Here is a 144179-nt window from a genome sequence, read left to right as displayed (position 1 = left end):
ATTTAATAGCAAGTATTTTCAGTACTTTTTTGCAATATGTAATATTTGTACAAGATTTTTTACAAGCTGCTGCCTCTTTGTGGAGGAAATAGTAGGTACTGCAATAAACTTGACATCACAGAGAGTACATTGCAGAGACCAAGGTGCACATTTTTAATTACAGTAATTTCACGAATACAAGTCGCACAATTTTCACCAAAATTTTGGTGGAAACCCGGAAGTGCTGCTAGTACTCCGGGGCGGCTACTATATTAACAATATTCTAAAAGCTGGCAACACAGAAGTGAGAGCCTGCGGCAGCCCCAAGCCAAGCTGGAGCCCAGCCAGCTCTGGCAGAGGTGGGAAAGCCTGGCAGAGGCGGGGCCAGTGGTGCGGGGGGCGGGCGGGCAGCAGAGCCCAAGCCAGCAGCGCAGGGAAGCCCGGCAGAACTGGGGCTAGCAGTGCAGGGGAGCCCAGCAGAACCATGACTAGCAGTGTGGGGGAGCCCGGCTGCGCAGGGGAGCATGGCAGAAGCGGGAAGCCCGGTGGCGCGGGGAAACCCAGCAGAACTGGGGCTAGCAGTGCAGGGGAGCCCAGCAGAACTGGGGCAGAGCCGGGGCTAGCAGTGTGGGGGAGCCCGGCGGCGCGGGGGCCTGCAGTGCCGGCCAGGGCGAGCAAACGCGGCGGCGGTGCAGACGGGAGCGGGGGGCGAGCGAGCCTGGCGGCAGCAGCGGCAGCACCGCCCAGCCGGCCCCGAGCAGCCCTGCTGAGCCGTGGTGCCGAGCTGGGCCACCCGACCCTGTCAGCAACCATGAGCGGGCTGAGCCTGCCTGGACCCGCCCCGAGCCAGTAAACCCCACTATGCCGCGATTCTGTTACTAATTGGCAAATTTGTGAAAGTTGCACACGGATCCTCGCTACGAACGAAAGTGCGGCTAATATTCGGGTGTGGCTTTTTTATTGACAAAGACATCAACGTTGTCAACGCACTGGAAGTGCGGCTTATACTCCGTGCGGCTTGTATTCGTGAAATTACTGTAAATGCCTTAAAAAGTAACTGAGGAGCACCAGCCCAAGGACTTCAGATTTCAGTTACAGCTGATGAGCATGGCTCAGAGTGTATTTAGCCTGTCATGAACTTAGACTACTGACTTAGCATCTAAATCTGTCAAAGTAAATCAGGTAAGCCCCTGGCAAATTTCCCCAGATGCTGAAGCAAGACCAGATTTTAGAGTGGAGCTGCTTAAATTCTTCACCAGACAGTAAAGGTCTTCACAGCTGACTTTGACTAGGGATCCATTGCTGAAAGGAAGGCGGTACAAGGGCTAACATAATCCCTCATTGGAGAAGGCTAACTTGTGGAAGTGCTGGATGAAAGGGGGAGTGAGTTCTCCAGAGCCCTCCTCCAGTGGTGAAACAAGGTGAGTGAGAGCTTCTCTGTCTTTTTTCCTCTAGAACTGTGGAAGGGGAATGCAAGCTTGGTACAATACTTTTTGTTACGACTGAGAAATGAAAAATAGGGAAGTAAGGAGGCTGTAAGAATCACTTAAATTCATAGAAAACTGCAAATCTGAGAAACAGCCTTTTTCTAGAGAGTTGCTAGTAACCAGAGGAAAGAGGAGCTGCTGGAACCAGAGTCCAAAGGTCTGTTTTGGAGAATCTGCTTCTTAAGTAGTAGGCTTTGACAAGATTTGAATATGGATAAGATACTTCACTGAATAATTTAGCTCCTTTAACCACATGGATTGTGGCAGCAAACGTTTCCTAGAGCCTCAGTTACTCCAGGAAGGTTAAGAATAGACTGTGGAGTAGTTTGCATATTGCAGCCTCCATTGAGAAACAGAGAAAAAAAACTACTTAAAATTTACTAATAGTTTTTTTTTCTTTTTTTTAATGGATTGAACATACCCTCAAGACTTCACTGATCGTGAAGGTTTACGTGTCTTCTGTAACTACAGAACCATAAATTCTAAATGTTGGAACAGTCAACTGTTCAGGGCAGCATAACACCTCCCTGAAGACACATTTTGGCTCATGTACTTTCCCTGGCGTGTTAAGTGATCCTGGAGCTGAGAAGGAAGAATTGCTGAGAGTTTAAATGGCAATAAACCTATCTGTGAACATCAAGGGAAAAAACAGGCCTGTCTTTGCATATACTAAAGAGTGATGTCTGTCTCCCAGCTAACAGCTTCCTCTATGTATTGTTTTTTCAATTTGCAGTATCTTCTTTTTCAGTTAAATCATTTTAAAAATGTGTATAGAAGCACATATATATTACCATAGTTATACTGCCAGGGATTTGAATTAAAAGAGACAAGAAATAGAGAGTTTAGATTTTTGTAACCAACTTGGAGATAAGCATTGCAACTTCAACACCATTCAGGAAGCCTGAATATTTGAGAGGATCATATATATCCTGAATAATATAATGTAAAGATTGTGAATAATAACTACATCAAATCTTTTCAGACTTTGTGAACAGCAGTTACAGAAACCCCTGTCATTTAGTTTTATGTGGAGCTTATTCCTGCTTTACTGCAATTATTTTATTGCCAGTGAAAGTGATCTGAATAATATGATTGACTTTTAAAACCAAACATCACTGCAGTTGTTTCCTACCAGCTACCATTTCAGTCTTTGGATGTTCTTGCTAATGGCAAAAAGAAATTCTGAGATAACTATTAACAACCTCCCCATCATCACTACAGTTAAAGAACTGTGGTGATTTGGTACTTCAGAACACAGATCTGCTTTCCCCAAACCATGATTTACAGTTAATATTGACTATACCTCAGATATGAAATCTTAAAACTGAAACAATTGATGTTCCATTTAACATGGTATTGGCTTTTCATTGTTTTCATTGACCAACACTGACTGCTCACCACTGATTTAAAGAAGCTGTATGTCTGTGTCCTCCTTCCCAAATCCATAGAAATTATCAAGGCTATTTTGTTCAGTTATAGCAGTTCCCTCTATAAATACAGGGTCTCCTATGCATTTCACAGCAACAATGTTTAATCTTAGGTGCAGGTTAATTTAATTTAGTCATACATGTTGACTCTTATTCTGAAGCACACTGTTTTGACATTCCATTTCTTCTAGATATTTGGGGAGTTTGCTTTGACTTATTTAGAAGAAACCTTGAGAAAGGTCAGCAGTCATGGCTGAACCATCACTTTCTTGAGTGGCTGTCAAAACAAACAATTTAGGCTAGCATAGGCTTTTGCAATATTCTATGCTCATTGAGAGGTCTACTTTACAAAATGTACTTTTATTATACAGAAAGAAGTGTCAAGATCATTCTTACCATGCCCCCACTCACATCTTATGGTTAAATAATGTAAAAACATTAAAGAAGATTATACCTGCCAGCTTATCTTTCTCCAAATCTTCACTAAAAAGTGGACTTATATTTTTAGGATGGGGAGTTTAAATTCACTTAGGCCATATTGTGGGAAGTTGTTTTATGACCTGGGACATTAGCTTGTGACTGAATTTACTGCTCTAACAGATTTGTTTCCTTCGTAGGAATTATGGTTAGCACTTTCTTACACACTTTCTCAAATATTGTTAAGATTATGGAAAGCTATCATCATAACGGGGCAATGCAAGAATGTTAGCAATTCTAACCTCTTGCATTGATACTATGCCAATGAACCTCAAATCCCTTACTTAAGTGTGGATTTCAGGCCAGTTTCTGTTTAGCAAAGATTTCTTTGAAGAGTCACCAAGTTCCAGATGTTCTTATGATGGCAGTAACATTTTTCTGACATGTACCACATAATCATCAGTAAGAACAGGACAACAATAAAATCTTTAAGTTACTATGTTTAATTTTCTCCTCTTGAGTCATGGAGCAGTAGCATTCCTCCAAAACACTGCTGTTAAATTTTCAATAACCATGTCCAGAGTCCCCTGCCATACTAGGGACTTTATCTGGGTAGACACTTCTCTTTCCTTTTCAGTCTGTCTAAATTATCAGAATGTAGATGTCCACAAGTGCTGCACTGATGAAGAACATACTTCACACTCTTAGCAAACTCAATCTTGATACCACACTGGTAAACTACAGTCATACTACTTGCTGTTCTTTACTGTATTGTGTTTATAATTTCAGGAACATTGTAGCTATTGATCTAGTGCCAAGCTCAGTTGTGATCAATTAATGACTAGCTCAGTAGCTTTGGTGCTTAATTAAAATAAGATTTCCCTTTATACTTTTTTTGATATATTTATGTTCACTGACAGTCTGACACACTGTTTCTTTACTTTCCAAACTTTCTAGGCATATTCATACAAAATCATCTTCCTATGGGCTCCAGTATTCCACAAACCCTCATCTTTCCCTCTTACATTTCCAACTAAATTAGTAATCCTAATTTATTCACAGTATTTTATGTGTCAGTGTTTTTTGCTTTGAGTCTGTTCACATGTTATTCTTCTGCATGGCATTTGGGATTATACCACTCTGTAACCCTTTATCTCAGTCACTGGTCCCAAATCTACCTTTCACAGAATTAACACGCACATTTTTCAGTTATACAGGATACCATGGTCAAATCCAACCTTTATTATGTGAAACCAAACTGATTTTAACTGATTTATCTATCAATTTACAGGGAGTTGTGATTTCATACTGGTTTATTTTATTTGATCTGGTTTAGGTTGCTGACAGTCTTTCTTGGGACCGTATGTCAATTTTCGTTTTTCATTATACTGTTTCTGAATTCTACCTTCTCCTTTGTACCCATGTTATAGTTCATTCCATTTTCTAGCTCTTCTTTAAGTAATTTTATATTTGATCCTGTGAAAATGTTTTTTTGCTGTAATTCTGTGCCATTTCCTCTCAGACTTCTCTAAATATTCTTTCTTTAGCTATTGTAAGAGTTCTCCTATCTGTATGCAAAAATATTTCAAGTATTCATTAGATTATACTTGCAAGTAACTAAGTTTCCGTAGTAACTTCTCTTGGAGCAATTTGCATCATCAGTTCAGCTTCTCCTGTCAGGCCTGTTAAATGTTACGAATCTCAACTTTAAAAATAGAGGTATATTAACTTGAGGTGTGTAAATAAGCCTCATACCATTGCTTGTGTGGGTACCTGTCTTGCCTGTCACATTTCCAAAAAACAAATAAACCATGACTGCTTGCTCCCTTTTATCTCTTTCTTTCAGTTCAAATTCTGAATAAAATAGAATATTTGTAAATATAATTTGGTTTCTCCTTGGAACAGGCAAGAATAGACTGGACTACTTCACCAGTACTGAACTACTTAGTTCACCAGGCAGCAGCTAACAGAAAGAGAGGACACAGTCTCAAGCTGTGCCAGGGGAGATACAGGTTGGACATTAGGAAAAAGTTTTCACAGAAAGAGTGATAAAGTACTGGAATGGTTTGCCGAGGGAGGTGGTGGCGTCACCATCCCTGGATGTGTTTAAAAAAAGACTGGATGTGGCATGGTCTAGTTGAGGTGTTAGGGCATGGGCTGGACTTGATGATCTTGAAGGTCTCTTCCAACCTAGTAATTCTGAGAATTCTGTGAATACTCCAGTTGGAAGAGACTTAAAATGATCATCTACTCCAAATGCCTGATCAATTCAGGGCTGACCAAAATTAAAAGCATGCCATTAAGGGCACTGTCCAAATGCCTCTTACACACTGACAGGCTAGGGGCATCAACCACATCTCTAGGAAGCCTCTTCTGGGGCTTGACCACCCTCTCAGTAAAGAAATGTTTCCTGATGTTCAGTCTAACCTTCTCCCAGCACATTCCCACATTTTCCACACGTCCTATCACTGGATACCAAAACTGAAGGAGATCAGCATCTCCCTCTCCACTTCTCATCCTCAGGAAGCTGGAGAGAATAATGAGATCACCCCTCAGCCTGCTTCTCTACAGACTAGAGAAACTCAAAGTGCTCAGCTGCTCCTCACAGTGCCTTCCAACCCTCTTATCAGCTTTCCTACCCTCCTCTGGATGCATCCAGACTCTCCACATCCTTTTTAAGCTGTGGGACTCAGAACTGCACACAGCACTCAAGATGAAGCCACATCAACACTGAACACAGCAGGACAATTGCCTCTTTTGACCGGCTGGTGATGCTGTGTTTGTTGCATCCCAGCATGGCTTGGCTGCCAGGGCACACACACTGCTGGCTCCTGGTGGGCATCCTGTCAACCTGCACCCCCAGATCCCTTTCTGCAGGGCTGTTTCCAGCCACTACTCTCTCAATTTATACTTGTGCCCAGTGTTACTCTGTTTTGGGTGCAGAATGTAGCATTTCAACTTGTTAAATTTCATCCCATTAATCACTGCCAAATGTTCTCATCTGTCTGGATCCACTTGTTCCTCAACAGAGTCAGCAGCATTTTCCAGATTGGTATCATCAGCAAACTCGACAATGCTGCATTCAACTCCTAAATCCATGATGCTGGTAAGTGTGTTGAACAGACCTGGCTCTAAAACTGAGCCCTGAGGAACACCACTGGTCACCAGTCAGATGTAACCCCACTCACTACAACACTGTGAGCTCTGCCTTTCAGCCAATTCTTCACCCTCTTCTCACAGCTGGACTGCTTGTGAAGGGATGTTGTGAAGACCTGCAGCTATCCCAATAGCCTCTTACAACATGGAACCTTTAAAATATAATTGCATAGGAATGGCTGAGGGAGCTGGGGTTGTTTAGCCTGGAGAAAAGCAGACTCAGAGGTGACCTTATCACTCTCTACAACTTCCTGAAAGGTGGTTGTAGTCAGGTGAGGGTTGGCCTCTTTCTCCAGGCAGCACTGACAGAATGAGAGGACACAGCCTTAAGCTGTGCCAAGAGAAATATAGGTTGGATATTATGAAAAAAATTTTTTACTGAAAGAATGATAAAGTACTGGAGTGGTCTGCCTGGGGAAGTGGTGGAGTAACCATCCCTGGATGTATTTACAAAAATATTGGATGTGGCACTTGGTGCCATGGTTTATTTGAGATGTTAGGGCATGAGTTGGACCAATGATCTTAAAGGTTTCTTCCAACCTGGTGATTCTGTGTGATTCTGTTATATTGGTCTTTCAAAAATGCTTGCTCTAAATCTGTCAGCACTTCACACTGAGCCTGCTGGCAGGGACTTGACTCCAAAAGGCCAAATTAAGGACCAGTAGTTTGCTGCAACTGTAGTTCAGACATTGCAAATATAAATTAATTACAAATTTCTCTCCAAATAGCATCCTCCTTTTCCTGCTTGGTATAATTCCATGTACTATAAAGGCCGTGTTTAGAGGGGACTGAATCAGGCTTTGTGCTAGTTTCTGGAAAGATACCCAGGACTGACCGAGTTAAGTGGGGCAAAGTGACAGCAACAGTGACAGTGACAGCAACAGTGACATCTGCAGAGCTAGTGCTGTCACTAGCAGCAGCACAAATGTGTTCTTGCATCTTTTATGAGTTTAATTCATCAGAGGATAGAATGGATCTTTTGACAAATTCTGTGCTACAATTACAAGTCTGTTGCTCAAAGAAAAGACTTTCTCAACTGAGAAATCAGAGACTTTGGTCATCTGTAGACTGAATTGCTACAGAAGCAATTCAACACAGAAGCGAGAAACATATAATTCAATTATGGAGAGTAATATCTAAATCGCTCCTATTTCTTTTTTAATGGTTTGCTTTGGAATCCATTAGGACAAAAGGTTCTTTATGTATTTAAAATATTAATAAAGTGAAAAATTGAAGTGATCATATTTAGTTGTAAGTGAACAAAGTGCATTCATTTGTGTTCCCTCTAAGTCCTGCCATTCTTCTGCAGAGTATGTTGTCATGGTGTCTAATATGGCCATGCCAAAAAGTAGTAATAACAAATGATAATGGTTAGTGACATGTGGCAGATTGCTTGTCCTGTTTGGTACCTAGCATGGGGTTGAATGGGCAAAGATAAAGGTCTCTTTCAGGTTCAGAGGTACCAGCATTCTGAGGCTAAACTCTGAAAAAATGGGACCTAGCAATGATGAACATACACTGTGTAGAACAAATGTTAGAAGGGATTTGGAACATTTTTTTGAGAAATGAAGAGGCTTTAACTTATTATTTAACCCTCTATCTCAGCTTCTATAAACCAGGTTGACATATTTGAATTAATAACAGCTATTTAGTCAGATTTTACAAGCCAAGATTCTGAGACCCTCTCAATTAAGAAGGCCTTCAGATAAGACCTTTGTTGTGTCGGAGGTCAAAAGAAACCCCTTTGCAGCCTCTGACCAGAGACAAGCTGCTGTCCCAAGTTTGGCAACATGCAAAAGTACACTGATTTAGTTTCAAATATTACATTAAATTGGGTTAGTTAAGACTGTGATAAAGGAAATGTTTATCAGAGCTTCCCAGTCTTTTTTTGGCCTGGGCCTCAAGACCAAATATTCTGGCCAATATTAAGGGTGTAGAATTGCTTCCATACGAATGACATGAATGGAGAGATTAGTTGTCTCGAAAGAATTATTTTTCTGTCCCAGACCTTTAGAAATGTTTTCTAGGGTGCTGGGAAATCAGTGGCTAGTCCAAAAGCAAGACAAAGGAACAGTTATAAATATCCTTCTCCTTCCAAATCTGGAAGAAAAGATGGCAAGATTAACATATATGTGGCTGAATAATTTTCTTCTGCTGTCAGTCACCCTTAATCCCTTCCTATCTTAGGGAGGCAGGAAAACACCAGGATTTGGAGGGCCAATTCAAAGGGCAGGATGGCAATCTATTTTGTTTAACTGCAAGACTGCAACTGTGAATGGAAAGAACATTCCAAAAATCTGCATATCACAATCTTAACATCCTGCCAATAGCAACCACCCCTTGCCCAACTAACTCTTCCCTTGCTCCTTTCATAAGGAAGATAATCTCTGCCTTGCATATAAAAATGTTTAGCTGTTGTTGCCCCAATAACAAACTCAGATTTTAGCATAGTTACCTTAAGGCTATCCTAATTTACATCAGAATCTTCCCCAAAACCTGGGACTGTTTCTTTGGTAGGTTTAGCCATCAACCCTTCTAACTTCCATCTCTAGTCAAAGAGACATCTTCAGAAAGGAAATCAGAGAGCTCTCCTTCAGCTACCAGTTTGACCTGTCATGCTCTGAAAACTACATACAGAGCCAGGATTTTTAATTTGGGCAATGTGAAATCAATGTCTTTGTGTTTGGGCTTTATTTTAGCAGGTAATAAGCAAATAATGGATCTGTGGTACTATCCAATAAAAGCTGAAAGTCTAATTTTTCTAAAACCTGCCCTGTAAATCTTCAGTTATGGATTTTGCTACAGATGAGAGGAAAGAACCAAGTCTCGTACACATAAATAGGCTGCATGTCTCCAACAATATCCACAATCATAACTCTGAGTATAATCCTTGCCAACAAACAATGTCTGTCTGTGAAAGGCATTTTAGAATTTCTGAAGTAAATGGTCAATTCATAAAAGAACAATGTGATGGATTTTGTCCATGTACCCTAGATAAAAAGGGAACAACAGCTACTTAAAATGTTTTGCATTTATCATTTTTAGGAAGAAAAAAAAGAATTTGGAATCACTGTCCAATCTCAAGGGATACTTATTCTGTGTCTACTATGACCCTAATTATAATGATAATATAATGAAGAAATGTTCCCTCTCTTCCTTAGCTGCACAGTGGCAATCTGCAGAAAATTGCCTTCAGCTGTAGATATATGAATATATGTTTTCTAACAGAGCTGTGTTCTGTGTTCTTGTAATAGCATTTTATTTTTTAAGGGATCACCTCATGAGCTGCAATTAAGAATGGAGAATCTGTCATGTTATTAAAAAATACCAAGTAGCTCAAAGTCAAAACCAGATGGAAGCTTAATTTAATATAGCTGAATAAAAAACCTCAAACCAAAAAAACCCCCCACTAAATACAAGAGGGGACCAACATGGATAATAGTGTGAATTATAGACAACTCTGACTTTATTCAAAGCAAAATATATAGCAACTTGCATATGCTGGTGCAGAAGCTCCAAGTCTGGCTAACAATGCTTAAATATTTCCCTTGCTAGAAATATTTCCATGTATTAATCATTTCTAGAAACTTCCATTGGCCCCAGTTGCCTTTGCTGATTCATAGGGGGTTTTTTGCGCAAATTTCACAGAAGACTTCAGCTTTTTTTTTTTTTTTATTTTCCAGTCATGACTAGTAAAGAAAGTTTCTTCTTATAATAATATATTTCAAGATATGCTACAATCCCAGCACCAACGCAGTAGGTAGTAAACTAGATAAAATTTGGCAAGGCAGGAGCTCTGTGCCCCCAAACGTCATTTTGATTTCTTTGGTTTGCCTTTCCGTATATTGAAAACATCACACAATTCCATAAGGAAATTTGAAAAAAACCCCAAACAACCCAGAGCCATGCAATTATATTAGTTCTTACTCTTGAAACAGTGCTTTGTAGCTACAACCTTATAAATGACTAGCTGCCCAGTATGATGAGATTTCTTAGCAACCCTTGTGTGAGCAAGTACAAAAATCAAGGCATGCTCCTCAATTAAAAGTATTTTTTCAAATGTCTGAGAATGTATTTTTCTACTTCTGGTTATTTGTGTTCTGGCAAAGAACATGAGGTCATTTTTCATTCAGGTAACAAACTCATTTTGTTTGGACTACAAAACTTTAGAACCCAATTGAATATAAGCATATAGCACATGAAGTCTCTCCTTTGTGGACAGCAGGATGGAAGAATATTGCAGATGTTCTCTTGCTCATTACCAGAAGTCTTGTTGTCAAAATCTCAGTGAAAGGAATCTGGCAAACAGGGAAAATCATTACCCAGTCTGTCTTCCTGTCTCTGAAGGACAGTAATATTTGTTGATTCTCAGGAAGAAATAAAATCCATGTATAAGCAGGAGTAGCAGGTGAAATCAGTAGAGTATTGTAACTCAAGAATAAAAACCAGAAAGCAGTATGTTGGCACAAGGCCAGCATAGCTGCAACTGAAGAGCAGAAGACATGTTTCCAGGCAGGAGAACAGGGAAGAGGGATCATAAATTTTGGCCTCCTGTTTCAATCACATTCATGTCTAAATCTGATGTTCCCTTGTCATTGTGCTTTGAGTATTTGCACACTAGTATTTGTTACACAATATTCTTTGACTTCAACCATGCAGATGACAACTGGAATGCAGCTCCAAAATTTACCCCTTTTACCCCTTGAAAGGCAAGTGAAAAGTGTACAGTGAGGGTTGCTGAGGAGGTGAGAACTTCTCAAAGCACAGTCATTGGGGGCCTGTTAGCTCCACTCCTAGCCTTTGCTGCATACTGTTATTTCTTATGGCTCCAGTTAGGGGCTGTTGGTTAGAATCTGCAATACCACAGAATCACAGAATGGGCCAGGTTGGAAGGGTACACATCCGGTCCAACCTTCCTGTTTAAGCAGGGTTGTCCTGGAGCACATGGCAGAGAATTGTGTTCAGACATTTCTTGAATATCTACAGGGTGGGACACTTCACAACCTCTCTGGACAATCTGTTCCAGTGCTTGGTCACCAGCACATTAAAGAAGTTTTTCCTCATATTCCCATAAAACTTCCTGTGCACGAGTTTCTACCCAATGCCTCTTGTCCTATTGCTTGGCACCACCAAGGAGAGCCTGGATCCTTCCTCTTGGCATCCTCCCTTCAGATTCTTACAGATATTGGGAAGGCTCCCTTTCAGATTTCTTTTCTTGAGGGTAAACAGGCCCAACTCCCTCAGCCCTTCCTCATAAGAGAGATGATCCTGGCCTTTAATAATCTTTATAGCCCTCTACCGGACCCAGTCCAGGAGCTCTGTGTCTTTCTTATCCTGAGCAGCCCAGAACAGACACAGCATTCTGTCTGAAGCCTCACCAGGGCTGAGGAGGGGGGGCAGGATCAGCTATCCCAGCCTGCTGGCAATGCCCTCCCTCTCCAATGCAGCTCAGGACACCATTTGCCTTCTTGGCCACCAGGGCACTGCTGGTCAGGGACAGATGCTGTCCACCAGGACCCCCAGGTCCTCCTCTAGATCTGCTTCCCAGCAGGTCAGACTCACCTGGGCTGGTGCATGGGGTTATTCTTCCCGAGGTGCAGCACCCTGTATTTGCCTTTTCTGAACTTCAGGCAGTTATTCTCTGCCCTTCTCTCCAAATAGTTGAGGTTCTTCTGAAGGGCTGGACAGTACTATGGAGTAATTTAACCCTTTTCTTTCCAGTCAAGAGCTGCTAGACTATTAAAGCTCACACTCTGATCTCCAGAAATGAGGAAAAGTAATTTGTTCTTGGTGATGGATCATAAACTAGAATCACAGTAATAAATGTACGAAAGTTGCTGTGAATGTTCCATGCTTCTGGATGGCCAAAATTTGATAGGAGCTCAGGGACATGAGTAACGTAAAAAGAAAATAATAATAGCTCTACAATTCCATAAGTTATGTAATTTGCCGTATTTTAGTAATTCCATAAGGAAGAGTAAATACAACGAAATTCATGTGCTAGGGTTTGTGCCACAGTCGAAACTCAGGCACTGTAGATATATGCATATGTATATATATATGTATATATATATATATATATATATTTATTTATTTATATAATGTGCCATGATCACAAGGAAACAACCTGGTTTTTTCTCACCTTCTGTGTTTCTCTGCAGGATACTTGTTTAGGTTGCCTAATCCAGCACTAAGAAATCTTTTGTGCTGGATTAAGTACTATCTTTCTACTTGGAAGTATAATGCGCTGCTTTTGAAGGCTGTATGTTATCAGCATACAGGAAAAGATCTCAGTTAAGTCTCTTTCCTCCACTGCTCCTTGTTTGCAATCTGTTTAAGATAAGTCAGCCTCCTGCTGCTGTCTCAGTTTCCCCTCTGTGCAGCAGGGACATCTCCCTGCTGCTGCTGTGCAGGCAGCGTAGTGTGCACGTGAGGTGCTGTGCTGACTCAGAGACAGGGTACCCAAGTAAGTCTACCTGCGTCTGCAAGGCTGGGTGCTGTACTGGGGGAGCCAGTACAGTGAGAAAATTAAACTGCAACTTCATCAGCAAAAGGGAACATGATCTCCAACAGTGGCAAATTGAGTTCTGGTAAGTGCACTGAACAAGTCAAGGCACCGTTTTGATGGTAATGTTATATGAGATCAAGTTTATAATGGTGATCTGTATCGAGTCAGGATGTGTGACCTCATTTGTTTGATGTGGGCTCTCAACTATAATCTATACCTTCATTATCTCAAGTGCAGGATAACTGTAACCCACTCTGGCTGTCAAGTCACAACTAAAAACTACTGTGAACTGAAGGTGACTTGAAATGCAGCCGTGCAATTATTAAGTAATGTGTCATGCAAGGAGCACAGTGCATTATACCAATTGCTTTGGAAGTGCACTTGTCACCAGCAAGAACAGAGGTGAAATTCATACCCTCTGTTTTGACCTTTGTCTCCTGAAGCGGCTGAGGACCAGCCTACCTGAAGGGACTGTAAATTCTCTGTGCTGTGTGCTGCAGTTGTGATTACAGGTACTGGAGCTCAGGCCAGAGCTGGTCTCAGTAGGTCTGAGATGTGAACTGCGTATTTTGTATGAGTACTTAGTTTGTGTTTTTGTTTTCTTTTCTTTTTGTTTGTTTTTGTTTTGTTTTGTTTGTTTTTGTTTGGGTTTTTTTGGGGGGGGTCGTCTTTTTGTAGATTTTTTTAAAGTTTTTTTTTTTTTTCTAGCAGGCTGTTCTTTATAAGCACAGGGAGGAGTATTATCATGATCCATGTATTTAAGCACGCTGGCTGAATTATATTTATCTGGTTAGACTTTCTGCATGGCCATGTTCCTTCTCCTTTCCCACAGAATTCTTGTGTGATGTACATTCATGCATAAGTATACGGTAACACCAGAATATGTATTTTACAGTTTAATCCAGCCTCATAACAAGAACTTCAAGTGATTTGGAATTTCCTGTGCCCCACTATAAGCTGTTCAAATTGCTATTTTTTCCTCTGGCACCTGGATGGAGTTGTTTTGTCAATGCTATATGAGCAGTTATGTTACCTGCTCCAAAATTTTCTTTTAAATGTGGTTGTTCTTAATATTTGTGAAGGGGATAGGATTGTCTGAAAATAGAACTTTAGACAACTACCAAAACCTAGATCAGTAAAATATCTGGGGTTGTTTTGTTCAAATGATTTTGTGGATGCAGGTCGATTGTTGCAACTGGTTTTACTTTCGTAGTTCTCTGGGTCTTTATGTTTTCCCAAGCTTTTGTAAATATTTCAGTCATAGTGTGAAATGAAGTTTTTATTTTGAAAAAAACTTATTATATAGCTTAAGTATTTATAAATTCTTATATAAGGAACTGTTTCTATTACTCCTTAATTGATTCAAAAGCAAAAATGATGACATGAAAGAAATTATGATCCTTTGGAGCATTAAAAATGACTCCACTAGGTGGAGAACTTGCATCAAGTATGCAACTAAAAATGTAGGCCCTAACTGAAATCATAGCGGTGCTGCAAAAATTTAACTCCTCATAACAGAATACTTTATGTATCATAATTCCTGTCTATCATTTCTGGCGAAGAGCACTTCTAAATTTGTGGCACAGAAATTCTGTGGGGTTGTAGAACACTACATAAGTTCTTGTTTAAGAATTAATAAAATAATGAACATATATTTCTTAGTCCATTGAAGAAGTTTCAGTCTGTAGTTATCAACTTCTCTGTGAAATGTACTAATTTGGAACATTTTTCTTCACCATCCAGCTCGTTCCTATGACTTGCTGACAATGCAGACTGTCCAGAGATAGAAATAATGAAAAAAATTGGCCAAAACCTGATATTTAATTTTTAAAAGTAATATTTAACTGGATCCCAGCTGAAATTAAACAAAAGAAATATTATATATTTATTGGTTTTCCTGGCTCTGTCAACATGACTAAGGTTAAGATACTAGGAAGAGGGCAAATACTGACAAAAGGGAATATTTTAATGTGTATTTTTCTGTTGGCTATAGGCCCAACCAGAATTAGGGGTTGACTTTGAAATTTTTGCAGATTCAGAATTCTGTAGCATTGCAGTAAGTCCTGTATTGCTGGGAGGAGAATAAAGACTAAAGGGGACACTTTTTCTTAATCTGCTGGGACTAATCTGTGGAGACAAATTGACTGGGTATTTGCAATCTGCACATTTGTCAGGTGAAAATAGTTAAAAAGTGATATATGGTTTGTATAAGAGTCAGAATATAAAGCTTCTAGGACCCACATGTTCAGAAGGGGACAATTTTGAAAGGGTCATTGCTTGCTTGGATGTGCAAACCAACACCAGACTTCAAGGCAGATTTTGAATTGGGCTTTGGGAGTGTAAAAGAGAATTGCAGAGATTTTCAGTTTTCTCAGGGGGGTGAAAAATCAAGAAGACTGCGGGAAGGGATGAATGTTCTATATCTTTCTTTACTATTTACATAAGTTTAATTAATACAAGTATTATAACTGGGATTTGGGAATTCATCTATTTAGGATATTTGTTGATGTCTTTATGCTGGTGGTCTGACAGAGTTACGAAGAGGGAAGGTGATGACAGGGTAGGAAATTGGATGTACTCTGTCATTATACTCCAAGCCTTGCAAATAATTAACATCAGACATAGAGTTTGGAATTGGATTTTCATTATTCCAGTTGATTCTCTGTGGCTAGCAAAGTTCAGAAGACAAGGTAACAGCTGTTGGCAAAGGCAGATACTGTGTAATTTGGAGACTGACTGCATACCAGGTTATAACTAAGTTAGGGTTAGTGGTGGTATTAGGTTAAGGCTCTAACTTGTTTTAAATTTAGGGCTGAGATTAGATTTCAGGATAAGAGGTGCTCTCTCCTATTGGCACATTCCTTCTTAAGAACCCAGATCTTTGCTGCATCCTATTATTACTGAAGAGTTGGAAATGGACAGGTTTTGGAAATGATGAATGATCTTGTCTTGTAGAGGTGAGACTTGCCCCAATGCCATGTCTAGAGTAGTGTTAGGAATAGGGAATCCAAACTCTATTTTTCTCAATTTATGGGTGGATATTCCAGGGACAAGGAAAACAAAAAGATGATGTGTTTCTCTATGGCAATATGCTTTTCTTGTTGATATTAATATTAAAATTGGAGTTAGGTTTAAAGTTTTGGGTTTAGTACTGAAAGAGAACATTTTTTTAATTCTAGAGGATCTAGATAAATACACATAGAGAAAACAGTTGCTTAGGCCACTGCTTTATGCTCTCATTTACTTCTGGTCTTCCTTCAATTCATTCATATAATTAAATTTTGCGTTAGGATTTGCACTTTGTGTGATTTACGAAGACAAACAGAATTAATATTTATTTATAGTAAATATTAGCATAAAAATAGTTTTCAAGAATTATTACATAATATAGGGGAGAGCAGTAGGAAAGAGTCCAGCTAATAATTAGGTTTAAATTCAGAGTTGGAAGTAAATAAAGAGCTTAGCAATCTAAAACTAAAACTACAGTATAGTTTCCTCATACATTTGCCTGTGTATACTTGAGTTTAGAAAGAGCAATTTCTTAAAAATATTACTAGCATTAGAGGCCATATCTAATCAAACATAATTGATTGAATGTAGGGCTGGAGTTATCACTTGGAAATGGAATAGTTGAAGATCTGTGTTTGTTATGGCCTTTTGTAGGGGTCTTTAAGGTGGAAAGAGGAAATTAGGGGGAACACATTAATTTCTTCCCACTCGTGAAAGGAAATTCCTGCCAAGAATCAGCCCATGTCTGCTGCTGGCTGGTGTGGTGGAATGGGATGGGACAGCCTGGTAGTCTCTGCCCTTCTTCCCCAGGAGTGTCCTGGGACTTTACCAGCCTGTGAGAGGGCTGCAAGAATTGATCTGAGAGAGAAGATGTGCTCACAGCAGTAGTGAAGACTGCTTAGGTTTTCTCATGGAGTATGAATTTGCATCGTGGGTATGATGAAGACTCTCATTAGTGTTGGGCAACATGAAGGTATTCTCACACTCTCCATCTTGCTTATTCTTGGTTTCCATTTCTGACCCTCATTTTCCTTGATGAGCCATCATGTCTGCCTCCATTCAGAAGATGGCAATTATTTCACCCAAATTTAAATCCAAACTCAGTTGATAATTAGCTTTAGGATATCTCCCAGAAAGTTTGGCAGAGGATTGCACTGAATCTGATTTTGTCTGCCAGGACTTATGTCCTGTACCTGCTTGTGTCAAAAAATCACATTGTATTGTTCCTGTAGGACACACTGCATAGTACATTATATTGGTGGCCAGTGGGAAGGACACTTTGAACTGAAAATAACCCCAAATACAGTAATTAGGTTCATCTGTTGAGAGGCAGCACTCACTGGAAGATGCAGGCCAAACAGGGATAAATGTAATGGACATAAAAAAGGTGGACAAAAAGTTGGTCTCCTCTGATTGTGCTGGTAGTCACAGGTTTCCTGCAGATGGATCTACAGTGTTGGTGCAGAGAGAGCAAAGGCTGCTGATCAAAGACTTTGCTTTTGTTAGAAGAAACAATCAAAACTGTAGATCAACAGGACTGATGCAAACACAGACCTTGATGCATGTGCTGGAAGGTGGTGTGACAGCCCTTTCTTAACTTGATCAGCAATTCTCACAATATAAAAGACACCTCAAAAATTAGGGAGGGTGGCATCCGTCCTTTGTCAGGTATATGAATGGATATCTCCAGCCATTTAATACTGGTTTGGGTTTGTAACAACCTTTAGTGATTTGTATTATTTCCAGTAATTATTTTCTCTCTTTTCCTTGTATAAGTTGAAAAATATTAAGAAATTTTTACTGACAGAAGCTAGTCTGGTTTGCTGTTAGCTTGGAGAAATGTAAAAGGGTGACCTACAAACAACTGTTCCAAGGAATGTGTTTATCTTATCTCCCAAGTAACAAGTGGTAGGACAAGAGGTAATGGCCTCAAATTATGCCAGAGGAGATTTAGATTGGCTATTAGGAAAAATTTCTTCACTGAAATTGCTGTTAAGCACTGGAACAGGCTGCCTGGGGGAGTGGCAGAGTCACCATCCCTGGAGGTATTTACAAGATGTGTACGTGTGGCACTTAGGGACGTGGTCTAGTGGTGCACTTAAAAGTACTGGGTTCACAGTTGGATTAAGTTATCCTAAAAGTCTTTCCCAAATAAAATGATTTTATGATTTCATGGAATTCACAGGAGACTGTGCAATTCTCTTCAGCTCTGAAAGCCACTGAGCTGGCTGTCGAAAAGGCAGGACATAAAAACACTCCTCTTCAAGGTACAGAAGGCAAATGGAATATTTTATACTCATTAAAACTTCCTTTTTGCCTGGTTGAATCACTTTGAGTTTCCTGGTAATAAACCCAAGGGATTCAGTTTTCTAAGGAAAGCTGACATCTTTGAATATAAAAGTGTTTTTGTTCTTTTGGAGAGGGGGATGTGTGTCACCACTACAGGAAAAAGATCCAGTTCAACCCATCGCTGTATCTGGTAAGTGCAGATTGCTTCTCAGAAACCTATGTCACAGCAAGTCTTCTTCTGCATTGTACCAGTTTTGCACCTTCTGGTTTGGTGATAATGAAATACAGTCTTTCAGCCTTTCCTTTCTGCTTTCTGGGAATAAAAAACCCATATCCTGTTTGTTTTCATAAGTGCTTGAAAGTGTTCGGAAGTGTTTAAATGAGGCACATGCCAGCACACCAAATTAACATGTTAGCCCTAAGGAGTGCTATTATATTTATATCTTACAAATCATCTCCACCCCCTTATTTGCTTTTTGGAAGAATAGTCTGTTGAAAGTTATAATTTAGTGAAATAGTAGCTGACAATTGACTTTGTTTGTTTGTTTGTTTGTTTGTTTGTTTGTTTGTTTTTAAGATACAACATTGAAAAGGATTATTTGATCAGGCGAACAAAATCTCCTATAATTTCAACACAGGTAGGGAGGGTTTGATAGTGTATTGCTATGTCTATGTTTGTAGTGTCTTGATTGTGACAATGTTTTAGCCCTGTTCCATGTCATAGAATCATAGAATCTTAGAACAGTTTAGGTTTAAATATCAGCCAGTTTCAACCACCTGCCAGAGGTAGAGACACCTTCCACTATCCCAGGTTGCTCCAAGCCCCATCCAACTTGGCCTTGAACACTTCCAGGTATGGTGCATCCACAGCTTCTCAGGGCAGCCTGTTCCAGTGCCTCACCATGCTCACAGTAAAGAGTTTATTCCTAATGTCTAATCTAAATCTACACTCAGTTTAAAGCCACTCCTCCCTGTTCTTCCACTACATACCCCTGTACAACCTCTCTCTCAACTATTCTTCACTGTAAATTTTGCTCTGCGAGCTCTTGTAACCACTGAAACAGCCTGTGTGTGCCTGTACAGTAAGGCTATGGGAGACAGACATACTCTCAAATATTATCTGATGGACAGAGAACAGAAAATAATTTATCTAGGTTGTACTTCAAAGCAAGAGAAATGAGAGCCAGGCAGAGAAAAAACCCTCCTGTTTCCACAACTCTGTATGGAAACCTTCCAGATTGCTGGCTACTCTGAGTGATTGTTTTCCACTTAAGGCAGAAACAAGAGATCAAGAGCCAAGATGTCCCGAGCCAGAGATAAAATCATGGGACATGAAGTTCAGGTGTGATTATGGAGCCTTTTTTTAAAAAGTGTAACATCGTTAGAAAAATTGAAAATTCACTAGGGTGAAGGTTGAGAACTCTGTCCTTTCAGCAACAACAATGCACAATATAATGAAATGTCTAAGAAAAATCGCTGTCTTTTGGGAAGTGAAAACTTTATTTTGTCTTCAGAAGACAGCAGATGTAAGCAACTTTTACCGTAACCTGTCAGTCCAAGTGTTTTCAACCTGACATTTCTTACTTATTTTGCAATTGTTTAGGAGAGTCTGCATGATTACAATTTGTAAGGGAGATACTGATTTTCAATCCAGAATGCTTCATCAACTCCATGTTTTCATGAATGCAAGAATATTTAGACAAGTTCCAAAAGTATTATTCCCTCAGGAAAATATTTGAACAGTCCAGTTTCACACTGGCATTATTATATCGCATTTAATCAGTAAGATTAGTAACCTAGAGCTGTTGAGTGACAGGGAGGAATTCTGATTCCTCTTATTCTCTGTGTCTGTATTCTCTATCAGTTAAAGAATTTTCAGGGATCAGCTTTTCAGGGGGGAGAAATCAACCATTAAGCAATCATAATATATGTATGGAGAATGAGATTTGCGAGAGTGGGGTCTGTGGGAGCACACAAACACAATTAGAAATCTCAAGTGAGCATGAGCCTTACTCCCTGAAAAAGTTAAGGCTATCTCCCTCCTGTCAAAATTAGGTGCCCTTTCTCAGAAATCTCTAAAGCAGGAGACCAAGAGATCCACTACAATTTATTCAGTTTTGTGAAACACTCACTGTCACATTCAGACTCTTCTATCTTTGTAGGTGGCAGTGCGGGGAGAGTTGAGTGTGGGTTTTATAAATTCTTCTGATGAAACTTTTTCATGCTTTGTGAAGTAACTGATGGACTTAGACATTTTAAATCTCTACAGTCTCTGTACTCCTCTAGAATTGCTGTATGTACTGTGAGAAGGTTTAATAGGACTAATTGAGGTAATTTCACTCTAGCTTATTTGAGACACAGTGAGAACATATTCCCTTGGGAAGCGGGCGAGGTAGTTCAAGTCCTCCTGAGAGTTAACCTTGAGTGTCATAGACATATGAGGACAATAAAAGCTAAGGACAAAAGATACAGCACTTTTTTTCCCTTAATTTTTTAAAATAAAAAGTTTGAGGATTATTTTTGTCAAAGAACACCAATCATATATGGCCTCACAGAGGAGAAAGAAGTGGTACTTCTATTATTTGAGAATTCCTTTGAGGACATGAGTATTCTGGGTGTGCTCCAGACAGAAATTTTATTTTATTATTTTAGATGGCTGTAAACTTCAGTCTTTTCTGGTGCAATGATCTGCTGAAAAGCTTCAGGTAGGTGACTTTTAGATTCAGTGTGTAGATCCTGGGCTCTAATCTCTTTGTGATCCCATCCTTGCTCTCAAGCTTCAGATGGCTGAATGAGAAAAGCCCTAAAGAGTGAGAATACTCCCTTTCTATAATTGCAGGGTGAAATCCAAACAAATGTCACAGCACCCGTTGACTTCAGGTCATGCCAGAAATTCACATGTGGTTTTGGTTTTATTGTATGTCTTTCTCCTTTGTTCATGAACATTGGCAGTGAACCTAACATAATGAGACTTACAGAGCTTCCCTGGACAATATTATTAAAAAGGAAAAAGGAAGCTGTCTAATGTATCTAATAATAACTGAATGATAGCAAACTATTCACATGGTTGTCTTTGCCAGCAGGGAATGTATTTAGGGACTAAATGGGAGGGAGGATTTTCAATCTTATATTCCTATGAAATATGCAGAGCACTGAGCAACAAAGAATGACAGAAAAGTCCATGTCAGACAACAAAAGTGACCTCCCCCTAAAAACGTTTTGAAATAGCTAACTACAATTCCAAGTTATCTCTTGGTAAGCAATTAATGAGTTAGCATACAGACTTCTTTTCCAGCTATTACAAATCAGTCTGCATTTACACACAAAACCCATGTTATGATAAAAAACATAAATTAGATGTTTTTATAGCCTAAGAATATTGTATTTAATCCAGCTCAGTCCAAACTTTTTTTCTTCTGTCTGCAAAAAAAACTTGTGTTGCTTGATCAGGAAAAAATGTTTGTGCCATTACTCAGTTTTGTTCTCACTCCTTCAAATATTTCAAAATTAAGTGTTGTGACTACTAATTTTTATATTTTTATGTTTTCTACTTGTTCTTTTTCAGACTATGGTGCCAGGATTTCTGTTCTTACTTGTCATTTCATTTTTTACATTACCTTCTTGTTTTGAAATAAAATGACTGTTACTAAGTATCATTACTAAAATATAATTTTTAGGACAAAATTGTTCCTGCCAGTTAGGACATAGAGCAAAAAATTCTACCACCTACATGTCTCATGGGGTATTTTAAACAATAGTTTTACTTCAAATTAAATTATTATTAATTGACTGTAGATTAACTCAATATAGTTATTCATTTTGTTCAATTGTTGCACATATGGCTTGCATTTTTGTTTGCCTACAGGCACTTCTCTGCATTTAAACCCAAATTAGTTGTTTAGAGCAAATGTTTGTGTAATGTCCAAAGTGTTCTTCATAACAGTGTTAACAAGAAAGTAATTGATTTACAAATTACCCTAAAATCTGTCTACTTTGGATACTTCTCTGAGTTTATAATGCAGAATAGTACAAATGAGGTCCTTTATTAGAGACTGCCTTGATTATAGAGTTGAACTCTGTTTTGTATTCTTTTTCTTTTGCTTATTCACTCATTTAATAATACACGCGCAGGAAAAACTTACAGAAAAGGCATTTTAGTCGGTTCTGTCACAATGACCAAGATTTTGTTGCTGGATTTGGTTACGTGCATTGTTCATTCTGAGTCCTATCCTTATGGAATAGATACACTTACCTATAAAATTGGCTTAAAAATATTTTTGCTTTTCATTTGCTTCTTTGTTTTCAATGAACACAGCATCTGCTTGCATCTTCAACAACACTGCTAAATATCTTTTTAGTTGCATCCCTCCATTGCTTTTAGTCGAATGTTCATGCCTCTCTAGTTTTGCTAGAGTCAGGTAATATGTTTCATCAAGTCACACTTGCATGCTACTCACATGTAGCATTTCCTTTTTCTCTGCAATTACATATACTTCAGTTGGATGTGTTAAAATCCCCATCTGATGCAAAACCTTCAATTTTATCCATGTGCTGGTGTGTCTGGAAGGCACTACTTTTGGAATCCCATGTATTGTCCTTCGCCAAAGTAATTTCATCCATGAGCAGGGCTTTCCTGAGGTCAGGAGAGGAAAAGGGTGTGCCTCTACAGACCTTTCTGCCTTCCTGCAGAGGTCACCTCTTGGAAGGTGATAAGAACTTGTGTCTCTTGCTATTGTTACAGAGGACAGTTCTGATTCTGAGCTGAAAAGTGCCTAGGCAAGACAGAGGATGTGATGGCCTTTGTGGTGCTCCCCCCGCTATGAGCCACTGCCTGCCAAAGCCTCTTCTCAGCACATGCTGGCATCTTTTGCACAGATACAATTATATGTAAATGTGTGGGACTCAGTTGCATAAATTGGATTCCAAACTGCTGCTAAAACCTTGCATGCTGAAATGTTAGTATTTCCTAATTAAGAATATTACACAGAAATTATGGTTTTATGTTATGTGCAGTTTTTCCCATTCATCAGATTTTAGATTGTATTTTACATTATTGTTTGGATGCATTTAAGCTTTTTGCATCCAACTTTGTTGAATAATAACTTATCTGTCATCTGTTAATGTCTGCTTGATAGCTAAACAGCCAAGTCCTGGCATCACAGCTCGAGATATTTGCTGGTTTAGTGCTGTTGCTTTGATATTCATTGTTGGTTCTGTAATGGCCCTTAAACATTTCCCATGCATATTTGAGCTAGAATGATTCTTTACATAATGCCTTAGAGGAAAACAAGGTTCTTCTAATAGCAATTAAAATTAGCAATGTTATTAGGCTAAGAATTTAAAATTACATATCACTTCTGTGCCAATTCCCTTTTATCATTAAAAAAAAAATCAATTTTCAACAATGCTGTATACCTCATGCATTATACACAACTTCAGTGATTTACTTCTTGTTTTGGCACAGACTCAGTTGAATGATATAAGAGCTAATTTTGTTTTTCTGCTATAATAGCTTGTATTGTCTTCATAATGAATCCTTGCTGTGTTTCATCAGGAGAGTGATGATGTTCATAATACTTCTGTTAGCGAAAAATTTTGTACTTGTTCTCCAAGAAGTTTATTTTACCTGTAATCTGAAAGAACCATTGGTGCAGATATCAGCTATCACACACCATTCACAGCCATTCACTCAAGTATCAGGAAGAGACAAATCTAGAGATGGGTTTTCTTCTTAGGATGGTGGATATTTCTAAGTGAATGCAGGAAACAGAAGTGTGGAAGAAAACACTGAAAGAAGTTCCCAGCTATGCTACACATTTTGATAAATGACACTGTGATGATTCCATTGAATCATATAAGAAATGATGTCTTACTTGGAGAGACAGGCAAAGGAGAGGCATTTTGTAGCCAGAGAATGGCAAAGAAATAACAGTGAGGACTAGCAGATCAAGAATTTGAGATATCTGAACTTTTGCTATATTAGTCCATTTAGAAATATTCCAGAAACTGAGCTCATTTCCTCTGTAAAGATACAGCTCAAATCAATGAATGAAAGGGGAAGCTGGGAAAAGAAGCTTTTTACTTAAACTCTCAATGTTCATTATAAAGTAAATCAGGCAAATCAGAGTAAAGCAAGACTTACTAATAAAGGTAAAGAAGTACCAAAGATCCTAGAAGAAAGAACAAATGCTAAAAGGGTAGGTGACAGCTGAAAGGCAGTAAAGCCACTGGAAGGCAGCAGAGGAAGGGAAAAGATCCTGTTGAGGATGAGGCACTAGGCAGTGAGGAATGATGGAAGTGTTTGTGTGTTAACTCAGGCCAACATACAGTGATCGTTTATTTTTATGTTTCTGGCAGGGAGGCTAGTATGTTTTTGTTTGCAAGTTATCTTCAGCTGTGTAAGATTTATAATAAATGTTTATGATAAATCATTATATGTTAAGTGGATAAAATCTAGCTTAGAAATAAATATCTTTTAATGTAGAATGTCTTTATAAGGATATTAAGTGGATCAAGATGTAGGATTTTTTTTTTTTTTGGTCATAATAAGTATTTCTCTGTCTGCCTGGATTTAAACTGAGTGTTTGAATTATATATTTGCTGTGTAAGACAGTCACAGAAGATAAACAATGTCAACATTGAATGCATATGCTTTGCTTCACTTATTTGAAGTTTGTCACCTGGGCTATATAGGTAGAAAAACAAGTTATTAGTCTCATTGTAGTCATTTCACTCTTACACATGGGATTCCTAGAAGCTAGATTGCAGTGAATATCAACTGAAAATCAGTGGATAAAAGAAGAAAAAGTGTTCTCTGGGTCCTGAGTTATGACACAGACACTCAAACAGGGCTTGCAAAAGCTAAAGCCCATCTTTAGTGCTGAGTTAAAGCAAGGCTACTACTCTTTTTGAAATATTTCAAGAGAATTGATATAGACTGTAGTGCCATACAATGTTTAGGCATTTCCTGTAAATCCCTAATGACTGCATCTATCTAAGCAGATTACAGGTATGAGACTTAGGGGAGCAAAACAGCATGAGGTGAAAGGCAAACTGGCTGATGATATTCTTGATTTTCATGCTCTTCTGGATAGAGTCATTCACAGGTCTCCACCTCAAACATTCTGTGAGAATAAACATTGACCAGCTTATACTTTGGAGAATTTTTGTGGGCACTGACATTGTTGGTGCTGGTTTCTGCAGAGATGGTTCGATGTGAGGTCAGATGAAATACAGTGGGACTTAGTTCCAGCATGAGAAATCCAATAGTCTAAGCTTGGTATCTTGCTATCAGCAGGTAATTTTATTCTATCTATAATAGTAATTTGTCATTAATGTTCTGAGGGTATGTAGCAAAGCTGGAGCAGTTCAAATTAAGAGTACAAAGACAAACCTGGATGAGCCAGAGAGATTTTGCTTATGTGAATACTATTTGAAAAGTACTTTTTTCATTAGCTAAAGATATAAAACCAACAAAATGCGTAAGGGTACAAACAAATAATGCAAGTAAGTAATAGTAAAGTTATGATAACTTTTCCTTTAGAGTTTGCATATTTCTTAGCCTTGTGAGGAATAGAAATATCACAGAAACGCAATTATTCAGATGACCTAGCCAATCTAAACAAACATGCCTCCTAAAGGAACATTTGGCATGAAGAAATAGATGAGTTGTGCTTTACTCAGCACTCAGAACACTGTATCTCAATGCCCATTGTGAAATACTTGAAATTGCAGATAAGGGGCTGGAGGAAAATGGATTTTTACATGCCCTCAACCTTAGAAGTTATTCCTGGCCTCAGTCTAGCCTCATTTTCTCCCTTGGGGTGTGCTGGAGAAATCTCTGTCCTTTACTTCTTTTGAGGAGTTGAAGGAAGAGATGGAAAGCAGGAATGAAAGGTTGGTCCATGTGTGGTAATTACTGAGCATGGGATGAAGGAAATGTTAAGAATTATGTTGCTTTGGATATCTGAAGTAATTGCCTTGTTTCATATTAATTTCAACAAATAAGAACAAAAACTATACACTGAAATAAATATTTTAAAGGAGATTACACCACTTTGAATATATTTCCTTGACTAAACTTTCAGTGAGGTTATGGCAAATGCTGCTGCCTCACTCTGAACTTTAACTGTGGAAATGTTTCCAATGTAGAAACTCAACCACAAAAAGAATCTCTTTTCCCAGATCTTACCAACGTTGCACAGGAACAATGCAGTTTTCTCTGCTTTAGCAGGATACAGCTTGTTTGCTATATTGTGTGAGTCTTTGATGTACGTTGGCTAAAGACAGTACAGCAACTAAAACATGAATCATGTTTTCAAAACACGGCAGCCTGTTCTAATAAAATCATGGAATCATAAAACAGTTTGGGTTGGGACTTTGAAGGTCTTATTGTTCCAATCCTCCTGCCATGGGCAGGGACACCTTCCCCTATGCCAGGCTGCTCAAAGCCCTACCCAGCCTGGCCTTGAACAACGCCAGAATGGGGCATTCACAACCTCTCCAGGCAACCTGTCTGGGTGCCTCACCATGCTCTAATCTAAATCTACCCTTCTTAACCTTAAAATCCTTACCCGTTGTCTTATCACAACATGCCCTTGTAAAAAATCTCTCTCCAGCTCTCTTGTAGATCTCCTTTTGGTATTGGAAGGCTGCTATAAGAGAGACTTCATGAAAGACTATATGAGACTTTATGCCATGTTACTACTGGGTGATGTGGAAGAGAAGTGATGAAACTGGGACTTCAGTTTACTGTTTATCATGCCTTTGTTGGAATGCAAAGGTGGTAGATCATAAAGCAAATTGCCACTCTTTGGTAGAAATAAAATTAAGTTCTAATATCATAGAGTTACTGTCTGTCCAGGCTTGCAAAAAACAAGCATTCTGTATTATTTGTTGAATATGTATTTGGGATAGGTTGTATTCCTTTTTGTGATAGAATCACTGTCATACCTCTTGGAATGCCTTGAGAAGGAAGTGTTCTCTTGATGTACAGCTCCCTGGTATGATGGTTTAACAAACAGGCTCTGAAAAAATGCTGTAAATATTCCTATTCATTTCATGAAAAAATAAATGAACCATATGGACAGAGAAGAAAAAAAAACTATGTCAAGTATTGTGCTAGAAATCACATGTACTTTTGAAAGTTGTTTAAGGGATTGTAATAAATGTAGGATAACTTTCAAACAGCTTAAACTACAGTTAAGTTTTTGAGCAGTGGTGCTCTCTACTAACAAGGTATCTATGAAGGTCTAGGGTTGGCCAATAGGAGACAACAGACCCAGGGATTTAGGTGAAATTTACATCTGTAAAGCAAATTTCTATAAAGAAAATGTTCTAAGAAGCAAATCCAATTGCAGTGCAAGCTACAGCTTAACCCTATGCTTCACTATGAGAAAGTTGTCTGAAGAGTAAACATTTTTGGTGAGAGCAGAAGTTAAATGAATAGGACATATATATGCATACATATACACACCCACCATACACACACACCCACACACATATATACATATATGCTAAGGCTTTTGGGAAGCACATTTTGGATCCCCCCTTTTTTTTTTTTCTTTAAAAATCAAATGCTGTTTTAAGATTTTTGGACTATGAATTTTTGATTATCTTGTTGAAAGAAAAAATAGTAATTAAAAGTGTTGTTTTAAAAAACTATGTCAAGTGTTTTGTTTTAAAAAATGATGCCAAGTGTTTTGTTTAAAAGGTATAATAAAAAATATTCAGGGCCTTCAAATAAAGAATTTCATTAAACAAAAGAAATATGAAACTAAAGTATTATGACCTTTTTATTTTCCCTAGCCAGTCCCCATTTCTGGCTGAATTTATTAGTTGATTTGTTTCAAAGTTCCCTAGTTCCAGTTCCCCCATAGTTAATTTACTCTACACAAAAGCTTATTTGCCCAGTTCTGAAACCAGTCTGAAATCTCACCTCTTTTGAGGTGACTAAATTTCTAAAAGTTGCAAGATTCAGAGAAAGTAGTTTGGTAAAAGATTGTGTTCTCAAATACTGTGTTTTTGTTTTTGGAAGAAAAAATATTAATGCTGTAATGCCTAGCCAGTGTTGTATAGGCAGTGGTAGTCAGTGAGTACAGTTAATATGTTGTAATAATATAATATTTCATATCCTGACCTTTGAAAATTGCTGTCATATATACCCTACACATAGTAAATCTGTTTCACAAAGGTTGGAAGAGTTTCTGAAACATTTTGTTCAAAATTACTGTGTGTTTGAGCAAAATAGAGGGAGAGATTTTATGGAAAAGAATGACATATTCTAGGAACACTAAATTATTTTTTGGCTGTCTTATTAAAAATATAATGTTTAAAGAGGCTTAAGTTTTTTTCCATTCCAAGAAGTGAAAAGCATTAAGGGACTGGAGCATCTCTCATGCAGAAAGGCTGAGGGAGCCGGGCCTGTTCAGCCTCAACAAGAGAAGACATCATAAATCTCTGTCAGAATCTGAGGGGAGGGTGTAGAGAGGATGGATCCAGCCCCTTCTCGGTGATGCCAAGCAATAGGACAAGAAACAATGGGCAGAAACTGATGCACAGAAAGTTCCAGCTGAGTATGAGGGAGAACTTTACTGTGCTGGTGACTGTGCCCTGGAACAGATTGCCCAGAGAGGTGGTGGAGTCTCCCTCACTGGAAATATTCAAGAACCATCTAGACATAATCCTGTGCCATGTGCTCTAGGAATGACCCTACTGGAGCAGGGAGCTTGGCCAGATGAGCCACTGTGGCCCCTTCCCTGGGAGTGGGGCATTACCCATTTTGTATGCCTGTGAATCACAGAATTCACAAAATCTCTGGATCTACATCTCTTCAAAGTTTTCACACTTTGACACTCAAAAAACAAAGCTAGATTTTACAGTATTTACAGACCATAATAACCCTAGACATAATTTCCCCACAGTGTTACAGCATTTGGGTTTGATTAATTGAATGCACACCATTTGTGACAACCATCATCCCTTTACTGCATGGCACCAACATGGATATTGAGCTTTACACACAGAAGGTCTCTGCCGGTCACCTGTAGCCCAGGCAGGAGTGGTTCAGCCCAGAAAGTCTCCTCTTTGTGTTAGGTAGGTCTTGTCTCAGTTTCCATATACACATCTGGTCATTTCTTTGCATCTGATACATGCAAGGGAAACCAGGCAATCTTAATGCCATTCTTTCATTGTGATTCCTAAAAACAGAGAGGAGGCAAAACAGTCCTGTAGAAATGAGTTTTCAGGGATCTATTCTATCAGTTCATCCCTGAGGTGCCTTAGAGTCTCACTCTGCTCTCTGCTTTCAAAAAATGTAGCTGGATAATTATTTGTATTAATTAATGATACTATTAATATTTATTATTATTTGGGCTGTGTGTGCAGAATGTATTACATTTGATGGTTTTAAAAAGTGCTTTACCATCTTTTTTCAGACCGATAAAAATAATGTTTGATTCCAAAATAACTGAAAATGGGTACCACAACTGAAAGCGGGCAGAGGTGCTACATGAAAATGTCATTGCAACAATCCTCACAGAGGAGAAATAATAATTACAGTAATTTCACAACCATAAGGCGCACCGGACTATAAGGCACACCCCCCAGGAGTTGGCAAAATTCGCAACTTTGTAGATCATATAAGGCACACCGGACCATGGGGTGCACTTTTTTTTTGCAGTGAGGCTCCGCCCCCAGCTCCCCCCGTGCCGGTTGCTGGCCAAGGCTCTGCCTCAACCCAGCAGCCATGGGCCCCCGGGCCCGCCTGGACCCGAGAGGGGTGGTGGTGCAGGGCCCCCGGCCCGCCTCCACCCAGCTGCCGTGGCACTGCCGGCTTCCCCCACGGTTCACGGCTCACACTTCCAGGGTGGCAAATGTCTCAACTTTGTCCGTCATATAAGGCGCACCGGACTATAAGGTGCACTTCTGGGTTGGGGGGAAAAATTTCAGTCAAAAGGGTGCGCCTTATAGTAATGCAATTACTGTAAATGCCTTGCAAACAGTAGGATCGAAGACTCAGAGTTGCTTAGTTTAAATGCTTCACCTCTTTAAGCCCACTATGACATATTTATAGGATAGAGACTGAAAGGTAGTCAAACTAAGCACTGACAGTCTAAAGTAAATGAAAATAATTAAGGCAGCAGTATAGTGTATAGTACAATTTATAGAAAGTCAGGATAAAAATAGGTGAGGATCAATATATATACTAAATTACACACATTGGTGACTATTTAACATCTTGTGTCTGTCATGTATTTGCTTTATTTACTGTGAAAGCTAGAAAGAAAAATGATCATAAAATATTGAAGAGCCAATGTAAATGGAAAAAATGTTTTCCCAAGGTAATGGACTCCTCCAGCTATTAGGCAATGAAGCAAAGTAGAAACATTTATTTTCCAGGCAGAAGGCAGTGCTTCTGAGATAAATTTCTATGATAATGAACATAAGGCAGACATTCACTATAATGAATCCAGAGGTATCTGGTTTTACCCTGAGAGCTCTGAGAGAGCAGGGATGGCTGTTCTGCAATGGCTGTGGTGCCCAAGCCCCATTTCCTACACCAGTCCTGCTGGGCTCTGTGTGCTCAGTGTCCATCTCCAGCAGCGTGTTGGCTCCTGGACACTGGTTCTAGCTGGGAATATACGTTTTCTTTCTCAAAGTGATGCTTGTAGCATGAGGGGCAGGCTCTGACAGACTGCTTTTACGGCACAAATGTCCTTTATTTGCTTCCTATGAATGAAAATCTTTGCAACAGAAGAAACTCTGACCCTCTTTCCCAATGATTTTTGTAGGTGACATTACTTTCCCCGTCAGTTATTTTTTTATGCAACTGTGGCCCACCTGCCCATTTGCTTCAGAATAGTATTTCCCCTCAACCTTCCAAACAGCCCTTCGGACAAGCCTTTAAACCCCCTTGCATGTGCATCTCCTGTGCTTTACTCTGGGCACAATCAGCACTTTGTTTTCCTGCTGACTTCTCACAGTTTAATTCTCAATATCTTGCGGTCTCAAATTTAATGTACAGTAATTCCACGACCATAAGACGCGCTGGACTATAAGGCACACCTCCGGGAGTCAGCAAATTTCGCAACTTTGTACCTTATATAAGGCGCACCAGACTATAAGGCGCACTTATTTTTTGCCGCGAAGATCCGTGCCGTGCGCAACAAAGTAACGAATTAGTAATGGAATCCCGTGATCGTGGAGTTTACTGGCAGGTGCTCAATTTGCAAACATTTTTCACAGATTGGTGTAGCCTTTAGACGCAGCCCCAAGCGCCCTCCCCGTGTGTGGGGCCTGGCACTCCCGCCCGCCCCTGGCTGGCAAGGTGGGGCTCGGGGCGGCCGCGGCTGCAGCTGCCCGCTCCCGCCCCCCGTTGCAGCTCGGTTCACGGCTCGCACTTCCGGGTTGGCAAATTTCACAACTTTGTACATTATATAAGGTGCACTGAACTATGAGGCGCACTTTCGGGTTCAGACCAAAATTTTAGTCAAAAGGGTGCACCTTATAGTCGTGAAATTACTGTATATTTGACAATACAGAGCATTTGAAAAATTTCCTGACTTCCCTACCTTTCTTAGCACTTCCTCTTTCTTTAATATTTGTTCAAGATTTTAACATTACTTTTATGAATTATCATATTTAAATATCACATTTGGCTAGGTTTTAATTTTTTTAAACATCTGCACACATATTTCTTTGTCAAATTAAAAAATATTTGCTTTTGCCTCTAGTAGTAATTTCTTTCTAATCCTTCAGGCAAACAGTCACTAGCCTGAAAATGTAAATTGGTATATGTGTTTTTGATTTTTTAAATAAATATTTCAGTGGGATATTGTCACTAAAATGCATTAGAAGTCAAATAAATAAGGAAATGCAACTTGATGATACTTTTAAAAATATGCCGGATAAACTTGAGAAAGTCAGAATTAAATAAAAGTTTTCGTCACTCTGAGCACTAGCTCAGATCAGGCTCAACTTCTCAAAACTTCTCCTTGCAATTGAAGCATATGTACCTGATGCTTGGACTGTTTGATCTTAAAATGTCACTGAGGCTATTTGTGCCAGGTCATATCACTTCAAACAAAGTATTTCTACTCTTCTCCCTCCTTTCCTCTTATCTGATAGGGCAATAGCTGTGCTAGTGCCTAATGTAAATCCATTAAACACCACTTTTATCTTAAATCACTGTTTTCCTAAATTGATACTACTATCTACTTTAAAAAATGGATATTGTGGATACAAATATATAATAATAGTAGTTATGAACACTTCTAGACTTCCCCAAATTGGTGTTAACACTTTGCATTTTCATTACCATTGCTCTGTTTTATGGGCATGGTTAATAAATACAGAAATACCTGCGGACTCTCCCTATGTCTGTGCTCCACTTCTGTGTTTGATAACTATCACTCAAGTTGTGTTAAAACATTTCATGACAAAAATAGGACTCGAACATCAGCTTAGGCAACTTTGTGATTCAGCTTTTCAGTATTTTATAGTCAGATTTGTTTGATTCAATTGTATTGGCAATGTGAAGATTTATGAGCATTCACGTGGCAGATGCAGGTACCTGACCTGGCTCTGTCTGCCCCAGGGTCAGATCTTGGAGCATTGGGTGGCAGGGATGTAGAAAGAGCTGGGGTAGCTGCATGCAGGCCAGGTGGTGACTTGAAGAAGTTTACTGTAGCTGTAGTGAGGCAAATCTATGCTATTGGCAGGTACTGGATGAGAAATCTGTTCAGCACTGCTGGTCATAGCATGGGTTTGCCAGCTCAGGTCTCAGTGAGGTTGGGGAGACAGTGCTGTTTGGTGAATTGCATTTGGTGCTGGCACTGAAACATGCAGAGTGGTTAAACCAACAAAATCCCCATCCAGCTGAAGGCACAAAAAACAGTGCAGAAAGGTGAATGTTGTGAAAAACTACCGCAGTCTGATATAAGGCATGTTGCAATGGTAAAATACATTGCTATGCTGTCCTTAAAAAGTAGGAAATTACATGTGATTGTCTAATTTGGATCTTTAATTTAAATTTGAACCTGTGTATTGCATACTTTCCTCTCTCATCATTTACAACTTATCCTTTTTAAACACAGTAATGTATCCTTAGCCCTAGATGAAACCAACTTTCTTGACTGGCTGAAAATCAGAAGTATAATAAACCAAATAGTTTCTTAGATTATGATTAATATCTATACAACAGAGAACTCAGTGAGTTGAAGATCATCACACAAATAAGTATGCTATCTTCTTTTAAGAAAAAGAAATCTAAACTACACTAGAGGTCACTGCAGGTGAACTTTAGAAATTCGGAACCTCTGAATTCATTTACAGGAAGCTCAGGAAAACTAATGTGGACTGCTGTAGTCGCCCTTACCTGCTATTTCAAAATATCCCCCAGTTTAGGTAGGGAAAAAAAAAAGAAAAATTAGTTCAGCTCTTGCAGACATATTACTGTCTGACAATATTTCAAAAGCTGTGCAAGCTGGTAATATCTACATGAGGGAGAGCAAAATTTAAAACCAGTCATTGTAGTCCCAGGCTAGAACTTCCTCTCCTGAGGGACACAAAGGATAGCCAGCAAAGGCTCCCAGATGACTGAATAAACACTGCTCTGCAGTTCCTTATGACTACAGTTCTTTTGTTTTGTACTACTGTGGTCATGCTTATTATTTCTGTGGTGCCCAGGAGGCCTGAGCAAGGCTAAAAATCCTATTTTGTACCTCTAAATAGCTACCTGGAAAGACAACTCCAGTTCCAGAGAACTTCCTGAGAATAGATTGCATTTATAAGATGAGTAAGGTTGTTTTCAATAGTGATGGGTAAGCATACCCAAACATATCCTCACAAATACACCATTATTCAACTAAAAAGATGTTTTCCAGGTAAATAAAGAAACATGTATATTCATATCAATATAGGAAGCTGTAAGTGTCTATCTCCTGCTTCTGAAAATTCAACTCTATGTACTTGGAAGTGGAAAACAACAGCTGGGAGGGAGGGAATTTGGAGTACAAAAGAACACCAGACCCAGCTGTAGATTTGCATTCTTTGACATCTGGTGCTGAGTAGACACTGGGGAATTCTGTGACAACATGAGATTTTTTGCATCTGTCAGCTAAATCTAGCAATTCTCTTTGGGACAATTGCATGGATGAAGTTGATCTCAGAGAGCTGTTTTAAGCCAGACAAAATAAAAGAAGAAAACTATATCTGATTCGAACCCTTAATTCACAGAGCTGGCAGGTTGCATGAATTGGAATCACACATCTGTTCTGCAAGAATTTGCAACATAGCTTCCATAAAATACCAACATGTTTGATTACTGGAGTGCTGTGACTTGGGGCCACTAAAGCCTTTTGGTGCATAATGAAAGGGGTCAAGAGTGTGTGCATGTGTGTGTCTGTGTGTGTGCACGTGTGTAGGTAATTCAATTAAAAGGACAAAGACCTATGCAGTGTAAGAAATGGACTTTCAACACTCCTCTGAAGATTATTGGAAAATCGTACTAAATCTAGATACTCACAAGGAAAAGAAGGGTTGTGACCACATGAAGTAATCCCCTGATTTGAAGTAATCCTGTCCTTACCTTTGTACTTTTACCTCATTCCAGTACAGCTGACCCTTTTTTTTTTGAGATGAGAAAAAATCTTGTGCCTTATGCCAAACCAGTTTGTGGTTTACATGCAAACAAAAGAGCCAGAGTTTGAGCACCAAAGACATTTCACACATCGTAAATCCTCATGTGCTCTCTGATCATTGACATTATATAGTGTTTGACACTACACATTGTAAAACATCACTGCCAAATGAATCAGATCACTAATTCATGGAATCTTACTTTAATCTCTGCTTCACAGTAGTTGCCATTCTTAAGAAGAAAGTTGCTTAATTTAATGGGATTCTTCTTCATATGCCACCAGGATAAACACACACCTCATATGAAAGCATTTAACCTTCCTTCCTCACAACTCTGGATAACTAGGGGTGGGTGTAGACAGGTCAGATAGTGGTGCTGTGAAGTCTGTGGCTGTGACCTTTCCACCTCAGACATCTGAGAGCAGACACTGCAGCAGCACTAATGAAAGTGCCCTTTCTCGATGAACTCATGCTTCACAGTCCCTGCCATGGTATATTGCATAATCTGAGGTGATGTAAAAATGATCCCCAGTGCAGAAGATGAAATAAGTCTCCTTCCTTCCTTCCTTCCCTCCTTCCTTCCTCATCTTCCTCTCAGATAGGCTGCTTGAATTGCTTTTGTTTTGGGATGACCCTTGTTCCAAGTGATTTCTGCACCAAAAGGAAAGCAAAGAGCTTTTTACAGCTGCTGCTGGTAAATCATGTGTGTGGACTCTTCAGATATAAATCAACAGGACTATTTCTATGCTGTTGTCTAATCCCCATTATCTGCACACACGAATCAAATTCAAGTAATTTTCAGATACAGTGATTAAACAAGTTACTGTGTTAGAATGTTGTTCTTTTAATGACAAGTGCCATTGTGCTATTGACATGAATATATGAAGAAATACTCTGAACTGCTTTGGCTACCAGTTGTCTCTTTGCAAAGTACAGTAATTTCACGACTATAAGGAGTACCCTTTTGACTAAAATTTCCCCTCGAACCTTATGGTTCGAACCTTATGCGCCTTATAGTCCGGTGCGCCTTATCTGATGTACAAAGTTGCAAAATTTGCCAAACCGGAAGTGAGAGTTGTGAGCCGTGGGGGGAGCCGGCAGTGCCAAGGCAGCCGGCTGGAAGTGGGCCCAGGGGCCCGCGGCACCGCCCCTCCCGGGTCCAGGCGGACCCGGGGGCCCATGGTTGCGGGGTGAATGCGGGCCAGGCGGTTCGCGGCACCCCATCTCCCGGGTCCAGGCAGTCCCGGGGGCCCATGGCTGCCGGGTCCAGGGGGGCCCGGTGGCTCGTGGCACCACTCCTGCTGGGTGGAGGTGGGCCCGGGGGCCAATGGCTGCCGGGTTGAGGCGGGGCCTCGTCCAGCAACCACACGGGGTGAGCTGGGGGCGGAGCCTCGCTGCAAAAAAAAAGTGCGCCTTATAGTCCGGTGCGCCTTATATGATCTACAAAGTTGCGAATTTTGCCGACTCCCGGGGGGTGAGCCTTATAGTCCGGTGCGCCTTATGGTCGTGAAATTACTGTAATCTTTGTGCTACATATGGGGTGGGAAATGTTTCTGTACTACAGCCCCTGACTCCTTTAATTACGGCTTATTACCCTGTGAAGGAAAAAAAGCAACTAAAGCTCTTAAATACCATATTAATGACAGCTATAAATGTAGATATTACCTTAGCAGTGCTGTAAGGGAGTCTGGTATGCTGAATAAAATTCCACAATTTTCTAAAAATACGCTGCTGTAACTATGAAACAGACACAGGTGGGAGCTTACCAGGAGAAAATAGGCTTGGTTGACAACTTGTGGCTGACAAATGTTGAAACCCAATTTCTGAGAAATACTCGGTTATAAATCAGGCATGAGACAAACTTTGCTCCCTTGAGACAACTGCCAAGTTTTTGCTCTGGATATAGATGCAGCTCCTTAAAAACAATACATTTACAGCCTGTAAGATACCTGCTATTTTTGATAATGATTCTCAACACGCTAATATTTTTTGTTTATATTAGAAAGTGTTGGTATGTCTGTGTGGTTTTTTTGTCTGTCCATATGAATGTAACCCTTGCACATACTATGCAATCTGTGGGGGCCACAGTAGGTGGTATTCAAGCCATGTAATTAATTAAGTCCAGGCCACCCTAAGGCACAAGTCCCAGGGCGTGCACACATCAACCTTTCTAAAACTGGATCACTAGTTTACAACACTGACACGCCTAAGCAAGGGACTGACATTAACCTCGTGATAGATTTAAATCATTCCAGGCAGTCTGTTTTGTATTTCCAAATGTGCCGTACTGTTCTAATGAGTTAATTCATTTGGTATCCATTTCCTCCTGTCAGCTGCTTTTGGAAAATAAATTGTGCATTGTTATCTTAGCCTTGTCTATCCTATTAATGGTTTAGGAAATGCAGCTGAAGATTATCTGGAGTTTTCTGTGGCAGAGGTTGACCTGTGACAATGTAATGATCAATCACATCTTGAAGGAGTCAGAAACTGCAAAATCATTATTCATTTTGTTTTCTGTCTGCAGTGCAGTTTTTTAAAAAAACGTTTTCCACCATTTGTGGAGAGGGGTAAAAACAAAACTGCTGTCCAGAATTTCTGAAAAACATCCATTTCAGTGTTTAAATGTCACCCACTCAATGAGGGTGGATATAGCAATATACTGCATATTCCACATTTCCCAGCAGTACGTTGGAAGTCTTCTCCGTTGCCTTCTTGTTTGGTGTTAGTGATTATATTGGCAATACCTGGATGGTTTCCAGTGTTTTGTGGTGCCATGTTAGGCAGGGTGTGAGTGGGGATGGATGAAGTGCTCCCAACCCCACAGGATCTGACAGCACCAGACTCACAAAATAGTGTTGTCCAGAAGGACCCTGGTGTTCCCCAAATGCTCATCTCTTTCAGCTCCCTGACACAGCCTTCAGCTGTCAAATCCTGTCCCCTGCTTCCCAACAGATGTTAAAGATGGCAGTACTTGTATCCTTTAATTCACTTTGGTGAGAGGCACTGCTTTTAACTGGTCCTGCCTGAGTTTGGAAAACAAAGCCACCCAGGGTGTCTCTGATTCCTGTTGAAGAGCTGGAAAAACTCCCACAAGAGACAATTCCTGTCTATTAATCTATTAGCTGGCAACAGTACCCTTCCTTATTCTTTCCAATCCTACCACCAGTTCCTCAAGCTCACCATTTTTCTTTACACATCTTCCTCAGTTTCCTAGCAAGCATTTCAAATCTGCTATTCTATGATTATTCCAGTAACTAATTTTCAGAAATGCCTAGGTATCTTTGCTCCCTGGTGATCTGGCTGTGTTGCCCATGTCAGCTTTTTGCACTGTGCTGTGTGCTAACCCTACTGCAGCACACAGCACAGTGTTACTTGTGCCCACACTCTCCCTTCTCTCCAACCACAATTAGATCATCTCAAAATATCTGTACTGCTCAGAGGCTCTAGATCTGATGTGAGGGTTCATAGATTAATTTAGCACAACTAGTTTATCTTGGGATTTAAACAAGCTACTATTTTAACAGCCCTGGATCTTTTTGGCTGTCCCTGTGCTGAAGTCCTATGCTTCCCATAGGATCTGTGGGAATAAAAAGTATATAAAAAGAAAAAGAAGCACAAAACTCTTAGCCTTTCAGCCCTTCATTTCCCTGTGACTTTCAGACAGTTCTGACTTGCACACTGGAGAGACTCAGAGTTATTTTTTATGAGAAACAGATTGAATGCACAGGTTTTCATTGATCTCAGTGCAAGTGAAGTTCACCTCTCTGAAGAATCCCCAAAGAGCCTAACATATGGTGCCAAGAATAGTCAGGACCTTGTACTTGAGTCTGTTTTCTCCTGCACTTCCTCTCTCCTCAGCATGTGGTGGAAAGACCTCTTTATTTTCCCTCATTATGCTTTTCATTGCTGCAAATGGCTTTGACCATTTTAGCCTTACTTTAACTTCAGTCACCGAAGTGGAGCCCTGAGTTGCCCTTTAATCCTGAACTGAAGGCTGAGTGGGAACAGAAGCTGCTTACACAGTAGTGAGGAAATCCATTCTCTGAGAAGGAATTCTCTACAGCCTCACGTGGCACTGCCTGAGCACAATCCTCACCAGCACTGATGTGATGCACAAATCTGAGCTGGGCAAAACAACTTGCACCCTGTGCACATCTGAATTTCCATTTTCTCAGAGTGTTCCACAGTGAGCATAAAAACCCCTCCCCTGGAGGTGCTGATGACTCTTGGATGGCTCTGTGTACCTTGTGTGGCCTGCATGTGCCTGGTTTTTTACTGGAGTCTGTGGATAGCTCATACTTCCCCTGGTGTTGAAGAGCTGCTGCTGCATGATGCTCCAGAGAGAAATGGGCCACAATTTGATGTCCATAAATAGCCTCTCAAGATCTGTGAAATAAAATGCTGTCAGTGCATCCATTTCAATTTTATCCTTATTTTTAAAAAATTCTAACAATAATAAAAAACATCCTGTGTTCGCTGTAACAAAAAGTGGTGAAGTCCCAGTGGAGTCTGGGAAATTGCATCAAATAAGCCAGCAGAGAATTTGGCCCATGAAGGGAAAAGAAGTCTCAATAATGTTATACTCTCAACATGAATGTTTGTTTTTCTTATTACCAGTACCAAAAGATAATTTTCTCTGTTCAGAATTCCACCTGCAGTTTTTACAACTGAATATAGCCTTTAAATAGAAAAATAAAGAGTATACTATGATACTTTACAATAAACATATTATTTTAACCTAATTTTCAAGTGAAAACATTTCCAAACTAAATTTCAGATAGTGTTTTATTATGTGCAAACCACTGTTGATATAATAACTTCTATTTTAGGTTGCTAGCAAAGAACAATGTGACCCATTTAAAAACTGGCTCACAGAAAAATATCAGCAAGCCATTTATCATTTCTATTTAATTTTGGTGATAAGCACCTTTTGATGGAAACATTTTCTTTGTTACAAAACTAACAGTAGCATAGGATATATTTGACCATAACACATGTGCTTTGCAATGGTACTGAGAAATGGATTTTCTGTTTGTTGCCAATTGTTTGGAAAATAAGTAATAAAAGGGAAAATTCTAACCTTTGAATTCTTCAGCAGATGGAGCCTGATTTTTGAAATCTCTGATTAAGAGGCAAATCACACTCACACAGTTGGATTGCTGCAATAGCTGGATACAGCTAGACAAAAACATCCAAGAGGGCTCTAGAGTGCATTGAAGGACAATAACATAAAAAAAATTACAAAATTAAAAATAATAATAAAAATTACAATAAATTTTCTGGTACAGGTGGCTGAGGAGGTGAAGAGGGGATGCTCTGCAGGATCTGATTTTCAAAAATGAACCACAGAATCACTGAATCACAAGGTTGGAAGAGACCTTCAAGATCATGAAGTCCAACCCATGCCCTAGCACCTCAACACCTTGGCACCAAACGCCATATCCAGCCGTTTTTTAAAACATGTGCAGGGATGGTGACTCCACCACCTCCCCATGCAGACCATTCGAGTACTTTTGGCAAAAACTTTTTCTTAATATCCAATTTCTCTTGGCGCAGGTTGAGTCTATGTCCTCTTGTTCTGTCGGTTGCTGCCAGGAGAAAGAGACAATCCCCACCTGGCTACAACCACCTTTCAGGGAGTTGTAGAAGTGATAAAGTCACCCCTGAGTCTCCTTTTCTCCAGGCTAAAGAACCCCAGCTCCCTCAGCCGTCCGTCATAGGGTTTGTGTTCCAAGCCCCTCACCAGCCTTGTTGCCTCCTCTGGATGCACTCAAGCATCTCGACATCCTTGCAAAACTGAGGGGACAGAACTGGACACAGCACTCAAGGTCTGGCCTCAACAGTGCTGAATACAGGGCAAGAATGACCTCCCTGCTCCTGCTGCCCACACTATTCCTGGTACAGGCCAGGGGCCATTGGCCTTCTTGGCCACCAGGGCACACTGCTGGCTTGTGTTCAGTCGGCTGTTGACCAGCACGCCCAGGTCCCTTTCTGCCTGGGCACTGTCCAACCACACCATCCTCAGCCTGTAACATTGCAGAGGGTTATTGTGGCCAAAATGCAGGACTTGGCACTTGGATTTGTTAAACTTCATCCCATTGGAGTCTGCCCATACATCCAACCATTCCAGGTCTCCTTACAGAACCCTCCTACCTTCCAACAGATCAACACACACTCCCATTTTAGTGCCATCTGCAAATTTGCTAATGGAAGACTCAATGCCCTCATCCATGTCATCAATAAAAGTATTGAACAGAACTGGCCCCAGCACAGACCCATGAGTGAGAATGTCAGGAGCAAATGGAACTCAGGATCCTGAGAGAAGACCCCAATTTAACAACCCTGGACATCAGGAAAGCAAACAATGGGACCTCCTTGGAAGAATGCTGTATGACAGTGTCTTGCAGAAGAGAGGAGGAGTTCAGGAGAGCTGACTGATTTTCAAGGATCATCTCTTCCAGACCCACGAGTTGTTGATCCCCACCTGCAGGAAGTAAAACAAAGGTGGGAGGAGGCCTGCATGGATCAGCAGTAAGCTCAAAGGTAAAAAACAAACATTCAGGAGGTGGAAGTAGAGTTAGGTAATACAGGAGGAAGATAGAGACACTGACCAAGCAGGAAGAAATCAGGTTAGTAAAGTCAAAGCCCACTTGGATTCTAGCTAGTTGTCTCTAGCTAGATACATGAAAGGCAAAAAGGGAGGTTTCTGCAGGTGCATCAGCAGCAAAAGGCAGACTGGGCAAAATGTTGACCAGCTGCTGAACAGGGCAGGCAGCCTGGTGACAGAAGGCACAGAATAAACCAGCGTAGTCAGTGCTCTTTTCTCTTTGGTCTCTACCGGTAAAACCAACCTTCAGGGATGTCAGGGATCTCCATGTGTCCCTAAGTGACATGGAAACATCTGGAATAAGCAAGGATTCCATTGCTGGAGAAGGACCAGATTAGAGAACACTTATACAGCCAGAATGAAGACAAGTCAATCTGATGGGATTTAACCACAAGTGCTGAGGGAGCTAGTGTCACTGCAAGACCTTTCTTGAAATGTCATCAGGGAAGGGTCCTGAGGACTGGAAGAAAGCCAGTGTCACTCATTTCTTTAAGAAGAAACTACAGATTGGTTGGAGAAGTGTATATTGTTATCTAGAGTTTAGAAAGGTTTTTGACACTGGCAGCTGTAACATCCTTCCTGGTAAATCAGTGATGTACAGACAAGATAACAGAACTGAGTTGGACTGAAAATTGCCTGAACTACTGGGCTAAATGGATTGTGATCAGCCACACAAAGTTCACCTGGAGGGCACTCACCAGAGGTGTGCACTGGAGATTGATACTGGGACCAAAAGTGTTTAGCATCTTGATAAGATAGCTGAACAGTGGGACAGAGTGCTTCCTCAGCAAGTTTACAGATGATAGAAAACTGGAACAGTGGCTGCTATACAAAATGCTTGTGACTGGAGAAACATGCCAAGAAAAGCCTCCTGGAGGTCAAAAAAGGGAAATGCCAAGTCAAAAGAACCCATAGAACTGCAGATACCTGTAAAAGCTGTGGGGTCAACCAGCTGGAAAGCAGCTTTAATCCAAAGGGCCTTCTGGGCTTCATTAGGAAGAGAATTGCCAGCAGGTCAAGGGAGGTGATCCTGCCCCTCTACTCAGTGCTGCTGAGACCACACCTGGAGTTCTGGGTCCTGTTCTGGGCTGTCCAAGAAAAGAGAGGTGTTGAGCTACTGGAGAGAGTCCAGTGCAGGGCCAAAAAATGGTTGAGGAACTGGAGTGTCTCCTCTAACAGGAAAGGCTGAGATAGTGAGATAATTGGGGTGATTGAGCCATGAGATAAGAAAGCTCAGGGGATCTCATCAGCGTGAATAAATACCTAGAGGAGGTAATTGAAAAGGATTGAGTCAGGACCTTTTCAGTGGTGCCTAATGACAAGACAAGAGTCAATGAAGCAAATGAAACACAGGAAATTCCACTTAAGTGTAAGAAGAACAGTACAGTAATTTCACGATTATAAGCTGCACTGACTATAAGCCGCATCTCCAGGTGTCGGCAACATTTCGTTCTTTGTCCATAAATTAGCTGCACCTGATTATAAGCCGCTCTGTCGTTCGCAGCGAGGACCCGCGTGCAACAAAGTTGCCAAGTAGTAACAGAATCGTGGGATTGCAGGGCTTACTGGCTCAGCTCAGGCTGTGTGGGCACGGAGCTGCTGACGGGGCCGGGTGGCCCAGCTCAGCGCTGCCGCTCAGCGGGGCCGCTCGGGGCCGGCCGCCACTGCCAACAGGCTCATTCGCCCCGGCCCGGCGCTGCCCCACGGTGGCAGGTGGGGATGGAGCTCGCCAGCACCCATGGTGGTGGCGGCAGGTGGGGATGGAGCCCGCTGGCACCCACAGCAGTGGCGGCAGGAGGGAAAGGAGCCCCCCCAGCTCCCGCTGCAGCAGCAGCAGGAGGGGAAGGAGCCCCCCCGCTCTCAGGGCGGCAGGCAGGGGCGGAGCCTGCCTGCTCCTGCAGCGGCGGCGGCAGGCAGGGGCGGGAGCCCCCCGCTTTCCACCCGGCCCCCGCCTCCCTCCCCCGCCGTGCTGCTAGCACGGAGCCCATCTCCACCCACCGTGCAACAGAGTAACCAATTTGTAACAATCGCTTAATCCCGGGTTTTATTGGTAGGTGCTCAGCTCGGCACCCTGGCTGGCACTTCCGGAGTTGGAAATTTCAGAAAATTTTTCACATATTAGCCGCTTCTGAGTGTAAGCTGTATTTCTGGGGTGGGAGCAAAATTTTAGTCAATATGGTGTGGCTTATAATTGTGAAATTACTGTAATTTCTATGAAAGTGGTTAAACACTGGCACAGGTTTCCTGGAGAGGTTGTGGATTCTCCATTCTTGGGGATATTCAAAACCCAATGAGACACATCTCACTGAAAATCTTAAAAGTCTTCAAAATCATCAAAGTCTTGAAAATCTGCTTTAAGCTGACCCTGCTTTGAGCAGGGGGTTTGGACTAGCTGGTTTCTAGAGGTACTTTCCAACCTCAGCCATTTTGTGAAATTATGGCTTATATAATAAACCAAAAAGTGTTGGCTCTGTAGGAAGCCCCATGTCCCTGTTTGGATGCACAGCTCTTCTGCTGCTAAGAAGCTCTGTTAGAAAGAATTCGTGTATAAACCTGCAGGATGTAAGTGCAGATGTGAGATCCTGACATCCAGGGGGTCAGCAGGGACCTTTTGGCACCTGATTCTGCGGTATCTGGGGGATGCTTTGCTGCTCCTCACCAGCTACATTCCCTGAGGGCTGGGCTTTCCCATCCCCAGGTAGGATCACAGTCAGCATGGTCCTTGGTCCATCAGTCTGCTGGAGAACAGGAGCGAGCTGCTGGTAGGGAGCAGCAGGCTCTGCTGGCATTGAGGCACCTGGGAAGCCCTTCTCTCAAGGAGAAGCTGCAGCTGATTTTTCCAGCCTACTTTCTAGACCTTTTGTGCTGATCTCACAAAGCACGAAGGGAATAGAGCAGGCCTGGGAATATGAAAAAATATCTCCCCCAGCCTTTTACATACTGAAGAGAAGGGAGTATGTAACAGCATGACTTTTGTACCAGTTCCATAGAGGAAAAACCACTTTGGAAAGCAGCTTTCTCATTGTTCAGGAAAACTAATTTTCTCTGCAGGTTTGAATTAGACAAAGTAATTTTATTTTCTCTCCAAGTTTCTATTAGTGTTATGACTATTATCAGCAATGAATTGTTTTGAACACCAAGCATAAGAAGAAAGGTATGGTATTTTTTTTTTCACATCATCCTTTTACTAGTAAATTTTGGGCTAGACCACTTACTTTGTTTATGATTAATGCATTCATGAGTCTTATTTTCAGTAGCTATGAAGAAAATGCATTTTAAAGCAAATTGAGGTAGGTGATCTCTTCTGTAGTGCATTTTCAATTTCTGTAAGGACGAGAAGCATTCTGTGTTCTGCAGTACAATTTGACAACTAAAAAAATCCCCAAAACAATTCAATAAAAAAGAAAGATAAAAACAAGATAACAGAACATATGGGAGAGATACAGCCATGCTATTAGTGTCCAGTTAGCTAATTTTATTGGGATTTCCAGCATATGAAAGATGAATATGATAACTAGTGGGGATATAAAGATGTTGTGATATTAATAAGAATGTAATTCCATAAGAAACTGTCTTGTGATTTATATCTAACTAATAATATTACTGAAATGAGGGTAATGAAGGCAATCAATCCTATATAATACATTTTTGTAAATCTGATTCTCAAAGCATTTCTGATAGAAAGAGGATAGATTTGTCTTCTCCCAGCAATCCCTGCTGACAAGAGAACTCCCACTGAAATCAAATCACAAGCAGATAGGTGAGTAAATAACCCTCTGTGGGTGCACTTCTGCTCTGCCTTGCTCCTCTAGTTCCTCTCTCATCACAGTGTCCTTAGAGTCACATTTTCTGTAAGAAAACTGCTCCAGTGCATCTGGAGCACAGTCTCAGCCCTTACTGCTCTACTAGTGAACTCTGCCTGCTATGAGAGGTGCCTTTGCTCTTGCTAATTTGGGTACAGATCACAAAGTTCTTTACTGTCCAATACCAGTCTCTCCAGACCTTTGGGTATTTATGCAATTAGCTGGTCTACACTGCACCCCACGCTGCTTGGTTTTACTGATATTACACTAAGGGAAGGCAAGCTTCATTTCCCCAGTCTTTAGGAACACTGCAGACTGCAGTGCATGTTTTCCCATCCCAGCTTCCCTTTCTCTAAGCAGCTGAAATCAGTTAGATTTAGCAGATCCCTGAAAGCATACAGACACTTATTTCCCTCTTTGTTCCCTTCCTTGTCTGTTTCATTACCCATTTTCCTTGGAAAGGAACTTATAATGTGATTTATAATATGTATCGTTGTAGCATTTTGAAGAACACCTATTTCTTCAGAGAAAAGTCATGGGATATGTTTAAAAACACCAAAATTTTAGAAATCTAGCACTTTTTTGCTTTGCTTGAAATGCAGAGTCATAGTTCTCCTTATGAGACGATATCTACAATTAAATTACTAATTTTGTGGATGTTAAAGTATGACCTCTGGTCTAGGTAGACTGTGAAGAGAAGCTCCCAAATGCATTTATCTCCTCATGCCAAACCCCTTCCTCTTCAGGATTCTGGAAATGGACATTCTAGCAGAGATTTCTGTCTCTGTCACCATGCTCATTTAAGTCAATGGCAATAACCTTTTTGATGTCAGTGAGGCAGGACAAAATCTTGTGTAAACAGCAGTGCTCACATTTTTCCTCATCTCAAGAACCTTGCTGACATCTGACTTAACACCTTAGATATCCCCCTTGTTCAAATACTTAAATAAGCACAGATATGTGACAGCAAGGAGGTATAATGGTGAAGAAAAGAATGTGAATATAAGGCTGGATTAAAGGTGTAGTGCTATAGACAAGATCATAACGTCTATTTTTCTGTGCAAGTTTTTTCTATATCTCAGTCCAAGCAGCTGCCGAGGCAAGCAGCGTGAAGCACAGGAGATTAGGGGCAAAAATATATTTGAACCATCAGATGCTTGGGAAAACTGCAGACTTATCTGAGCTTGCTGAGAAGAACCTGAGAAATTACATGGACTGGAGAAACACCAGTGACACAGCAAACAAGAGAATGGCTACTGGTTTCAAAAGAAACGCAGTTGATTATATTTTGTCAGAAAAGGAAAGATTTTAGTCCTGACTATTTTTTGTGTTTGAGGTTACTTTCAAAACCACTTGGCACAGAGAAGATTAGATCCTGGTACTGTTGTGCTGTCATCACTGTAAATTCATTAATGTTTCACTGAACTGTTTTCTAATGCCATTGGACTGCCCCATGTCACATGTGTTGTGTCTATGAATGCTCTCTTTGTCTCCCTGCGTAGCAAGGAAGGTGAAAGGCACTGGAATTGAAATCATTCTTCAAGCTGAGAATCTTTGCAATCATAAATAAAGTCAGTCCCTTCAGCTTAACATTCATTGCCTCCTTTCTCATTTAAAAACAGATGTCAGCACAAGGAGAAGGCAGGTGCAGAGTGCCTCTTTCAGCTGCTTTTGAAGGAAAGCAGGAAGTGAATAAGTCACAGGGAGCTGTGCTGTTTGGATCTTTAGAAAGCATTTATATCTTCTAGATATGTTCCTGCTAATGAGGGTGTGAGATGCCAGCTCTTTGCAAGTTAGATAGAGCATGCACTCTCATCAACTCTGATGGATGCAGTGTGTATGAGAATATAATTTAAACATGAGGATATGAGGAATGATTTATTAAGTTACCACAGAAAGTACTTAAAGAAAAAAAAAGTCTAATACTAGAAAAAAATGTCTAGTGTAGTTGAATGCTATATAAACTACAACATTTGTTATAAACTGGAAACTCCCAAATGGATGCTCTCCATACACTGCATCACTGTCTGAAAATGCATATAAACACTCTGAATAGTAGCTGTAAAATATTACCATTTACAACAGCCAGAGTCCTGAACCTAATGAAGGCTGCAAACTGATTGTTGTCAATTGCATTATTGCTGTTAAAGCCAGCAGCAATGTTTTCTGAGAACATACTATGTTTGGGTGTGTGGTGAGAAGCTGACTACTGCCATTTTTCCCTTAGGCAATCCAACTTGCACACAAAATAGTGTCCTTTTTTAATGAGGGCAAGATCAGACACAATATGATCCGTGGTCTCTACAAGATGCCAGAGGTGAGGTGAGCAGAAAAGAATAAACAGCACTATAGCCCCTCTTTCTTGTCTTTCCACATCTATCAGGTTTGATGTGGGTGGAAACACGCTATTCTTTGTAAAGAGCTGGCACAATTTGCCCTCATTAGCAAAGCATGCCCACTTTTTTTTTGCCATTCTTGCTGTACCTCATTTGAAACGACACACTGCAGGGATTTTACAGGGTCTGGGATTTTAACTATGAAAGGAGAAGTTTACAAGAAAAACGCCTGAAGCTTCCTGGATTTGATGCACTGCATTGTCTGGCATGGATTTCACTTTCCCTGTGACACTGAAAAAGCACTGCCACAGAACAACTTGCTTTGATGCCCTATGCTAGCAAAGAAGTTCTGTGATAAACAAGCTTTTAATCCTGTATTTCCACACTTTTACTAAGCAAATCACAACTTAACAAAGCTGCATGTCAATGACTGTGCCAAAAGCTCAGCCCTGAACAGAGGTGGTTAAAGAGCGTAGGAGAAAAAGTGCTCACAGGAAGCACACAGTAGAATTGTACTTTAGAAGCTTTGTCAGTACTTTGATTTAGTGCCATCAGTCCTACTGCAGCAGGCCTTCTACTAAGTGCTAGTGTAGACAGTCCAGGAAAACTCCCAAGAAGCTATAAATGATGCTTGCGACCTGAAAAGTATCTTCTGCCTCCCTGAATTCTAAGGAGGGATCTGCCAAAGCAAAAAACGTGCCGGGACTCACGAGGAGGCTGCCCTTTCATATGATAAGGTCTCTATTCAAAGAGCTGTAGTGTAATCAAAGTACCTAAGTAGCCAAAAGTCAGCATCAGATTTTCAGATTTTTCTAGCCCCTTCCATATGATGCCAGTCCACATATGTCACAGAGGTGAAGGGCCATCTTCTGCATGAAGGGAATACCCAGCACTAAAATGTATGTTAACACACCCAAGACAGAGTTTTTCAGTGCTAAAATTAGCAGTTTGGGAAGCAGCACAGGAATGTAAGCAGCAGAGGACCTTTTCTGCTTACCTGAAAGTTGTCTTGCTGCCTGAAATCTTCACAATATCCTGAAGTATTGCACTGGCTCCTGGTGCTACTCCTCTGTTCCTTTTTCAGATGAAGAGACGCTGAGCTTATCTGCTTTGCTGGGGCAGATACAATAAAGCACACTGTGCTACGAACTAACTCCCTTCCTGTGGAACAAACATTAGGAAGCAGCTGAAGAGATATTCAAGACTCCCGTGTTTCAATGTAAACCAGAAAAAGCCTGCTTTCAGATTCTTGAACAAGAGGGTGCAGACTGTGTAATGCAAAATCTAATCGCAAGAATTAAAAGTCTGATATCAAAGTCTTCTTTTTAGTGAAGAAATCTCTGATGCTCTCCCTCTTGCCCTTTTTATACAGAACTGAAGTACACAGATGCACTATAGGACATTGGTAAGGTATCAGAGCCACTGCATGGCTCTAGATTACTGCACAGAAATCTGGAGCATTTTTGGAAAATATTTCCTTTTCAGTGTGGGAAAGTACTTTTATTTTTAATGGTAGCTGTTTGAAGTTGTTCAGTGGCTTGGAAAGTTACCAGTTCCTTTTAATTTTGAATATGAACATTACTGTGTCTGTGCAAGATCTCAATTTTTTGAGGCTGTGGTTCTTTTTACCACACATCTAATCTGAGTCAAGTACTACATTATTTTTTATGATATTATCACCCTGGAAGAATATTAATTCAGGAAATCAGTGTTCAATGTTTCTATACAAAACATTTAAATTAGAACAAAAGCAGTTGCTTTTTCCTAGTTACATACATGACATCTGATTAACAATTGGTAAAATATAAATCTGAATGGAAATATCTCCTCTTCCAAGGTTCCAGTTGATCAGTTTTGAATTGCCAGACCGAGGATGTGAGCTAAGAGCCTCTTTAGCAGCATTACAGTGACACACTGCCTGTCATCTAGTGCCTGTCCTCCTTTTAAGTACTTGTTCCTTCATAATTATTATCTGCAGTTGGCCACTGGACTTTGAAACTGCAAACTGCTTTCCATATCTTTTGTTTCCTAGTGTATATACATTGAAATCACACGGTTTGTTATCTGTCACTAAGATTACAAGCAGCATGACTTAAAAAGAAAAAGGTAGAAAAATGTCAATGAAAATAGGAAGCTTTTTACTCTCTATAAAATGTGAGACGTCTCTGTAACCAAAAATAGAGCAATAGTACTAGCAATCTGGAGCTGATTCACTGGTGAATAGAAAATAAGTAGAAAAAGACTAAACAAATATTGCTATGTAGTAGAAATGTCAGGCTATAAAAATATTGATGTACACTTCAGGAAAAATCAATAAGCAGGTTTTGCACAAATTTGTAACAATTTTTAAACTACATTAATCAGAGAAGAAACTCAAAGTCATTACTAGATCAGACTGTGCATTTTTTGATGGTGTTAAAGAGATAAAATATTCATAAATATTTTCAGGGTTTTATTTCTGGGGAGGAGGCCGATCTGCTTACATCATGTGTGGTTAAAGAATTTTGCATTTTATAATAGCTAAGTGGTACTGTGCAATAACATAAGGTTAAAATCTGATTTAAATGTATGTACCTGGATAGGTACTTACCAGGTTCTTGTGGGAACCTGGAATTTTACAAGAGTTGGCTGCACAGATCTTTAGTCTGTTCTGTAAATTTTTAATGAATACAGGAAAATGTTATAAGACATAAATAATGTTAGCATTATGTAAATATTAAATAAAAAAGAGAGAAATTAGATAATTTAGGTAATTACTGTTTTGAAAAAGTAGCAGTAAAATATAAGAGATATGAGACTACAGTCATAAAAACTTGATGTGGAGGACTAATGCTAGTGACATTAGTTTTACTAGAAGTGTGCCTTGTCAAAGAAACCTATAATGAGATTACAGACTTGTTGAGGCATATGATTTGTAAAAAAAAATCTGATTATAAAGGAACACTAGGGCTCATTCAAATGAATAGTATTTTAGATCAACATAACACAAAGTTTTAATGCAGTCTGTCCACATTCTGTAGAATGGCTCCTGGATACCCTGACTCACAAAGAGGATTTAAAGTTTATACTAAATTGCAGCAAACAAGAGAGCCAGTATTCGACTCTACATCAAAAAAAAATCCTAACGTGAATCCTAAATGTGCAGATGAAAAAGAAATAAGTGTATACCTAGAGGCAAAACAAGAGCTACTCAGGAGAATTCCAGTGTCCATATTTTGAATGTGAAAAATGGGAAAATGTGCAGAAAAAAGCTAAACCCAAGATATTTTGGTCTTCACTCTATAGTAAGTGTTAATGAGCTCCTTTTGTTTAGACCTCGCAGACATGGCCAGACTGACACAGGTGAGTACATTAGAGAGAAAACACAAAGCAATAAAGTCCCTCCTGTCAAGGCAAACAAGCATAACATGAACTGAAAGTTAAAGCCAGAAAAATTCAAATTAGAATTGAATACCCATTAGTTAATACTGAAAGAGATTAACCACTGGAACGAGCTCTCAAAGTAATGAGTTCTTCATGTCTTGATGTCTTCAGGTCAGGCATTTCTGAAAAATGTGCTGTGGCTGAACGCAAGTTATTATTTATTGATAGCCAAATAATTAACTTAATACATGAGCAATTGTGTGAAATATAATAGCTTGTGATATAGAAAGACAGATTGCACTCTGAATGTATGATTTCATAGCTTTTCCAGAACAGGGCACACAAGCACTTTACCAGCTATGGATGTTGGCACATTGGTATGTGAAACTTAATAGAATGAATGATGAACTGACACTCTTTTCACCATCATTTCACAGACTCAAATATGTTGTTATCTCCTTGCCACTTCATGCTAATCAGTGCTTCCTCTTTCTCACAAGCTTCCCAGCTGAAAAGCCAACACCTGTAAGCCAACACCTGCTTGTGCTCTTCTAGTGAAAAAATGATCAGGCCCATTATTTAGTTCATCCTCTCCTTTTATTTTTAACTGTAGAAGGTATTAGATCTTTCCCTGATTCAGTGCTTCCCTTTGAAACATTTAATTAGCAAGTGGTGGATTTAACATCTATCAGTTCCACTGACAAAGAGCCACTCCTTTTCAATAGCTATTAGATGAAATTCATAATCCTTCAAGAATCTCATATAATGTTAAAGATCTGAAATTATTACAGCTAGGTAAATGCGTATTTATCATCTCCTTATTGCAGATTTCCCCCTGAGCTTCCCATCTTCTTCCTTTAATTTGCATCTGGGTGTATCATTAGTTTTGCTTCCTTCCTAAAGAAATAAAGAAATAGGAGTTTTGCCATGTCAGGGCCCTTGATTATCTGCATTCAATTACTTGCATTCTGTGTTTCAGAGACAACTTATTTCATCCTTTAACTGCCTTTTCCTTTCAGTCCGGTAGCAGGAAAAAAATCTCACTTCCTTTCTAGTCTTCTGTTGTCTTTAGGAATTCACTTTACTTTTGTGCTTACTTTACTTCATCAGCAATTCCTGTTGTCTCTACCATTTTCTGTAATTCTTTACACATTTTTTTTTCCCAGACTCCATCCTTTTAGGGGAAGGAAAAGCTCTGGGAGACTACATAGATTACTCTCTAAATTTTTTAGTGTGACCTTAAAAACACTTGTACTTCGTTATTATTTCTTCTGTTCCCTCTTGATGGTAGTTTTTTCAGTCCTTAAAAATGACTTCCTATTACTTGTGTTTTCTTTAAAAAGCTTTTCTTTTAAAAAAACACTATCCCTCTGTAGTTTTAGTGTCCTCAAGCTATATGTCTAAATTCTCAGGGGCAGCCATAATAGTCCTGTTTTACTCTTTTGAACACTGAGAGAATACACACCAATTATGCCCATAGGTTTGTGACTTGTTCCCATTTTCTCCTCATCTCTTGTGCATGTAAAAGGTTTATAACCACACTGTAGAAAAACATCTAGATCAATATGTTGATCTTTAAATTCCCCACCCAAACCTTGCACGTTGTAAAGTGAAACATGTGAAGTGTGTTTAGGGCCAGCCTGCTGGTCCTATTAGCTGCCAAAACCAGGATGTGCAAATTTACACTTACAGACCATAAAAGCACACAAGGCCATGGAAACCACCCTTTGGTGTAGATGTAAGGGGAAATTGGGATTCAGCTGAGATATTTTTGCAATGTTTGCAGGATGGCATTTGCCAATGTAAACCTGAATTGCAAAGATACACTGTCTTTCACTGTGAATGGTTTATTTTTGCTATAAATGGCCCCTTTTTTGGAAATGGTCTCCCTTTACCTTTTCATCTTGGACTGTTTGAAATACCAAACAAAATTTTCCGTTCTGTAACACATTACTACAGATGAAGAAAATAAAAATAGGCAAATATTATTATTCCAGAAATACTGGAATATTATTTCTTACAATGAACTAGTTCCTTTTAAAACGTGCAGAGATTTTCAATATTGGCACATATAAGCTTGTGCTTTAAAAAACAAGAAACTCTGTGTTTACGCTTCTAAACTTGGAAAAGAATCAAACTTATTTGAGAGTGTAATCTGGCAAGAAATAAAGATAGAAACAAGGCCACGTGGGAGATGTTTGTTGGTCAACCTCATAGTCAACACAGGAAGAAAAATAGGAAGCCCTGGAAGCACTGGAAAACCTAGATGCTCCAGGTCCCTTCAGCTGCCTGTCTTGCTGCATGGACATTGCCTTTTCTTTCAGGACACGTTGGCAAGAGCAGAGTGCAAAAGCATAAATAGACTCTAAATCACCTCAAATGGAATGCTCTAATATTCCATCAAACAATTCCCTCCTTATCAAAATATTAAATCTTGCATGCCCTCAACTACTCTATGTTGGCAGCAACGTAATAAAGAAAAAAGTGGATAATACAGAAATATTATCATCTCAGACTCTTGAATTTCTCATCCCTTGCACCAAGGAAATGACTGTCAACTCTGTGGCTGCAGAGTCATGCAGGTAGGAATGTATAGTCTAAAATAACTTGCATGTAATTCTGCTTTTCTTTTTCCCCATAGATTTCTTAGTAATCTCTACAGTTCTCTGCTCTGGAATCTCCCTTTTCAGAGTGGTGAAAGCAGTAAGTAAAGTTGTGGACATGTAACCTCTTAAAAAATGTTGCTAGTCATTAATGACAATTGTCACATACAAATTTTTCAGCATTCGGATGGAGAATATTGGTTCAGGCCCAGTTCTCCCAGTATATACTTTTAAAGGTGTATGGTGGGAAGATATATTATCTTCTAAAAGGAATTAAAATAATGTAGAACAAAAAAGTTTAGATATAGAAAACAGAAGAATATTTGCTCGGGATCTTACCAGGGTTAAGTATTATACTAACCATGTTTCAAAATGTCAATTCTTGTTTGACAAAAGGAATGTCAGAGACTACACTGCTTCTGAACTACTGTTGTGTGAGTTCAAAGAGGAACTATTAAGCCCTGGATCTGTGCCTGAGCTTTTTATTCCTGGTACTATCAAAGGGTGTGATCATTAATCCCAGTTAAACAAGAAGTCAGCATGTTCCACAGAATCAAAGGGTGAACTGGGATTCAGGAGAGAGATGTCCTGCTCCTGCTTCCGTTGATGAGGTGTTATGTCACTTATAAAGGTCGTGTTGGTTGAGCTTCTCCTACTTTTTGTTCAGCAATTTAATATTAGCTTGGGGGCCATAACTGTACCTATCTATATATTTTTCAATGTGTTGAGCTAATGTAGCAAACATTCATGGGCAGTGCATTTTCACAGAATAAAGAGTGCATTTATATGTATTACAGTTATATATTTAACATTTTTTTATTGTAAATTCAACTACTGAGAGCTTCTACATCAAACAATTTTTTGTTTGCCTACATCATTATAGATCAAATCCCACTGATCTTGAACAAATCTTAGATCATGCCACCATCTCCATCTGATTGTCTCAGCCCTTTTACTTGAAGCTGGGTCAATAAATGAGTGAGTTGGTTGGTGTAGAGATTGGCAAGGACAATATCTGCATTTGTGATTGGAGTTTAAAGTGAGGACTCAGTCCCATGGTCCATTTCCTTGTGGAGAAGTGAACTCCTTTGTTACTTACATACTTCACCATTAAAGAAGTCCCACGAACCTTCAGGGGAATCTAATCTGTTGATTAGACCATGCTATGCCTAACAGATACTAAGGAAGAAACAGGATATTTGCACAAGAACTACTCAACAGACATATGGGAATAAAGAAATGTCAATTATTCAGTAAGGATTTACCTGCTATGCCTAATTTTGCAGAGGTATATGGAAAGTATTGAAAGGTTAAAAGGAAGCACAAGAAATATATGGCAAAGCTATGAAAAGAATTTATTGCAAGACAGGAACACAGGTCTGATAAAGTTGCCCCTCAAAAGCATGAAATTCTAGAACAGACATCCCACAGGAAGGTTACTGCAGGAAAGGACTTAATAAAGAGCGTGAATGAATGAAATCCCGTATTTCAAGGACTAAGGGAATGAACCCAGCCTCCTAGGACTGTTTGGTTCATTTCCAAAATATAATACTCCTTTAGAAGAAGAAAATGAATTTCCAGTCAGATGCATCAGAACTGATTATGATTTAGGGCAATGTTTGTTTTTTTTCCCCATGTGGTTGAACAATGATTCAAAGGAATCTACATTAATAGAAGCAGCTGGTGTGTGTTTTAGAAGTCAGTAGATGGTAAAACTTAATAAAGCCAGTTGGCTATGGGAGATGGGCATGCCTATTTAACACGATACCTCATGCGACTAAAATGCATGTTTTCTGTTTGTACTGATGTCAGGTGCTCAATATATGAAAAATGTCTGTTTGGGTTTTTTTTTCCCTCAGTAAACTGCCCCATGTTGTAATTTGGGTAGTATGAAACTGCAGAAGGAAATATGTGTTTCTTCTCTGCTCTTGAAAAATCCAACCCAGTAAAGTCTACTTCTTTTGCCCTATTTTCTTTTCACATTGCATGCAGCTCATGAACCAGTACTCTCTTGCTTCATTAATGAAGTTTCATCTCAGTCCTCTTTTCATCTCACACTCACACTGTTAATAATTTCTGCTCCCCTGTCAGTACTACACAGGAATCACAGGTAATGCTGCTGAGTTGGGGATCACTGAACACGATGAGCTCCACACTGAGATCAAACCCTGTGGATCAACTGCACAGGATCAAGATGTTATCATCTTGGGATACCAGAATTCATTGAGGTCTGGTCACTCTCTGTAAGTGGACTAGGATGGTAAGCAAAGGGCACTTCTTACCATTACAGCAATGCTGTTTGACTGCCTCTGTTACTTTTTCTTATTGCTGTCAGGGACTGCAGACTGTCAGTACTACGTTCTCGTTTCCCTTCCTGTCACTGATGCAAGTTTTTTGGGCCACTGCCTAGAAGAGATCTCTATAACAGAGGTCCCTTCTGTCCTTTCCTCCCCTGACAGAAAGAATATTCTCTAGTTTCATACATGGCTGTTTTCAAAGGAGAATGAAGAATCCTTTCATAACCTTGAACTGAGGCATCTTCATTTTGGGGAGAGAATTTCCTGAAACCCCCCATTTTTGGATAATTTGCAGTAGGAATTGATGCCACATTTGTTCCTGTAGGACAGAAAGGGCAGAAGTGGACTCCCTTCCTTATTCAGTGGCTTTCTTATCCTCACTGAGGGTCTCCATTCCTCCACAGAAGGGATACAATCCTCAGTATTGAAGAGTCAACAGTCACAGAATGGCTGACATTGGAAGCAACTTCTGGACATCATCTTGTCCAAATCCCCTGCTCAAACAAGGCTGCCCACAACAAGGAGCATGTTCAGACACCTTCATGGATGGAGACTCCCCAGCCTCCTGGGGCAACCTGTGCCAGGGCTTAGTCAATCTCACAGTAAAAAAAATTTCCTGATGTTTAAAAAAAACCTCCCATGTCTCAATTTGTGCCCATCACTACTGGTCTCGTTACTGGGCTCCACTGAAAAGAGCCTGGCAGATCTTCTCTGCATCTTCCCTTCGGGTATTTGAACACATCTGTGAGATCCCACTGAGCCTGCTCTTCTCAACAGAACAGTCCCAGCTCTCTCAGCCTTTCCTCATGGGAGAGATGGTGAACCCCCTAACCACGGTCATGACCATTTGTTGGGGTCTCTCCAGTGTGTTCATGTCTCTCTGTACTGGAGCAGCCCAGATCTGAACCCAGCACCCCGGGTGTGTCCTCACCAGCGCTGAGCAGAGGAGCAGGATCCCCTCCCTCGACTCACTGGGATCGCTTTGCCTAAAACAGCCCAAGGTATCTTCACCTTCTTTGCGGCAAGGGCACTCTGCTGGCTCATGTCTGACCTGAAGCCCACCAAACCCACAGTGGGTGGGACCCATCCACTCAATGCCCAAACTGCATTTCAGTCTGGCAGTCCCCCACCTGTCCCTAGGCTGTTCCTCCCAGTGGCCAGGCTTTGCCCTTCGCCTTGTTGAAGTGTCCCTGCGTGTCCTCGGGTGCACAGAGCGTGGAGGGGCAGCGGGAGCTGCGGAGACACCTACCCACCCAGGCTAGGGAAGCAGCCTGCGGATGCAGGGAGGCCGAGGGGAGCAGGGTCCCGCCGGGCCACAGACGGAGGCTGAGGGGAGCAGGGTCCCGCCGGACCACAGAGGAAAGCTCAGGGGAGCAGGGTCCCGCCGGGCACGGAGCGAGGCTGAGGGGAGCAGGGTCCCGCCGGGCACGGAGCGAGGCTGAGGGGAGCAGGGTCCCGCCGGGCACGCCCGCTGCCACCTCACCTCCCGCTCGCCGTGCCGCTGGGACAGCGCCCGGCTCCCGGCCCCTGGTGCTGCCCGGCCCCCGGTGCTGCCCGGCCCCCGGTGCTGCCCGGCCCCCGGTGCTGCCCGCGGCCGCCCCCGGCCCTGCCCCTGCCCCGGCGCTCGCCGCCACCCGCGGGCGGAGGCGGAGGGCGGGGGGAGGTCCGGGCGCGGAGCCGGCAGCGCCTCGCCCCGCACACGCTCGCACTCCGCACAGCCCGCCCATGGCTGACAGGAGCCTGATCGAGGGCGCCGAGCCCCCGCCGCGCCGGGAGGAGGCTCCGGAGTGGGGCTACGAGGAAGGTGAGGAGCGGGCGGCGACTGCGCCGGGGAGAAACTTTGTAAGGGGCCGGGGGAGGAGGAGGCAATGTGGGACTTTCAGCGGCGGGGCTCGCTCCCGGCCGTCCCAAGGCGCCGGCAGCGGGAAGCGCTGTCCCGCAGCGGGCGGCAGGTCCATCCATCCCCGGGGCGGGCGGCAGGTCCATCCATCCATCCATCCATCCCACGGCCGGAGGGCAGCGCGGGGCGGCGGCCGCGGAGCCGCCGGGTCCGGCCGAGCAGCCCCTTCCTTCCCTGGCCCGGCAGGGTCTGCCGGGTCCCCCGTAACCGCTCCTCCCTTGTGCCGCAGGAGTGGAGTGGGGGCTCATTTTCCCCGATGCTAACGGGGAGTACCAGTCGCCCATCAACTTGAACTCAAGAGAAGCTAAGTATGACCCCTCGCTCCTGGAAGTGCGTTTGTCACCGAACTACGTGGTGTGTCGTGACTGTGAAGTAATCAACGATGGGCACTCGATTCAGATTGCCCTGAAGTCAAAATCAGGTATGCTGAAACACGGCCTCGATTTTCCCGGCTAAAGCTTGTGTTGCCTGAAGACTCGCTGTTCTCATGTCCTGGAGGGTAGGAAAAGCAGCTTTTCCCAGCAGCGAGCGGTTGTGCCCATTGAGCATGGACTATGCCCGGTGAGAGTGTTGATGTTGACTTTGGTAGGAAGAGGAGCAGGTGTTGCAATGGGAGTTGCAGATTTCAGTGCCAGACTGGATGGTCAGTGATACTGCTTCAAAGCATGACCAGAATTTCCTCTTGTGGTGGTGGTGGTATCCAATTCACTGGCATTAACAGCTGTCTGCACTCAGAAGCAGTACAGACTATTGCTAAAATAGTTTAGTGCCTAACTGTTCTGTACAGCTGGCAAGATTTGTTCATGGTTCAAAGACCATGTAAGTTTAAAATGCTTTTTCCCATTAATTTGAGTAGGTTCTGAAGAGTGAGTACAGAATTGGACAGGTTAAGATAGATACACCATTTATACATGCTTACAGTATTGATGAGGACCAAGTAGAAGGCAGTCCTCATTTCTTAAGGGATGACATTTTTGGTGTCACTCATCAAATATGATTTAGAAGCAAATAATAAAAGAAACAATTCCAGCATAAGTGAAGTTGCAGTATCTTATCCAGACCTTTCATCTGAGTAAACTATTCTGTATGAAGGAGGCAAGAAAGTTGGGAGAAAAAAGTCCATTTTGCTTTCCAGCACTGCAGTAGTTCTTACCATGTGTTTGGAAGAGCCTCCATGCTATTCCAACCAATCTTAGCTAGTAACAGCCCTTTGGGGGCATTTAAACAGCTGAACATTGTTAAACCATGAGATATTCCAACTTTTATTTCTTTCTGAGAACTCAGTAGTACTGGGAACTACAGCTGTGCTGAGGGAGTCAATTCAGTTTACAGTTTTTTAAAAAGGAAGGGATTGTTATTTTAATAATGATGCTTTCCTTTATAATTTCCTTTCTATGATAATTTCCATGTATTTTTGCGACACAGAACATTTATTTCCATGGAATTTTGCAGATTTTCAATAAAAGAGAAATGTACTTCCAGTCAGCTTTACTGCCTTCATCAGAAGCAAAGTTCTTTTCCCAAGGGATAAGGTTCTCCCTACAGGATCAGGAATTCTAGAATTCTCCTGTGGAGGAAGTGAGAGTGACCACAAGTGACCTTATCATTTGCATGCCAAAATGCAGCTCCTTCCATCCTGCCTTTCCCAAGGGCAGTTTGTACCTTAGTAGTGATAATTAATGAGATGGGACCAACACACCTAAATGCCTTTGCAAAACCATTAAGAGAATTAGAAAAAAGGAAAGACTTCTTTTATACTTGAATGCAATGTGATGCCAGACGGATGAGTCTTGAATTATAAGAAAATGTGAAATAGAGAAAAAGTTTATGACTGAAGTATGGAATTATGATTTAGGGAATCTTGGTTTAGTTTCAGCTTTTCCTTAGATTTAATGTTATATAATTTCCCATTTTCCATTTGTAATGTGGGAATAATTTAGGAGGGAGAAGACAGCATTTATTAAACCTACCTAGAGGATGAAATAGTTAATAAGCTGTGTTTGAACCTGGCCTAGTATTCTGGCCATTTTCAGGGATTTCAGAAACTCCTGCAGTTTCTTTTCCTCACAGGAGATCTCTGATGACAAATCCATTTAGCCAGATTATTTTGTTGGGCATTATTGAGCACTGAATGCTTTTAAAACTCTATCCAATTAATGTGCAAGAGATCCTCATCTACTGTAATGTTGACAGTCGAAGAAAAAGTTCTTTATGGAAAAAGTAAACTGATTAAGATACATATTAAAAATAAATTTGTCATTATTGGTGAATGTTTTTATCCTTTAATTCAAGACACATGGGCCATATGGAATTCCCAAATCCTTCTCTTTATTTAATTGCAAACATTTTCACAGCTGCTTTCATTTTGATAGTGGAATATGTGTTGTGCATTAGATGGAAGAACCATGACCAACTATGAAATAGTTCTTGGAAATAAACTTTTCGAAGCTCCTGGAGATCCAGAACTATATCATATAGAGAACATTTTTTCTTGTTACAGTTTTTCTCAGAGCAGTGTTTTAAAACAGAGAAAATGCTCAATTTTCTTAATTGAGATTATTATTACTATATTATTGTCCTAATTGAGCACTGATTGAGTATCATGATTCTTTTTATTTGCCCAGTCTTCTAAATGCTTCAACTGTTTGTTTCCCTGAGTGTTTATCAGATTTGTAGATTTTCCCTCTAGGAGATATAGGTATAGACAGAATATAGATAAAACAAGGTTAAGAAGCAAATCTTAATCTATAACTACCTTTAGGACATTTCATTTTAGAAACTTTTAACAGCTGTTAGGTTAGCTGTGAGGAATTATTAAAGGAGGATTAATTGGAATATTTGACTTTTTTTTTTCTTCCAATGTACTTGGTAATGAAAACCATAATTGATCTTTTTTCTTTCAGCTTTTTACAGTTCCATACCTTTGGTTTTGTGTTTGTACACATGATTCAATTGCTAACTTATGTTTTAGTATTACACTACCTCTTGTGCTCCAAACTTAGGCATTACAGTTTGTGTGTCAAAATAGCTATATATGATGGAAGTAATTCCCTAAGGCTATATTTCATGCAGTTAAATAATCCTTATCAATTATCAGAGATTGTAAAATATTAATTCCAAGTCTGTGAAATGTAAACTAGAATTTAATGGATTCTGGGGAAGACTGTGAATGCCCTTAATAAAAATCAGCCCTGCCTGGAAGCCAATATTCAATGATTTTAGCGGGAAGTTACCTCCAGCTTGTGGTATAATATTTGATCTAAAGCAGATTCAGAAATCCCTGGGCGAAATGTTTTCCTTGATTAATTCCATAGCAGATTGGGCCTCACAGTTGCTTGCTTTTACTACTTCTGGTGGAAGTCTCTATTAATGTGAAAGTACTGACTTTATACACTTTTTGTGCATGTGTTGTGATTGTGGGCAGATACTTTTAAGAAATTCCAGATGTTTGAAAAAGTGAGGTAAGGAAAATGCATGGCTGCCTAGAAGCTATTTTTAAGTAAATGAGGTATGCTGTTTTTTCTCTAGTCTGTAGGTTTGATTATATTTTTGTATGGAGGTGTTCAGAATCTCAGAAGCCTGACAGGTGGTATATGACTGAGCACCTTTGCCTAGCAAAATATTTGCAATCAAAAGTTTTCTGTCCATTTCTGTGACCCATAGTAAATACAGGTGATGGAGGTTAAACATTTGGACAACTTGGAGGTTACTTGCCAGTTCAATTCAGAGCCTCTACCATCTGTTTAGAGCACGCAGTTAATGTCTTGTAGGACAAATAAACATACCCTCTTCTCACTGGTAAAGGTACAATGCTTTTGTTTGGTGTTCTACATCATAAAACTAAGAGTTCAGTATGACAGCAGTTTTACTGTGTTTCATAACTACCTCAATTACTGTTCTGTACCTGCAAGGTTTTTCAGAAGTAGAGGTGACTTCCTCTCTGATGCCACTAATAATATAGAAGACTGCCACTAACTCCTTGCTGTATTTGGAGAATATATTTGGTGTCTTGTCTGCTTTGAAGGGCAAATTCTTTACCACTTATCTTCTTTCCCAGTGTTAATAGGGGGGCCATTACCTCGGGGGCACGAGTTTGAACTACACGATGTTCGATTTCACTGGGGGAGAGAAAACCAGCGTGGTTCTGAACACACGGTTAATTTTAAGGCCTTTCCCATGGAGGTAAGAGTGCACTGCATTGTATAACACCTGTGAAATGCAAAAGATTTCACTTAATAGCCTGAATCCTTGGTAGCCCAAAAGTGATTTCCTTTTAGCTCTGCATGCTTTACATTTCAACCACAAAACTATCTTCCTGAGGTGTGCTTTAGTGCAGGTAAATTAGGATATGCATCTGGAATAGAATGCCTCCAGCAGTCATCACACCATTTGATTAATTGGTCATAAAGTTAACTTGCAGAATTATTAACTTCTTTCTTATTAGTGTTCTAACAAGATCTACCATTTCAACACTTCCTATGTCACCTTGACTAATAGCTATAGATGGGGAGAACTAGCCACTGGAAATATTTCCATGGTGAGTAATAACAATTTAGGTCAGTTTGGAGTAACTGTAGAGCAATTTGTTCATGAAACAGCTTTACATATTTGATAATCGAAGATTATGTGACAGTCCTCTGGATGTTCTGCGAGATCTTAAAGAAGTACACTATTTTGAAATAAAATCAAAGTGATAATGCAGTCAAAAAATTCAGCTCCTCATGGGGTTCATGTCATAGGCAGCACAAAATGCTTGGTCCTACTTCTCCTGTCCTCCAGCAGCAGTTGTACTACTTCACTTCCCACTGTTCCATTGCTTACAGCTGTCAAGGAATGACTTGGAGTATTCCTTAACCCCTGGGCTGCAAGACTACTTTAACAGATACCAACCCAGATGTTTGGTGACTTCAGCTTTGCATCTTTTGTTTCATTTGTTGTGCACTATTTGTTTTAAAGGAACTTACGATTTTTCAGAGTTCTTTAAAGTATTTTTGCCTTATTTATCTATCAGAATCCCTCATGAGTCTGAGGCTGTTTCTTTTTTTCACTGTTCTCAGTGCTAGGAAATTTATTATTGTAGTGTTCATAAGTGCCTGACTGCTGGAATAGAACAGTCTTATGGAAAAGAATATAAAAATATTAAAGAGTATTAAAGCAACTACTGCAGAAATAAGTGTAAAAATCTTGTGGACTTACATCATCCATCTAATTCGTAGGGTTGTTCAAATACTTTCTGAAAGAGTTGTGGGTCAGATTTTGGTCTGCTATTTGCTATTTTGCACTGGTCTATCACAACCCCCCCAAACTTACTCATATGGAGTTTTCAGGTTGAATTGAGTCAAATCGTAGAATCATTTAGGTTGGAGAAGACCTTTATGATCAGCATAGTCTAAAAAGTCTAAACCTAATACAGCCAAAATGCTACCTAAACCATGTTCGTAAGTGCCACATCTATGTGTAGATCCCCTCTGCAGGTTGATTCTAGGCAGGTCCTGGAAATGCAGAATTGCTGGAATGGGTAAGACTCATAAACCAAAGGGAAAACAAGGGAATGGCTTCTGCATCCTGGTTACCTGGCATAATATATACAATATGATTTATATGGGCAGTAAGACCTTCAGGATACTGCAGTGTTCCCCTGAGGCAGGAAGTAGCCAATTCATTATAAAATTGCTCTGCTTAGTGCTTTTCTTCAAGGCTGATCCAGTATGTGGTGATTGAGAAATATTCATATCAACTGTGCTGAGAACTATACCTGGGAATCTATCAGGGTTTTCTGTCTCTTTGTTTGTTAAAGATCATTTGCAAACAGTCTTGGTGGTATGTGGAAACAGTCTATTCTTAATCTGCAGAAAACCTAGAATTATCTACTCCAGATCAGCCTAGAGAAAAATATGCTTGACCCAGAGATACAAAACAACAAACTTAATAAGTCAGAAGGGATTTCATTCTTCACCTACTTTGAAAGCAGTACAACAGCTGCACAAACAGAATTCTGGCACAGCTGAAGAACATCACCTGGAGGTGAGCAAGCCAGTGTTTTTCTGTTTCCAACATCTAAGCAGCTTTCAACTAAACTCTAGCTTCCAAGAAATAATTATTGATGCAAAATAGCAGAAAAAACTTGATCCATAATGCACTTTAAGTACTGTGTGAATGTTTCATTTTGTAATCAGATATATTCATATGGCAGAAAATGGCCAGTTCATCATCTTCTGCCCCAAGTTGCAAGAAAGTGGAGAGCAATTTTTTTGACAGATGAACTGCATTTCCTTCTGCTGTATGCACAAAGAGCTGTTATATTAATTCCCTGTCAAATTGTCCAAATCAAATATTATATTTTAGCAATAATAAAATGGGTGCTTGTGGCTACTGTGCATGTTTATGTAGCACACCTAAGACTTTCCATTCCAGACATAGCCTTGTCTTTTTTTATTTTTTTTTAATTAACAATAGCTTTGATCAATGGACCAAGAAATCTTATTTTCTTAACTTTTGACATTGGCATTGGTTTATGCAGTTGTTGGGAATCATGATATTCTAAATGTATATTTGCCTTGATTTCTACTGGGTTTTACAGATTGACAGAATATGCTGACTTGAAAGGGGCCCACATGGACCATCCAGTCCAACTCTTAAATAAATGGCCCATATGGGGATTGATCCCACAGTCTTGGTGTTATAAGCAGCATGCTCTAATTAGCTGAATTAAGTTTGTGGTTACTGAACACAAACATCAATGGATGCCTATTTTGGCTACATCCAAGTAATCTAGTGTAGTTTCTGCCTTCATACAAAATAAGCTGGCAGTTGTTTGTGCACCAATGCAAGCCTAGAAATATGTTGAGCACCAAGTGCATAAGTTTGGGTCTTTTTCAAATATAACAAATCTAGTAGGTAATTTTCCTAAGGAACTAGAAATAATTTCCATGGCAAATGATAGGGATTCTCTTTTCTTTGTGAGAGGAAAACAAGGAGATAAGCAGTAATATGAAAATGGTTACATTAACAACACAACAGATTGGCCTAGATTACACGCTCTACTACTCTATTTTAAAACCTGAGCAGTTACACAAAAATCAGCTTTTAGGTTGATGAGATCTGAGGTGACCATCTGAGACTAATTATTGTTTGGAGCAGCAGTGTGGTTTTTTTTTTTAGGGCTGAATACTATACAACTTTATTTTATTACACTGGACAAAATAGTTGTGAAACAGCTTCAGATTATTGTGTAATGACCTTTGCAAAAGATTTTCAAAAAGTATAATTTTTCAAAGTTTGGAAGACTAATCTTCAATTATTTCCTTAGTCTCTTCATCTTTTCATGTAATTTCTATAGAAGAAGTTAGGCAATATCCTGTATTAATTGGGTAATATCCCATGTTTCTTAGTGCAAAAATCCATTACTTCTTACTACACAGCCAGGGCCTTTGCATGTGGTTAGGATATGTAGTTTCATGGTAAAGTTGGTTAGATTACAAAGCTTGTGTAACCTCTGGATCAGCTTCTTGAGCTAATACATATTGTCCTAAAATGTTGTTCATGTGTCTTGGAGGCTGAGTTCTTTGGTTTTTTAATTCTTATATGAGGTTCAGCAAAGATGTGTTTTCCACCTTCCTTGTCTGAAGAAACCAGAAAGTAGACAGTGATATGCCAGTGCTTTCATTTTCACTGAAAAATCTGTGTTTGCAATAAGTCAGGAAAGCAGGAGAAAACAAAAACATTTGTCAAAAGTAAATACAGTAACACCTCTTCTTAAACCAAGGAAAAGCAGAGGGCTGTAGGTACCAATACTCCCCTCTATTTCTTATGAAAAGAGCATGAAAACTGTTCTTGCCCTTTGGCCAAGAATCGGAAGGAAACTTTTGTGCCACTTTCTCCTTCTCACCAACTACTAGTGCGTGTAAAAGAGTGCTACTTTGCCTTTTGGCCAAAGATACCATGACATATGCTAAATGTTTAATAATGGTCTTAACTGAGAGAATGTTTCTTGCCAGCAAATGGAGCAAATATCTGTGTCTTACAGCACCAATTTCCACAAAGCAGTGAAATCCACATTTATATGTGTGATTTACCTGAAGCTGATTTACGTGTAGGAAAGAGAGGAACTATTTGGCATCTTTATTCCTCTCCTTGATGCCAAGAGTATGGGTTGGAGAAGGAGGAAAGGCAAATGAAGAACTAATCAAACTGACTCTTTCCCTTACCTCTGATGTGTAACAGGGAGATGGAAGAAGACAGGAATTACAAATTGCTGCTATTAATTTTTGTTAACAAAGTGAAATGGGAGCAACTAAAAATGAGTTCCCATTGTATCCAATCTCTGTATAAACATGGCATATTTTAGTACCAGGCTGAATAAACTTACAGTCAAAGAAGAAATCAAGCAGGAGAAAGTAAATCACATGATAACATCAATACAGGTTTATGGAAAAAAAATTGTTTTACTACTTCTGAAATGAAGGGAAACAGGGGAAATATAAGAGGGCCTTAAAGTTGCCTCTTCCTGTTAGTCAAATGGTGGTGTCACCAAAGGCGTGAACTGACCATAAAGGCACAGTTGTTTCCAGGTTCCTTCTCTGAAATAAAACTGTATCAGGGAAAAGAAAAAGGTTCCTTTCACCACTTGAAATACAACCAGGAGGATAATTCTCTGTAATCAATCCTCTTTAAAATGTAGGATTACATTAGCTGCAAACCATGTGAAAGCTCTCAGTAGAAGTGGGTTGGCAGAAAATAATTTAAAAAAAATGTTTCCAAGATGTGCAGGAAGATTCAAAACTATTATTGTTTGTCCTACATTTTTAGAGTAGAACAGAAGAAAATACAGCTGCTGGAAGGACCAAAATCAGTTCTGGACAGGAATAAAAACTGTTCCTTTCTGTTGCGTAACAAAGAGCAGACTAATTCTATAGACTCTTTCAGAGTAACTGAAATACCTGCTGCAATGAAGGTAACATAGTGCAAAACACATATCCTACCCTTGATTTGATTTAAACCATGATGTTTTCCTTCAATAACAAGAAATGCTGCCGAAAGTGCTCATCTAACAGTGTTAAAGCTTTAGGGCTTCAGGTTAGCTGCTAACATTACAGTTACCTACTAAAGCTTTTACAGTCTTCAGCGTGGGGTTTTCTCTGTGCCTGGCTCTGAAATCAGGTATCGGCACACAGTGCATCCCCTTTCTGGCCTTTCTGGAGAGAAAGTATAATGCTTTCAACACAGAAATTTACTTTTGGCCAACTTTTAATATTCCTTGCCAAGGTTATTTAACCTTGCAGTCTCTTTTCATAATTTTCCTATTGCCTTATCTGGACTAAAAAATAAACCAGAGTACTTGCAATTGCAGTAGAAGGCCTGGGAAACAGTGTGCTTGCCAACGTGTCTCTCCCTTATTCAGAGACTTACAAGTTGCAGAAGGACTGGGTACGTGTGAATGCAAGCTGAATTCAAACCACAATGACAGTAGTTTCTTTATTAGAACTATGATCCAAGTAATTATCTCTAAATGATAAACCAAGGAATAAATCTAGTTGCCTTAGTTGGTTGCACTGATTGCCTGCTTGTGAAAAAAATAATGAATTCCTCTCATATTGGCAGCACAAGATCTTTGAATGAAGGATATCTATGAATTTAACAGTAGGCAAAAAGAACAGATTGCAGAAGAGTTTATGTAGCTTCATGCTGAGGTCTGGAACTCTGCTCAGGCACTGTCCAAGTTTTCTGGTGGAATTTTAACTTGTTACTAATTGTCTTGGACAGTCTTCTAAACTTTGGAATTTTCATTGCAGGTGAACACTCTAGCTGTGATTAAACACAGTGTGCTTTATAAGGAAATGATGACATTCTTGTAATAGCTGTATCCTTGCAGTATATAATTTTTGAGGACAGAATTGTGGAAAAAGACAGGAAAATCATGCCAATATTTAAACAGATGTTTTCAGTTTTTGTTTTCTAAATCTCAGTGACTTCTACAAAAAAAAAAGCAAATTTTAACATGTTGTGTAGATGCCATTTAGGAACATAACTATAGTACTTAGATTTACACAGCACTCTGTGGGCAAAATTTGTCTTAGCACCAATTCCAGAACTGTCAGTGAATAGTGGTATGTGGGATCCTAGTCCCAAATGTGCAGGTGTTCAGGTATTTTTCTGCATTCTTCTATGTTTCGTACACTCTGCAATCCTCTAATTGATGTGACTTCTGTTTGGATTTTTTGTGGCGGGTCAAAGCTGTGAGGTCTTTGTCTTCTCCCAGTATACAGGGAAGCATGAAACCAGCAACAAGATCAAGAAAAAATTACCATCATTGTAAAAGCACACATGATCAGCTTATGACTCCTGAGATTGCTAGTGCTTTAAGTTCTTTCAGTATTATGTTTTTATTGTTGTTGAGGGTTAATTTGACCTGAGTAGGCACATGCAGTCTTTGGAGCATACTTTGTTTTTGGGCAATTTGCCAATATGAGCTTTGATTGACTCTTGTTTTTCTCACTCACATATAGTCTTAATTTTTCAGGAATGCACCTATGTGCTTTGTGTTGAAAATTCCTGAAAGCAGGTGCAAAAATGGGCTGATGTACTTGCACAAACATGCTTTTATCTTGTCTGGCACCTGAAAAAAAATTTAAGTTAAGCTCTGTGGAAAAAGGTACGCATTTTTAGAGGTAGTAAATGTGATTTCCCCTCTGTGCAAAATCTACAATGTATTTATTGCATTGTGGGAGATGTATGAGCTGCCAGACACCAGGTCAAAGAGGAGTGGTGTTAACAGTGTGTACTGATGCCTCTTTATCTTTTTGCCCGTTTTTTAAGAGTCATTTTAGTTTTATGTGGAGAAGATTTGTGGCCCATATGCACGTAAATCACTTTTGAGGTGGCAGTTGCAATCATCTGTGATTAGTAACTTCTACCAGGATGGAGAATTTTAATATTCATTGAAGAAATAAATAGTTCAAACTGAAAATGACTGAGCAGGGTGGGACAAACTAACAGGAAACAAATTGCAAGAGGAGAAAAGTTGGGTGGAGGAAAAGAGAATGAGAGGAAAATGAAGGGCAACTGGAGAGAGGAGCCCTTCTCTGGGCTCCCCATTCCACCTAATCTCAGTCTATTGGTTTAGTTCTGCCAAAAGCTATAGGCATTCTCTGTTTTGCCCATAACAGAGGTTTTGCATGAAATTTTCTTGCATCCCTGCTGGGCCAAGGTAAGATGTTCAGTTGCAGCCTGTTTGGTGACACTGCATCCTTGTTGAGGCAGGCATGTAACAGAGCTCTTAGCATACCCTGTGGTAGCAGCAGTGTAGCCTCTGGCACTTTTTAAAAATATGGGATTCTTTTCCATTCCTTGAGCAGATTTACAGCTTTGCCTACTTACTCTACTTACATAATTGTCTTGCTGGCAGTGCTTGTATTCGTGGATATAGAGGTTGCTACTGCACAATCCTTACAGAAAGCTCTGTTCCCCAGCTTTAACATAATGGCTACTTATGTAGATGGTGTGGGAGAAGACCTTCTGTAGTCTCTTAGCAGATGGGGCTTCTAAAGCTAGTTTGGAACTCAACAAGATTGCTGCTCAAGTCTTTGCCATTTTTCTTGGCTGCATGCTCTTGCTGTGATTTGCTTCAGTTGTACCTAATTTTACAATTTCTGCCATGTTCCTTGCTGGCACTCTGCATGTATTTTGCTTCAGTTTCCTGCTGCCTTGGTTTTCCTATTTGGTTTTCCTTGGCACTTTGCCCTAGCCACTAGGCCTAACTGTTTTGCTTATAACTTGTTGAAGAAGGGGAGAGGAGATTCCTTATTTTGTTGTTTTCCATGCTGCATGCTTGAGTCAGGACCAGTTCCAAGACTGGCCCCAATGCAAAGTAAATACTCTAAAAAACAGAATAGCTTTCTGATGCTATTCCCAAATTTGTTATTTGTGCTAATGGTGCAATCGTGGCCCTCAAGAGGTAAAGGATGAAACTTTTAGATCATCTAATATCTGAAAACCTTAGGAGGCTTCCACAAGTATTTGCTGTTATGCCTGAGTGCATCACAAGCACAAATAATAAAATCCTTAAAACATCAGTACAAGGGAGATGAGTTCTGCTATTGCCAAGGAACTGGTAGAAAACAAGTTCAAAGGGATTAAATAGTTTGTCCATGGTCACACGTGATGCCTTTTGTAGAAGTGGTGGAGAACTGACTCATAATTCCTAGATGCTCGAATTCTAGTAAGAGTTTCAGACACTGTAGTGTTGGAATACCTAACTTGAGTTGTAAATCCCATTTCAGCAATTTAACCACAGGGCTATCTGATGCCCTAGGCCATGGACCACACTGTTGTCAATGAGATACTGGTCATTCCTGACTTTTTACTTTCCCAGCATTAAGCCACATAATGAATTGAACTGGGAAGCAGCTTAAGTTTAGCAGAATTTGTTGAGTTCATGGAACTGTGGAAGAGGAGAAAAGTATAGCACACTACCACACAATCTGAAAACTTGGAATTCAAGATAAAACTGTTGGAGAAGGATAACAAAGTTTATTATTTCAAAGGAAGCTTAACCAACATTACAGGAAAACAAAAACCTGACTGAGTTTCCTAGGGGAGTGTATTATGGAAGAACAACTGCTTGCTGGACAAGAGTCAAGATTATGACTTAGGAAGATAATATGCAGCTGCAGATTGTCATGTCTTAAGACAGGCCATTACCTTTGAAACACAGATAACTGTGGGATACAAATCAGTTATTAAAAAAACTTGGCAAATTAACAGGAAATGAGTGTTTTCTATTCTGCCTTCATGAGAAAACCACTATTGAAAATTAGTGATTTAAAACCTTCCACATACGAACTGTCTGGTTTTAAATCCAAGACAGCAGATTTCAGGCAACACTTTGGAACTGGACATGCTTTTATTAAATACTTAGTCATATAAATAACACTTCCAGAATTAAATACTTAATCCATGGCTTTTCATGTTTTCTGTCTTCTTGATGATATTGCTAGTCTGTAATATCATCAACTATCCATCAAGGTCCAGTCTTATTTCCAAGCTTCACCCTATTGTGAAGCTGTAAAAGCACAGGCAGACTTGCACATGCGCCCTCTCAGGCTGGCAAGAACCCAGAGCGAAGGTAGGCTGGAGAATCTTGCAGTAAAACCCTTGGTTTTTCCTTCCTGGCTTTCATATTTCAAAGGAAGGAAAAAGAAAGACTTGAAAGTGTATTTGTTTCTGTTAGCATAGGTAAAGGCAGACCCAGGGCACTTCAGCCTACATGTTTGCTGGGGCCAAACACGGTAGGGAACAATAAGCTGCTCTGTGGTGCTCCTTGCTTTGCACACTGAGCAGAAACTTGGCACAGTGAAGAGCCTGGCCTGTGAATCTGACAGTAATGACTGTGTAGCTGTTTAGTTTCTTACAGTAGGTTGATACTGAAAGTTGGCAGCATAGAGACAAGGATATTTTGTCTTTTTCAATCATTTTCTTAGCTTATATACTTACATTACAATAAAAAAAAAGTTAATTTGGAGTAATTATTTTAATTTCTTTTAATCTCCTGTGTGTGCCAGTAGACATCAGATGTGTTTGTGATTTCAAATGTGAGGAGAAAATAAATACACACAGATGATAAATTATGTATCCTCAGTTTCCCCTACACCCTATGATGGTTTTGCCAGTGATTTTCCTAAGAAACGGGCAATCTAATATTACATATCAGCAGCTTCTGTGGGCAAATAAGGAGATAGGTGAAAACATCTATGTTGCAGTTGCATTAACCGTGAAGATTCTTCTTTTGAAAAACTTTTTTAGACCTTTTGGCTTCTTTTCCCAGAACAGAGAGTGCTGGTTGGATTTTTATGGTTCCCATTACTTTTCTTTTTAGCTTACTGTTTGTAGCTGTCGTGTTTTGAGTTTTTCCATGTACATCAGTACTTCCTGCTGTTAATTTCATTTTTTAAATGGACCAATAGTTCTTTGTGTAAAATGAAATGAGGATGCTGCATATGATTAGACTTTTCAAAGGGAACAGAGATTCCTGTTTAATATTAGATGTTGCCATGTTTTTATTATTCTGTTATGTAGATATTTCTTTAGTGAGTTTGCCAAAAGAAACTGCAATAGTGTTTCCTGAGATGGTGCAAATAATTCAGTAGTCCCACGATTCACTGCCTTTTGAGTAGCACATCTGAAGGTATGCCACACAATTGCTTAGACTACTTCTACTTTCACTAGGCTGGCTTGTTTGGAAAGAGAATAGATTTTGAAAGGTGACTTTGCAGTCCTTGCTTTTATGATTCAACAAAAATAACTTTTTTTTACAGCTTTTCTTCTTTCTTTCAAAGATGTTCATGGAAAGGAGAGCACCAGTCAGCAAAGGTTCTGTACTACCCTGGTGTCCCAGTCAAGCATATGTTCAGCATGTTTTAGCTGTGAATTTAGTTTTTGACCTGAAACATGTAGTATCTCACACTGTGATTGTGAAGTTGTTTGAACAGTATCTCCAGAATACCTTGTGCTCTGCTCCATCTTGATTTACATGCACCTATTTTCTCTGATCTTAGATTACAGACTTCTTTGTTCAGGGAATGTCATCTTGTTCTGAACATACTCGGAGCCTGACGATTAATGTGCAGACAAGAGCTGCTCGATCTTTAACACTTTCAGTGAATTATAACAAACAAAAGTTCTGCAGAAACTGTGCTTTCCCTTCTCCTACATTATGTTAATCAGGAGATTTTTGATGCTAACAGTGTTGTCATCTGTGTTCATTGGCACTGCTTTCAGTTGTCTCTCTTAGTGGTGAACTTAGTGTTGCTTTCAAAGATAGGCAGAGAGTTCCTTTTTTGTAATTTTTTCATTACAATGGTTTGTGTATGGAATTTTAAAGAGGATTTAAATTATACTGAAATTTGGTGGCATTTTGGCACCTATCCACTATAGAAGCCTTGAAAAATTCAAGTCTGGAAGCATAAACCAAGTGCACTAATTTATAACCTAACGACATTCTCATCGTCTTGTTCATTTTGCCCAGAGTTAATGATCTAGTAATTTGCTTCTATTAGCATTTGCATTTTCAAAGGAAGCATATTTATGTTGACTGAACTGTAATGTTTAACCATGAAGGCTTTTTTACTTTATGGGTATTTGTTTCTTTGTTTTGTTGCATGAAGTATGTACACGTACTCTTGCTTCTCCCAAGACATTTTCAAATATTCTCTGTATCAATTCCATTAACTTTATTTTCCTAAACCTCTCCTTCAGGCTGTTAATAACTAACTTTCTGGTTTTTTTAATCACTTTTCTGGAAGCTGTGTGCCCTGGTCATATCCTTGGTTCGGTCCCCTTGTGAGGATTTGGAACTTAATTACTGTATGTTATGGTCACTGCCAACAGCTTAGTCAATTGCTTCCTGAAACAATTCAGTGCCAAGTCAAGTATCAACTCATAAATTCTTGTGCACATGTAAAATAGAAAGACACAATTTTTCCACATTTTGTCCCCCTGAGATATTGCTTACGCAATATTTGTGCTGTTGAAATTACACATCATTATTGTACAGCTAGACTTTGTTGTCTTCCATTATTACTGGCTGAAATCCCCAGCTTCATTTCATCCCTTTCAGTCCAGGAAAAAGCCTTCCTGATGGCACTAGTTATATAGCCAGAGTTTGCCATTTTTACTGTTCCCTACTCTACTTTTATGGCATGTTGTGAATGAAACTGGAATTTACTGATCCCTGGCAAACTTGGGTAAGTCCAGGAGAACATTTATTATCTCTACAGTCTTTACCAGAGGAATTCTATAGCTGCTTTAATTTACCTTAGATTTACCTTATATAGATTTATCCCTGAGATGGTGTTTATGGAATCAAGAGAGTGTTTCAACTCTTCCTCAGTAGTGATGGGAATATCACAAAACCCAATCTGCTCAAGATTTCCATACTCATGTTTTAGGTGCCCCTCTGAATAAGACATGATGATGCAGTATTCCCATTAGTATTTTGATGTACAGCCTGTATTCATTGAACTAAGAGTTGGGGAGATATGAAAGTAATAACAAATCTCTCTTCCTTGGTAGATTTGTTGAGAGGCGCCTTCTATCCTGTAATATTATTACACTAAGCAGACTTTTCTGGAGCTTGTAACAGCTGGTTGCACAGCTAACAAGGAATAGCTGTATATCCTAGTTCTGAGCAAGGAACAAAGGTTACTAGAAGATTAATTTACACATGATGCAGCATGCACTGAAGAAAGAAACTTTTGTAATAATTAGCTTTTCAATCAAGAGTGTAGAGAGTGGAAAAAATGCAATGGTTGATTGTGCCAGCTGCAGAGTTTCAAGCAGCCCACTGATGATTGCGGTCAGATATTCCAATTGATCTAAAGAGTAATTGTTTAAAAATTATGGTCTTCTGCTGTGCATAGAGCACAAACAGGAGCCTGTTAAACAGAAGAATCCTCTATGTCATAAACTCTTGCAATATGGGTTATGGTTGCCAATAAGGTTGAGGCAGGACCCACACCCAGGCTGGGCAGGTGTTTCTTGTTGCCTCCTGCTGCCTGAGCTGACAGTGGTTTTATCAGGCCCCTGTAGAGCCTGGTTCTGGTGCCACGAGGGTCAGGAGAAGTTTTGCTGTTGGCATGTTTCCCTGTGACTCCTATGGAGAGTGATCTTGGTGCTCTGTTCCAAAGTGCCTGACTTAGCCAGCGGAAATATAGCACATTGAAGAGCAAATTAGGGTTTCAGTCATTTAGCAGTAAGTATTCATAAAGAAAGGAGTTATAGCATATGAGCTGCTTTCCATGGTAGCAGGACATTCGAGACTGTGCAGGTTCATAGCAAATTTGCAACATTAGGATCATACAGGAGTGCAGAAATGATGGAGCAGAGTCCTTCTTCTCCCCTTACCATTAATCAGATATATCATAACAGATGATGAGCTGTGATTTATTTCAGGATGTATTTTCCTGTAAGAAATTAGCCTTTGTGATGTTTGGTCTGACATTTGGGTGACACATGGACACCATGTGTCACAGTAAGGGACTGAGCTAGTAGCAACTTTACTGACATTTTAAGAGTTGGGCAAGCTTAGTTGAAAGTAGTCTTAGGTGAAACATGGTCATTCAAACAAGTGGATGACTGAGGAGGTTTGAGAAAGAGGAATCAATAATGAGATGCTGATTTGGTGGTCACAGGCAATTCATGCCTGGGCTCCTGAACAGAAAATCCTGAGGAATGCAAAAGAACAACGGGTAAGGGACACAGGTTGCAAGAGATGCTGATTAGGTACAAGGAGAAATAAATTATGGGGGAGGTCAAGCACTGAACAGGTTATCTAGAGAGGTTGTAAGACCTCCATCATTGGAGACATGCAAAACTTAGTTGGACAAGGACCTGAACAACCTGATCTGGCTTTGAATTAGTAGCTAACTTTGAAATTGGTGCTGCTGTGAAAGAGTTGAACTTCAGAGGTGACTTCCAACATAAATTATGCTGTCATTATATATTTTATGTGTGAGCTGGGAATAAAGTAAGGTCATCAACAGAGCTTAAAAGATCATTTTTGCTCTCAGTGAGCTTTAGACCCTGCAGATTTCCACTGAGCAGTCAGTGGCCCAGACAGGGGAAAAATATACATTTTTGTAACTGTGTTTTTTATTGAGAGACTCTGGCTTCCAGAACTGATGAATGTGATAGGTCACATACAGTGACTCTGATTACTACCAGAATCTGTCATCACAGGACTCCAATTTTGTCTAAAAATCTACCATCAGGCCTTTTCATGTTGACATAGAAGGCATTTTTGTGGTAGAGAAAGGAATGGATTTAAGGGGTAGGGTTTTCATTCGATAAATGTTTATTGATTTTAAAGCTAGAATCCCAGGTCCTTACTCAGTTAAGAGAAAGTCCTGTTTTGAAAGAGGCCCCCTGTTAATGTCTGTCAGCTTTTCCCAAATAAGGATTGGGTTCGGTAGCCTTTTGGTTGAATGGGGGCTGGATGAAAATTGAGAAGTTTCTCAGAATTTGTTCCATACAGAATAATCTTTGCAGGGGGTCTACTCTGCTACCTGGAGTGACTTCTTAATCTTCACTGTGTAGGAGAGTCTCTCCAGCTGTTCACAGAGCAAATAAACTTTATCAGCACTTTATCATTATTTGCCTTCATGAGTTTTCAGTTTATCTGATTTTAAAGAAGTCACAGCTACAATTCTTTGATTTACAGCTGTAGTGTTAAAAGGCCCAAAATTATGGTTTCTTCAAGAGAAAAGTGGGGGTTTTGAGTGCTAAGGATTTTCTGATAGCTTTCAGATTATTTTGTAAAAATATACTGCCTGGCACATTAAACTAGCCACCGATAATCAGTAATAGCATAGCTGACACATTTTGGCTGTGTAGAACCATCATAACTACCAAGTATCAAAACATTACCTAACAAGGCGAGCAGAGCCTTTCCTGCCACACTGACATGTGTGCTTGCTTTGTACTCTGAATGAAAACTGCACAATGGGAAACTGCCAGTGCACTGCAGCCGATTGTTTAAAAAGCCCTGCGTGGGGCTGACACTCCTTGTGAGTGAGCACTTTTCAAACAGCTGTCCCAAATAAATGTGAAAATGAAGGTTACTAAAATACAGAACATTAGTAGCCTCTGTGATTATTCCTAATTGTGAGATATTGAGGCATGGATATGATGTTGTCCATGTGCATGGGCATTATATCTTATTGACAGTTTCAAAGTTTGTATTTCTCTGTGCGTATCTGATTCCCATAAATATTACCAAGAGTTACAGGCCATGTTTTATGTGGTCTGTACTCTCAAGAGGTCAGATTTGTAATGTTTGTAGACTTGTTGCCATCTTTTTTTGAAAACTGTTGTCTGATGTTTATATCTGATGTTACATTACAAATAAAAAGAAACACACGAAAGTCAGAACAGCTCCAAAGAGCTACACATATGCAGGATAAAATGGATTTAAAAACCCCACGCTTTACTACAAACACTTCTACTTCCTTGCTACCTCACTTTCTGAATGACATTTTCATGTACTTACCCAATCCTTCTTTGAGCTACATTTTTTCTGCTTTGTAGAGGAAATAATTTGACTTCCATTTATTTAAGTGCATAACCAAATGAGTTTAATTATTTCAGTGTGCATGCATGGTCTTATAAAGTTAAAACAAATGATATGTTGGCCTGCTGTTAGGAAGTATCATGGTATTAATTATTATTTTCCATTAGGTTGCCTATCTAATTTCAGTTTGTAAATCTGAAATGATTGAACATTTGCTCTGTTAGCAGTGGTAATTAGCAAGCTAATGATAGAACATTTTCTGTGAACAGCGAATTCTGAATATCACCTTGAGTCAGGGCAGGGGAGCATAATAAATACACTGCACTGTATCCAGTGTGCTGCTGTTAGCAGTACCAATAAGGGATGCTGTGTAGAAGGAGCATATGAGCCTGACCACTTTTTGTTGTACTCCCCAGACATCTATTGTCATGGGACTTGGAGTGCTCTCTACCTCTTTTCTTTAGTGTTTATCACAGCAATTTTGCAACCTGCTGTATAAAAAACATATCACTAATCCACTGTAAATATGGCCATCTTTAATAGTAGAATCTTAAACACAGATCAGAAGTTCATTCTACTTTGGGTATTAGCAACCCAGTACAAAATGATGGATTTTGTTTCAAGGACAACTGCTATGGAATTTAAACATCCTTGAGCAGACCCTCAAAGTCACAGAAACCTTTAGACCAGAAATTGCTGATTGCCTATTTTTCAGTATCTTTAATGATGTTGATTACTAAACCTGAACCTAGTCTGGGATTGTCAACATTACCTCTACGTATATATGTACTGCTGCACAGACTAGTTCTAGGGTCTTAACAATTTGTAGCATTTCACAGAGGTTTTGGTATCATTTTTCTAGGTGATGTGGCCTTATCATAGGAAAATCTGTGCCCTGATGAACCTGCTGCCTAAGAGAGGACGATCTATTTCTGGATAAACCAGGGTCATTGCTTGGACAAGTTGAATTGCTTGTTCATTTCCCTCTTTTTGGGGTTCAGCATTTTCCTTTTGGATCTATGTGCTGTTGTCAGAACGCAGACAGATGTCAGATTAGACTTCACCTCCAAGGGAATGTAACATGCAGAATGCCACCGCAGCTCTAGCCAAGATCTGCCTCTAGACACAGGCAAAGTCACGGTCCCTATACAATATTTGGGGATCTTCCTTGGTGCTGCAGTTTCAGCCACCAAGGGACAAGCTTGCTTTGACATGCCCAGCCAAGAAAGTCGTGGTGCCACACAGCACTGTCCTCGTAGCATGAGGTCACTGCCATCCCCACTGCGGTCACCACAACCTTCTTCTTTCACAGTTCCCTCTTCATGTCAGATTTTGGTGCGGGCTGTGGGACTCCGTGATCCCCCTCTAGTGGGGAGCTGGTGCGAGCGCCAGGCTCGTCTCTGCAAAGTGCGGTGCTTTGGCTTTGTCTTCCCGGGTGTTGGTGGTTCTGTGTCTGCCAACCAGAGCCTTGGAGACTGAAATCTCATTATTTGATCCTCTGGATTTAAAATCTAAAGACAAATCAGATGTGTACCAAAACTTTTTATACGTGATGAAATGCACACAAACAAGTAAATGCATGGGCTTAGATTATATTTACATTAGTATTCTCATGTAAAAACGATTGATTGTATATGCTAAGAATTTTTTTTTTTTTTTGCCACAGTAGATGCCTTTGAACAAAATGAATAATAAAATTATTTGTGTCATAATCTGGAATTTAATTTAATTTACAATATGTTCATTTAGAAGTTTGTATTCACTTTTGAAATAACAGTCATCAGGAGGAGTGCCTAAATCTGTACTGGAAATAAATAAGTGGAGAGTGATTGCTTGAAGAGCTGGTATTCTGAAATGCTGAGATGCCCGAATGAACTCCTGTTGTGTAAGGGGCAATAAGCATTTCAGACAGGCTCTTTCTCCATGTATAAATAAACAAGATAAGAAGATACACTGTTTTAAATACTGATTTTGCTGAAGGTGGAAACAATTATAGTTGTAAAAATGACATTTTAACTTCTTAGACACATGACTGAACAAAGCATTGATGATAATTTTACAACGGAAATTAAGTCTAAGAGTTGGCAGATAAACTTCAAAGCAGCTCTGCTTGGGATGTTGAAGCTCTACAATGTTATCAGGCTTAGGCACAGAGATTCATGTTCAAAATGCATATTACCTTTCCATAACTTCCTTCCTTCCTTCCTTCCTTCCTTCCTTCCTTCCTTCCTTCCTTCCTTCCTTCCTTCCTTCCTTCCTTCCTTCCTTCCTTCCTTCCTTCCTTCCTTCCTTCCTTCCTTCCTTCCTTCCTTCCTTCCCTCCTTCCCTCCTTCCCTTCCTCCCTTCCCCCCTCTATTTTCCAGCACTTCCCCTCAACTTCCTCCCCTCCCTTCTTTCCTCCCTTTCCAACTTCCAGCACTTTTCTCAAACACTACTTCCCAGATTATGCTGTGACACTTCACCTCAGCAGACTTTTTGTTCGCTATCCAGTGTCTACTGCCTCCTATGTATCCATGCATTAACTGCTTTACTCTGTACAATCCCTTTCTTTCAGCATTATCCTTAAGGTGTTCCTCAAGTCACTTTTCTCTGCTTGATTTTCTCTGTGTTTAATCTTTTCTGAAATCACTTTTTGCTACTGACATTTGAATGATTTATCTTGGGAGGTAGTGTGTGAGACAAGTGGTACAGTCAATGATAGTACAGTCTAACGTGGGCTTGGACAGCCTATGTCCATAATAGTTCTCCTATCTTGGGAGAGAGCTGGCTGACTGAGAGGGAATGTTGGATTCCACTAGCTGAGATTATTTCATTATTAAGATTGAGGGAGTTGTTAAATCATCATTACTATAGTCATTCACACTTTTGATGTAGATTTTTGGTAACTGGCTGTACATCACTTTATCTGCAAATTTGTCTCTTTTTTTTCTTGGTGTTCCTGATATTTATAATAGTAAATCCACTTATCCCTGCATGCACAGCTGTGAGCATGCACATGTGTGTAGTCATGCATGCGCACACAACATGCTCAGGCTTTGTTAATTGATGTTAATTGCTGGTGGTTTTAATTACAAAACATATTTCTCTATCGCTCTATTTGCACTGCTTTGTTTTAGCTTCATCTAATGCACTGGAACTCCACACTGTACAGCAGCATTGATGAGGCAGTAGGGAAGAAGCACGGCATAGCTATTATTGCTTTGTTTGTGCAGGTAAGTTTCCTGTGTTACACTTGTTACAATGCACTGTCATTTGTCTGATGATAATGAGGTCCTTTCCATATTATTTAATTTTTAATGATTTGATAATAGAAAACAATGTATGACTGCTGGTATTCTATTTGAAAGATATTTTTCAGTCGTGTCTTCTATATGTGTGCTAAGCAATCAATTCTTGTTTAAACAGGATGTTGGAAGTATGCTATTTAAAGAAGGAATAATACATGGTTAGATATTTTTCTGTGACTCTGGCTATAAGTAGACATCCAATCTTCATTCCTCTGAGGGCAGAATCAGGGCTGTCAGGAGGGACAAGTGCTTCACTATCTGTGTTATTAATTCCTGGCTGGGTCTGCTGTTTAGAAGTAGACAGAGGAGAGGAGGAAAGTTTGAAAAAAAGGCCTACAAACCCATTGGCACTGCTGAAAACTGGTGGTGGGATTGTGCTTTCCTGAACACAGGGACAAGTGTGTTTCTTCACACAGGACAAATGTGAGGTGGGGTCATATTACTTCTTCAGAGGCTGAGAGTATTAACAAGACTTGCCAGAGACTCTCAGAAAAGGCTGCAATGAGGAGTCTTAAAGCTTCCTGGGGACAAGGTGTAATGAAATCTGGGAAGTTAGCATTATAATTTAATTGCTGTTGAAGGTTTTTCAAGGTCTGCACCCTATAAAGATTTTTAGTTTTAGTCCTCAAACACCAGATTCTCATCTGCCTCATGAGAAATGGCAAACTGTTTTATTTAAATGGGTTTGGAGGAAGAGGTTTAGAGTTCATGCTTAGATCAAATGGATTTTCTTTCACAGTGGTATTATTAATTTGTCATATTTCATAACGAGTTTATGAGTGCCTTTGAGCTTTACCTCTGAATTTAAAGGTACATTGATTACTGCCTCAGCACTCAGATGGAACTGCTAAAAATGGAAGTTAGAAAGTCTTCAGCTTTGTGTCCTAGAGGGCTGTGTGATAATTGCTTATGTAAGTCACCTTCTCATTCCAGCAGAGGTAACCTTCGAGTCAGTTAGAAAGTTATATATAAGTTCTTAAATAAATTTGAAACTTCAGTGATACATTTTCCATTTTGGGTCCCTCACCCACATCAGTGTTCTTAAGCATTCCAGAAAGGCTTTTTCATGAGCCAAGAAAGGCATCATATATTTACAATTGACCAAGGAAAAATAATATTTAAGCTGCTTATTAAAGGGATAGGAAAACAGGGAGAGGAAATTTGGTGACCACTTTTTTTCTTGGTAAAGGCATGGAGAACTAATTTTGTGCCACAGTTCTCAAAATACATTATTTTAAGGTCACGGAAAATATTTAAGTGACAGCCCTGGGGATTATTAATTTAGAAGCAGCATCTTTGAAGTGACTTCAATATGTTTTATGCACTTCGAAGGTTTGAAATTGAAATTCCATTCTGAAACAAAAGAAAATGCTCTTGAATTCCTAGAAATAATAAAGTACCTTTTGTTGGCTTTTAGTTGTTTCCTTCCAGTAGCTACTATGTCATTCTATTCCAAGAAAAACAAAAAGCAAACAAAATTTTCAGGGTCTAGCTCTCCCATTCTCTCTCATGCTGGCTTATTTCCTCACCTTGTGTTTGTACATGTTGGCAAAGAAATCAAGTGGAAGGCCATTCTGCCTTTTCTGATTCTGTTCTGAAGATAAAACTAGGATCCTGGAATGGGTGACTTTAGTCAGAAGCAGCTGAGTTTAGTGTGCAGAGTGAGCAAGGTCCATATAAAATTAGAATCTTTTATCTCCATGTGTTTTTTTAGATCCCCATCTCCCATGCTTTACAGGCATTTAGCAGAGGCAGTGCTGCAGCCTGCCGGGAACCTGGCTTTGCCTGGCAGGATCCCAGAGATGCTGTGAGAGAGGGAATCTGCTGTTCTGCACTCTGCAGGCAGGAAAACACTCCTCCGAGCTTCAGAGATACCTTGGGCCAGATTTGCAATGCTATGGGAACAAATTCAAGAAGTGTCTGTTAATGCTCGTTCACTCTGTTACTTTCTGTGTACTTTTCTGGCAAAAACTAGTAAGGACAAACTATATCCTTGACTTTTATATGCCACAATGCTGCATGATTTTCCTCCACATAGAATAGGTGCTACAAAACAGGGTTAACCAAAACCTACCAGACTTAATTAAGACTTTTTCTCTTGTTCTGTGACTTTCTGTCTCTGCTTTAAAGTTATTTAAGCCCTGTTTACTTTTGGCTGGTAGTTTTGTAATGGTTTAATTTTTTGGCGTTGTCATGTATCAGTGTATTTGATTAACACAAAGTTGTATAGCTAAACTAAAAACAGCTTGAGTTCTTACTGTTCTGGTTGACCTGAGTTTTGCCTCACAATTTCTGAAATACCAAGATACTGAAACTCACCTTTGCTTTCAGATAGGAAAAGAGCATGTGGGCCTAAAGGCTGTAACTGAAATTCTTCAGGATATCCAGTACAAGGTAAGGCATTGTCTGAAGCAATGCTTCCTTTAATGACCAGAGACACAGTAAGCAAAGGGTCTATATGGAACCAAGAGAAAGATTTCAGATGTGTCTGTAATAAAAGCCATCATTTGGTGGCCAGCATGAAAACCTCAGCATTTTATTCAGATAATTTTATTCAGCTAATATATATTTTTTGTACCTTTTTTTCTGGTGGCCAGAAAGTTTGATCTGTACCAATAACTGCTTGCCAGTCCTACCTTTTCAGTGATTCTCATGGAGTCAGTATGAGTGGAAGCACTGGGAACATGCTTGGTGAACACCAGCAGCTATATCACCAAACTTACCTGGTTTTAATCTGTGGACAAAAAGAACAGATGAACTGACCACACATGTTAACTTACAGGGAAATCAGCAAAACACAATGCCAACTTGTCAAGTGCATTATATGTGGGGGACAGATAGTAATCCTAGCAGGACTGAGGAGATTGGAGTGCTCTCCAAAATGTTGACCTTGGGCAAGTTACTTCCATCTCTTTGCTTCATGGTCAGTAACATAGAAATAATCATACATACCTTTGATTTTAAAGGATTTTGAGATGTATTGATGACATTTTTTCTGTTGGTCTGAAGAGATTACCATTCACTCCAGCAGATGCTGAAATGCAGAAAAATTAGAAACAAATCGAAATCTTTTAGTCAAATAATATATGGTAAACTTCAGTCATGATGTTTAATATTATAAACTCTTGATTTGTGAAGGTGTCAGAGAGAGCAATAGTGTATGGAACTCTAATTTCATTACTGAGACAACAGCCAAGCAGAAGAAGGTCACGAAAGGCTTCACCATTGTGTGACTGTGTTACAATGGTGATTTTCAAAGGGTCAGCATCAAACACGCTTTGGCATACATAACATTTTTGTGCATTAAATCTGTAGAACCAGCATTATTTTATTGAGTGTTACCCACGTCAGTTAAGTAAAGGCCACTTTGGCCCTTGTTTTTTTTAACTCTTTTTGTATGAAACTCCTGAATTTCATGTAGGGAATTTCAGGGCTGGGATCTGAAAGAAGTCCAGGTGCTAAAGGCAGAGAGTTAACAAATTGATGAGATAAGCTTAAAAATTAAATAAAAAGTAGAATAAAAATATGTGTTTGTGTTGTTGCAAGATGCAATGATGATTATATGGAGGCTCTTAATGAGGTTGCTTTCCACAGGAATTCAAGGTTTAATACTTAAGAACACAGAATGTGTTTTACCTCATCGTTAATCAGCATTTTTATTGGAAGCTAGACGCGAGATTGATTTGTATTCATTTTTTCAGGGAAAATCCAAAACAATACCCTGTTTTAATCCCAACTCTTTATTACCAGGTAGGTGCCTTTGCTTACTTTCGCATGTGTGGATTAGTAGCTGATTGCAGAGGCTGAGATAATCTTGATCTAAAGTCTAGCCTAAACTGCAAGCCTGAGTGTGTCCCATAAGGTGGTAGTGCATTTTGATAATGCACATCCTAACAGGGATAGTGGTGAAGTCCTGTTGGAATTTAGTGTATATCTGCACATGTGAGTGGGATGTGCTACTGTAGTCTGTGCACTGCTGACAACGCGTGGCTAGCTTTTGAGAGTTTACCAACCCATCTAGAGAGACAGCTGTGTGTATTCCTTTCTCCACTTGGTCATAAAATAGGAAGTGTAAGGCTACCCACTTAAAAAGGTAGTTTTTTTGACAGAACCAAAAGACTATTATTATGCAAAGACAGTTGTATAGCATAAAAGAAGTGAAAAAGGGAGACAAATTAAACTTACATAGCCAAAGTGTAACAGTAAGAAATGTGACTTTAAAAAAAAAATTATAAAAATAAATGTTTCTGCAAAGAATTCATTTGAACTAAACTCTGTCATAGTGTCAAGATCTTTAGTTTTTTAAAGTAGCCTAGGTCTACATTAAACTATATTAATTATATCAAAAACATATTGTCTAGGTTGCAAAGTCCAGTGCTCAGCAATTAGGAAATGCAGGAATTATGGCAGCCTGTGCCTCTCATGCATATGCATTATGAAACATCACCTGATTTCCATGACCATAAGTTATTTTTTACAGGACCCCTGCCTCACAGTTCCTGTTTGATGTTGATCAAGTCACATAAACAAAAATTGTCACAAGTCATCTCTAACTATGTGTTCCTCATTTTCTAGGTGCCCGACTTGAGATCATGGGGTCTGATTTGCAGAAGTGCTGAGTGCTTACACCTTCAAGAGAAGTCAATGGGAGCAGTGCTCTGACTGTATTATGTGCTATAGAAAGTTAAATACTCTGAGAAATCAGGTTCTAAGCATGTCATATTGAACACATGAATAGATGCATTTGACCTCATCTTCTCTGCCTCAGTTCCCCAGCTTTAAAGTGAGGGGATAATCTATCCTTCCTCACCACTCAAGGGTATGGGAGGATAAATTAATTCACTTAAGCTCTCAGGCACTGGAGAAATGAGTGCATTTGAAATACGAAAAATGAGAAAATATTCTAACAAGCAGGATTTCAATAGCTTGGGAAAAAGAAGACCAAGTGCCTCATATTGTACTGAGAATTCTAAATAATATTATTTGCTTTTCAAAACAAAGTCATCTGTCTTTGCAGATGAAAGGTTCTCCAGAAAAGACACACATGATCATGTAACAACACTGTATCATGATGCATGCACAGGATGGGCTGAATTAATTCTTGCAGTTCTTAACTTTTGAGTGTTTGATAATGCAACTTGCTGTCAATGGATTTGCTACATAATCTCCTAGCTGAGAAAGAAAATTACACCAACAAAACAAAATCCATTTACTGACGATCATAGCCTTCATTAACAAGATTTAATTCTACTGATATTCCTCTGAGCTAGTAGTGAAATGACAATAACAGGTTAGTTCAACCAAGCAGGTTTATTTGTTTCCAGTCTCCCATTCTCCAGTCAAACTAGTCACAACCTTCCCCCTGGTTCTCCATGCCATGATTAACCTCACTTTATCTCCAGTTTCTCTCTAGGTTTGTTTTTTGTCCTCTGTTTTGCAGTCAGGCAGTTTCCTCTCCATACTTCTTAGGCTGTATGCAAAGGAAAACCCTGTGTTTTCTGACTATGAAGTGTAGTGTGATTGGAATCTATGAAAAATTTAGTTAATTAATTAAAATCAAATGTGTTGTATGTAGAGTTAAAACTTTGCATGGACAAAATATTGTCCATTTTCTTCAGTGACAACTGTTTATTCTAACAGTTATTTATAAATCTACTAATAAATACATAAACCGAAAAAAAAAGTAAGGTAAACCTTGAAGTTTTTCTCCTCTCTAATTCAACTCACTTTTCCAAAGGTAGGAAACACCAGTGCATCTCAAAAAAGTCACCAGAAGTGCGACGTGAGAAGTTTTTGTTCAGCTGAATTTTCATTAATTTTTATTCTAAAAAATGAAATAAAATTAATTCTTGAGACATATCCTAAATGTAGAAGTCAGTAAAATTTGATCATCACAGACCCTCTGCCTTCAAAATTCAACGTCTCTTTTAGCTTTTGACATTAACAGGAATTCCTTTATTCCCATAACATTGCTTGTTTGCTGTGTTAGTTTAAAGAGCTGTACACTTGTTATTTTTCACATCTACAAAGTGGCATTTTCACATCTAAAATGCTCCTCTTTAGGGTAACTTACTGCAATATAATGACCACAAACTCGTATACATTCATATGAGGAAGTAGTGGGCAATGCTTGGAAGGTTATAAATTCACACCTTAGCTTCTGCTTACTAACTTCATCGTGCAAGCGAGCCCACAGCTGTCATAAGCTGTCATAACTGAAAGACACCATAAACTTCCTTAATGTCATTAAAATTCCATATTTCTTTTGATTTCAGATCCTCTTCTGCGTGACTACTGGGTGTATGAGGGCTCTCTAACCATTCCACCCTGCAGTGAAGGTGTCACCTGGATATTATTTCGCTATCCTTTGACTGTGTCCCAAGTGCAGGTAACAGCTGTGCTTAAAGAGTGACCTTGGAATATGGTTATGAGCTAAAGGTTATAGCGTGCAAATGTATATATCAGAATGTTATGTCTGTTCTCCTTAAAGATCCCATTAGATCAGTACATGGCTTTTCAAGTAAAGGTTAAACCTTTTGAGTCACTGAAAGCAATGCAAAGGTCAGAGATGAAAAGCCTTGTTATCATTTATCATCTGCATTTAAAATAATTCTTATGTTTAAGTGAATGAGAAAGGAAAAAGGAACTCAGTGGGCAAAAGAAATTAAATCTTTGTAATTGCAAGCTTTCAAATATCACTGCTTTTTAATGTTAAAGGAACAAAAAAACGCGGGGAGGCACTATGTCCTGGAGAATGGAAAATCTTAATGTAGTACAGACTGGCTAGATTGCATTGAACTATATTTAATTTATCTGGCTCTTTTAAAATTCAGTTTTATATTAAATGTCAGATTGAAACTACCTATTTAAATTTGATTTCACATGTATTTTTTAAAAAATGTTTGGTTTTGTTTTTAAATGTTTGGGTTTTTTTTTCTTAAATCCAACAGTTGTGAGCCTTTCTATGTAAAACTTTTCAAATCTGTCTACAAATAGTCCCAAAAAAAACAAAGAAAACTCCTGATGAGTATTTTCCCACAGTCTGCGAATCCCATCTGGAGAAACGTACATTTAATTTAAGTGAAAATACCTAGAATCCCTGAAGTTGAATGCATTCATTTTCATTGCCTGCTCTGAAATATGTGAAAAAAAGTATAAAAGGTGATAAATTTAGATTTATATTAATTCAGCTTTAATAATTTAAAATTTTGCTAGTGATGCCAGCACAATATTTTAACATCTTTAACAATTTAAAATTGACAGCATTTCTTGTTTTACGGAAACAGAATTCTGGGTCTAATCATAGGATAAAAGCAATAGCTTCCAATGAGTTGTCTGGTAGCTGCAGCTTAAATGCATCCCATCATGAATCTGTTGTTTGTTTATGAAAAGGTAAGACTTGTGACTGCTTACTACTGAGTGAATGCATTACTTACTACTGAGTAAACAACATTTTGTTAGCATTATTAGATTCAGAATAACTTTTAGAGATGGAGTGCATTTTGTAACTTATCAACTAATTGTCCAGATATGATATTGATAAATAAGGGGACTTTAATCAGTCCTACAAAGTCCACAGCTATTACAATGAGACATAGTATGATATTGCTAGTTGCAGATTTTGTAGTCTCTGTTCCCTTTTAATCCAGTCAGTGCACAGAGGAGAGCCAAATTTAAACCATCCACATGTAGTGGGAGAAAAGTAGAAGGCAGGATATTGGAGTGTGGTGTGAAGTGGATAAGACTCCTGAAAAGAATATTGTGTCTGGAGAAGAGAGTGACCCATATTGCTTGGGGCAAAGACTGAGATTCACAACCATGGCCTTTGGAAGGTGAGGGGTAGTTGGTTTGTGTTGCTGCATTACTTTGATAGCTTTAAATCCAATCCGAAAACATTGCTGTGATGAAGGGCATGCAAGTCATGGAGGAGCTTTTCCCTCTCACTGGCACTGTATGAGGGTGAGAGGTGGCACTGGAGTCAAGTAATGGATTGGAGCAGGCTTAAGCCAGGATGGTCCACTATACTTGTTTTAGATAAGCATCAAGTAGAAAAATCTTCCTCAGTGATATTTATGATTGCAACATTAAAGTTAAGATTGTGCAGAAAAGATAATTATTAAGAACTTGAAAAGCTTTTGCCAAGGTGGGATTAAAAAATTCTATTTCATCAGATACTGCTTTCAGATGAAAAATAAATACATCAATAAAATAATTATGTCAATGAAAAATAAATATGGACTGAGAGGAGATGATTCTGGGATTCATAAATTGTAAGGTATTGTGAGGTCTCCATGATGCCTAAATTAAGATTTTGTCAGTTTTAGAATATTTTGCTATAGCCTAAAATTCCAAGATTTTAAATTGTAATTAGCATTTTGTCTGCAATGAAATATCTGGCCTCTTTTGTGCATGTGGGCATGAGTGCCTATGAGAGATTTCATTTAATCACAGAACCACAGAATGATTGGGATTGGAGGGACCTCTGGAGATAATCTACTCCAAATGCCCTGCTAAAGCAGGTTCATCTAGAGCAGGTTGCCCAGGAGAGATTAAGGAGAGATTAGAAATGCAAGGGATTTTGTCTATGGAAAATAAGAGGATGTAGTATAGGATATACCATTTTGTATCTTCCATGGAAGGCTGGTAGAGGCATTTAATTTTATTAAGCCAGCTTGTAGCATTAAATCATAGATTCCAGTGCAAATGCTTTTCTAATGGACTTAAATACATTATTTTTACATGTGTCATTACCTTGTAGAACTTTCTTCTTTGGGATACTAATGAAATGTCAAGTGCTTTATATAAATACTAGTAACATCTATGGTTATAGCCAGTGAGGGACAAATTTAGGGCTATTTTCATTTCTCAGGCCATGAAATAATTAAGTTCTGAGTGTCAATAACAAGTAAATAAAGAATTACATAATATAATAAGGAGTAGGTTTAATTTATTTTCTCTGATCAAACTAGTTCATGTAGTGGAGACAAGATGCTAATTTTCTGCAATTAACACAGCGGTATTGATCAGCTTAACAAACTGCAAGTCATAAGGGCAAAAAATGAATAAAATTGCCATTCTAGTTAATGGTCAAACACATAAAATATTTTCACATTTTGTTATTTTGAAACAATGAAGTAATGATTTTGACATAGGCACAGTGAGCTGACCATTACCAAGTAGAGAACCCTTTTTTTCTTTTTTTTTCTTACTGAAGTCATTTTCGGATAGTAGAGTTCAGCTGATGAGTTGATATGCTTCTGATCTAAGTCAATGTTAAGTGAAAGGAGATCTGAGTGTGCTGATTTTATGAATAGCTAAAGAGCAATTCAGTACTGCAGCATCAGGATGCGCTTTCCTGGAATCCTGAGAAATGCTTTTTCCTCACTGGAAGCAATTTCCTTTGTCATGAGACTTCACTTCCATCAAAAAGTCCTTCTTGGGTATTCCTGTTGTGATTTTTGTCATCCTCACTTGACTTACATTGAAATACACAGCTCAGAATGAACTGTGTTGATTCTTTTTATGAGATACCTCACACATGCACGCACACTGCTGAAATGCAGTGGGAGAAAACTCCTATTAGGCCAGTAAAAAGCAGGAAGCAATTGAAAAAGACTTGGTCATGCTTTTCTCCACTATATTTAAGAAAAAAGGGACATTTGTGAATAATGTACTTTGTGGTTCACTGAAGCCCAGAACAAGTGCATTGTCTAAGCCACTCAGAGGAAGGATTTTAAACAATGATGCCGAAGGAGCTGTTGTTCTGCTGTATTCATTGTCATAGTTAACTGGTCTTTTATTGAATGGCATGGTCTCTGGTCCTTTTGTCTACCTCATTCAGAATCAAAAACTACCAAAGGACAGAAATAGTAGCTAGCATGTGGACCTGGAGTTAAAATTGTGCAAAATTTATGTAAACTGTAAAATAAAGCACACAGAGCTTCATGGTATTCTGGGTGCTGGGTAGTAGGTTCATGTTCTTGGAAGGAGTCATGGGGATGTGAAATCTTCAAACAGAAGGATAATGCTTCACATCAAAGAAATGTTTATAGGAAACATGTAAAATCTTAGTTTTGTGTACTCTATTCTTCAGTAAATATGTAAGTGAAACAGAAGAATGCAGTGTTCAGGATCTGAATACAATGAGTGGTAAAAAAATTCTACACAATGTGAACATGTATGGTTTTACTCAGTAGAAATGCAACTGTTCACATTGTGGATTTGCCTCTACACTGGTTAGAACTTAATTCCAAATTTCAGTGTAAACAGCTTAGGTCATCCTTAATGTCTTCTGGGCAGGAGAAGAGCTTTTTAAAGTGGCTATTCCTAGTAAAAGTGTGTGAATATCCAAGGATGCTTAGCCATATGCCTCTAAAACACCTGTTTCATTGGCAGTCCTGCAGGGTGTGCTTCACAGCATTAACTTATGAGGGGTTGGGAGGAGATGATAAGTGGTGAAACAGGATGAACAGGGCGCATCATGTGTGTGATGACCTATTACCTTGCATGGAAATTTAATAGGAAAAGCAGTGTTGGCACAGCTAGTGTCCTTTTCTGACAGAAGTACTTCTCATGAGTAGAGTGAACCACCATGTGTGTAGAAGGTCTCTGTCACAGCAACCTGAACCATGAAAGGAACAACTAAACAAGGAGGTTGTTGATCTCAGAAGAAATCTCCCCCTTTGGAGCAGAGCTACAATTTTTGACTTCCCTAAAGACTAAGAGCAGGCACAGAGATCAGGTCAGTTCTACCATCCTAACTGAAGAAACTGGAAGCTGCTTGTGAGGACTAGCTCCTGGAGAAAGATTTCACTGGGATGGGGTATTTGTAGTTACAGTGGGAGCCAACTCACAAATGCCAGCTTTGCAGAGAGTCTGCTCTTCCCTCTCCTTCATCTGTGTTTGTTTGAAGTATCTCATTCTCACAAGATCAAACAAAAGCCACATTTTTGTAAAGTGTTCCTTCCTAAACTGCAATTATCTCAGACTTTCCAGAGTTGATTCAGATGGTGAAAAAAGGATGCTTTTACAAAACTCCTTCAGTGATTTACCAGCCCTTGAGTTCTGAAGACTTTTTCAATTCCAAGCTGGTAGTGGATTTCCTTTCAGTTTGCTTTAAGTAAACAAAACAACAACAATCTTCCATAACAGGATTCTGCCTCTAAAAGCACCTTCAAGGAGCTTTTTCATTTTTACAGTCTAAGCTGTTGCCTTATATCTCAGCTGCCAGAAACTGAGTGTTGATTTCCAAGAGCACTGCTTTTTTGAGGAAAATGAAGCAGAAAAGAGTTAGTATCTAAGTCAAGTAAATAAGTCTGTATCAGTAGTGCTGTAGAAAAACAACATTGTGGAAAACAATGAGGACAGTTGTGTACCAGGTTGCAGTAAGAAAGTAGTATCTCTGTAGGCAGGATAAAAATAAAAATGCCATTACCTGCTGTTTAGTACCTCATTTAATTTAATTCTGGAATCATGCTTACCTTCTCCCTGTAATATTTCCTAGGGTGTTTTTCATGGAGAAATTAACTCTATAATGTCTTAGATGTTAAAATGATTGTATACTCCAGGCTCCATTTTACTTTCTGCGTATCTTCAGTTTCAAGTTAGGGATGAGCTGCATAGTGAAGCATCAAGGTTCAGTACAAGTAAAAAGGCTGAGGCTAGGGGAGTCAACCATCAAGTACATTTGCTGTATCCAGAAAATACCAGACTAAATATCAGACTAAAAACCAGTTAAAATACCATACTCCTAGAAACAGCACTGGTGAACAGTAAGGTAAAGTGTTTCATCACACAACACTTGATGCTAATACCAGGGATGGAGATGGAAGCTACTTCCTTACGTCAGATTAGATTTAGAAAAATATAAAAAAAATCTGTAAGCAAGAAACATATTTATTTTGGCTCAACTGAAATATTTTATATTTATTTTTACTGTATTTGACTTCCTGACTATCTACACCTACAGATCTTTTGAAGCAGTATTTTGTTTTGATCACAGAAACTGTATTTTTCCATATAAAAATGTCAACATACATCCTCTAAAGCTAAGAATCTGTTCAGTATTCTTCTGGTTTAGAAGATAGCAATGGTTTCAGGCAGTAAGTAAATCACTAGGAGAATTTCAAAGCAATTTATAGTCAAGCAAGTTATTCCTGAAATACACTTCTTTGAAGACCAGAATTACTACTCTAAACACACAACAGTAAGGCTGATTCATAGGATGTAATCTGCAGTGGCCAAGGTTAGAGATCCTAAAAGAAGTTGTGAAAAAGCAAAGGATAATTTTGCCAAACCATGTGCATAAGAGTTCTTGTTCCTCTTTATATCTCAAATGTTTTGACAGTGCTGATAACTATTTTAAAATGTTAGTAATCTATATTGACCTTACTATATGGTACCTGAACACTCCAGTTTTCAAAGCTGCAGAATTGGCTGGACAAGGCTTGTTTTGATCATTAGTCCCATGGTGAAGAATTTGTCTCAGCTTCTTCATTTCTGTTTTTCTGTCTTTCAGATAGAGGAATTTCGAAGACTGAGGACTCATGTTAAAGGTGCTGAACTTTTAGAGGGCTCTGATGGCATCCTAGGAGATAACTTCAGACCAACTCAGCCACTTAGTGATAGAGTCATCAGGGCTGCATTTCAGTAGCAGAGGAGGAAGAACAATGATGAATCTTCAGTCAGGTAAGTAAAAACTTAGTGGAAAGATCAAAACCTTGAAATAATTTAGCTAAAGTAAAAAAGGCACTTAATTTTAGCTAATGTTATGACACATTGTTGAAGTTGTAAATTTTGTCACTGTAATTTCTATTTCATCCTGTACATAATAGCTTGGTTATGTCATGGTTTAACTCCAGTTGGCAACCAAGCCCCACAAGGTGCTCAGTCATTTTCACATGGTGGGATAGGGGAGAGGATCAGAAGGGTAAAAGTGAGAGAATTTGTGGGTTTAGGCAAAGACAGTTTGATAGGTAAAGCAAAAGCCATGCATGGAAGTAAAGCAATAGAAAACAAGAAAGTCATTCATCACCATCCAGGCAGTGAATCATGATGCCCATTGACATCACAATTACTCCTTGCAGCTTTGAATTTCTCCTGCTGCAGTGAGGAAGAGCGCAGTATGCATTGGTTATGTGCTGTATTTTCCCAGTTACTGAGTTTTACTGGTTGATTCCTTACTGTGTTTCTAGAAGGCCAGCCATTGGTGGATCTTTTGACCTTGTTAAAAAAGCAGGGTAGTAGTTCTGGAAGGAGGCCTTCAATTCTAAAATGAGGCTTTTTTTTATTTTTATTTTTTTAACAATGCTGTACTTTCCTAACAAGACTGAGTTTTGAGCAAGTCTGGTGAAGGTACAAGAGGAAACAAATTAAATTCTGTCATGGCTAATTAATTTTTCATTCATTAAAGTAGTTGATGCTTCTTTTCCACCTTCATTGACTAACAGAGCAAGAATTTGAGGATGACATAAGAGAAATACCCATGTGAACCTGCATTAACCTTGCTTCAATTATTAAAACTTCTCATGTCATGTTGCCCCAGCCTCTATCAGTTACAAAATAAATTCCCTCAATGCTCAACAGTTACTCCTAATCCTCATTATACTTAGTTAATGGGTGTTTTACTATAATGGGAAACCTGGCAATGAGATTCAAAGAGAGTTAAAGTCCAGGGAAGTGGTTGAGTCACCATCCCTGAAGGCATTTAAGATGTGTAGATGTGATTTTAGGGACATGGCAATGGTGGGTTAATGGTTGGACATGATGATCCTAAAGGTCTTTTCTAACTTAAACCATTCTATTATTCTGCGGCGAATTGTTACCTCGAAAGTAAAAAAGTAATGAGTCGAGGCACCAGCTTTATGGTTGATTTTGAAATGAAGTGATCCTGCTTTAATGCAAATAATAGGAGAGCAAATCTGGGAAATCTTCAAGAAAAGAATCTGATTGCTTTCTTCAATAAGTACTACTGCCTTTCAATACAGTAAAATTTTTCCTCTAGTTTCCCACAAAAAACTTTATTTGAATAATAGAAACATTCCATATTCCCCATTACCCTATTTACTGTTGAAATACATAATATAAAAGCCTCAGATTTTCTATCTTCACATTTCTTCAAACCTACAAAATAACAGATGCATCTAGGGTTTCATCTGGAAAGCATGCTGCTAAAATGGTTTTGATAAACTATTTTGGGTATGGATATTTATTTGTACTTTAAATTGTTGCCCTCTCCAGTTCATATTGGGCCCTGTTGTGTAGTTAAACCTATGCTCTGGGTCCAGTCCCCAATTTCATGTGAAGTAACAAATGATCAGGCAGCAGATAACCCATAAAAAAGATTGATAATTCAATGCTTCCAAAAAATAGATCCATTAAAACTAAGTGAGAAGATTATCCTCCCTTCTGCATATGATAGAAGTTATTAAATTGGCTAGGACAGTGACCAACAATTTCATGGTCTTTCTGTATAGTATAAACATTCAATATAGTGTATGTATCTAAGCATTTTTGAAGTAAGGGGTTATTGGTATTTTATAACCCAATTTAATATCTGCATCCCAGAAGTTAAACAAAAAACCTGAAACATTGATACCTTTTTAAAATACTATTTTCTCATTCCCATATTTAATTTTGGGCATATCCCTAAGACCAATTCTCAATTACATGGTTCTCTGCAGTAACCAAATGTTGTTACTTTAATCTTGAAATGGATGTTTCAAATTCATCCCAGCTTCTGCATAAAAATTACTTGGGAAAATTGTAGCAATATTAAAGTACAATTTTTCTCAGAGAGTGATAATGCCCTCAGGCCAGTGCAGGTAATTCAAGTCTGTAACAGTGAAATTACTTGACACACTGAGTTTGAATTTTAAGCATGAAAGAGTTTCCTTTACAATGATGGAATTGAAATGTAAAAATTCCCCTTTTGCTTTCATGTTAAAAATTTTATTACATTTGTCAATACTTATAAAGATTTGTTCTGTATAATAAGATTTATCTCAACTTTGCTTCACAAAATAATCTGCAGTTTTAATTCTCAAATGATGGAATTTTTAATGCAAAGTAATAGTCCTCACTGTGGGGCCGTACCAATTATGGACACTCAAGCACTGAGGAAGTGCTGTGACTTCTAGCACAATGTAGCTCGCAAGAAGAAATGACACTTGTTTCTCTACACTTGATTGAATTATTTATCAGAAATTCATGTGGTCAGTCCAAGTAGCACTGGACTAATCAAGGTTTCATTATATATTTTGCTATTTAGTTTAGGGAGCTGTAAAAAATGAAGTGTGAAAAGAAATCACATGGCTTTGTTCACGTTTCTTCTCTGCAAAGGGGTAAAATGGAAGGAAACAATCCTACTTACTTTGCAGTGATATCCTCACACCTCTCCAGGAGGAAGGTTGAGAACAGTAGCTCCTCACACAGACCTCAAAAATCCTCAAAAAGATTCCTTCCTTCAATGGAACGAGGGAAGTTCTTTAAGATGGGACTGCTGGCATCAGCTGAATATTGCTATGAAGACTCAGTAGTAGATGGGGAAGTAATAGTTTTCAAAGCAGCATCTTCCTAGTGACTCAAGAGGAGCATTTCTTCTTTTCAAAGAGCAGATTGTATGTTATTTTAAAGCTCTGGTATGTTATTAATATTACAATTACAAACATACTGGTTGACTTATTTTCTTACACAGTGCTTCTCTGTCAAGGCTGCTGAACTCCTGTCAGTGAAGTTTTCAGTATTTTTTTTTATTCCAAGCCAACGTGGCACACCACTTGAAGAACCTTGAGGAATGTTAGTTTGCCATGACCTTGTTACTCTGTCAGGAAAAAAGAGACAAATGTTTCTGTAAGTGTATCCACAGGAACAGAAAGAGATTATTTGAAAGGTCTAATTAATTTTGACTGAATCAGAATCCAGGCTCTATGCACACCATGCTCCCAAAGCTTCAGAACATCTGCTCCTCAGCTTTGATTTAAACCTTGACAAAACTGAACTCTTTGTGGCTTATGATCAAATGGCATATGTTGATCTTTGATGTAATTTGTTCTAATTTGTTGAGTAAAAAGCAGAGTTGACACAAACATGGAATATCATGGTGTGTAATACCAGGGAAAGAACTACTTTTTTTTAAATGTTCCTCTATCATGGAAAAGCCCAGATCTCAAAATACTCCTCTTCAGTTTGAAGATAAAGTTTGGCCAGACTCTAAAGGCTGCCTTCAGGATGACAAGACAGAACTTTGTAGCTCCTCCGCTCTCTTTAAACCAGTGGGTTTTAGAATAAGTTTGCTGCTATCTAGTTGGCCTCTGCTAGCTCTGCTTCTTTTCTGCTGAAAAACATATGTCTCTATACGTATAGCTTGGGGTTACTGAGTTTTTGGATTCTTTTGGATGTTTTGGTAGGGTTTTTGGCAAACATCCCATTAAATGGCCAAATTACATCCCATTAAATGATCTTTTCATCCTTCTTCTCCTGCAGTTGCTGAGGTTTTCAAATGCATTTCTTTTGAAAAAGCTGTTAAAAAAAATTCTAACCTCTTTAAATCATATCCAATAGTGAAAGAACCAGTCAAATGTTAAAGAGTTTGGAGGAAAAGCTCAGTACAGATTTGCTTTCAGACATGAAAGGTTAAAAAATTGAGTTCAGATTTAGAGAATGAAGAACAATAGAATAGCAGAGTAGTTGTAATTGAAAGGTGCCTCTGGAGATCTGTTAGTTTGATCCTCTGCTTAAAGCAGTGTTAACTACAGTGGGTTGCTCAGAGCCATGTCCAGCTGGGCTTTGAATGTCATAAGGATGAAGACTCCTTAACTTCTCTGAGCAAATTGTACCTGTACCAGGGAAAAAGGTTTTTCTTAATTTTAAATGAAATTTCTTGTATATACCTATTGCCTCTTCTCCTTTCATAGGATGCAGCTGAAGATGCAGTCTGGTGTCATCTTCTCTATTTGTTCTCATAAAGTATTTATAGGCATCGATAAAATCCCTGTTGAAACATCTTTTCTGGAGTCTGGGCAGTTTCAGCTCTCTCAGTCATCCTTTTATGACAGGTGCTCCAATCCTTTACCATGCTTGTAGCCTGTTGCTGATCTCCAGTATGTTTGTGTTTCTTCTGAGCTGGGGAACCCAGGACAGGACCCAGTGCTCCAGATGTTCTGCCAGTGCTGAGTAGAAGCATTTCCCTCCACCTGCTGACAATGCTTTTTCTAAGGCAGCCCAGAAAACTGCAGAATTTCATTGTTGCCTGGGTTGCATTACTGACTTAGCTTGAACTTGATGTTTGGACTCCCATTTTCTGAAAGAAATGAGAAGGGATAACATTGTGACTTTCTCAGTGTTAATGCTAGTTTATTTTTTACTTCCTGCTTGACTCAGAACCCTTGCTATGGGCATTAAGGTATTTCTGGATAATTTCAGATGATCTTGGAATAAGATTTATAGTTAGTGTTGTTATACAGCAAAACCTAAGAGTGAGGAAAACAAATGCTACTCTTAGAACTCAAAGAAAGTCTTGAATCTTCCATTTCATTAGCTGCTGTTTATTTGACAGATGTAGGCCTGACATGCTATTTCTCAGTATGTGAATTGTGACTATTCCAGAAAACTTGCTGGAATTTTGGGGCTTTCCACCTTTTCTAATGGATAAATTTTTTCCTGTGCTGCGCTGTTCACTGAAGACAGCATTATTTGTGGTTTCCAATGGATTTAACACCCCCTCTTTAATTCTTGTTGCTTTACATGTAGCTGATTTGATAGACATGCCTTTCCCCTCTTTTACATGAGTGGAAACAGCTTTATCTGTGGATGAGCAAAACTTCTGATTTCAAACACTTGAATATCAACTTGAATTTGTAATGACAATGAACTCAATATGGCATACCAAGGTGTCTCCATCCCTTTATACACCAGGGTGTATACACGATTCCATGCATAGAGTAGGTAAATGGTATTGCTCCTGTTTACTAGGAGGAAGTCAAATAGTTGCTTCTTACAGAAGTCATGGAGATCCACAAGGCTCTTTTAACAGAAGTGAACATTTGTTCTAAAAAACATTTTGCTAAAAGAATATTTTCTTTTCAAAGTGATAAAATTTAATTTGCTTTCCATTGAGAATAATTAATAAACTAAAGAATTTGGTCTCCAGTGTGTTGTCTCAAAACTCCCCATCTCAGACAATGTATTATCCTCCAAGTGTGATGATGCCTTATACCTACTCCATTTTGAAGTTGCTGAGAGCTGTTGTGGCAACAAAACTATGTTGCCCTTTCCCAGGATTTTGAACAGGAGTCTGGTGTTGCCAGTGGGAAGGAACTAGTACTAAACAGGTGGTGGTGCACTCTCCTCATCATGGAATTGGGAATTGTATGATAACAGATTGTAGAATGCAAAAGAACATTCAAATTTAGAGTGAGCCGTGGAGCTGCACCTTGCCTTTGAGAAATAGGATGGGTGATGCAATACTGTGGACTGTATTTCTATGTTTAAACAAATTGCAGTGAAATTTACATTTTAACGGGCAGTAACATTAGCAATCCACGCGTCTTTACTCGCAGTTTACTAGTAGCATTTGTAATTTGTGAAGTTCACAGACAAGTTGCTCTGCAGGAGTTCTAATACTTGGGGATTTTATCCTTTCCTGTGGTGTAGGCCCAGAGCTGGAATGAGCTGTCAGCAGCCATGCATCATTAGCCTCCTACAACTATTCTTATCATTTTCCTGCTTAAAAAACGCAAGTCAACCCAACACAAAGATTATCAACACTGGTTCTTTAGAAACGCAAACACCGATTTCCTAGGTTTGTTGAAATATGAGTATTTATGCTGCTTCTAAGTGAGTGATTTTTTAATTGGTCATTGTTTGTCTCCATGAGTTTAGTTTGTGATTAAAAGGTGATTGGTTTAATTGTTAAGTTTCAGTCTTTTAGAGAAACTGAACTTCATGTTATCACCAAAGCTGACTATTGTTCTTCTGTATTTAAGGTCTTATGCCCAGTGCCCACCCCTCTGCTGCCAATTCAGAGTTGTCGCGAACGTGCTTACACTTGAGTGCATGACTGTAGGACAGAGGGCCAAACACCATAATCAGAGGCCTACTGGAAACAAAACAAGACTTTTGGAGCTTTCAGGCAACCAATATCTCCAAAAAAAAGGGTGCCTTTGATGTTGTTTTCCACTGCTTCATTATAATAGCAGGGAGTAGGGTGTGCCCTGAGATTCAAGTAAACCCTGTAGTATCAGCATGATTCAAATAAATGACTAGAAAAGTACTTTTGTTGCTAATGTGACATACCTCTGATATAGGGGCCAGAATGTAGGGACTTGGTAGCCAGATGCAGCCAAGAGTCATAGACTGGTCCTTGCTGTGGTATTTATTTATGTGTCCAGGCCAGAGCATCAGTATAGCAGGTAATCAAGCCTTGAAGAGAAAGAAAACCATTTTGAGTTTTCAGAGTTAGTATCATATTGGAATTGTCTTGTTCAATGCCTTACTGAGCTCTTGTTAGAAGTACACAAATTGTGGCGGAATGGAAAACAGTCAAAATCCCTTAGCAAGTAAAGAAGCAAGGAGGAAAGTGCTTCTTTTTCAAAGCTAAAAGATCTTAAGGTATCTAGGAGTCAGATCCCTGCTTATGCTTCAAATAAGATACTTCATGCTGACAAGTGCTCCTAAATTTTGTGACCTGAGAGTTTCTACCAGCATCACACAGTCTTTCCTATTCATAATTCACTGTTATCATCAGCTTTTCATAAAAAGAGTTTTGAGAGAATTATTCCCAGCAGATTACCATAAACCATGTATGGTTTGTAGACTGCTGCTTGGGAGCTGATAATGTAGCCAGGAGCCCAGAGTGCCTGTCATACAAAACACCTTCACAACATGTTTATTAGCAGTCACAAGTGAGAGTCTGAACAAGCACTGAAACTCTGCCATCGTATTTTCACTTATGGGGAAAACGCCACAAATTAGTGGTGAGTCAAAATAGCAGGAAGCTTAAATCATCATTGATAAAGCTACTCCCTTTTTAGAGAAAGAGAGTAGAGCATATAAAATATAATGTAAGAGGCTGTCAAATATCAAAGATACTAGAAAGACATATAGGTACGTGTGTCTGTACAATACAGAGAAGAGAGCCTGCAATATGCTTTCCTCCTTCACCAATGTTATAAAAGTTAGGCTCTGGAAGTGCACTCTTTTACCTGGCTGAAATCACACAGAGTTAAGCAGAACATCATTATTCTATTGAAACTGAAGATCCAGGTGGGCCCAGATCCTTACTTTTATTGGAATTTAAAATTCTGATTATTTTGTATGGATAAAGACACTGGAATGAAAAATATGCAAAGTCTTGCTAAGCAAACAGACTTATTTTGTAAATAAATAGCAAATGAAAACTACTAAGTTATTTGGATTACTGAAAATGTTTTTGAAACTGATACTTACCACTTAAGAAACAGAATGTCAGCACTAACTGTTGTTAGCGATGTTTTATGAATAAGACCAGAGTTTTTGACAGAGCGGTGCTACCCAATAAAACTTTCTTTAAAAACATTTATGCATCCCCATAGCTCAAGACAAAGGTGTAGCTAAATGCCCACAAAACTTGATATTGGTTCAATAAATTGCAACCTTATCATGGAATGCAAGGCATTTAAAGAAAGATAAGGTTTGATAAGGTACTCAGTTCTCTTTTCTGAGACACTGAATCCACACCTGGTTGTACTTTCAGGTGCTGTTTTTAGGAAGGTGTAGGATAAAGGTAATGTTTTGTCAGTATTATGCTGCTTTTACCTCCCATGTCTTTTGCTTTTTTTAAAAAAAACCTCTTTAACTTCTTGATTTATTGTAATGTTAAGGAGGAGAAGGCAAGACCGTTCTGTAAAGAAAATGATAGGATATTGTGTGAGACAAGGGGGCTAAGGAAGGGGTAAGACAAAAGAGGTGGAAAAACTCTCCAGGAAGGAGATTGACTATTTTTAAGCAGCAGAGTAAAGGTTTTGATCTTGTGTATTGATCTTGACCTAAAGCTACTGCAGTGGGACATCTTACTTCCTCCCTGTCAGATGGAAAGACATATTATTGTGGCCATCCTATTTAATTTCTCCATAGTCTCTTTATTTGCACTTTCTCAACATTCTTGGAACACTTTGAAAACTAATCCTTTTCACTGAAGTTTTCTCATATCTTCTCTTTTAAATATGTTCTCTCTATTGCTATAGGAACATTGGGACTTTTGGTTCTTAAAAATATACCAGCTTTGCTCCTTATCTTTACTCCTGCTTCTTGTTTCTGAGATAAAATGTATAGTGTCACATTTGTCCCAGTTTTGTACGAAAAATTTTCTCAGTGAAGAATATAGGTGCATTAGATTTTTATATGGATGAATTAGATATAAACCTTCTTGGAAAAATATATATATTTTTTTTTTTTTTTTTTATTTTGAGGTTGATTTCTGAGCTTTTATTAACCTTGTTAATAATTTTTTTTCAAACCATGGGTATTATGAAGAACTCTCAGATTTTGCAGGTATTTACGTTTTATGGCACTGATCCTGGAATGTTTTCTTTGAGAATAGTTATTTGATCTGTAGAGGACTTCACCAGAAAGTAGGGAAGTTGTTGTTAAACAAGAATAAGCAAAGGTAAACATGGATAACAACACTACCAATTTATACAATCAATCTTTTGTCAGACAATACATTAAGTATTTCTGTAATAAACACAGCTGAAATCTTCAGACTGACTCATAATTAGGCTCCTTTCAAAAAGTAATTCATTAATACAATAGGTACCAAATCCCAGTTCAACTTAATTTCACTGACTTTGACTTTTGGACTAAAAGCATTAAGCTTGAACTAGCTAAAAATGTACAAAATGTGCATTCAATTAAAGAGTAATTAGATACTCAATCACCGTTACATCGCACTAGGGATTACCCAAGGAAGAAGAGAGGTACTACTCACTGCAGTGTGTAAAACAATTTTCTTAATTAGTTTAGCACTAATTGAGATTGAGGAAGTGTCACTGTGTCACAGCATTAGTTTACCTAAATGGAACCTTAAAAACACAAAGGTCTTGGCTTCTTTTGAACTTTCTCACTTGGGTTCTTCAGTGTTACTCACTGATCCTCTACCTTCTGGCCACAAAAATGGAAACTTTCTGTTCAGTTCAGGGAAGGACCTGCATCCTTGTATCAGTAGCTCACTGAAAAACGTGCTAAGAGTTTTTCCAGAGAGGGAGAGTAACTTGTTTCTATTACTTGGTTGTAGTTCTGTTTTTTCATGTTGCACCTTTATACCAAGCCCCAGGAAGAACTGGGAATCCTCTGTGCTGTTGTGTGGAGTGTAAAACCTGCTGCTTAGAGCCTGCCTTAGGAGACAGCTGGTAGAAACCTCTTCAAGTGGACCATGAAATGGTGCTGCTGCCAGACAACATAGCTTTTGGGGGGTATTGAGTGATAACCAGGGAGTGTGAGGAAGTCACAACACAGATTGTCTCGTGGGTAGGCACTGACTCCTTAGCAGCTCTGCTGGTTACTGACAACCTCTATACTCCCTTGCCCTGTCAGGACCAGAGTGGGAGCTCTCTGGAATGTGTTGACTCTTCCTGCAAGCAGCTGTAGCCCCAGGTGACGATTTGCACACAAGCACTTTCAGATTGTTTGTGCTATTGTTAGCACTAGAATAACCTCAGGGGAAAAAAAAAAAAAACAAACAAAAAAAAACAAAACCAGAAATTATTAGTACAATAGAAAGAAGCAGTCAGACACTTTCATACTCACTGCTTCTGAACTGGGAGCACTGGGACAACCAGACCACCTGGATTCTTAAGCTTATGCCAAAGCGCATGAATATGTGTTTGCATGAAATCAAGCATTGATTGATGCTGCTAATGAATAAGAATATTACTGCTATTAGGAGAAATTGGGTGATTGCTTTGTATCCCTTGAGCCCACCTGACTCCCATGAGAGCTGGTACTCAGTACTCCACTCAGTAAACCCCCCAAAACAGTAAATGGTAAAAAGTTCTCTGTGACCAGTATATTTTTCTTTCTAGTTTACTACCATGAGCACCAGTTAGAATCAATTACCAGACCGATTCAGAAAGCCAATTGTAAAACTTTGTTTTGAATTAAAAATTTTACCACTGCATTTAGCTTTGCATTTTTACTGCCAGTTCCTCCATTGCTAGTAAATCTTGCAGCGCTAGAGAGAAGAATCAGTACCATTATGTCACTGAAGTATATACCCTGAAACTGCTCCCACCTGCTGTCATGAAATCCCAGCTTTTAGTTTTCCCTGTCTCCCTGGCTGGACATAAACAGTCTTTCAGACCCACTGTGGAGGAATTTCAGTAACATAATTGTTCCATTCTCTTTTCAGAGAGGGGGAAGACAATGCTCCCACAGTGCCCGCAGATGAGAAATGGAAACTTTTGAGACTGCTGCTTCAGTTGAACCACAAAGCCTGTATTGTTTGTCTTCATCTAATTCAGCCTTGATAGACAGCTGTGACAGTTGGTCTGTCCACATGGTCCAGTGAAATTCTGGGAATGGGCTGTACATTAAAAGAAGAAAACATTAAATCTTCCATTTCACACTGTTAACTATTTTAAAATTGTCATTATCATTGCTTTTATAGCTACTTTACCATAGCATTCAATAGTCATCTGTGATCCAAATAGTACTGATTTTAAGCTTGGTATGAATGCTAATGTGTAGAAATACTCATTATTGTTTTGAATATTAGATTTTTTTTTTTATTCCATATCATCTCTTGTTCTGCAAGTAACCATATTTTCTGTAGAGGGGAGATGCATTCTACAAAGGTAATAAAAACTCTGTTCACAAGGAGTATTATGCAAATTCAAAATTAATTTTTTGGCAGAAAGAAGCACTTCTCTGCTAAACATGTGCACTTGACATGGTTTATCTGAATAAAGCCCAATGACATTTGCATTATTAGGAACCTTGCTAAAAAATGGCAGTTTGGAACTTAGTAAAACTAACCAATATAACAATAAACTGAATTGTCTGGATTATTTTCTACTTGGTGAGCCATGGAACTTTGCGATACAGTCTTCAATTGAGGCAGAAAATTTTCAGTCTTTGTTCTCCTGTGTATTATGACAGTTCTATTTGTTCTGTACATTGCAGAGGATGGTGGTCTGGAGACTTACTCTGAATGTCCTGAGCTTGCTGCACAGCATGGCGATTGCCACACTGGGCCACACATGACTTATCTGCCAGAGAAGATAAGGCAAGGGTAGTCTGAACCAGCCAGTCAACCTCATAGTTTCTGATTCCTGATAAACACCAAGATCTGAAGGACAGAGTCACTAACGTGGGAGACAATAGCTTTGATCACTGTAGCTATTAGTGAGGTCCCCTGTTGCAGCATGAGGGACATTATAGAGATCTGTCTCAGTTGAAGAACCCAAGAGGCATAGATGGCAACTTCCAGTCTGGGGCACAATGAATATGCAAAACTGAGGGCTCACAAAGGGGAAGCCACTCCCTTGGAGCAGATCAATCATCAATCACAAAGTCATTCCCAAGAAATGATAAATGCAGAGTCAGAAGGCATCCTTAATCCACCTTGTAAGGGGTTATGGGGAAAGCTACTGCTGAAGAATGAGTTATGAGCTCTCTGAGTAATTTATGTGTATGTATGAGTGTATAGGGGCAGCAGAAACAACAGGGTGCATGTGAGCTGGTTGAGCAGGACCAGATATTGCTAATCACTTGATGTGTTTGTAATTGGGTGTACTGCAGAAACATGTGCTTCTTTTGGAGATAAGCCTTGGTAGCATGCATTTGAATAAATGTGCAGAAGGTGTAAAACAAGCAGCCCACCATGAGGTCATCTGTTCCTCTGGGCTTAGCAGAGTAGCAATCAGCATGTTGTTCCTTGGGCTTAGAGAAATTTATATTTCTTAAGATTATCCCCATCTCCTGCCCTCATTTAATGAAGTATAGCCCCATTATCTACTCAATGGGTTCAAGATTTCAGTGCTGGCCAAAACCACACTTTCCACCTGCAGTGTCTATAACCTGTGTGTGTAGCAGCTTCAGTGGCTGCTGCTCCTCTTCCTTCAGCAGTTACTCCCCAAGCAACTGCAGCCAGAGGCCAACCCCAACACTGATGAGCATCTTACCACATGCCAGGAGAAGTCTCTGCTGCAATGGCCTGGCTGGACCATCTGCAGTTTTTGACAGGAGCCTGATAATTTGTCTTAGTTGGCAGGTTTGGTACTAAAATCTTGGGAAAAAACAACAAAACTCTGTGAGGTGGAAGTCACCTGTTTTCTGCCAAGTGAAGGTCTGTTCTTGTCTCCTTGTACCCAGCAATGAACAAACCCTCCAAGAGTGGAGTGAACCATGTTCCAACGACCTGACAGTTCTCAGGTTTTATGCACAACTCATTCAGATCTTCTCCCTTTGCATACAACATATTATTAACTACTGAGTGTTTAACTGACAGGAACTGTTGTAGTAATATGGCAAATATTGACATTATGATGAAATCTGAACTAGATTTATTCTCTAAATAAACATGTTCCTTATCTTGGAGCTAGCTGATATTCTTGTGGCTGTGAAATACAGATACATTGTGAAGCAAATGATGTAATGTCTCCACCAAAAAATTCATTATTTCCCTTTCCTGTGTTCCCTTCCTGTGTTTGCTGTTCTTTCAAGCATTGCCTTGTGCAGCGAAATTCTAGTCACATAAATACTACTGCTGAGGAACTGAAGTTAGTAAATTTGTCTCAACACTTGTCAGACTCTTTTTTTCCTAAGCTTGGCTTTGAAAGAAAAATAAAATCCACTGGTAAAAATACTTATAGCAGTTTTGTGTCTTAAGAACTGGATCTAATTATAGCAACAAATTCATTCACAAAACAGACTCATTCTAATTACAGATTGGTCAACCCACATTTATTGTGTGTTGGGAAAAGTTAAATTAGTCTTTCTAGTTTCGGTAGGAATACACAGGGAGGAATTTTCAGGAAGGGCTCTTGGTGTGTTATTTCAGTTACACTACACCCATGAGAGGTTTCATTGAGTGTGGCAAGGCTCTACTGCTCTCCAACAGGAGTTCCACATGCCTCCCTTTGTATTAATACTTTTTAAAATATAAAAACTGATAAGGAAGTTCTGAGGGTAGTGTAAGGCCACAAATTAATAATTTCCTCTTCAAACCTGCAGCTACTAATATTTTGAATCAGTTTTCTCTCTGGAAGTATTTTTGAAGGGAAGTGTTAATGGGCGTAATGCTTCACATAATTTTAGAGATTTATTAGAAATGTGAATTACAAGTTTCCAAGAGATGTTGAGCAGTTGCACACTTGTTGGTCATGAAATCAATGACATAATAATTAAAAACAGTTTTGTGCTTCATCAGGTAAAAGTTGGCTCCACTGGCTTCTGATAAACTGTAGGAAGGTATTTGGAATAGGAAGAAATCTGTATCTTGAGAGAAGGAAGGTGAATTGGGGAAGATGCCTGTTTTCAGTAATCATCCATCTGCAGGTGATGTGTTCTTCAGTTTCCTTTGTAGTATTCTGGAGCTCTCAAAAAAAAAATTAGAGCATTTAAACTCTTAGTTTGACTTCAAACCATGGTATGATGTGCTTTGCTGTGATCCTGGGCTCCCACTTACCCAAATTAGAGGAACTTCTTAGAAAACACTGCGCCTCCCTAATGCTGTCTTTTGCCCTGGCAAAAACCTTCCCTTTGTGTGAAAATTAAATCAGAGGTAGGTGGACCAATTAATTCTAGGCCTGATCCCAAAATATACCTGAGAGGTAAACAGGAAAAAATTGATGTGGGTTAAAGACTTGATCCCAGACGTTACACTGGGAAGCGTGGGGTAATGTCTGTGTATGGAAACAGATGTGAGGTAGGACATGAGTCTAAGAGGAAATAGGAGTGGTCCCTGGCCAGCATCCTGGTCTGCATCCTAAAGGTTGACTCATCTGTGTTCCTGACTCTCAGAGGGTAATTGAAGACTACTGTTGCTGAGGAGATAAAAGCGCTTAACAACAGGATAACATAAATAAAAAATAATTGTACTGAGAAATTTCAGCTGAATTTTGCTGAGACTGCAGAAGCAACAAGAAGAGGAGGTCCATGCACATGCAGCTTCACAAGAAGTCACACCAATCAGCATTTTCCATACCGTGCCAGGGTGCAGCTACCGTAAGCACAGACTCACCTTCCTTGAGTGTGACCAGTGGGTGCAACACTGGTGCAGTAATGGCCTTGGGCAAACTATTCCTTTCATGGTTGTCACATCCACTCCAGTGAGAATGAAGGGAAGCTTCCTTTCTTGTAGAAATGGGAGGAATCTCAGGGGGAATGATGGCTGTAGAGAAAAAGGGGAAAACCCTCTAGGGGTTGAGAACTGTGGAAGGAGTGCAGATTTTGGCCTGCTTTTTCTTTCTTGTCTGGGTTTCCCATGGCATCATCAGCTGTGTAGTTTACTTTGAGATGTGTTCTTCTTTTATACATCAGTGCTGCCTGCTAAAATGTCAGGTGGAGAAATACCCACTACACCTCCAAGGCTGGACCATGAAGGATGCTTTTGAAAATGTTTATGTGCACATTTATTTATGAAACTCTAGTTGCCATTGTAAGCACACCTATGTGTGTGTATTTGTCTCTTTAGAATGCTACACATTAAAAATGGTTTTAAAAACAAAAGCAATTTAAAATGAGTTATAGAACTTTTAATTAAAGTTAATATATTTCAGTCTGAAGACTGTATGCCTAGCATCAGCTCACCAGCCCTGTTGGCATTTTTATGATTTGGTTTCTCCCTTTACTTAATGAATTTGTGTTAAAGTCACGTTCCTTTCCCCCCATTATTAATTTTACAGCCCCAATGCTGTTCAATACTTTCTCTGAAGACATTATTTACTTTCTCATGAGCCTTCTCTCTTACAGTACTTTTTTGAATGCTTCAGATGTATTAAAGAACTTATCTTTACAATCACTTTGCATATACTTCTCTATCATGTGAGGATTCCTCTCTGATCACACATTATCTGTGTGATGCCAGGTATAAGAAAAAGACCCAGCAGTCAGCCCTGTCAGAGAGATGTTCTTCATATGGACCTGCAATGCACATAGTCCTTGTCCTGGAGAACTTGTTACACCTTAACTTAGGCTTATTTGCAAATTAGAAACCCAGCATTGACTCAGTGATCAGATCTCAAGTCTTCTCCCTGATTTGTTGGGATAATTGCTTCTAATGCAAGTTTTGCTTTTCAGTGCTGGGTAATTTTTTGTGATTCTTCTGTTCAGTATCTTCAAATGCACCAGTACTTTTTCCATGCTTTTTAAAGAGACAATAGCAGCTTTTTGCTTCTACTCGGCCTTCCCCCAGAGCCTGACCTCATCTTGGTCCAAAGAGGCCTCCCCTCCCCAACTATCAGAGAAACGACTGAAGATGAGGTAAAAGAAGGGAAATATTAGATAAACTTGGAAAGAACTTGCCCTATAAAGTACACAATGAGCTGTTTAAGTCTTGAATAACAAAGAAAAATAAAGTATAAAGATAACAAAGCAAAAACAGCATAAAGAAACTTCCTTAAGTGTTCTCCTTTTCACTAGCAGGGATGTGGTTGGAAATACTCCTTTTCTATTTCCATCTCAACTTGCTTGTGTTGGAAGTGATCCATTCTGGTTGTGTAACACCAGCTGACTAACCCGCAGCCAACTCCCAAATCAGTGATCAGAATCCACATCCAGTCAGTCTTGTTCCCTGAGACTACTTCTCTCCTGCACCCTTCCCACCAGTGACAGGGAATTGGCTGCTTGTCCTTGGACAGCAAACCTTATCCAAAAACCTGACTGTTCACCACATTCCCTGTGTTGGGTTACCTTCCCACCCCCACCACAGCTCCTGAGATGGAAGATGTTCAAGAAATAAAGTCAAAACACAAACGCCATTCTTTTCTAAGTAAAAGCACTGGAGAAGGCCAGGGCTTCAAGCACATAAGCAGCTCCAGTACTTATTATTAAAGGTGATGTTTGTGTCTGAGATGGGGACAAAAACCAACATGGTCTTACACAGACATAAACTCATTTCCTCCCTTAGGCTTTAGTATAAATATACACTACAAACAGTGCTTTCTGAAGTGCCTCCCATGTAAACATCTGACAGTGGTGAGCATGAAACAGATGAAAGCTGTGATAAGTCAGTGAACACATACAGCTGAGTATGATACACCATGTCAGCAATATTTTAAATAGCAGGTATAAAGCAGTTCTAGAAAATGTGTGTTTAACCTCATGTTGTGAAGATACCAGGGTTTTTCTTTCTGGTGCGCTATTGGTCCATACAAAGTGAATTTCATTATCTTGGACCATAAATTGACAATGGCTTGGTCTCTTTAGCTGGGTAATCATATATGTGGCCAAGCAAAAAGAAGAAAATACAAGCCAAAAGTAGGTGAAAGATTTATTCATGGCTTAGAAACATGTAGTAGTTCATATAGATAAGGGAGTGCTTATTCATGAGGAAAACAAAAACCAAACATAAAAAAGTCTGAGAGCTGTATGCTCTTGGCAGGGAAGCTGCTAATGATTACCAAATACATGAGTCTCAGTGTGAAATTATAGGCTGTGATTAAGTGGAAGTGCTTCAGCATCTTGAATCTTCCTGATCTTACATTTTGACCACCACGGTTCCACACAATTTAGAATGGAATCCTAAAAACTCATGAGGCCAGAGCATCTCAAAATACCTGTGACTAGGACTGTAATGAATGAAAAAAAGTTCATGCAGAGCCAAATAATCTGTTTTTAATAGGAGCCAAGGTATCAGGCCATTCAGATGATGATATGATGGCCCAAAATTTTTACAGGTGTCCTGTAAAGATCCTGTTAATTGCATTATATTATCCAACCACTAGATGTCTGCATACTATAGAGCTTCAGGCAGGGTTTGTTCCCCAACATAAAAGGCAAACAAAGAAAACATGTATCTGCAGATGTGTCTCTATCATAATTTGGCATGTTTTTTTCTGACCTATGCCCCTTGTCCAAGGAGGGATCAGTGGGCAAAGAAAACTCTGCAAGAAAAATTATATGTATGAAAATGACTGTTTTCTGTTACAACTGGAAAGTAAACAATAGATTAGACCAAATGTAAAGATTACATCTATTTGGATAAAATTCACAAATACCAGAAATTAAATACAGCAGGGCCACCAGTGATTTTAGGAGCACAGTAAGTCCAAGTGCTGGTGTGACTCCAATTCTTCAGGAAGTCCCACCAGTTTTTGTTGCCTATTATTTGCAAAATGGAGCATCATCTGTTTGATTTCAGTGGAATCAGAGCTTTTGGGAAGTGTAAGGTGAGCTGTGAGCGTTATGAGCCCACAGATATTCCCCCAAGTGCTTGCTTTGTAGTAACAGTGTTAAAACAAGGACACATCTTTCCTGAAGTGTAGGAAGCCCAGACTAAGCGTGCTCTGCACGGGCAGTTGTTTGGCATAAACACTTTTCTCACAGGGTTTCCCCAAGCACAGTGATCAGCAGCCCTTCCTAGGTGCTGGCTGTGCTGAAATGCCAAGAATAGGATGGGGAAAAAAATAAAAATGCTGTGCTTTCAGAGCCTTTGCTGGTGCCTAGAAAGCTTATACTGCTTGAGTTTAGATAGCCAGCTTCAGAGGTCTCTCTTATCTGAGTTCATGGGAATAAGTGAAGGCTGTGAATTTTTGTGAAAATTGCTGGTTTACACAAGGCAGTACCTGCAGTGTCTCCAGTGAGCACCACTACAGAAGCAGGTTAACTGTGTCTTATACCCCCTGAATTGGAGCTCTTCCTCCTCTCTCCCAAGGCCTCTTCACACCTTTAAGCATGCTGCTTTTATTTGTTGCTCCAAAATACAACTTCCTTTTGCTTCTCCTGATCACCATCTTTCCTTGCTGTTGTGACTTCCTTCCCAAACACATTTAGTGTTTGGGAAGGAATTCATAACATCTAGGCTGCAGAGCACAGACATTTTTTGTGTGATACTTGATAGTACAGTATTCACCCCTTCCCAAAAATTTTTAAGTGGTGTTCAAGACTTTCCATGTTGTTTACATCTCTTGGCTAGTTAATAAATTATCAGTTTCTAAATTCAGTTTCCCATTAACGAAATTGAATCTAATATTAAGGATTCATTCTCATTTTAGAGTTGATTGCCACAATTGCAGTTAGTGTTGCATCACAATTAATTTCATTTTAAAAAATGCCAATAAGCTTGTTTCACACCACTTTCATTGGGTTTATAAATTAAAAAAGGAAGATTCGATAGGTGTCCTGCATTTACAAACTGCAGAAACTTTCTTTCACTGTCCTTAATAGCGAGTGTCAAATGTGTGAATCTTAGGGACAGATTGATGAGGAAAAATTTCTTTTTTTCAAGAAGTGATGGAACCAGTTAATGTCATTGCTGCTACTTTGTGAATTAGAGCAGAATCCTGTTGTTCCTTTATGGGAATGCTAAACTGTGCAGTTCTTCACTGTATTTTTTTTTTTTTTTTAATTCACAAAGTGATCCTGAAATTATTTCATGAAGATTATTTGTCTTGAGACAAATGTGTGCTCAATCTTTGGGTCTCAAAAGTAAGGATTCAATGAAGCCCTTGGAAGATGGGTCTTCATTCCACCTGCAAGAAAAGGAAGTGTCCTCTTGATATTTTTAGAACTTTTCTGAATTGCAATGAAGTTTTAATTAAGTTAGAATATGCTAAGTTACTGAGATTTTAAATTTTAATCAGTTTTAGTAATGTTTTTAGGGCTTCTGTTATATTATCTAAATTTAGCTTTCCATTGAGCCTCCAGCTCCTCTATAGACCAACCTGCATTCCACATTTTTAATTGTTTTTATTTCTCAAAGAGAGAGAAAAGAAAAAGGAATTCTTTTTGAGAAGGTATCTGTCGGTTGTCCTGCAAATGAAGAGAGTGATAATATGTGGTTACATTACCAGCTCTCAATAGGAAGACTTTGTGATCTGGAATACACACCTCCTCTTGTTAATTAGCCAGTTTTAAAAAGAGCAATCTGGTATTACTTTGGGAATATTTTCATATAGAAAGAAATTTATCTGGGCATGGATGAGATTGATTTTACTTTTTTTTTTTTTTTTTTAATGCTCCTTTCCTACCAGTTTCTAAGAAGGAAGAACCAAAATATATTCAATTTTAGGCAACAAAAGACCAGGTGAAGAGACATCCCTCACTTTCCTTATGCCTGTCCCTTTCCCTGGCAGCCAGAAGAATGAGCGAAAAGAATCAAAACATGGTGTCCTTTCCAGCAAAAAAATTCAGCTGACATTTTAGCTGTAGTGGACTTCTACATGCAGGGATAGGACTGTTGTCACTCAAATCAAAGCAGTTGCACCTGTAGAAGGAAAAGATTTGGCTAGAGCAAGGAAAGAAATAGAGTCAAGTCTAAATCTTCTCTCAAAGACTTTTCAATTGCTGATTTAATGAGATCATGTGAGGTTTTATATCTCCTTGTCTTTCATTCGATTTTAATTAGATTTTTTTCCTCTTCTCCAGGCAGAGTCTTCCTATTTTCTTGTTATATTCTTCCTTTTTTACCCAGCAGCACAACCTTGTCTTCAGAGCTGTGGCAAAAATACACTCAAAATCTGTGTGTGCAATCCAGACTGCTCCACCACAGTGGCTGGCAATTATTTATAATCAACCAACATTAAAGTGGAAAGGTTCACTCTATTAGGCTTGGTCTTTATAAAAGAGACCACAGAAATTCACCCAGTAGTTCCTTCATCAAGTTGAGAATCTTCTGCCTCATCTTGAGTTGTCTTTCATCTGTATCCTCAATGCTTTATATCTGGTACTGTGTGTAACCATATTTGCACTACCTGCAGCAGTGTTTGTGTGGTTTTCAAATATTTTGTTTCACATGCTATGGTTTATTAATTAATTCATTTACTTCCCTTTCAAGTCACGTCTCTTTTTTTGTTTTGTTTTGTTTTTTTTACTCATCAGCTTTCCTCCAGCTTTTATACTTTTTGCTTTCCTCCTAGATTCTTTCTGTCACATAACATTTCTGTCAACAGGCCTCACACGGGCTGTGCTTCCATAGTGTAAGATCTGTGTGCTCCTGGATCAGCCTGTGGTACAAATCCAATGTGAATGAGGCACGGGCATATTTCTGATGAATTAGCCAGAGTACAGTACATGGATATATGCCAGGCTTTATCCCAACTATGGGTAAACAGATGATGTGTATTCGGAATAAAATTAGAGTGGGCAGGATGAGCTAAAAACTGATCTGTCAAGACAGATTGAAGTTGTACTAAGAATTCAAAATATTTGGAACAAATTTGAACTGACAGACTGAAGTTGTTTTAGTGCTTTGTGTCATATGGCCACAGGGTTTTTGATCTTGTAATAGGCATCTTAAAACAGGTTTACCATCTTGTCTATTTACAGCCTCAGTAACACTAATGCCAGCAAAGTAATGAACTTCCTGCTATTAAGACCAGAAAGAGTCCTTTGGGTAATTTCACCTGATCTTTGAGTGACCCAGACAATAAAATTTCCTTCATTAATCCACAATGTGTTCAATATCCTTCTGTCATCCTGTAATATCAAGACCCCCACGGCAGAAAATATGTGAAGCATCCAGTAATACAATACTGTTTGGACAGTACAGTCAACACATCATCTGTGAAGCACCTGTCTGGGATTTGCACATAGAGTTACACTTTCACACAGAACCTCAGCAAACTGCTTAGCTTAGAAACAGCCATCCTCAGCCTGGGTCTTGGCTTGGCTCCCTGAGGAGTAAGGCACCAGCCACGGATAAGAGACAGCTGAGGCTGGTGGTTGCCACACTGGTTTAACTCCACTGCCTGCTGCTTGCCAGCTGAAATCAGCATTTGCCCACTGGAGCCAGAGCATCCTCGAGAAGGGTTTACAGGCTTGGCACATCCAGGACTTGTGCCTCAGAAAGACCCAGGAAGGAAATGTTATCTAAGAGAGCACCACTGGCCCTCATGGCTGCAAAAGAGAGCAACCTGAGGAAAAGCTCTTCCATTCCTACCAGGGGAAATCCAGTAATGAATACTGAACTTTATGAGATGAATTTTTTTTCTGTTGTTTTGTATACCTGTAGATCAGGTATACAATCTTCTCACTCAGTTGAGTGAGAAGATAAGAAGGAAGACAGATGCACAAATTGATGGAAATAAATCCAGAATCTTTCCTGACACCGAAATCAGATGACAGGTCTTAAGTGAAGAGCCATCAACACTACTTCCAAGAGGGACACAGAAAACTCTTTGTGGATGAACTGAGAGTGACAAAGATCTTTTTACTTTAAAAAGTTTTCAATAAATAAATAATATCAAGGACTAAAGACATAGAACATATGGACTTCTTAGGAAAAATGTTTACCACTTTCTACGCACTTTGTTGCAAAAGATTCATTGCCTCTGATGGTAGAATTATTGGATTTGGCCGAAATGTTTATGCTTTTCTCCAAAAATGACAAAGTCACATTTTTGATCTAGCAAACAACTTACCTTTGTGCACATTCAAACATCACCTCCCAGAAATAAGTTTCCTGGTTTTTTTCACTTCTGGTCGTCCTTCAACTCCAGCTGCAGGACAAAAGTGCCTGTTCTCTTTTCTCAACTCACAGATCTACAGAATATGTGTTTTTTATGCAAAAAATATCTTTCTTTGATGTTCTTTAGGTACTGGACAATCAGTAGAGATGGTCCCAACACTTCATGTCTTTAAAACTCTGTTAAGGATCTATCCCGTACATACCACTTCAGCCAAGTGATCTCTGAGCAGTAGGAGATGGCCTGGAAGTAATTTATTGCCTGCTTATCATGTTTGTTGTATACTTGTACAAGTTTCCCTGTAGCCAGGGCTGTAGTAAGATATTCTAGTACTCAGAGTACCTAATAATTTACCCTTCTGATAATGCAGTTTGAACAAGTACAGAATTATAGAATGGCTTGGTTTGGAAGGGACCTTAAAGGTAATCTTGTTCCAACTTCCCTGCCACGAGCAGTGACACCTTTCACTAGACCAGGTGGTTCAGGGGCCCATCCAGCCTGGCTTTGAACATTTACAAGGATGGGACATCTACAACTTCTCTGGGCAACCTGTTCCAGTTCCTCACCACCTTTACAGTAAAGAATTTCTGCCTAATATCTAATCTCAACCTACACTCAGTTTAAAGCCATTATGCCTTGTTCTATCACCACATGCTCTTGTAAATAGTGTCTCTCTATCTATCTTATAGGCTTCCTTCAGGTAATGGAAGATGAAATTAGGTTATCCCGAAGTCTTCTCTTCAGGCTAGATAATTCCAACTCTCTCAGCCTTTCCACACAAGAGAGTTGCTTCATCCCTCTGATCATTTTGATGGCCTCTTCTGGACTTTCTCCAACAGGTCATTGTTCTTGTGCTGGGGACCTCAGACCTGGAAGCAGTACTCGAGGTGGGGGTCTCACAAAGATGGAGTATAGAGATAGAATCACCTTACTTGACCTGCTGGCCATGCTGATTTTGATGCAGCCCAGCATACAGCTGGCTTTGATATTTTTTCAAATACTTAATTCTCAAATAAATAATTCAGTATTAGAGTTGCAGGCACTAAATATTGATTATTCACAGAAAGTTACTACAAAATGCATTTGCTTCTGCCTAACCATGTTGTCAGTCTCTGAAAAAAAAAAGGACTGATGGTATGGCTAGAAATGGATGGGCTCAAGAGTACCTGCAATAAGATCACAAAGGCAGGGCTACCCCAGTGGCCCTGACCGAGTTCTGAAGTTTCACTGCTGTCCTGAGCTGAGGGGACTTAATGGAACTGCTGGGTGCTTCCTGATTCACTGAAGGAGAGACGTCAAGGGGTAGCCAAAATAAAGCTTTATCCACCTTGCTATGTGCCCTCCTTGGGTAAAGGCACCTTGAAGCAGGCCCAGCAGGAGCACCTGCTCCCAGGGGAAGCCTCCTCTTGCTGTACAGGAGCCTGTTGCTGCTGTAAAAACACAGGGATGTTGAGTTGCTGTGTTCTGTCCTGTGCCAGCACGGAGGCAAGAGTGGTTGATGTATATGTATATGTATATGTATATGTATATGTATATGTATATGTATATGTAATGCATATGTATGTGTATGTGTATATGTATATGTATATGTATATGTATATGTATATGTATATGTATATGTATATGTGTATGTATATGTATATGACGGACATGTATAACTTGCTTTAGAGACCTTCCCATGTGAGCCTTCCCCATCTCCTTAGAAAGCTTTTCTTCCAGGCTGACTGCACTCAGCTGCAGTGACAGTGTCCCCCTGCCTTGTCCCCATCCCTCCTGGGTTCTGCAGGGTATGGCAGTGCAGAAGGGAACCATGAGGGCTCCCTGGGGTGGCAGGGCTGGGCCTGGAGGTGCTTCTGTCCCACCAGCTCATCCAGGAGCAGCCAGGGGCAAGGGAGGACACTGTCCCATATCAGGTATCTCCCTGGGGAGGGACAGCCCTGGCAGTGCCCTCAGTCAGTGACACAGAAATTTATTCTGTGCCTAACAGCCCTTTATCTGCCTTAAAGCTGTGTGTTGCATTTGCCAGCAGTCCTGTCCTCTGAAAAAGCCTGGTGCCCATGTACACTATTTTCTGCACCAAAAATTTTTCTTAATTTTGTTGTGTCTGTCATCTCTGTAGTGCAGAGAAGCCACCATCCCACCTGAGGATTGTGACACTGGTGAACACCAGATGCTACTGATCCCAGCTGGTATCGCCTCTTGGTGATTCCTGATGTCCCTCTTTCCTGACTTCTATGCCTCCTTCACGGGGATTACCTTGGCAGACAGAAATTTGACATTGGCACTGGGGTAGAAAGGAAAAAAAAAGCAAATAACTATGTTTTGGATAAAACAGGAAACCTTCCAATCAGAAAAAGAGCTATTTACACACGCTCCTCAAATGATCATGTTCTAGACAATTTTAAAGTACAGTAATTTCACGACCATAAGGCGCACCGGACTATAAGGCGCACCCCCCGGGAGTTGGCAAATTTTGCAACTTTGCAGATCAGATAAGGCGCAGCGCACCTTTTTTTTTTTTTTTTTTTTTTTTTTTTTTTTTTTTTTAAGCGAGGTTCCGCCCCCAGCTCCCCCACGCGGTTACTGGCCAAGGCCCCGCCCCAACCCGGCAGCCATTGGCCCCCGGGCCTGCCTGTATCCGCCATTCCGTGCGGCGTCCCCGGTGCCGGAAAATGCCCGCCGCCACTCCGTGTGGCGTCCCCGGGGCCAGGGAACGCCTACCGCCACTCCGTGCAGCGTCCCCGGCGCCGGAGAAAGCCCTCCGCCGCTCCGTGCGGTGTCCCCAAGGCCGGGGAACGCCTGCTGCCGCTCCGTGCGGCGTCCCCAGGGCCCCGCTGCTCCGGGAGTTCCCTGGTGCTCCGGGTGCCCCCATGTCGGCGGGCTTGCCCCGCGCCGCCACTACCCTGATTCCAGAGGCTTTCCCACCCTGCGCGGCGGCCGCGCTGATGCTAGTAAGCCCCCCCACGCGGAGTGCCTCTCCCCTCACATCCTGACGCTGCTACGGGACACCTCTCCCCTCACAGCCAGGGACAGCCCCGTGGGGCTGTTCCCTCCTCACAGCCCGGCACGGCCCCGCGGGGCCCTTCCCCCCTCACAGCCCGGCACGGCCCCGCGGGGCCCTTCCCCCCTCACAGCCCGGCACGGCCCCGCCAGGCTACTCCCCCTCACAGCCCAGCCCTGCTGCGGAGCCACTCCCCTCGCGGCTTGCACTTCCGGTTCGGCAAATTTTGCCACTTTGTCCATCAGATAAGGCGCACCGGACTATAAGGCGCACTTCCGGTTTTTGGGGAAAATTTTAGTCAAAAGGGTGCGCCTTATAGTCGTGAAATTACTGTAATATAATTTCACACCTATTTCATAGCTCTTGACATCAAGCAGCTCACTGGCTTCTAGTGGTGAGGAGGAGTTTTGCCTGAGCAGTCTGGGAAGAAGAAACCAAGAGAGAGGTGAGGAGACCTCATGTTGCTGGTTTTCAAAGGCCAAGCACTCCTACTCAGTCGGGTTCATCCGTCCTTGTGGAAACTGCTTCAATAGTCCTGTATTAAATACAGCCATTCACCTGTACCTTCTCCTTGGCACAGGATTTTACCTTTCTGAGAGCCAGTGCTTCAAAAGGGCTGCTGCAGTTTCCTTGGCCATGAGAGAAAAAGCCCCACAAGAAACCTCTTCCACAATTTTGCTTCTGCTCCATGAAGACATCAGTTTGAGGAGGCAGGATGGCGTGGAGGGATGAAAAAGATGATCCTACCATGAGCCCTCTGAGCTCTTGTGATGAACAGCTCTGTGACCCCATCCTGGGGCAGCCCAGCCTGGGATGAAGGTGTTCTGCTCTCCAGAAACTCCTCTTGTGCACTCTTCCCCACTGTGTTTCCTCTGCCTAAACAGGGAAAAGCAGCTCTAATACACAAAGGCAGAAACTAGACTCAGTTTTTTTGCATACCCAACTGATGTTTCCAAGTGTTGCCACCAGAGGATGTACCAAGCACATTTTTTGCTGTATCAACACATAAACACACAAACAGATTAAACTAGCCAGATTTGCCAGCAGAGGTAGCATAACTTCTGTATCAACACAGGAAGTATCGGTGTAAACAACAGTTCTTGCAAAAGAGAACAGAGAGAGAGGTAGGGAAGTTACACACTGTATTTTCTGATGCTTTTATCCCAGCTCTGTCATGTTTAACGTATTAAATGGTAAATGCATTTCTGATTTCTCTAATGCACTGCTAATACTAGGAATGTCTAGCCAAGGCCACTTCCAGTATTTAAGGGAGTTTCTATCAAAGACAGCAGCCATTTTGATGTTTGAATATTTTTCATTGCAGTAATTCATCTTCTAGATCTGGAGTAGTCAGCAATTTAGGCACCAGGCAGAATAGAGTGCTCAAAGAGACAATGGCTACTGGAGTGAGTCACGGACTCAAAAGCCATTTGAAAAATGGTTGCTATAAAAAGAAATGGTAAAAGAATCAACTGTAATAATGAGACAGCATTTAAAACTGGTGTTTTAGGGAAAGATTTGTAATATTCTCAAAGACAATTGTCAAAGATTTCTTAGTAGTTACACTCTGTGTCAACAAGAAAGTATGTACTTTTAACTGAAAAAAACCAAGTCAATCTCACGCTGGAATTTTCCCCTTCATTACAGGCACTGAATACTTCTAGGAAGCCACAGGTATATTTCAAAATGTACATTCTAAAAGTGTATAATGCTATCAAACATTCAGGAATACTCACCCTGCATTAACTCTTTAGACTTTATTAATGGTCTGGCTCTGACCATTCAGTGTCTGGTTCAGTGACAAAACACCCTATTTAGTGGAAGAGAATCAAGCCTTGAAAAACAGATATTAAAATTGTTTGCCATCACACTCTGAAATAAAGATCATGCTTTACAGGAGTTTTATCTTTTGTGGATAAACTGAGTTATGTAGTCATGGCCCTATCCTGGAACCAACTCATTTATGTCTCTGTGTTTGTTTAGGCACCAAGTTCTCAACAAATAACCTAGGAATTATTAACTTTCTAAAACAACCTATTTACTAGGCACATGTCCCCTCTGTATTATGATAAACAAACAGGAAAATAGATGGATTAAGGAAGGGTTCCCTGCTCTCTGTTGAATTCTTCAGAGAATAATTATTCTGGATACATGGTAAATTGCAGTCCTTGTTTATTTGAATGGGCTTATCACTATAAAAATTAACAGAATAATTTCCCTTCAGTTACAATGTTTGCAACACCTGTATTTGCTGTAGTAGAGAGCAGTGGATGAACATATTCGTTTTCCATATAGTAAACACAATCATGTTCTTTCAGCAGTCAGTGTACTAGGGTTCATTTTTTATCCAATCATACGTTTTTTCAGTTATTGTTACTATCACTAGTCACTTAATCCTATCCATTTGAACTCCACTTGCAAGTGCTAGGAAGCTTGAATGTTGCAGTGAATTTGTTTATTCATCATCCAATTATAAGACAAGTACAGTAATTTCATGATTACAAGCTGCACTGACTATAAGCCGCATCTCCGGGTGTCAGCAACATTTCGTTCTTTGTCCATACATAAGCCACACCTGATTATAAGCTGCTCTGTCGTTCACAGTGAGGACCCGCATGCAACAAAGTTGCCAAGTAGTAACAGAATCACGGGATCGCGGGGTTTACTGGCTTGGCTCGGGCCGTGAGGGCTCGGGGCTGCTGACGGGGCCAGGTGGCCCCAGCTCAGCGGGGCCGCTCAGGGCCCGCCGCCGCTGCTGCCGGGCTCGCTCGTCCCAGCCTGGCGCTGCCCCGCGGCGGCAGGTGGGGACGGAGTCCGCCGGCACCCACGGCGGCGGCGGCAGGAGGGGAAGGAGGCCCCCCGCTCCTGCGGCATCAGGCAGGGATGGAGCCTGCCTGCTCCTGTGGCGGCAGCGGCAGGCGAGGACGGAGCCTGCCTGCTCCTGCCTGGAGCCGCGGGGATGGCAGCATGGAGCCCGCCGTCTCTCCCCCGGGCTGCGCTGCCCGAAGGAGGGAACCCCCACCTCCCTCCCTCCCACCTCGTGCTGCTGGTACGGAGCCTACATCCACCTGCCGTGCAACAGAGTAACCAATTTGTAACAATCGCGTAATCCCGAGTTTTACTGGCAGGTGCTCGGCTCGTCACCTCGGCTGCACTTCCGGGATTGGAAATTTTAGAAAATTATTCACATATTAGCCGCTCCTGAGTGTAAGCCGCATTTCTGGGGTGGGAGCAAAATTTTAGTCAAAATGGTGCGGCTTGTAATTGTGAAATTACTGTACTTTTTCTTTCTTCCTAATGGCAAACAAGCAAATTCTGAGGACGTTTTCGTACTCTTGTATTCTCATGGCCAGTGTTAAGTATCTGTCCATGCCTGCTAGAGGCCCTGGTAGACCTGTAACACATCAGGTGCCTTATAATTTCTTCTGAAAGTGGGAAGTCATTCCTTCCCCATTTCTTTGAATGCCAACATGGAATTTGTATCCCTTGGCAGCCCAAGTCCATGCTCGCACTTTGGCCATTGCAGTACACAAGTCGTCATCTAAAGTTTCTCACAATACTTTCTTTGAAATCCCTTAGCTCTAAGAAGTTAGGATATAACATTCCTACTCTTGACTGCCTTTGAATTTTTTGTTTCCTTTATTTCAATAGCACAAAAGGAAACCAAACACACTATAGAAATCTTATTCACAACTGAACAAACAGAACCCAATCAACATCTAAGGCACAGAGGAAGAGAACAGTTCAAATATTAGTGTATTTTTTTGTTAGAGCTTCACTGACTGACTCCTCAGAGCCCATTCACTCATTGTCTCCTGCATGCTGGTGTAGGGAGGAAGGCATCCTTTCTGAACCCAGCTGTACCCCAAACAAGTCATTACAGCTAGACACGCTAGGTAAACAGACACCAGAGGTTCCACAGGACAGACTGGGGAAGAAGTTGCTTTTGAGATCCCTTTTTATGAAGAAACTGGAGAGCCAGGCATGCCTGGTCTAGTCAAACCTTCCCTTGCTGGTGAAGTCATTGCTGTTTGCTGCTTCTGTAGACCCAGCTGCACAGTCCCACACCTCTGAAGCCTCAAAGGGGCACAACCTCCAGAAGAGCCTTCAAGCAGGGGTCAGGATCCCTGCAGCCCCCTCCTCTCTCCTGTTAAACTGTCCCTACACCCAAAACAGAATCCAATTCCCTGTCCTCAGGAGCATCTGGCACTCTGTTGCTCTTTTGTTTTTAGCACAGTGTCTACCATGAGGTGTGACTTGTGCAACTGAAGAATAGGCAACCCCCTAAAATGCAACGGGTAGGACAATGCCTGAGAAACTCCATCACTCAGTGAACAGTGCCAGACAGAGCTGGTTACAGCAGCTTTTAATCCTGGCAATGCTCTTAGCACTGGTATTTGCATACATGCCCTTAAAACTGATTTTTTTTTTCACAGCTGTAATGTCAGAAATCTCAAAAGCATTTTTGATTAGCTTGTTGTGGGAGATTTCAGCTGTACTTCACATGGTCTTCTCCTCTGTAGTGGACAAATCTGGAGCCAATTTCTGGTGTGTAACTTCATCCAAAAGCTCACTGTAGTTACTAGAGCTTCTGAGACTTCTCAGATGGGTGGCTGACAGGAAGCTGCCTTGTTACATGAGTTTTAACACATCTTTCAGCTGACTCTGAGACTCAAATGCAACATCTGCTAGAACACACAAGCATGTCATGTGGATTTATGATATTTGCTTGAGGATTCTGGAGCCATAAACCAATGAATGGACTACTATGAGAAAATGAATATTTCTTGTCTGTCAAAGGCAATTCTGTCCCGATACTTTTCAATGCATTATTTAATTGAAAACAGTTCCCATTTTGCTCAACCTAGCAATCTGAAAGTTTAAATGATAAGCTACATTTCTTTGTTTGACTATGCTGTCAAATGCACTTGAAAATGAAATTCTCAATCACGATAATGTTAAGGCTGCTCTTTATGTTTGTGGGTTTAAAATGTTAAACCTAATAATACTCCTTTTTTTGAAACTGGGCCAATGCTACTTCACTTGAAGTCAATGGGAATTTTGTCAATGACTTAAATGAAAGCGAAGTTGGGGACTAGATGTTAGCTTCAGACTTTAGGACTCCATGGGAGCAGAGTACTTCCACTTTGTGAAAATTAAATATTTCCAACTGCACTGATATCTCTGACTTCAATTTGCTACCACATCTCCAAAAATGTATTAAAATGAACACTGACAAAGAGGGAAATATTTTGTTGTCTTTATGCCCGATTCTAAAGTTTTAAAGCAACAATATACCCTCAAATTTTTTTTCTTTTCTTCCCCCTCCCTACCCCCCAAAATATTTGCATTTCTCAAAGACATGAGACACAGTGCCAATCCTCCAGGCAACTACACACAAGGAGAAATGTGGAACACAGGTAATGTCTGTGTGTCTTCAGCAAGCCTGTGCACAGCCTGGGAGCCCACCTACACACAGTGACTGAATATCTATAGCTGCTGTGGGGACTCCAAAGATTTTTTGAAGACTGTTGTCTTTTAAAAGATTATTAAAAATATTGATGTATTTTTCTAGTACTCATCTGTCTTGTTTTGTCACAATGGATCAAAAGGAAGAGTAAGAAAAGTTTAAACATTTTGTAGCGAATTCTAACCAAATTGATTAAATAAGCTCCTTTACAGTTATTATGAAATCCTAATAAACTCAGTAGGCAGATGAAAGATGGACCAGATAAGTTTAACCTGATGTAGATAATGAATAGTCCTTTCAGCACTCAGTCTTTGGAATGAACACTTGCTATGTCTCACAGAAAATAGCTTCTGTGTCTGGACCAGCACTCTATGAACTTCAAATCATTGCAACCAATGCTTTAATTATGGCCTGAGGGTGCAAGTAAACATGAAGGAAAGCAAGAAAGAGGCAGGACAAAACTCACTACCCTACTTATACATCAAATTTGAGATGTCAGTCTCCCATACACCAAATTAATCAACTGGTTTTGTAGTTGTTTTCTTCCTCTCCTCATTTGGTGATAAGAGGTGAGGTGATATCTCAGAGGTGAGCACTGCAACTCAGATAAAAATCAGGTGGCTCGGTGACATTGTCACTATCGCTGCTTACCTGATTTCCTAAAACCAGCACACCTTCCAGGCTCAAGCTGAGGGTTTATCTGTGGAGGAATTCAGAAAAAGTGTGAATACACTTCTGAAATCATAGAATCATGGAGTGATTTAGTTGAAAGGGACCTTTAAAACTCAATTAGGTCAACATATAATAAAAATATCACACTTCACCCACAATTTCTTTTTTGTACATCATTTCACCACAGAGGAATACTGAGAGTCATGTTCTGATTGCTGTGACATACCAAAAGTCATGGTCTGTCTCACTCTGCCCAGCAATTTTGAGGAACTACTTTATCCACCCCTTGAAAAAAATCACGGTATTTTACAAGTAACTGAATAGCTCTGCATGCTTTGTAGGGAAACACACAGAATTCATCCTCTTCTTCCCTCTACTGATATCTGGTTTAGAGACTCAGAATATTCACAAGATCCAACAGACTCTGAGCACTTTTGAACAGCAATGCTTCCTGAAAACCAAAATGTCTGCATGAATTTTTTCCACAGCAGGATGTTAATTTTCAAGTTTAACCTGAACCATATTAAAAGTGTGTTATTATGTCTTTTTATTAATTATATGTATGTGGTAGTAATTCCTACCTAGTCTGGATAGATAATGACAGATTTGTTTTATTTATCTGAGAAAGATGGGGTACAATGTAGTGGTTAAATAATTGCCAAGTCACCATAAAGACATTACTCCATCTAATGTGCACAATCTCACATTCAGTCAACTGATGATACAGCCAAGCAGAACTAATCAAAACACTGAAGGTGGATGCTTGCTGCCAGCATCTCGCCTGCATTTACCAGACAAGCTATTTACAAACCTAGAATGTGAGCTACTTAACTGTGAGTGAATTGAGTTTTGAAAGTAAAATGTAGCTGAAATTAAATAAAAATGTTCACTTAGAAGAGCTGGAGAGTTGCAGGCTGGCTGCAGATTAGATTTTCAGTAGTCATATCATTCACCAGTGATGATATCTTAACTTTTAGGCTTTCACTGGCCTTCTGAAACCATTGTTTCATAGAAATGGATATTATCATTAGATTTCCCAAAATCTTAGGAAACACAGCTGAAAATAAGTTCCAGATATCATCTTTTCACCTCTTCAATGGGATCAGCTGTCCTAAACCTTTCCTAAGGGAAGTTTATGCAGCTTGTTATCATTTTTCTAATATTGTAGCCCAAGATCCTGTGTGCTGACACAGATATCTTATGCTGATTCCTCCAAGCTGGCTCTGGGGCTCATCCTGTTAGGTGATCCAGTATTTTAATGTTCAAGTGTAAAAATGTAAGGAAATCTATTAGTGAAACTCACCAAATTAGATGGAGGATTATCAGGCTTAGTTAGATCTATTGACCTATTTTGCTATTAGTGACAGTCTGTTGCCTTTGATTTTGAGCATAAATCTACTGATCCCTTGGTTTGTTGTCACCAGGTACCAGCCAGGCTGCTTGATCACTTCTCCCTCCTCAGCAGGGGCAGAAAAAGTTCATAAAATGAACTGAGGAGATGGAGATCACTGCCCATTTACTGTCTTAGGCAAAACATACTTTACTTTCCAAAATAATATGATTTATTAACAACTAATAACAGAACAGGATAAAACCAAGACTAAGCTCACTCTTCCCCTGTGCCCCCTTCTTCCCTTACCATCTTCCCAGTCTCAACTTCACACACAATTATTCTGCTTCTTTCTGCCCCTTGAGTGGCACTGGAGGATTGAGAACAGGGGATGCCATCAGTTCAAAAATCATCATCTTCTTTTCTGCTCCTTTTTATACTCTTCCCCTCCGACATGGGGGCCCTTCCATGGGATAGAGTCTAATCACCAATGGAATACAGTCTTCCACCAGCTTCTCCAATATGGCTCCATTCCATGCACTGCTGTCCTTCAAAACCCATTCCAGAAAGAGCCCTTTCCACTGGGTCAGATCTTTCAGTCATGGACTGCTCTAGTGTAAAAATGGGAGAAATAAAATGGGTAAATGGGTAAAAAGTAAAATGGGGTATGAATAAAGTAGTGCAAGGTATAACTTGATTACTAGAAGACCTGGATTCTAAAATATCCCTGAAAATATCAAAGTTATATTAATAAAAATATGGACATTCTCTACATCAAACTCCTTCGGTATCTTAAAATATGAATAGTAGAAAAGAATTTTTTAAAATTGTGTTTGTGTACATAATATACATTAAAATATCTGTTTTAAAATTGAATACTATATGCTTATGTGATTAATTGTAATGAATGAATTCAGAACCACTTCCTAGTACACTTAATTTCAGAATTTTCTAGTTTCTAAGTATTTGAATTGGCATTTAATATTCCACTGTCTTATTTTTAATCCAGAAATAGCTATTTCTAGTAACAACCAATATTTAAATATACCTCTAATGCTTAGAATTAGAAAAAGAGCTTTATTTATTTGAAAAAAGTCAAGAAAAATGGCTATGGAATGGACATACAGCAATATTCCAACATCACCACATAGATAGTCTTCACAAAGCTGCTAACAATTTGTGTATAAATCTTGACATTTTGTTTCATTAATTATTTGTTTTTTATTTATATTCTTCAGCAGGCTTAGGTGTTCTCTAGTGTGTACTTTCATCAGCTATCTTTCTTCCTGACCTGTAAAAGCTCATTTTGATTCTCCTAGACAAAGCATCTTCATCTGATATCAGCCTTCTCATATCAGTAATTCTATTTCCTCCTGTGAAAAGCCTGATGATCTGGCTGCCTGGTAGTTACCACGATTATCTGACACACACTATATCTGTGCTGCTACTTCATTGCTTCCCACCATTAAACTGGAGGGGAAAGTGATGTCAGGAGACAAGAGGATGAGAGAATTATTTTGCATTAATAAAGCCCACAGCCATGACTGACTGATAAGGAACTAAGTGGAAGTGCAGCTTCACTCTCTTGATGGATGGAAAAGAGAAGGTATGTCTAAAAGTCATCACAGGAACTGCAATGGGTCTTAATCAGGCATATCAGTACCTGATAAGTGAATGGCTTAGTGAAATGCTGAGTGAGAAATCTAAATTGTCAACATCTGCCTTGTTAATTTACTGCATGGTGACAAGCAGTTCAGAAAGACCAGCACTGAAGACCTTGTTTATCTCTTCAGTTGGGATGTTGCTGTCTCCTTAAACAGAGACTGAGCTGAAAATAATAAAAAAACATACATTTTTAACAAAAATGAATAAGTCAAACATTGGCCACAGGAGAGGAAGAAGTGCAGGATCCTACAGGTTTCTGATAGGCAAGAGAAGACTTCTTGGATAACTGCTGCAAGGACAGACACCTACTCTTTTTGTTTCACATCACCTATAGAAAAATTAACTTTATATAAGAAAAGGAAGCTGCTTGATAATAAAATATTAGTCTTGGATTTTTTTTTTTTTTTCATATTGCATCCACAAATCAGCTTCTCAAAATAGAAGTTTTGACTACTCTGACTTGAGATCATGACTAGGGGTTTGGCATTCACACATTCTGTACCTAAACTGGGAGCACCAGGACTGTTTTCAGGTTCATGGACAAGCGTGCGAGTCTAGACTGTGTCCTAAATTCAACAAACTCAGCAAAGATGAAGACAAGTGCTCATAGACTGCCCACAACCAATGCTTTGGTTAGCTGGAGATCCACATGTGTGTGTGCCCTTCTGATTTCTGCCAGATACAACCACTGATGCAAATCCACCAATACTCATACTTTGACTCAGATTTAAAAGTTAAGGAATTTTGGCTGCATGAGTGAGCCAAAAAATTCTTCTGGTACTATGTCAACTTTCTGTAGCTTAAATTTGCAATGAGAGTTTAAAGCAATACCAACAATACTTTCAGATCTATTCCCTTGCAGACTTACCTTTACATTCATCATCTACTCAATTAATGTATGTTTCTTTAGAGATAGTACTAGGTACTGCATTACATAAGGAGTGTCCTATAATGAATACTAAACTGGTAATTTGAGCAGTGTGCTGATAGTCTTGGTGAGAGCAAACCAATTTTCACCGGGAAAGAACAGGAAATAATGAGTAAGTGTTTACTTAAGAATAATATCTAGAATGTAGAATTTTTAGGTGAGAAAAGCAAAGAAGGAATCCAAAATACATTGTCACAATAAATCTAGCGTTCTCATCTGTTCCTGGTTTAGCATTTTCACTTGACAGATTAGCAGAGATGTGTAGCATATGGATTGCTGTTCTATGAATTACTGCATGTGATATTCAGGCCTAAACTACATAACTCTTTTAAAATGATCTACTATGGAAAATTGTAAGTAAATTTTTCCTACTTGGATCAATGCTAGTATTAGTGACAGGAAAAATCAATGTAAGAATCAGCTAAAATCCGAAGTTCCTTGAAATTCATAACTATATGGCTAATTTTGTTAAATATTCTATTTTCTCATTTCTGGTGTTCCTGGTAACAGCTCACACAAAAAAAAAAACCCAAAAGACCAAAACCCCCACAAAGAAACCATACCTCAACTCCCCCCAAGAACCCCCTCAAGAAACCTGAAAAACTACAGAAACCATCCCCCAGTCCCCCCAGTCCTTCAAGAAAGACTTTTCACATACTGTTTATGGCTAAAACCGCAATGAAATGAAATTTAATTAGACACAGATGCATACTGACAACACTATGATGACAGTTCAATTACCATAATACATTCAACACAGAATGCACTTGCAAATTTGTGACTTTTTTTCTTGAATGACCCTACTGAGCGGTTCCATAGTTTTTAGCAATACTTAACCAAGGCCTTGAATAGCTTTTACTATGGTTTTAGACACAATGAGTAAAATCTGGGCTTGTGAAGTCAATACAACTTTTATTATGTAGGTAGTGAGTCTCTGCATATTCAACTTACTGAATGGAAATACAATTCTTCTGCTGCCGGAAATACAATACAAAAGAGAGGAAACAGTCCAGGAGGTTCTTCCAGGAGGAAGAAAACTTTCTGACACAGATGTTGAGGCAGCCACTGGACCCACTTCTTGTGAACAGAGAAGGATTGTTAGGTGATGTGGTTGTTGGAGGCCGTCAGGTGCACTGTGATCATGAAATCATAAAAAAAATGGTAGAATTTTTCTTCTTGGATAAGTAAGAAGCAGAACTGTCACCTTGGACTTCCAGAGTTTGGACTGTTTAGGAGCTTGATTAAAGGAGTTTCTTGGAAGGCAGTCATGAAGGCTAAAGGAGTCTAGGAAGACTGGCAATTTTCCAAGAAGGAAATCCTGAAGGTGAACAAGTCCGTTGTCCTCATGTGCAGATGGCAGGGAAGAAGAAATCCTGGATGAACAGATTTATCTAGAATTCAGAGTAAAAAGGTGAGTGTATGATATTTGGAAGCAGGGGCAGGTAACTCAGACGGTGAGGTTATGCAGGGAGTATATTAGAAGGCCCAAAGTCCAATTGGAACTTAATCTGTATAGTGCTGCAAAAGAGACTAAAAGATGCTTCTATAAATATATCTGCAACAAATGAAGGGCTAAGGAGAATATCCAATCTTTTTTGGATGGGGGAAAGAGAACATAATTACAAAGGATAAGAAATAGGCTGAGATATTTAATGGTTTCTTTGCCTCAGTCTTCAAGAGCACCAGCATTAAGACCAGTTAATAAGACCAGATTTTTTCTGTTTGCCCAGCTCCCTGAGCTGGAAGACAGGGATGGGGAGCAGAATGAACCCCTCATAATCCAAGGGGAGATGGTCAGGGACCTGCTGCAACACTTCAGACACCCACAAGGCTGCACTGGAATGGATGGGATTCACCCAAGGGTACTGAGGGGGCTGGTGGCTCACTGAGCCACTTTCCATCATTTACCATCAGTCCTGGTTAATCAGGGATGTCCATGTGACAGGGAGTTAGCAAATGTGACATCCATCTACAGGAAGTGCAGGAGGAGTATCCAGGGAACTACAGGCCTGCCAGCCTGACCTCCATGCTTGATAGGTCAGGAAGGATGGAACAGATCATCCTGAGGGACATCCCACAACACCTGCAGAACAACCAGGGAACCAGAAAACATGGTTTAGGAAAGTCAGGTCCTGTTTGACCAATCTTCCATGACAGTATGACCCATCTAGTGGATGAGGGAATGACTGGATGTTGTCTACCTGGACTTTTGCAAAGCCTTTGGCACTGACTCCCACAGAATTTTTCTGGAGAAAGTGTTTACTCATGGCTTGGATGGGTGTTACCTCTGGTGAGTAAAAATCTGTCTGGATGGTAAAACTCAGGCCCAGAGAGTGGTGGTGAATGGATTTGAATCCAGTTGGGAGCTGGTCACAGTGGTGCTCCCCAGGACTCAGTACTGAGGCCAGTCTTGTGAAATGTCTTTATTAATGATCTGGACAAGGGGATTGTCTGTATCCTCAGTCAGTTTGCAGGCAACACCAGCTGGGGTGGGAGTGTTGATCTGGAGCACAGGAAGGCTCTGCAGAGAGATCTGGACAGGCTGGATAGATGGGACAAAGCCAATGGTGTGAGGTTCAGCAAGGCCAAATGCTACAGGCTGGGGCAGAGAGCTTGGAAAGCTTCCCAGTGGAAAAGGACCTGGAGGTGCTGGTCAACAGCCAGCTGAACATGAGCCAGGGTGTGCCCAGGGGACCAAGAAGGCCACTGGCTTCCTGACCTGTGTCAGAAATGGTGTGGCCAGCAGGACCAGCAGGGAATTATTGAGGTGCTGAAACTGTGTTCAGTTTTGGACTCCTCAAGAAAGGCGTTGAGCTGCTGGAACATGTTCTCTTCATGATCTTAAAAGATTTTTCCAACCTATATAATTCAATGACTCTATATTCAGATTCTTTTTCCCCAAGAGGCTATAAAGTGAGATGCTAAGAGTTCATGTGGTTGTCAAGAAATGATCCTGGCACAATCCAGAGTGTCCTTCACACTGGATTACCACTGCTGTGGGTTTGTGTGCTATATCATTCTCTCTTTAATGACTAAGAAAAAGGAGTAGGTTATATCTTTATTTGAGCTCTCAGGGGAGTCTTGTCTTTCAGCATTACCCTTTCATTTTACTAATTTCTGAATTTCATTTCACTATGTTTATTTTAAACCCAAAACTAATAAAAACTATTGAGTAGGTAGCCAGTGCTGCGTTACAAGAATTTTCCATGCAAGTCTATATTTAAAATGAAGTATCTGTAATTCAGTTAAAGGGAATGAATTTCACAGTTTTGAAAAAAAAATCATTTTTTATATGACTCATGACCATGAAGGCAATTACTGTAATCAGATGTACTTGGAACAGATATGGTTTTATATCTAAAATCACTGCCATTTTTATCTGCTGAATAAAATAATTTAATATTAGTAATAATAATAAAAATAATAATAATACATGTGAAAAATTAAAAGCCCTCCCATGTATATCTGGGCTTTTTAAACCCAAAAAATGAGAACAAAAATGCTATTATATTGATACATACTGTGTTTTAAAACCTCTTTAAACATCAGGGCAGATCTAATGTGTATGTTGCTGGACTGTATAATTTTTTACATGTTAAATCAATGTTGCCCTATAATAAAGGCATGGATTCTATAAAACTTCATGTGCAGCATCTGTCTATTGAGAAAATGCATATAGACTGCTCTTACAAAACCTTAGATACATTAATACCTCTATCCAAGTTAAGGTGAGTCTGTTACATGAATGAGAATTGTGTAAATATTAAAAAAGCATATATGGTTAATTTTGCATTCTAATAATTCTGGAATTTTTATTTGGTACTTTTTCATGAACATTTAAGTTTAGCATTTGTTCTGAAGCATAATATCTTTCTGAAAAATTTTCTTTTGGGAGTATGCAGCAATAACAAAAAAGGATTATCTCAAGTCAAAACTGGTTATTTGAAGTGCTTCTTGAAGTGCAGTACCACATGCCAATATTGTGTTCACCTATTGTATCTGAAGTGTGCTACAAACTTTGGAAATCACATTGCCTCAGCCATACAAAGCATTTACTCTTCCTTCCTGCAAAACAAATAACTCAAATAGCTTCTTTAATCATGTGTTTCTTCCTTAAGGAAGGAAAATTTGGTATTTTTCTTACCACTGCTGATACTTGCCATCTATAAAAACGTTGCCTGGCTTTCTACAAATTCTTTTCACAGGCTTCACTGCTCTTCTCTGGATAGACATGTTGCCCATTTCTGACAACAACAGATGCAGTGCTTTTAGATTCTACAGAAAGTAATGGTGCCTGACATTTCTAGGGTGAAAGTCTCTCTATGCTTTTAGTGCTAATGGAAACAGACTTTTATTCTTCTTGAAAATCCTAAGCCAGAATGTAAATGGCTATAGAGTAAACAAAACATATTCTTTTTTAATCACAGAAAATAAAGAAACCCTCTTATTGTAGAGTTATAGAAGTTTTGGAACAACCCAACACTTTCTATCCAGCGTTTGTTTTCTTTAGTACCTATTCGATAACATTTACACTGAACAGCTATCAGTAGTTATACTTTATACATAAGGGAATTTGACAACAGTTAGCATGACATCAGTGGCAAGTATTTACAAATGAGAACAAACCTCAACCAGATTGGCTATAGAGGTTCACAGAAACATTTTAAGTTGGGACGGTGTGTTCAGATGGCTTATACTAAATGAAAATCTCAGTAACTTTGAATTAGTCCTATAGCAGGTCCAAAGTAGATTCTCTACTTAGTAAAAGAGACTTGATAAATTATATTTTGTTTCTTCTCATAGGAGCTAAGGATCCAATGTAAAGAATTCTCTGTAGTCCAAAACAGGAAGAGAAATTTTAAAATATTTTAGAGAATAATTTGAAGGGCGGGGAGATTTCAAAATAGTTGTTTTCCTAACAATGGTAAATGTACAGGCTTAGCATCTGGGAAGTGATATTTTGTGAATAATTAGTACTGAACAACGATCCTTAATTTCTGTGATAGCATATTTTCAGTGTATAGAACAGTGTCTTTTGAGTTCTTGCTTCAGGCCTGAAAATCTGTGATATTCTCTGTTTGACTACCATCATGTTTACATCAGGCTGAAAGAGGTTGCTAAAAGAGTGCTGTTGCTCATGGTACTAAAACCTTAACACCTCAGCACACAAACCCATTCTGATGCAGCTGTGTGCTGTATGTGCAACACTTGATGCTAACTGAATACTTCACACTTTGTCAGACAGTGGTCTAAGGCCTTGAAGTCATCAATGGCCAAAATTTCAAGGTGACCATAAAGTCTCTTTTTGCAGGATGATTTGCACTAGAATTTTTGCAAGATGCACTCAGCATTATGTGGCTGGGCTTTTGCCCATTGTGGTCAGCTTTGTCATTCTGGCTTTTGGAAAAGAGTAATTCTGCAGAGGCCAGTTCTCAGGCACAAGAAACTCTTAATGTAACAAAGAAATCAGGCCTATTTAATGAAGTTTTTAAAATAAAATCTTTTGGGTTCCTTAGTTCAGTGAAATATTTTAATCTGGGCAAAGCAGTCTGCAGCGGTTCTCAATGGGGTTGGAAGACATAAAACCTAATTGAAACAGCCCCATGAAACATATCAATTTACAAAAACTGCATGATCTATCAGAAAATTGTTCTGATGGAAAAAAATCTGTGCTGGTCTCTTTGAAACTTTACTTCAGGTAATATACAAAATATTTCCTTCCATGTTTTGGCATCTTAAGAAGCCACATATCGGTGTCTTAAATCAGAATGCCACTGATATCAGAGCAATTTTTTGGTTCCATCAGCAACTGTTTAGAGATGTGATTATACAGTCATTAAAGAGGCAGGTTCTGAACTGATTACATTTCAGTTGTTCTCTCCTGGAAGTTCCAAACCCACATGAAATCATTAGGTACTTTTCATTTGAAAGCTAAGAGTCTTACTTTATTTATTTTTTTTTCCACTTAAGTTTTCTCTGGTTTTGTTTCACTTAGTCTGTTTCCTTCTGGTCTCTGTGGGAACAAGTGTCTCCTATGGTCATCTCAAAACACTGAGTCCATGATCACCTAAGTCTTCCTGGCCTGTGGAACGACTCTTTTAAAATCTGTGTCTTTTAATGCCATGTCTGATGCTATTTGGAGTCATTTTAGAAGACCATAGTCTGCTTGTCTAGACATAGAAAAGATTTGCCCTACCAATTAAACCAGATGCTGAACCTTTCTCCTGCTTTTACAGCCCCCATTCACTTGACAGTAGAAATCAACTTTTGCCGGTAGCCTTGATTATGTCAACAAAGTAAAGAGTTAATCTCAGCTGGGTAACTTATACAGATGTGCACACACACAGAGTATGCAGCAGAACAAGAGCAGGAAAGTTACACAGATGGAAAGTCATCAAACTCCTGAACACCATCATTAATACAGAATTTTGTCACCCACAGAAGTTTTGGTTTTGATCTGAGTTACAATCACCATTTCAGATCTCTGTCTTTTTAGTCTTATCAGATTGTATGTGGCAGTTTATTGGTTTCCACTGATTTGGAGAGCTTGCATTTGGGAGTTTTACACTGTACTTCTTTTTGTTTTGTTTTTTAATTTTTAATTTAAAAAAAATTTATAATATTCTGATGAAATTTCACCACCAAATTTCATACTTCAGTTTTCTGTTTTTGTCTTAGTACAGAACTCTTCAAAGTTAGCAACCAGCAGCAGAGCATAGTTACATCAGAGCTCACCAGGAACAGTGACTCAGAAGGTGTCAAGTTCTTGCTCTAAAATGAACACTCAAAACTGAATTAAAGGTTAAAACTAGACAAGAACTTACCAGAAAAAAATGGGATATATATATATTAACACTTTTGCATTCCACTAATGGTCACATCACTTTGGTTCAACCTGGATCCATGGAACTCATAAAATCAATCTGAACAAATTTTATTGAAAAGAACATTTTCTCCAAAACCAGACAAGATTTTCTTCTGAATTAAATGACGTTGAGTGGTCCCAGAGTCATGTGAGTACTAAACATTCAACATTTCAGGGGAAGAGAAAGACAATCAGGGTATTTACTCTGGCAAAACTCTGAAAAATGTAATGACTAAGAGTTAAAACTATTCAAGTAGAAATACAGCAGTACTTTTTTAGCAGTGAGGTAGTTTATGGTACAGATTACCAAGAGAAATATGAAAAAATTTAAGGAAGATTTAGCTCTTTTCCAGTCAAAATTTAGTATCAACCTCTGAAAGAACCCTCACTCAAGCACAGGAGTGCAGAAAGCATCCTGTGCTTGATTCAGGAGCCAAAACAGGAGTACCTAGTGCCATCTGAGATGCTCTGGGACATGTGATCAATTTGCAGATACTGTGCAAGGACTGGTCTGTCTTTAGAGCAGTGTCACAGCTGCTTGTCCTGGATGTGTGTCTTGTACCCTGTGGCATCTAAATGGGCTCTAGGTTTATATGTGAGCAGCTTGTACAATAGCAAACGGAGCTGGTCTGCTAATAGTTGGCCTTCCTGCATTATTTCTTACGATTTTCAGATGAAAATGCAAACCAGATTGCCATTAATTTTTCTGTTCTGTAACATCGAACTTGTGAATGCATTAAGATAATCCAGTAACCTTATTTCTGGAAATTTGCAAGAAGATATATGAGTTTGCTTTCTCTGAAACATTCTTAATGGTTTTTTCTGTGCTGCCTCATAACAAAAGTAAATTTCAAAAGAACGTGCATTGTGAAACTGTTTGAATTTAGCCTTATTTTTGTGTTCCAGGACAGATTAAAAATCCTTAACTCACTAGCTATCTAACGACATAACTGACTAAAGACCAAGCAATGGACACATTATTTTCCTGTTGCGTTTCTTATCTGGATTTTTCATTCATTTCTGAGTAATGCTATTCATCCAGGAGAGCTCTGTGAAAATGTAGTGTAAATGCCACACAGTGTGAGCCAGGGATAAAGAGAGAAGCAGTGGATTCAAGGCTTTTGGGCTATAATGTGCTGCTTTCTAGATAATAGTCTCTCGGTGTTATAAAGAAAAGCAAACATATAATTAAGAAAGAGCTCCATAAAAACTGCCTGTCAAATATATTAAGCTTCATTAGTTTAGTTTAATGACTTACTTGATCTACATGACAATAGGTGAAGCAAATCTTTGTTTATTTATTGACAATTCAATATAACTGTGACATGCATAAACAGGTTTCCTTCTGATTAGTTCCATGTTTTAAAGTAACTTTGTGTTATAAAACTTGTTAACTACAGTATCATTTTATTGAACTCTGCTCTGTGAATGATGTGATCTACATTGAAAGGCGTCAATATTGCAGCCATTCCTGGCAGGCATTGGAGCATTATGTACACAGATTGGAGTAGATATCTCATTGTACAAATCCACGGACCCAGAAAATGTCCAGTTATTGAGACTGCACTGAAAGGACAATGTTTTATTCATAGGATCTGTGATGCAAGGTCAGAGAATGAAACCTGAACTAAGTGTAAGGTTCAGATTAGTTTCACGGTTTTGCAGAAGACCTCCCTGAAAGTTAGGTCTCTGAAAGCACCAGTCCTTTCCCAACTATCCATTTGCAAGGGTTTGTAGCACACAGCATAGCACTTGTATGAATAAGCTGCTGGGGAGTGATTTCCAGTATGAAGCTCCTGTAAAGCTCTGCAAGAGGGAGACAGTGGCAGAAATTAAGTTATATAAGGCTTTTAAAAAAGAACAACTTTTCCAGAAAATGCTTATGGAGTAATGGTACGAGGATATTGAATTTTGTAATGTGTTTTTGTTTGTATGAAATAATGTATATTTTGTTTCATTTACAGTATGGAAGCCATAGTACCATTGACACCCAGTGGTTCTCCCTTATTCTGAAAGCACAGTGCTGAAAGTGATTTTCTTTAGCAGTAGCCATTTTAGGCAGACCAGGTCATGTTGTCTCTTTTTATGCCTCTTTAATACTTTCAATTATAAAGATCTATTTTCACTAACTGGTAAATTTGCCAACTTGTTTGGGCTGATATTTTATAGATTCAATGGTGACTTCAGGTTGCAACTCTTGGAAAGGCCAACCAAAACCTTTCAAATGACCTGATATAAGGATCAAGGTCAAGGCAAAGAAGAGGTCAGAGAAGGGAGGAATGAGAAAAAAAAAGGCTTTGCTCAATTTGCACATGGCTGAGTGAACAAAAGTGTCCTGAGTCTCACTTTTGTTCTGCTGCTGGTGAAAATGACAAAGTAATGGCAAACTGTTATCTCAGGGTTCTGAAGCTGACCTGCAAGAACTACTTTGCTGCTATCTGGTCTCTGCTAAAATCTCCAAAGTTCCTCTCCACCTCTGTTATTTGTTGTCACAGGAAAGAATTTCTTCTGTTCTCTTCTTTTAAAAATGCTCAAGAGGTCACATGTAAAAACACACATGAGAAAAGCTAATAGGGTAAAAATATTAAAACAATTTTTCCTCCTAAATTGTGAAGGAAATGTCTTCTGTAAAATATGTGGGTCCAACAGTTAATCAAATTATAAAAGGGGCATTCGCTGAGGTGAGGCTATTGAAGAAAAGTACCCTAAAAATTAATTCAGTGTCAACATTTATTGCAGAAGAGGCCGGAGAGATTCCTTCTCCAATCCTACACTTTACCAGAACATAAGTCCACAGGACTGCTTCCATCAGAAATTCTTAAGTAACAGAAATAAACAGCTACTAAACTATTATCTGTGAATAATAGTCTGTCATTTAAATGACTTGTGTTACCCAAAGAATGTAAAGTGGCGTACATCTCACCAAAATTTAAAAAAATTTTCTAGATTAACTCAACTACAAACCAATAAATTATATTTATGTAAGAGCAAATCTGTAAAAATATTCCATTTCACAGTCTGAATAATAAAGAAAAAAACATTATATACTAGGAAAAACCAACCTAGCCTTTGCAAGAAGTCATGACTCATGTATCAGTCATCTTCAGAGGAGCCACTGAGCATAGGGTTCAGGTGAAAGTATAAGAAACAGATGGTAGGAGTGGGTAGCTGGTTTTCAGAGAGAGAAAAGAGCTCAAACATATTCTACATGTGAAAAATGTGCCATTTGACATATTCATAAAGGATATCGCTTGAATGATAAGGAGAGAAAAATCTGAAAAAGGCCTAGAATTATTTGGGATACCCTAAAGCTGATTGTGAGAAGTTGTCAAGGAGCTCAAACTTACAAGTAGCTGTTAAACAGATGAAATTATATTTTAAGAAGTGGAATTTAAAGCCTAGGAAAAGAAATAAGCTACAAGTATTAGTAAAGGATGGCCATCAGTGTAATTACAACCATTCTGGAAAGAGATTTTGTAGCTGCAAACTGTTTTTCAAAACAACATCTTAGAATTCAGTAGTGTCTATAAATATAACTACAATTTGAAGAATAATTAGGAGAATAACAGAATACATAACCATGTCCCAGTGTAATCAGCTATTAATATTTTAAGATTTCATTATTCTAAATTTAAGAACTGAGGTTCTAGGAATGCCTGAGTAAAAGAAAAAGATAGAATTATCAAAGATCAACAAAATAAGAAGAGATGTGGATTGTCTTTCACACAGCTAGAATGCAAATAAAAATAAAATAGAAATAAAAATAATTTGGAAAAATGGGTTGCAGCACAACTGATATTTGTAGAATGGAGATGATCAATAGCAAACAACTGACAGTGCAAGTGACACCATCAAATGAAGAGACTTTGAAAGACCCAAGAGATGTCCTTCTCATGCACAGAAGCTATGGATTTTAAAACAATTTTAGAAGGAGACCTCAGATGTTCAGACAGGCTAGATCCACTGCTGGCCACCACACATGATGAGCTCTAACCTCCAGAATATGTCTGTCAATTCTCGCTGGAGGCTGGCTCACTCTACCCACTGCTCAAAGGAGAGTGAATCTGGGCTCACCTGCAATGCCACCTCTTCTGCCTACGTTTACATTCAACAGTCAGAAATGAGAAAACTGGAAAATTAAAGTTCTCTGTGCAATTCTTATTGACAATTCCTTTTTGAATAAATATTTTGACATAAGTATTTATTATTATCGTTTTGCCCTTTTCATCTCCTGTAATGTTCTCCCATTCCTGGCAGCCCTGGCAGAATGTATTTTCAGCAGTTGCAGTTGTCTGGTGATTGTCAACAGGGAACTTCAAGTAAACAGCAGATCAAATGTAGTCAAAATCTCTTTAATACAGCCTGCAGAAGCCTCTCCTACTGTACCTTAGTTTGTGTGCCAAGGATGTCTTGCAGGCAGATACCCACAAACTTCCTGCCTTTGAACAGCATAGCAGCACCACTGTGATTGTAACCAACCTATGGATGTTAGCTGGGACAGCTTTTCCATGCTCTCTCCCTCTTTGGGACTTCTTCTTAAAGAGGGACTTAACTCCAGTCAGTTTGTTGGAATTCAAGCTCCCAACCAAGAGAACATACAGCCAAAAACATTAGGAAGTCATATCAGATTGGAGTTTTTACAACTCATCACAAATTTTTACTATACTACCAGGGAATCTGATAAAGGAAAGTACTATGAACTTGCAATTTCAGCTAAAGTCAATAAGATTATGTAAACTGCTATATGATGTTAAGTGCTGTGAGAGGTCTGATTTTCTTCTGTCTCAAATTCTGCTTGCTAACTGGAAAGGTTTGTTTTCACGTATGTGTTAACCATTCTGGCTACTGCATAATGTTCATGCCACACTTCAGCTCATAAAAGATTGATGAAAATAATTAATTAATATTTATGTGTTATTCAGTTGTGGATATAATGAGTGTCGCTGAAAAGAAAAATGTATTCTTCTATCTTTAAATCTATGTTTTAGCAACAGATACGGCCAGACGTTGCAGAATGAAAGGGAAAACAAACCCAGAATGTTGACTTAATTATTCTTAAGACAATTTTGCATGTTGAATGAGGCAGGTTGTATGTGAGGAATTACTATGTAATTGAAGACAACAGCAAAAGACAATAATAAAAATATATGCACACAGCCATACAATGGCAATCCTAATTTTGACATTTCCTAGTTACTGAGAGCTTGCATTGAAAACCTGCTTTTTACATGTGTGATTTGTGTGTAATTCAAACCATGAGCTTTATATCAGAACTGATTGTTAGAAATTGTATCTATATCTATATAATCTATATCTATATAGATATCCAGCTGACACTTTCAGTGTAACATTTTATATGAATTGAAAATAAACATATTCTAAGGCAATTTTAGGATCATTCACATTTTATGGTTTAGCCTATCCAGAGTAGTGCTAGATTTATGTATAATAATATCATCACATTCAAAGGAAATGGAGAGTTCAGTGGTGGATGGGTTATTGCAGATCAGTGAAAACAGAAACATTGTTTTCCCCTTCATATAAGGTCTATATTTAGCAGAGTGTGACCATGCCATGGCACCATACAGAAAAAGTGATAAAAGCAAGGCTGTACAACCAGACTACTTACCTTGAAAATAATTCACTTTCTATTATACCAAAGTGGTGAGAATATTGTTTTCTAGGAATCTTTAATATTTCTAGACCATACTTTCATTGCGGGTGTCATGGGCAGCAGAAACACATACCCTGTGTCAAGAAGTAGGGTCTAAATAATGTTATTTGTAATTTTTAAAGAAAATGACAGATACTAAAACATTCACAATATCCCAGAGTAGAACCACAGAATCTGCTTTTAATTCACCATTCTCCTCAAGAAATTGGTTTTCTTCTATGACATCATAGAAGATTCTATTTTTCAAGAAGAAGAATTTAGGACAGAAAAATTAAAAAAAGTTCTTCAGCTCCAAGATGGGATGTGAAGAGTTGTCATCTGCTGCCTTTACTCCTTTTATGTGATGTTGGTCTGAAGGAAATTGTATTCTCAACACTTCTTCAGTTTCTCAGAAAGCATAGAAAAATAAAATCCATATTGTTCTGTCCTTCAGATGGCAGTCCTAGAGGAAAGTGATTATTTCTGTAGGAGACTGTTAATGAGCTTGATGGAGAAGTGAAAGTGAATTTTTATGTAAGCATTTTTTCCCCCTTAAATTAATAGCTGCAATCTATTCTTTGTTTCTCTAGTCATCTTTTATGTGGTAGCTAGCTACTTTTTATCACAAACATCTGGAAGAGAAATGTTCAGAGCATGAAACATTGCTTTTATCCTCTATCCATGCTGGAGATCATACATCCAGGTTAATGTTAACATGATACTCTGTATGTAGAGTCAGGGAAGCAATCAGAAGGAACTGCTTGCAGGTCAGGAACAGATATGTGGAATTTTCCTTGAAATCTGTGTGTGGTGAAGGGCTCCAGCTATGCAGTTTGTGCACAGAGGTTTGGTCCCTATATTCTTGCCTCTTTGAATTACACTGAGTGCTGCCCAAACCTGATGGGCTGTGCTGTTTGCCTGTTAGCTGTCCTCTGAAGCAACATTTGAACCAAGCTACTCCACTGAGCTCTTGGTATTGCTCTCAGTAGGTACCAGCAGGAAGGCACAGAGCTGCCTACATGGCAGGGGCACAGCATCTCTGTTCACAAGATAACAGCTTTTTCTAGATCTCAGAAGCAGTAAGTTTTATATCCCTTCCTAACTTAAAACAAATCCTGTTTAACTGAATTTAAAGCACACTTACTGCCAGTATAAATGCATGATCCTTTTCAAATCCTACTAAATCACTGGTCTCAGTGATTTCTCTGGCAAGGAAAAAAACAGCAGAAGCATGGTGCAGATTAGGATGTGGATCCTGCCTGTGAAAGAATGGTCTCATATAGACAGGAGCACATTAAAAGGTCCAGGTCCTCTCTCTGTCTGGTTGGGAATGTTCTTGTTTCAGGATGGCACAGGAAAAGAGATTGAGATATAGTTAGATGTCTAAGACTTATCTGTTGATTTGTCTGTAGATAGATATTTTGCTCTACACGGCCCAATTCTAGACAAGTAAAACATTTTTCTTCAAATTCGTAACCTCATATGACAGCATATCCATGAATATCCTTTACTCTAAAAGGAAGTGAAGATTGGAAGGCTCAGTCATACACAGGTGTATGTGTACAGGGGAAGTTTTTAAAGCCAGCTCTTCATCTGTTTAAGTTAGCATGGCGTCATTGACTTCAATAAAACAATACTGATTTACAGTGGCTAAGGGTTCAATATCTACTGCTATATTGAAATTAATTTTCCCTCCCACAACTCAGGTGTCTAAGTCAGCTATCAAACTAGGATGAAGGGTAGTCTTCCTCTTAGAGGGTGACCGAATATAAACCTGACCTTGCTGTGCCAAACTTTTGCCCCATGGATCCTATTCCTGTCCCTTTGTCAGATCTCAGGGGAACTACTCAACTTTGTGGGATACAGTAGGCACCTAAAGCCAAGGGCATTGATTTATCCCACAATGAAGGTTTTTGAGTGGAAATTGTGTTAAAACATCTCTTTGGTCAAAGAACATAAAAATATACATCAGCCAAAGAGAGACCCAATTTCATAGCCTCTAATCCCAAGAATAACCATGCTGAAACCTGCAGAGTTCTGTAAAATGCCTACTGGATAAAGACCATTATGTTTAATAAAATTTATGCAAGGCGGTTTTTTTTTTCCCATTGAGAAAGAACAATAGAATGCACCTAATTTATTTCAGTTTTAAATAAAAGGATGAGTCAGAAGCCACAGACTGATTAGCAAACAGGAAATGGAGAAAGACCTCTGAGTTGCAACTTTGAGACAATATTCTAGTGCAATATCTTTGAAAAATAATGGAAAAATACTTTAATATTAACCTGTCATTGCACTGTAAAAGGATGTAGAGAGAACAGTAAACAGTATCAATGAAATTAATCTAATGACATTTTATTGTTGTCACAGACTAAAAATCCAGAAATTCGGCCAACAAAAGGAAAATATTCTAGAATTTCTTACTAATTTATGCAGTTGCAAGAATTTTATAGATTATATTATGGGATAAAAAAAGTTCACTTTCAAATTTAAAAGATCAATTTTCATAAAAGCCCTATTTATCTTGTTCTGTAATCTTGCCTTGCTGCAAGAATAAATTTCAGCAGTGCTCTTGTTAAACAGGATGCGCAATACTTTTCACTGTGCTGTTGAAACTCCCTGCCTCTACAACAGACAGGTAAGAAGTGTAAGTTAGGATTGGATCCAAAGCTTTTAAACCCTACATTAGCTTAAGTTTATCTTTTTTGAAATACAACATTTGTTTTATAAAGCAACAATTAGTGGTCTAATGTAATTTAAATTGCTACCTCCAAATAAGATGCTAGAAGAAAAATATATTGTTCCATTGAGATAGTGAATAAAAAACAAACCTCAAAATAAGAACAAATGGAGGTATTATCCCATGAGAAAGGGCCTTCGGAATCGATCTATTATGTCGCAGCTTGAAATGTGCCACTATTGTGCTTGCACTTGATTATGAGTCTTGTTATCACTTCCTCCAGTTGATCCAAATTGAGTGCTTCTGACATTTGCAAAGTTACTCGCATATTCCACTGCACAGCAGGGAAAACCTTGTTAATGAAGAAATAACAAGCAGAAGAAGTGAATAAATATTTAGCTGATGGTAAAGAGTTTCATTTGCTGGTATTTAAATGCTGAAAATAAAAAAAACCCCCAAACAACTCAAGCCACAGTAACATGCTTGTTCATGTCCTCTAGAAAGGGGTGCTAGCGGTGCTTTTCTCTGTGCCACAGGGCACTTTCATTTCCTGATTCTATTATACACTAAGTGGCCACCTGAACCTGCCAATGAACTTGTTCTATTGTGTTTTTCTATTTTTAATCCAAAAGGAGTAAACACATTTCTCATCAGATGTGTCACACACTGCTCTACATTGGTGAGATTTATGAAGGTGTCACCGAGTTATTACAGAGCCATTCATTTATAAATAGGTGTCCATTCTTCACGAAATCATAAATGATAGGAGTATTGCCACCATTTCACAAAATCTGTATTGTAAGGATGCCCATTAGTGATATTTTTTGACTGCCCTACACAGGTGTAATTTGTTTTTTATCCCTCCCCCATTACTCCAAGGCTTTTTCTCTGCTTTATGATTATGTTCAACCAGATTCCTGCACTGAATGGACAAGAGTAGTAGAGGAAGGAACATAGCAACTATTTCAATAAAAAATAGCACTTATAAAATTTTCTCTTTAACCAGGCAAGCTTACACACCCTGAGTCAGCTCTTCTGTTCTGTATATATATTTTTAATGGTCTTCAGCAGTGGATGTAGAGGCAGATGCTCTTCTTAAAACACCCACCACAGTTGCCCAGGAGTGGATAGGAATGCTGTTGTAA

General features: G+C 39.4%; 1 protein-coding gene and 2 long non-coding RNA genes across 3 annotated transcripts; 1 reads left to right on the top strand and 2 right to left on the bottom strand.

Moving 5' to 3' along the window:
- Window positions 1-29029: 29029 nt before the first annotated feature.
- LOC117005524 lies at window positions 29030-40446 on the bottom strand. Its single transcript, XR_004419845.1, has 3 exons — window positions 39991-40446; window positions 39155-39296; window positions 29030-29470 (listed from the first exon to the last, which is right to left on the bottom strand). It is a non-coding gene; the product is annotated as an uncharacterized LOC117005524 (long non-coding RNA).
- Window positions 40447-40658: 212 nt separating this feature from the next.
- LOC117005522 lies at window positions 40659-49141 on the bottom strand. The gene is made up of 3 exons (XR_004419844.1): window positions 48654-49141; window positions 42445-42605; window positions 40659-41394 (listed from the first exon to the last, which is right to left on the bottom strand). It is a non-coding gene; the product is annotated as an uncharacterized LOC117005522 (long non-coding RNA).
- Window positions 49142-57586: 8445 nt separating this feature from the next.
- On the top strand, window positions 57587-106009 carry CA8 (carbonic anhydrase 8). The gene is made up of 9 exons (XM_033063999.1): window positions 57587-57723; window positions 58049-58240; window positions 61877-62001; window positions 79999-80094; window positions 82501-82563; window positions 83871-83919; window positions 86445-86557; window positions 92687-92856; window positions 103553-106009. Exons 1-8 carry the CDS (start codon window positions 57645-57647, stop codon window positions 92819-92821), a joined length of 852 nt encoding a protein of 283 aa, XP_032919890.1. The 5' UTR covers window positions 57587-57644; the 3' UTR covers window positions 92822-92856; window positions 103553-106009.
- Window positions 106010-144179: the final 38170 nt, after the last annotated feature.

This window comes from Catharus ustulatus, chromosome 1 (assembly GCF_009819885.2).
Source record: "Catharus ustulatus isolate bCatUst1 chromosome 1, bCatUst1.pri.v2, whole genome shotgun sequence".
Lineage (NCBI taxonomy): Eukaryota > Metazoa > Chordata > Aves > Passeriformes > Turdidae > Catharus > Catharus ustulatus.
This window is presented reverse-complemented; position numbering and strand designations above follow the sequence as displayed.

Bases quoted from the DNA above. Each gene is read 5' to 3' on its own strand.
- CA8 (XM_033063999.1), top strand. From the start codon at position 57,645: ATGGCTGACAGGAGCCTGATCGAGGGCGCCGAGCCCCCGCCGCGCCGG. The intron at 58,241-61,876 runs GTATGCTGAAAC...CTTCTTTCCCAG, and splicing joins TGCCCTGAAGTCAAAATCAG to TGTTAATAGGGGGGCCATTA. The intron at 80,095-82,500 runs GTAAGTTTCCTG...CTTTGCTTTCAG, and splicing joins TTATTGCTTTGTTTGTGCAG to ATAGGAAAAGAGCATGTGGG.